This window comes from Podarcis gaigeae (assembly GCF_964106915.1).
Source record: "Podarcis gaigeae genome assembly, chromosome: 15".
Lineage (NCBI taxonomy): Eukaryota > Metazoa > Chordata > Lepidosauria > Squamata > Lacertidae > Podarcis > Podarcis gaigeae.
The window spans coordinates 13,947,612-14,091,148 of record NC_139692.1 but is presented as its reverse complement, the minus strand read 5'-3'; the positions used below and the strand labels follow the sequence as shown (position 1 = coordinate 14,091,148).

At 43.2% G+C, this 143,537-nt stretch overlaps 5 protein-coding genes and 1 pseudogene across 11 annotated transcripts; all 6 read left to right on the top strand.

Moving 5' to 3' along the window:
* The first annotated feature begins 40,474 nt into the window (after positions 1 to 40,474).
* On the top strand, positions 40,475 to 50,390 carry LOC310833020 (carboxypeptidase inhibitor SmCI-like). The gene is made up of 5 exons (XM_083715374.1): positions 40,475 to 40,738; positions 42,633 to 42,812; positions 44,715 to 44,894; positions 46,513 to 46,692; positions 50,239 to 50,390. The coding sequence occupies exons 1-5, from the start codon at positions 40,648 to 40,650 to the stop codon at positions 50,247 to 50,249; spliced, it is 642 nt and encodes a 213-aa protein (XP_083571500.1). The 5' UTR covers positions 40,475 to 40,647; the 3' UTR covers positions 50,250 to 50,390.
* A 5,863-nt stretch (positions 50,391 to 56,253) lies between these two features.
* LOC310832211 (carboxypeptidase inhibitor SmCI-like) lies at positions 56,254 to 73,899 on the top strand. The gene is made up of 7 exons (XM_083713879.1): positions 56,254 to 56,637; positions 58,118 to 58,297; positions 61,638 to 61,688; positions 63,654 to 63,830; positions 65,246 to 65,284; positions 66,092 to 66,271; positions 73,703 to 73,899. Exons 1-7 carry the CDS (start codon positions 56,547 to 56,549, stop codon positions 73,705 to 73,707), a joined length of 723 nt encoding a protein of 240 aa, XP_083570005.1. The 5' UTR covers positions 56,254 to 56,546; the 3' UTR covers positions 73,708 to 73,899.
* A 1,397-nt stretch (positions 73,900 to 75,296) lies between these two features.
* LOC310832173 (carboxypeptidase inhibitor SmCI-like) lies at positions 75,297 to 83,367 on the top strand. Of its 4 annotated transcripts, XM_083713810.1 has the most exons (9): positions 75,297 to 75,432; positions 76,289 to 76,335; positions 76,423 to 76,690; positions 77,011 to 77,190; positions 77,344 to 77,379; positions 78,339 to 78,515; positions 79,639 to 79,677; positions 80,967 to 81,146; positions 83,322 to 83,367. In XM_083713810.1, the coding sequence occupies exons 3-9, from the start codon at positions 76,600 to 76,602 to the stop codon at positions 83,333 to 83,335; spliced, it is 717 nt and encodes a 238-aa protein (XP_083569936.1). In that variant the 5' UTR covers positions 75,297 to 75,432; positions 76,289 to 76,335; positions 76,423 to 76,599; the 3' UTR covers positions 83,336 to 83,367. The 4 variants fall into 4 exon arrangements, with proteins under 4 accessions (XP_083569936.1, XP_083569938.1, XP_083569939.1 ...); XM_083713812.1 differs by lacking the exons at positions 76,289 to 76,335; positions 76,423 to 76,690; XM_083713813.1 differs by lacking the exons at positions 76,423 to 76,690; positions 77,011 to 77,190.
* A 3,551-nt stretch (positions 83,368 to 86,918) lies between these two features.
* On the top strand, positions 86,919 to 99,416 carry LOC310832169 (carboxypeptidase inhibitor SmCI-like; annotated as a pseudogene). Its single transcript, XR_014568612.1, has 7 exons — positions 86,919 to 87,097; positions 88,730 to 88,909; positions 90,449 to 90,484; positions 91,760 to 91,936; positions 96,528 to 96,566; positions 97,413 to 97,592; positions 99,170 to 99,416. The product of XR_014568612.1 is annotated as a carboxypeptidase inhibitor SmCI-like (transcript).
* Positions 99,417 to 104,837: 5,421 nt separating this feature from the next.
* LOC310832176 (thrombin inhibitor hemalin-like) lies at positions 104,838 to 142,192 on the top strand. Of its 3 annotated transcripts, none has more exons than XM_083713818.1 (7): positions 104,838 to 104,929; positions 109,192 to 109,371; positions 111,259 to 111,300; positions 113,377 to 113,553; positions 115,107 to 115,136; positions 116,441 to 116,622; positions 142,073 to 142,192. In XM_083713818.1, the coding sequence occupies exons 1-6, from the start codon at positions 104,863 to 104,865 to the stop codon at positions 116,614 to 116,616; spliced, it is 672 nt and encodes a 223-aa protein (XP_083569944.1). In that variant the 5' UTR covers positions 104,838 to 104,862; the 3' UTR covers positions 116,617 to 116,622; positions 142,073 to 142,192. The 3 variants fall into 3 exon arrangements, with proteins under 3 accessions (XP_083569944.1, XP_083569943.1, XP_083569945.1); XM_083713817.1 differs by lacking the exon at positions 142,073 to 142,192 and adding an exon at positions 118,497 to 118,850; XM_083713819.1 differs by lacking the exon at positions 142,073 to 142,192 and adding an exon at positions 118,497 to 118,850 and having other exon boundaries at positions 115,107 to 115,146.
* Positions 131,549 to 141,941, top strand: LOC310832177 (carboxypeptidase inhibitor SmCI-like). Its single transcript, XM_083713820.1, has 5 exons — positions 131,549 to 131,736; positions 134,619 to 134,798; positions 135,671 to 135,853; positions 140,201 to 140,380; positions 141,727 to 141,941. The coding sequence occupies exons 1-5, from the start codon at positions 131,661 to 131,663 to the stop codon at positions 141,765 to 141,767; spliced, it is 660 nt and encodes a 219-aa protein (XP_083569946.1). The 5' UTR covers positions 131,549 to 131,660; the 3' UTR covers positions 141,768 to 141,941.
* Positions 142,193 to 143,537: the final 1,345 nt, after the last annotated feature.

The window sequence follows — 143,537 nt, the reverse complement described above, 5'->3', positions numbered from 1 at the left end:
ACACACCAAGGAGTGGCGCGATGACAATTCCCCCCCCAAGCGCCACCCTCTGTCCCTGACCAGAGAGAAACGAGCGCATCTTTTGTGTATCATGGCTTTACCTCCCCCATCTCTTTCCAGTTCTTTAACCCACCTCTCTACTTAGGGCTGCCCCCCTCCTTAAGGTCAAAGGGACTTGGAACTTGAATTTTCCCAAACAACAAATATGCCCACTTATATTGATATTTCTATAACAGTTGGAGGCCCAGGCAACAACCTGAATTTGCCCAGTGAGCAATTACGTGCGCTTGATCAAATCTGGATCTTCAAAGGAGCTCCATGGCTTGGTGGCTTAAATCTGTGGTGGCTCAAGATGAAGACATGTGGGGTTGTAACCAATGACGGTTCACTCAGAGTAGATCCATTCAAATAGATGACTCTATAAGTTAAACAAGGCAATTAATTCCAATGCATTTTTGGATAGTTGAATTTCATGACATGGAATCCTCAGAAATATGCTGGCATTCTAGCACTCTGCCCAAGACCATAGTAGACCAGTGATACTCTGGTTGTTCTGTGAGTCACTATTTAAACTTTATACTATGTTCCCAGGGAAGCAAAATCCTGGGAATACTCAGATTTGGAGTAACCCTACCCTTGAATAGTCTGATCTCTCTCTTCATCAATCTTTGCCAACTAAGCTCAAATCAGCCATGGTTCAGGGTGTGGACATATGAGCTTTGTTCATGGTTAGTGTTGACTTCTGGCATCCTCAGGAATATGGTGTTGTGTCACTGCACCAGCCAAGATACCTTGCAGGTGGTACTCACCAGAGTGGCAGAGAGCAGCATGATGTTTGGCCCGTACTGGTACTGGCCCTTGCCCAGTAAAGGACGCAAGAGAGTTCCTGTGCTTAAGACCAAAAGCCAGTGGCCCTTTCTTCATACACGCGGATGGCTCTCACCTGTCAAAGCACCAGTTCACGAGGGTTATGCGCAAGGCAATCGCTGCCATAGGGCTCCCATCTGAGGAGTACGCCACACATTCTTTCTGCATCGGGGCTGCAACCACTGCTGTGCACATGGGTTTACCAGCGGAGAGGATAATGGATATGGGACGGTGGAACTCGAACGCTTACAGGGGATACATCCGGAAACCATGCTAACGTTCCCTCCCCATCAGCCCCCTGACCCGGCTCTCTTACTCTTTTATTTTCCGGTGTCGGGGTGGTGCGTCTGTGGATCATCGGCCACAGCATTGTCCACTGGGCGAGATTGCGTGCAGTCACCAGGGGCTGGGGCGGCGATCTGCAGCTCCCAAACAATGTTGAAGTTTCCTGGATCGCTCGTCGTGGAATGCGTTGGGAGGAATTCTTCCCAGCAGTAACAAAAAGAATTGCCGTTGAAGGCCTACCGAAGGCGGTTGTTATCCAACTAGGCGAGAACGACCTAGCTTACAGAAAGGGGGGTGGACTTAATGTGGCATATCTTCAACGAGCTGGGGGAGTTACGGGCCTCCTATCCGAATCTATTTTCTGGTCATCTTTGCTTGAGAGGCACTTTTGGAGGGATTCCAAAAATCCTGTGGCTGTGAATAGAGCCAGGAGGATCCTAGAACGCTCGGTGGCACGTAGAGTGGCAGCGATGGGTGGGCGGGTCATTGAGCACCCAGGCATCCAGTTTAGCAAGGAGGCCCTCTACCGCGGGGATGGCGTGCTTCTCTTCGATGCTGGTAACGATATTTGGCTTGCTGACATTTTCCAGGGGATCAGGGATTGGTTACAGGTCTGAGGGTATTGGCAGCGAGCCTGGCTTGTGTGGCGGTTAGGCATTGGCAGGGGTATTATTATGCAAATGAGTTGGGGGGGGGAGGAACTCCATCACCTCCCCCAAATGTTGAAGGGTAGTTCGTTAAAGGACTCCGGGTGGTGTCACCTCGTCCGAAACCTACGGAGGCTAGGGCCTAAGGCGCGCTCCTGAGTGGTAACCCCTCGGGGAGCGCCTAGGGATGTGCATATCGGGGGCTCCCCCTGTTGGTGCTTAACCCTTCCCGGTTTTATACCGGTTAGTCTGATAGGGGCAATGTCTAAAGCCAATACTGCTCTTAACTGTAATCAATAAAGTTGTGGCCATTTTTCGCCCATTAACCTAAATTCTGGTGTCCTGTGTCTTTATTTATTCCATCTGTGGGAGGGGGCGGGAATCGCCACGCAATCAACATTTCTCTTCTCCTCCCCCTGTCCAATGCCTGCTATTCCAGCTTTACAACCTCTTCTACATTCCTAAAACGTTAGTGCAAAAAAACCCCAAACCACAGACAAATCTGAGGTTGGTTTTTTTTAGTACAATACTTTGAGCATCTGCAGTTTCATAATTTCAACTCAGTTAAATTATAACACCAGCACGAGCACAGGAATAAAATGGGGTTCGCTTCTCCTGGCCTGATGCTGATGGGAGACCTGTTTGCTGCTGCCCGCATTATCTGCCACTCTCTAGGCTTCCAGACCCTCCAAATGTCCCTATTTTCCAGGAACAGTCCTGGATTTACAGAAGCCATCCCAGTTCTGATCCCAGAATGTCCTGCTTTATGCTTAAAGGTAAAGGTAAAGGGACCCCTGACCATTAGGTCCAGTCGTGAACGACTCTGAGGTTGTGGCACTCATCTCGCTTTATTACTGAAGCAGTCAGTTAAGGTTTCTGGTACACAGCACACTCTACATGAAATATAAGGGGAAAATGGGGAAATGGTGCTCTCTGCTACCACATTCTCTCAACTGCAGTATTATTTAATAAGTGTTGGCGAGAGATTCTCCACACCCCATATCTTCTTACTTGTTCATCAAAGTGCATCTATTCCAGGATGACAGAGATGAGGAACATTTGCTTCCTGTCCTTAGGCACTCTGGGTGATAAACCTGAGGGCCTGGGAAAGAGAAACAGGGGCTTAGCTGGGAAAGGTCAGAGCATTACTTTCTCCACCCACAGATTCCCATCCCTATGGCACTTTCTGAGACAGTGAGCTGCAACACGGTTTAAGCAGTACAGCCGTGGGAGCTTATTATTTCAAGTAAGACTGTATGTCAATGCAAACATGGAGTTCATGCAATATGTTATATACATATACCTCATGGCGGGGGAATAGATTTGGAACCATTTATTCCATTTTTAATTCAGCCAGAGAAAAAGAACAGTCTTGCTTAAGGGCTCTCAAAATTATTTCTCAGTGTGGGCTCTCCTAACCACTCTCGGCACCCTTAAAAAACTAGGGTTCCTGGTACTCTTTGGGGGAAGCCAGGACTGGCAACATGGTACAAGTCTGTTTTAGATGTCTAGTGTGGGTGTGACCACAGACTCCTAATGGGGAGGGGGTGTAACGTGTGAATGCTTGCTGTCCAACTGTGTTGCTCCCCCTGTGCTTTTTATCCACACATTCCAGGTGGGTGGTGAGTTACAGACTGCACCACCACTCCACTCTGGCTTTCATAGCTGAAGTGGTTGGTGCACACGCCTTTATACAGTTCTCACAAGCCATCGATTCCATAAGAACTAGCCCAGGCTACTTTGCAGTACTTTCTTTCCTTCATTGTGTTCACACTAGATGTCAGCACCTATCCATACCTGGAAACTGTAAGCTCACATCATGGCAGTAGAAAGGGTTATGCTGTTCTTAAAATTAAAGCTGAATTAAAATCCCTCCCAGGGCACTTCCAGATGAAGACAAATGCCCTTTGGGAGGGTGGTTCCCATGACCAGGAGATACGCAAGGCAGCTCTGGAGGGTTTGCCCAGGTGTCCTTTGCATCTAGGATTTCCTTTTGACAGCTCTGCCTGATTGGCCAGCTATGGCTGCTCCTGGACAGGGAAAGTCTGGCCGCATGTTGGTAACCTTGAGGCTGGATTACAGCAATGTGATGTATGTGGGGCTGCCCTTCGGCCTCATTTGAAAGCTCCAGTTGGTGCAAAAGGGTGACACAATTGTTAAAAGGTCTACACTGGCTGTGCATCTACTGCCGAGCCAAGTTCATTGTCTTTGTATTAAGGTAATCTACAAGTCCAAAATACCTAAGGGCAGCCTAACATCTCATCTGTCAGCTCAAACACTTAGATCATCTGGAGGAGCATCATGTCTTGGTGAGGCTCATCTGACAACAAGAATCCAAACCTTTAGCGATTTGCCCAGTCCTAAGGACTGCTCAGCCAACAGAGATTCAGCAGGTTGTGAATCTTTAAAGGCCTGCTGAAAACATTTTTACTTAATATGTATATGTAGATAATGTAAATCACTTTGATACTTAGAAGATATAGCAGCCTATAAATATTTTTGTAACTAAAATCATCTAAGCTCCCCACAAATAAATAGTAAGCCATAGAAGACACTTAACAGCATTAATGTGGATTTAATAGCAGATGAATTAATGTGGACAAAACCCCATACTCAAGAACCAGAATACAGAGGATGCTGAACTACTGTTGCACTTATTCAGAATATTCAGCTGAGGTGAATGGAAGGACATCTGTCGATTGGCAGAACACCTGGAATTTAGCTGTTGTCTTCTTTCACATGAGCAGGGGGCATTTTTGAGGATGCCAAAATATTACTCCTTTTTCACTACTGTGGAAGAAAGAGAGAATCTTTGTGGTGGATCAAATGATACAAAGAAGAAGAAGGAGGAGGAGGAGGAGCGGGAGGAGGAGGAGGAGAAGGAGAAGAAAGAAGACGAAGAAGAAGAAGAATTATATCCCCCCGTCCCCCTTCCTCTCCCAGAGAGCCCAGGGCAGCCCACAGCAAAGGTGCAGCATTAGGAAGAAGGTAAAAGCACAGGACACAGTATATCTCAGGAGCGACTCAAGGTGATAAGAGGTGAGCAGATCTTCCTTCAGAAACAGATGCCATTGTTCATTTTCCTTTCAAGGGATGATATCGTCAAGCATTGTGAGTTTTATGGGTGCAGAACTTTCTTAAATGTTCTCCCATACAAGCTTGCAGCAGTTGTTTATCTCGTGAGTCTGTGGGGCTCATGGTCAACGCTCAGAGGCAGATGATATATTTCCTGCCTACTGAGCAGTTCTGTGTCTCTTTCTATGCTTTCTGTTATACTGTCTGTTTCTTTGCTTCTGTAACTGGATGAGGTCTTAGGAGGTGAACCCGAGGTATCACTGTACTTAACCCGAGGTACCACTGTAATGGTACACATTATTTTATTTTAATTGATTTTTATCTTCTCAGACATTCTGTTTGTCATTGTGCTAAGATACCTTAAGAAAAGTAAGCCAAAGGCTTTTTGACCATAAGTCTTATTCAGTGGTCTCAAATAAAATTTGCAACATGTAAAATGTACCAAAAATCACTTCAAACAATGCTTTTTGTTCAGTTGTGTTTAGGTTTTAAGGGGAGAGGATGCTGCCTTTCTGGGTTTGTATGCAGGGGTTTGGTGAGAGAGATAATAATATTGTACTTGGAGGCCTTTCATGTTTTCAAGAAAAGGGGACATGCACCCATCAGAGTTTCTCAAATTTTGAAATGTGCCCATTTGCCCACAAAACATTTGCCCTAAAAGTTATTTGTTCTTACCAAAGCGTCCACATTTCTGATAGCATTCATTTTCATTCAGAAAGTTATTTGCATTCTCTTTACAGCCACCGAAAATGAACTCCTCACACTTCTGGGTTTCAACATTGAAAAAAAAGCGTGGAAAACTTGCTCTGCATCTTCCTACTTTCTTTGGGAGTTTGCATATATCAGGTAGACCATCTGGTGGGTACAAACAAAGAAAGGCAAGCCTCATATAAACATTATATCAAAGTCTGAAACACAGAAAGCAATGACATTGACCATGTGACTCCACCTCACAAATAAAAACAGTAATTAACTCACATTTCTACCAGATCTAAATTTATACAAATATGTTTTCACAAACCTTCTCTTTGAGATTCCCTAAATCTCTGGACTTCCCTCCATACCCTCTTCTGGTTCCTTATATTAACTAAGTTCTTCTGCATATCCATTCTTAGACCTTTTCAATTATTATTTCCCTTAATTTTATCTAATTTTCTGCTAGGTGCAAGCATTTACTTAAATGCTTTACTTATATGTATCAACCTGTTTACAGTATTTTTGCACATAAATAATAAACGATTCCCACTCTTTTTTAAACTTCTCATTGTCAGAGTCTCTGAGCTTTGCCATTAATTTTGCCATTTCTGCATAGTCCATTAGCTTGATTTGCCATTCTTCTTTCGTTGCTATCTTTTCGTCCTTCTATTTTGGGCTAACAATATTTGGGCAGCTGTTGTAGCATATAAAAATATTTTCTTATCTTCTTCGGGGAGTTCAGTTCCTATCAGTCCTAGTAAAGAAGCTTCAGGTTTTTTAACAAAAGTTTGTTTAAACATTTTCTTCAGTTCATTATAGATCATTACCCAGAAGCTTTTAACAACCTTACATCCCCACCACTGGGCTGTATCCAGTTCTAGCTGAGAGTCACTTTCCTGTTCTCAATGGTTTAGCATTGGGTGTCAGCTGGGAAACTGAAATCCAAGACTTCTGGAAGAAGCCAAGTTGTCTATCTATGAACCAAAAATCAAACAAAAAAACCTCACAAAATAAAACTACAGATCTTGTATTGAGAATAGCATGATTCCATAAAAGCTCTGTGCCTGTCCTTTGAGCTGGCTGAGACAGATAACTGAAGGGAGAGGCAGAGCCAATGATAATTTGCTTCCAAATCTGAGTTTCCCAAAGAGACTCAGGTTGTGCCTCATAGGAGTCATTGTGCCAAATGCAATATGGGCCAAACACCATGCCGCTCTCTGCCACTCTGGTGAGTACCACCTGTAAGGTATGTTGGCTGGCGTAGTGAAACAACACATATTCCTGAGGATGTCAGAAGTCAGCACTAACCATGAACAAGACTCCTATGTCCACACCCTGAGCCCTGAGCTTAGTTGGCAAAGATTGCTGAAGAGAGAGATCAGACTATTCAAGGGTAGGTGTACTCCAAATCTGATACAGTGGTACTTCGGGTTCCATACGCTTCAGGTTACATATGCTTCGGGTTACAGACTCTGCTAACCCAGAAATAGTACCCCGGGTTAAGAACTTTGCTTCAGGATGAGAACAGAAATTGTGCTCCGGCGGTGCGGCAGCAGCAGGAGGCCCCATTAGCTAAAGTGGTGCTACAGGTTAAGAAAAGTTTCAGGTTAAGAACGGACCTCCGGAAGTAATTAAGTATTTAACCCAATGTACCACTGTAGTTCCCAGAATGTTGCTTCCCCGGGAACATAGTGTAAAGTTTAAAGAGTGACTCACAGAACAACCAGAGTATCACTGATCTACTGTGGCCTTGGGCAGGGTGCTAGAATGCCAGCAACTTCTGAGAATTGCAGGTGCTGACACTGATCCCAAGCAAGGACCACAGCTGGTATACAACGTTGTCATACTTGGCATAGAGGCATTGAAATGAATTGTCGTGTTTAACTTAGAGTCATCTATTTGAATGGATCTACTCTGAGTAGAAATATGTTGGATACAACTCCATAGCTCTTCATTTTGAGCCACCATGGAGAATCCATTGAGCTCCTTTCAAGGTCACATGTTCACTCACTGGGCAAAGTCAGCCCAGGGAATCTTTGTAGGCACACAAGCTCCTCAAACTCCCATGGCGTGACCAATATAATTGGGTGCATGTGTTGCCTACAAGAAAGCAAGCTCCACATCACTTGGGCCTTATAGAAGGGGGCAACCCTATGTAGAGAGGCAGGTTAAGAATTGCAGAAAAATAGGGGGAGGTACAGCCATGAAACACATAAGATTTCGAAGTTGTAAGAGGAGGGAGAGCTTATACCTGTATCTGACGCAGAGATGCCCAGCAGCTCAGGCCAGGGTGCGAAAAGGCCCACGATGAGAGACAGGAGGATGAAGGGACCACACTGCATGGCGACTCTTCAATGGGAATGTCCAGTGCCAAGGGAAGGGACGCTATATTGCGTTCTTTAAGGAAATAGAGGCAGTCATCTGGGCATGAAAAAGCAATATCTAGGGACAATCTGTATCTACTCTATTATTTACAAGGTAATTTTCTGTTCTCAATAAAGTATTCTTCTACCTCAGCTCAGGATATGTTGGAGCTATGAATTATATCCACAGAAGACTGAAACATCCTGGAAGGATTTCAGTTCCGTGAAATGGTATTGATGTAGACCTGTTCTTCTGTCGTGCAGCGCCCATGCCCTTCTGTTCCTCTCTGAGGTGGGTGCTGTGGAGTAATGGGTAGATTAGGCTGCACAGGATAAGATAGGAAAAGAAATATAAATATCCAGCCACTCTTATTAAGACCATCATATAAGTGCCTGCTACATTCAGCTTTTATTTTAGCAATAAAGTTTGGTTTATTCTCACCACGTCTCAGATTTGGCTAAGCCAGTGGTTTTCAACCAGTGTGCCATGGCACCCTTGGGTGCCTTAATGATAGTCAGAGTACCCCGGGCAACACTGGCCTCTGTCCCTCTTTCCTTCTTTCCCTTCTCTGATGCCCTCTCCCGTCTCTGCCTCCCAAAGGCTTCTACGGCTGTTCATTGCAGCAGCCCTGGCTACAAACTCCCCAGGCAAATGGTGCCTCTGGAGCTGGCTAAGCTATCAATTCTGTGAAAAAGTGGCATCAGAGTTTATAAATTAGCAGGAGAATGACAGTTCTTAGGAGATTGTTAAGGTGTTGGATACCCAGAGCTTGGTGCACCATAAAACGGGGGCGTGGGGGCGAGCAGTGAATAAAATTAAAGTTTCCTCTTGCTCCTACATGGTGAGCTTGGGCTGGGAAGGGTACGACAGGGTTCAGTTTTGGGGGAACACTGTGAAAGGAAGAGCGGTATTTTACTGAGGAATGGTATGAAAGTCAGTGTTATAGAAAAAACCTGCTCCTTTTCCCTTATGGGGTATCCAAGAGCCCATATAGAGTCCTTAAGAACAGATTTACGGTGTATCAATACCATGTCACGGAACTGAAATCCTTCCAGGCTGTTTCATTGTTCTGTGGATATAATTCATAGCTCCAACATGTCCTGAGCTGAGATAGAAGAATATTTTATTGAGAACAGAAAATTTCCTTGTAATTAATAGAGTAGATCCAGATCGTCCCTAGATATTGCTTTTTCATGCCCAGATGACGGCTTCCATTTCCTTAAAGAACACAATATTTTTTTTGGAAGCCTCCCAGAGTGGCTGAGACAACAAAAGCATATTATGTTAGCAAAGGTGTTTGGTTTTTTTGTATGTTTTAATAATAATAATAATACATTTTATTTGTATCCCACCCTCCCTGGCCAAAGCCAGGCTCAGAGTGTCTTACATGATATAAATAAGACAATATGCATAATACAATATGCAAATAAAATAGCATTCAACATTCATTACAATTATATAGAATAATATTTTCTATGTTAAATGGTATAGTTTAATTATGGAGAAGTGATAGGAAACTGAGCACAGCCTTATTGTAATCCTGTACATTGTTCCTGATGTTATAAGAATCCTATGGTCCCAAATATAAAATAAATATTCATAAATGTACAAGGAAACACATACATAAGTATATAAACCATATGTCTGAAATAGCCAGCCCCAGAGGACCATTTGCCTGGGGAGTTTGTAGCCAGGGCTGCTGCAATGAACAACCGTGTTAGCCTTTGGGAGGCAGAGACGTGAGAGGGCATCAGAGAAGGGAAAGAAGGAAAGAGGGACAGAGGCCAGTGTTGCCCGGAGTACTCTGACTATCATTCCCGGCACCCCAGGGTGCCATGGCAAACTGGTTGAAAACCACTGGCTTAGCCAAATCTGAGACGTTGTGAGAATAAACCAAACTTTATTGCTACAATAAAAGCTGAATGTAGCAGGCACTTATATGATGGTCTTAATAAGAGTGGCTGGAATTACAGAAATATCAGTCTGCTCTCAATAGTGGGGAAACTGTATGCCCACTTCCTGCTGAACAGACTTATCCAATGGTCCGAAGAGAAAAAATTAATTGGGCCCGAACAAGCTGGATTCCCCCCCAAACAGTCAACAATTAATCATATTCTAATTTTACAGCATCTTGCCTGGAAATATTCCACCCCAAAGGGTGGCCAACTCTGTGTGGCATTCATTGACCTAAAGGCAGCATTCGATAGTATCCCCAGGAGCATCCTCTGAGAAAAACTCACCCGCTGGGGCATCGACAGAAGGCTTCTCTGGCTAATAATCAAACTCCATGAGAACTCAGCGGCTAGAGTGAGATTCACCCCGGAGGGTGATCTCACCAATTCAATTCCCATTAACAGAGGTGTCCGACAGGGTTGTATATTGGCTCCATTCCTGTTCAATTTGTTCATAAGCGACATGAGGACTCCCCTAATAGAGGCTCAAGAAAGGATTCATGCATCACGCCTAGCACTTTATCGCTGCCCTTTGTTACTATATGCGGATGACGCAGTCATCCTTTCCTTTTCTAGAGTAGGTCTCAGGAGGGCCTTAAAATTTTTTGGATCATATTGTAACGCAAATTCCCTTACAATTAATTATGGAAAATCTAAGATCCTAATTTTCTCAAAGAGCCGGAAACTCCATAATTGGAAAATTGATGGGAGAGTCATCGAACAAGTCTATAAATTCCAATATTTGGGAGTTTGGTTACAACATAACCTTAGATGGAAGGCCCATGTAGCCTATGTTACAAATAGAGACAAAGCTATCTCCTTGGTGATCTTGCGATTCTTCTTCACCGATGGGGCCCTTCATATCCCATCGGCGTTGAAAGTCTTCAAGGCCAAGGTGATTCCGACAATTGCTTATGCCATCTCAATTTGGGGGACTTTTGTCAACCTATCTCACCTAGAGGTTATTCAAAATCAGTTTTTAAGAGGGATATTGAAACTGCCCAACTGTGTAAGTAATACAGTGTTACGCATGGAACTTAACACTGTATCCCTGGAAAACGCTCTATGGAAGCACATACTTTGTCACTGGTTATCTCTATGGCACAATCTCCCAAACTTGTACTTGATACAATGTATGTGGAGAGATGATTTTCAGAGCCCTTGGGTAAAAAATTTACAGCTGAAAATTACGGCAATGGGAATCTCCCCATCCAAATTACTAGAGCAGGACATAGTTCCAGCTAAAAGAACAGTAACCTGTAAACTAGAGGAGATGGACTTGCAGCAGAAAATGGTCTTGGGCAATGGTACCTGCTCACCTCTAAACCTTGGTTTATTACCCCTCTTAAGGCTCCCAAACTATTTGAATTCCTTAACTTCTTTGGCTCATAGATATGCCTTTGTAAAGGCAAGATTCAACACCTTCCCATCGAACGTGCTGAGAAATAGATTCTCCAATGGACAGATATCGCTCTTATGTGATTGTAATTGTGGGGCACCGGAATCGTTGCATCACATAATTCCTGATTGTGCTTTTCACTTATCGGCCAGGAGCAAGTTCCTTGCTCAATATCTAAAGGGAATTGCCGATGATACGACTGAAGCCAAACTGAGATATCTATTAAATGATGATGACCTCCTAAGATCACTCATGGTTGCCAGATTCTTGATCAGTGTCCTATCCCTAAAGAAGAGAAACGGACTCCTGTGTGGCTCGGATAATCCCTTTAAACCATGATCTATGTTTTAGGATGTAATTAGGTGATATCACCATTGATGTCTTCTATTAATTTATGAGCAGAGGGCGATGTTTATGTTACAAATTTATTGTAATGTATGATGTTGGTCTTTTGTTTTTGTTTTGCTTTGGTTCTTGTCTGTTTTTTGTAAGTTTTGGCGGATTTAAATTTGGAGGTTCAAGTACATTATGGTGGTATGGGAAACTGTCGTGTGATGGGCCAATGGCCATAATAAAGATCAATCCAATCCAATTTATATTTCTTTTCCTATCTTATCCTGTCCAGCCTAATCTACCCATTACTCCACGGCACCCACATCAGAGAGGAACAGAAGGGCATGGGCGCTGCATGACAAAAAAAACAGGTTTATATCAATACCATGTCACGGAACTGAAATCCTTCCAGGCTGTTTCATTCTTCTGTGGATATAATTCATAGCTCCAACATGTCCTGAGCTGAGGTAGAATACTTTATTGAGAACAGAAAATTTCCTTGTAATTAATAGAGTAGATCCAGATTGTCCCTAGATATTGCTTTTTCATGCCCAGATGACTGCCTCTATTTCCTTAAAGAACGCAATATAGCGTCCCTTCCCTTGGCACTGGACATTCCCATTGAAGAGTCGCCATGCAGTGTGGTCCCTTCATCCTCCTGTCTCTCATCGTGGGCCTTTTCGTACCCTGGCCTGAGCTGCTAGGCATCTCTGCGTCAGATACAGGTATGAGCTCTCTCTCCTCTTACAACTTCTAAATCTTATGTGTATCATGGCTGTACCTCCCCCTATTTCTCTCCAATTCTTTAACCTGCCTCTCTACATAGGGTTGCCCCCTTCCATAAGGCCCAAGTGATGTGAAGCTTGCTTTCTTGTAGGCAACACATGCACCCAATTATATTGATCACGCTATGGGGGTTTGAGGAGCTTGTGTGTCTACAAAGATTCCCTGGGCTGACTTTGCCCAGTGAGTGAACATGTGACCTTGAAAGGAGCTCAATGGATTCTCCATGGTGGCTCAAAATGAAGAGCTATGGAGTTGTATCCAACATATTTCTACTCAGAGTAGATCCATTCAAATAGATGACTCTAAGTTAAACACGACAATTCATTTCAATGCCTCTATGCCAAGTATGACAACGTTGTATACCAGCTGTGGTCCTTGCTTGGGATCAGTGTCAGCACCTGCAATTCTCAGAAGTTGCTGGCATTCTAGCACCCTGCCCAAGGCCACAGTAGATCAGTGATACTCTGGTTATTCTGTGAGTCACTCTTTAAACTTTACACTATGTTCCCGGGGAAGCAACATTCTGGGAACTACAGTGGTACATTGGGTTAAATACTTAATTCCTTCCGGAGGTCCGTTCTTAACCTGAAACTTTTCTTAACCTGTAGCACCACTTTAGCTAATGGGGCCTCCTGCTGCTGCCGCACCGCCGGAGCACAATTTCTGTTCTCATCCTGAAGCAAAGTTCTTAACCCGGGGTACTATTTCTGGGTTAGCAGAGTCTGTAACCCGAAGCGTATGTAACCTGAAGCGTATGGAACCCGAAGTACCACTGTATCAGATTTGGAGTACACCTACCCTTGAATAGTCTGATCTCTCTCTTCAGCAATCTTTGCCAACTAAGCTCAGGGCTCAGGGTGTGGACATAGGAGTCTTGTTCATGGTTAGTGCTGACTTCTGACATCCTCAGGAATATGTGTTGTTTCACTACGCCAGCCAACATACCTTGCAGGTGGTACTCACCAGAGTGGCAGAGAGCGGCATGGTGTTTGGCCCATATTGCATTTGGCACAATGACTCCTATGAGGCACAACCTGAGTCTCTTTGGGAAACTCAGATTTGGAAGCAAATTATCATTGGCTCTGCCTCTCCCTTCAGTTATCTGTCTCAGCCAGCTCAAAGGACAGGCACAGAGCTTTTATGGAATCATGCTATTCTCAATACAAGATCTGTAGTTTTATTTTGTGAGGTTTTTTTATTTGATTTTTGGTTCATAGATAGACAACTTGGCTTCTTCCAGAAGTCTTGGATTTCAGTTTCCCAGCTGACACCCAATGCTAAACCATTGAGAACAGGAAAGTGACTCTCAGCTAGAACTGGATACAGCCCAGTGGTGGGGATGTAAGGTTGTTAAAAGCTTCTGGGTAATGATCTATAATGAACTGAAGAAAATGTTTAAACAAACTTTTGTTAAAAAACCTGAAGCTTCTTTACTAGGACTGATAGGAACTGAACTCCCCGAAGAAGATAAGAAAATATTTTTATATGCTACAACAGCTGCCCAAATATTGTTAGCCCAAAATAGAAGGACGAAAAGATAGCAACGAAAGAAGAATGGCAAATCAAGCTAATGGACTATGCAGAAATGGCAAAATTAATGGCAAAGCTCAGAGACTCTGACAATGAGAAGTTTAAAAAAGAGTGGGAATCGTTTATTATTTATGTGCAAAAATACTGTAAACAGGTTGATACATATAAGTAAAGCATTTAAGTAAATGCTTGCACCTAGCAGAAAATTAGATAAAATTAAGGGAAATAATAATTGAAAAGGTCTAAGAATGGATATGCAGAAGAACTTAGTTAATATAAGGAACCAGAAGAGGGTATGGAGGGAAGTCCAGAGATTTAGGGAATCTCAAAGAGAAGGTTTGTGAAAACATATTTGTATAAATTTAGATCTGGTAGAAATGTGAGTTAATTACTGTTTTTATTTGTGAGGTGGAGTCACATGGTCAATGTCATTGCTTTCTGTGTTTCAGACTTTGATATAATGTTTATATGAGGCTTGCCTTTCTTTGCTTTTACCCACCAGATGATATATCTGATATATGCAAACGCCCTAAGAATGTAGGAAGATGCGCAGCACGTTTACCACGGTTTTTCTTCAATATTGAAACACTGAAGTGTGAGGAGTTCATTTTCAGTGGCTGTGGCAATAATGTAAATAACTTTCTGACAGAAAGTCAATGCTATCAGGAATGTGGACGCTTTGGTAAGAAGAACTAACTTGCTGTTGCAGGGCAGGAGCTGTGAACATTTTGGGGCAAATGGGCACATTTCATAAATTGAGAAACTCTGATGGGTGCATGTCCCCTTTTCTTGAAAACATGAAAGGCCTCCAAGTACAATATTATTATCTCTCTCTCCAAAGCCCTCCATACAAACCCAGAAAGGCAGCATCCTCTCCCCTTAAAACCTAAACACAACTGAACAAAAAGCATTGTTTGAAATGATTTTTGGTACATTTTACATATTGCAAATTTTACTTGAGACCACTGAACAAGACTTATGGTCAAAAAGCCTTTGGCTTACTTTTCTCAAGGTATCTTAGCACAATGACAAACAGAATGTCTGAGAAGATAAAAATCAATTAAAATAAAATAATGTGTACCATTACAGTGGTACCTCGGGTTAAGTACTTAATTCATTCCAGTGGTCCGTTCTTAACCTGAAACTGTTTTTAACCTGAAGCACCACTTTAGCTAATGGGGCCTCCCTCGGCTACCACGCCGCCAAAGCAAGATTTCTGATCTCATCCTGAAGCAAAGTTCTTAACCCGAGGTACTATTTCTGGGTTAGTGGAGTCTGTAACCAGAGGCATCTGTAACCGGAAGCGTATGGAACCTGAGGTACCACTGTACTCAATAACAGCCGAACTCAATGTCTGTTCTCAGTTGCTTTTTGACTGACCAGTCTTCTCCAGTAGAAGATAAACCATACAGAATACAGTAACATCAACTTCAGTATAGCTGCAAATAATATCATATATTATATGATGTGCTGCATCATAAGTATCTTTCCAGGTTTTCAAACTGAGAAATCTAAAGTACTGAGCTTACTCTCAGGTAGCCATGGCCAGACTCCAGAAGGGATTCTTCCTTCAGGGCTGGTGCAAAATCTAGCCACTCCCTGTCTCCATGGCTCTTTAGCGCAACTCCAGGGCATGGGCAGATAGCAACAGAGTTGCAATTGCATGAACTGCAACTCCCATGCAGAGTTCCAAAGGAAAAACACACACTAAGGCAGCAGAATTCTTCAGTTATAGTTTACTGAGGTTTAAAAGCGTACAGGATCTTACTGGATCCCCAGTAAAGTCCCCAAACTGCTCTTTAGGCAGGAAATATATCATCTGCCTCTGAGCGTTGACCATGAGCCCCACAGACTCACGAGATAAACAACTGCTGCAAGCTTGTATGGGAGAACATTCAAGAAAGTTCTGCACCCATAAAACTCACAATGCTTGACGATATCATCCCTTGAAAGGAAAATGAACAATGGCATCTGTTTCTGAAGGAAGATCTGATCACCTCTTATCACCTTGAGTCGCTCCTGAGATATACTGTGTCCTGTGCTTTTACCTTCTTCCTAATGCTGCACCTTTGCTGTGGCTCTCTGGGAGAGGAAGGGGAACGGGGGGATAGAATTCTTCTTCTTCTTCTTCTTCTTCTTCTTCTTCTTCTTCTTCTTCTTCTTCTTTCTTCTCCTTCTCCTCCTCCTCCCCCTCCTCCTCCTCCTCCTCCTTCTTTGTATCATTTGGTCCACCACAAAGATTCTCTCTTTCTTCCACTGTAGTGAAAGACCAGTAATATTTTGGCATCCTCAAAAATGCCCCCTGCTCATGTGAAAGAAGACAACAGCTAAATTCCAGATGTCCTGCCAATCGACAGATGTCCTTCCATTCACCTCAGCAGAATATTCTGAATAAGTGCAACAGTAGTTCAGCATGCTCTGTATTCTGGTTCTTGAGTATGGGGTTTTGTCCACATTAATTCATCTGCTATTAAATCCACATTAATGCTGTTAAGTGTCTTCTATGGCTTACTATTTCTTTGTGGGGAGCTTAGATGATTTTAGTTACAAAAATATTTATAGGCCGCTATATCTTCTAAGTATCAAAGTGATTTACATTATCTACATATACATATTAAGTAAAAATGTTTTCAGCAGGCCTTTAAAGATTCACAACCTGCTGAATCTCTGTTGGCTGAGCAGTCCTTAGGACTGGGCAAATCGCTAAAGGTTTGGATTCTTGTTGTCAGATGAGCCTCACCAAGACATGATGCTCCTCCAGATGATCTAAGTGTTTGAGCTGACAGATGAGATGTTAGGCTGCCCTTAGGTATTTTGGACTTGTAGATTACCTTAATACAAAGACAATGAACTTGGCTCGGTAGTAGATGCACAGCCAGTGTAGACCTTTTAACAATTGTGTCACCCTTTTGCACCAACTGGAGCTTTGAAATGAGACCGAAGGGCAGCCCCACATACATCACATTGCTGTAATCCAGCCTCAAGGTTACCAACATGCGGCCAGACTTTCCCTGTCCAGGAGCAGCCATAGCTGGCCAATCAGGCAGAGCTGTCGAAAGGAAATCCTAGATGCAAAGGACACCTGGGCAAACCCTCCAGAGCTGCCTTGCGTATCTCCTGGTCATGGGAACCACCCTCCCAAAGGGCATTTGTCTTCATCTGGAAGTGCCCTGGGAGGGATTTTAATTCAGCTTTAATTTTAAGAACAGCATAACACTTTCTACTGCCATGATGTGAGCTTACAGTTTCCAGGTATGGATAGGTGCTGACATCTAGGGTGAACACACTGAAGGAAAGAAAGTACTGCAAAGTAGCCTGGGCTAGTTCTTATGGAATCGATGGCTTGTGAGACCTGTATAAAGGCGTGTGCACCAACCACTTCAGCTATGAAAGCCAGAGTGGAGTGGTGGTGCAGTCTGTAACTCACCACCCACCTGGAATGTGTGGATAAAAAGCACAGGGGGAGCAACACAGTTGGACAGCAAGCATTCACACGTTACACCCCCTCCCCATTAGGAGTCTGTGGTCACACCCACACTAGACATCTAAAACAGACTTGTACCATGTTGCCAGTCCTGGCTTCCCCCAAAGAGTACCAGGAACCCTAGTTTTTTAAGGGTGCCGAGAGTGGTTAGGAGAGCCCACACTGAGAAATAATTTCGAGAGCCCTTAAGCAACTCCATGTCCCAGGATTCTTCATGGAAAGGGCTTGGTGGTGACAAAGAATGAGGACATAATGCCTGCTGGACATTCTCAGTGTCAGCACTTGGAATTCTTGGGGAGATGCTGGCATCAGAACAGCTTACAGTGGTACCTCGGGTTAAGTACTTAATTCGTTCCGGAGGTCCATACTTAACCTGAAACTGTTCTTAACCTGAAGCAACACTTTAGCTAATGGGGCCTCCCGCTGCTGCTGCGCCGCCGGAGCACGATTTCTGTTCTCATCATGAAGCAAAGTTCATAACCTGAAACACTATTTCTGGGTTAGCAGAGTATGTAAGCTGAAGCGTATGTAACCTGAGGTACCACTGTACTTCCAGACATGCTCATGTGGCCATCCAGAGATTAAATAACAATCTTTTCCAGCCAAGTCAAGACTGTTCTTTTTCTCTGGCTGAATTAAAAATGGAATAAATGGTTCCAAATCTATCCCCCCGCTATGAGGTATGTGTGTACAACATATTGCATGAACTTCATGTTTGCATTGACATTGAGAGTCTGTGGACCAACCTTCACCAATCTGAGCTGGCAGGGGCTGGTGGGAGTTTAGTTCAATACATCTGCAGGGCACCAAGTTGGCAAACACTGCTGTCGACCGTAAGCACTCTTTATGATCTGTTCTCAGGCCTTGCTATATGCAGTTGAAAGAAAAGAAAAAACCGGAAGAAGGCCATAAACTTTGCATGACCAAAGATCAGATTTACTTGTTCATCAAAGTGCTCTATTCCTTGGTGATTTCATGTAGGCTGGGCACATCAACGGAATCCATTGCCACCACTGAGCATTGTTTTCTGTCCTGAACTCGGAAGCCGATCAGACGCTAGGAACAAAGCAGGAAGCAGAGAAGATTTTGAGATAAATTAAGGAATGCCCTCCTCCAAGTGTGCAGCTGGTACTGTGCTTTAAACAGGGGGTGGGGGGCAAGTTCCTTGCTAGAGATTATTAGCACCAGGATGACAGAGATGAGGATCATTTGCTTCCTGTCCTTAGGCACTCTGGGTGATAAACCCGAGGGCCTGGGAAAGAGAGACAGGGGCTTAGCTGGGAAAGGTCAGAGCATTACTTTCTCCACCCACAGATTCCCATCCCTATGGCACTTTCTGAGACACATAATTAAAACTTAATAATTGGTGAGTAATTTTAGCTGCAATTCTATGTCCCATGGATCGTGCCCAAGGGGCCATAGGATACATCAGAGCTCCTTTTGCAGTCTTGGAGACTGAGACTAGCAGTGGCTTTTCAGTTTTTCAGACAGGATTTCCCCCCAAAAATCTACAGTACTTACTATGGATTCTGATGACATGTTGACCTGACAGCCGACTTTGGAGTCCATCTCTGCTGCGATGTCAAATGAAAACTACCGTAGCCAGTTCACTTTTATAAGAAGATCTATGGGCAGGATGAGGCCAAAGGTTCCTGACAAACTCGATCATGGGAAATATGATCACCAGTAATTACATCTGACCTGGCATTTGACCTCCTTCAGCTGAAGGGGGCATTTCTATTTGATCAGTATACCATGGAGAGAGCTCTAGAAAGCACAGCAAACCTCCACCCCCACAAAAACTAGAATTTTCACATTTTTAACAGTGACTTAGCAACCGATTACCCAACATATTGAGGTTCTCCCTTAAATTTGTTAATCAAAAGTTGTAGTACACTAAGGTATACTCAGAATAGACCCATTGAAATTAATGAACTTAAGTTAGTCATGTCCATTAATTCTAGTGGGTTGGCTGTGAGTAGGACTTGAATTGGATACAGCCCCAATTATTTAACTATAATGGGTTCAGGAAGCCCCTGATATCTATTGGTAGATGTTGTTGGGCTACAACGCCTGCTGGCATAGCCGATGGTCAGGGATGATACATCTGGAGGACCACAGGTTCCCCATCCCATCTGAGTGTTTTCCGGGAAATGGGAAGTTGTAAGTTTGATGGGGATTAGAACCTCTAGGAGGAAGGAAGCTGGAATGAAGGGAGACCACAGGGAGGAGAGCTAAGGGAAGGGATAGTGAGAGTAACCAGAGAGAAGTATGGGTGGAAGAGACAGATCAAGCAGATGAAAATGTCCTCTTCACGGACTTCTGGGTTAACGCCAGCGGTAATGGCGGAATCCCTCTGACTCAGAGGGACCCGCTCAGTGGGAATCGGGTCGGAACCGCTACGGCGAAAGCGGAGACCCCTTAAGAATCACAGGCGGGTGAGGCCTGTGAATGTGGGACTTGGGGGGCACCTCTTGCGCCCCCCCAATTCGTGGGGAGACCTGAGTATGGGCTCCAGAGCGAAACGGGGCGAGTGGCGCGGTGCTGTGAGTCAAGTGCTACTTCCACTGAGCGAAGCCGCACAGCTGTTACCGGAGAGCGCTGACTTTTTCCTGGGACAATTCGACTTTAAAGCAACTACCCGTGAGTAGGACAATTGGAAAAGACAAGGAAAAAAAGATTTTATTTGGCACCGAAGCGGGGAGGTATAAACAGGAAGTCCGCCTTCCGCTTTTGTAAATAGACTAAAGAGGCTGCAAGCTAAAGCCTTGGAAAGCTGATTGAAAAAGACTAAAATCCTAACATCCAAAACAAGTGAACCCCCCCCCCCTGGTTGCAGGAGAAGAGGGGGGAGAGGTTTGGACTATGGGTGCCTGCAAGACAGAGGGAAGTAATTTAAAATCTACCGTTCAAAACCTGGGAACGGGCTGCCAATGAATAATAAGACTGCCGTACTGTGAAATGTGCACTGCTTGTGAATAGAGCACTCTTTGACAGCTAGCTCTGCAAGAGAGATACATTGTTTTTGGCTGTCATCTACTGACTTTATAAAGAAGGGAAAAGAAGGGAAAAGAAACTGAAAATTGAAACTGATTTTCTTCTTTTTTTCTGCTTGAGTTGGGGGTTTAAAAGGTGCTACTTTGTAATACAATAAGTACAGACTGCAATTGTGTCCCCTTAGAGGAAGTTTCTGAAACTGTTACAACAATTCGGCCAGGGAAATTTTCCACTTCAAAATAAACTGCGTGGCTGTGGGACTGACCTTGGACTCTCTGTTGAAGTGTTATGGCAGATGGGAAAGAAAAAGTAGAGCTTCAAGACAAAACAACGAGGTCTGGGAAATCTTGGCAGCAAAGAGCATCAGCATCTGGCCCTCCTGCCTCATCTGCGGCTGTACCCACACAATCGAAGTCAAAAGGTATGTCATCAGAAGAAGCTTTAGCACTTGCATTAGGTAAGATAAATGAATCATTGGAAAAGTTAAGTAAAAAAGTGGATGCTGCCTCAACTAAAATTGACCAAAATACAATAAGCATTAATAATTTGGGACTAAAGGTGAATACTAATACAGAAACTATTGAGAAACTGCTACAGGAATCTACTTTGATCCGACAGATCGCAGAGGAAGCCAAGAAGAAAGCTGCTGCCGTGGAGGAGAAGATAACAAAATTGGAAACTAAGAGTGTTCCAGACCTACAGAAGCAACTTGAGGACCACAGATCAACGCTTTCTATGATTGAACTTAAGGAGAAACAAACAAACTTGAGGATCAGAGCCGTGCCGGAATTAGAGAAGGACAGCCTGATAGATTTTCTCACGCAGGAATTTGCAGACTTCTGGGATTTGGACTTGGAGCAAGAAGAATTTAAGATTGTGAGTGCATTTAGACTTGGAAGAGGGGGGAAGAAAAACAGGGTGAGAGACTGTTTGATTACCCTCCGAACTAAAGAAGAGAGAGATAAAATTTTGGGTTTGCACTTTCAGAAGACCTTGGAAATACATCAGTCAAGAGTGGAAATATTCAAAGATATTCCGAAACATCTTTTTTTTTTAAAAAAAAAATATATTTATTAAAGTTTCAAAAAAGTTACAAAAATGAGAGAAAAAGAAAGAAAAAAATAAAAATAAAAAAGAGAACAGAAAATACAAAATACAGAAAAGTAAAAACAATTAAAAACATTTCCATCTTTCCATATCTTGTCTTTCATTTACTTGTTTCCCTGACCTCCTCACACCTCCCTTTTTTGTATTCTAGTTCAATTAAATATTTCAGCAAATCCTTTCCAGCTTGGTTTTTATCCTAATAATTTATCTTAATGTACTATAATTTTACATTCTCGTTTCACCAATTAAAAAATCAATTTTTACCTAATCTTTTATATCGTTTCTGCTAAAACCACATTACTTCATTCCAACATCCTTCTAACATTCCTGGATCTTACAATGTTTCTGTAAATAAACTAATTTTTTTCCAATCTTCTTCCACCAACTCTTCACCTTGGTCTCGGATTCTGCCAGTCATCTCCGCCAGTTCCATATAGTCCATCACTTTCATCTGCCATTCTTCCCGGGTGGGTAAATCTTGTGTCTTCCAATATTTTGCAATGAGTATTCTTGCTGCTGTTGTTGCATACATTAAAAAAGTTCTGTCCTTCTTTGGCACCAATTGGCCGTCCATGCCCAGGAGAAAGGCCTCCGGTTTCTTCTGAAAGGTATATTTAAGTACCTTTTTCATTTCATTATAGATCATCTCCCAGAAGGTCTTAATCCTTGGGCACGTCCACCAAAGGTGATATATATTCAGAACAATATATTCAGAACAAAAGGCTAAACTAATTGTCAACAATGTAGTGACGGAGGAATTTAAGATAGAGAAAGGAACACGACAAGGCTGCCCAATTTCCCCATTGCTTTTTATATCGGTCCTGGAGGTTCTTTTAAACATGATTAGAAGGGATCAATTGGTTAAAGGAATACAAGTCGGAGCTAAACAGTACAAATTAAAAGCATTTGCTGATGACTTAGTATTGACATTACAGGAGCCAGAATCTAGTACTAAAAGAGTATTGGAATTGATTCAAGAATTTGGTCAGGTTGCGGGTTTTAAGTTGAATAAGATTAAAACTAAGGTTTTAGAGAAAAATCTAACAGAGATTGAGAAAGAAAGGTTTCAGAAGGAGACAGGATTAACATTGGTTAAGAAAGTGAAATACCTGGGGGTTAATATGACCGCTAATAATGTGAATTTATTTAAAGATAACTATGAAAAATGTTGGATGGAAGTGAAAAAGGACTTGGAAGTATGGTCAACTCTGAGGCTTTCGTTGCTAGGCCGTATTGCTGTGATAAAATGAATGTACTGCCAAGAATGTTGTTTTTGTTTCAAACATTGCAAATTTTGGATAAAATGGACTGCTTCAAGAAGTGGCAGAGAGATATTTCTAGATTCGTCTGGCAGGGCAAGAAGCCCAGATAAAATTTAAAATACTAACTGATGCAAAAGAAAGAGGTGGATTTGCCCTGCCAGACCTTAAACTTTATTATGAATCAGCCGCATTTTGCTGGCTGAGAGAATGGCTGCTTCTTGAAAACACAGACATTTTGGACTTGGAAGGTTTTAACAATGTATTTGGGTGGCATGCATGTTTATGGTATGAAAAGGTCAAGGCACATGGGGCATTTGAAAACCATATTGTCAGGAAGGCATTGTTTAATGTCTGGACAAGATATAAAGACCTATTTGAAGGTAGAGCCCCAAGGTGGTTGTCACCGATGGAGGTACAATTTATGAGTTTTCTCAATTATCTGCACAGCAGGGGGTGTTCAGTCAACAGATAAATTGCAAACGGATAAAAACATTGGAGGATCATTGTAATTATCTGCAACTTCATAAGAGCATATATTTAAAGTACAGTGGTACCTCAGGTTACAGGCGCTTCAAGTTACAGATGCTTCAGGTTACAGACTCCGCTAACCCATAAAATAGTACCTCGGGTTAAGAACTTTGGTTCAGGATGAGAACAGAAATTATGCGGCAGATGTGGGAGGCCCATTACCTAAAGTGGTACCTCAGTTTAAGAACAGTTTCAGGTTAAGAACAGACCTCCGGAACGAATTAAGTACGTAAGCAGAGGTACCACTGGAGATAATTAAATGAGCAAATTGAATGAATTTGGATCTGCAGAAGATATTAAAAAATAGATTTAAGGAGCTACAGAGAGAGGAAGAAGGAAGTCAAGCTTTGAAATGTTAAAACGATTGTAAAATTAATGAAATGTATAAACCTGAAAAGTATATGTATAGACCTAGTTATTGGGGAAATCTACCTGTATACACAACTGATAAGCATAGGTTTATGATGCTGAGTGCAACCAGAAAGTCTTCCATGTGCAACTGTAAAATGTCAGCCTTACAAATGGAAATTGCTACCTGCATACAAAACCGACAAGGGTACATTTTTTGATGCTGCACCGGAGGCTACAGGCCTCCATTTTCCTCCTCCTTGCTGTCACATGGAAGAAGAGATTCTGCACATATATCTGTCTACTCCTGTAGATAGCTGTTTAATTGGACACCTTTATATACAGGCACCCCCCCCCCATTTGCATGAGGGTGGTGTTCCAGGTCATTGTGCATGTCACCAGGATATGCGTAAGCTTGCCCTGGCCTGTTTTGCTTCTGTTCTGCCCCATGCTGAAAACGGCACCCCCTCCCACATGTCTCTGATGAGAATAGAGATGTCCCATTCCATAATTAGAATTTTACTTTTTATACCCCACACATCTTATTGGGTTGCCCCAGCACTCTGGGCAGCTTCCAACATATATAAAAAACATAATACAGTGGTACCTTGGGTTAAGAACTTAATTTGTTCTGGAAGTTCGTTCTTAACCTGAAACTGTTCTTAACCTGAAGCACCACTTTAGCTAATGCGGGCTCCTGACGCTGCTGCGCCGCCAGAGCACAATTTCTGTTCTCATCCTGAAGCAACGTTCTTAACCTGAGGTACTATTTCTGGGTTAGCGGAGTCTGTAACCTGAAGCGTATGTAACCTGAAGTGTATGTAATCTGAGGTACCACTGTAAAATATTAAACATTCAGAATACATCCCTATACAGGATTGCCTTCAGACAGTTCAGGGGTTACATAACTCCATAACCTCCAACATTTCTCCAATGAAAATAGGGACATCCTAAGGAAAAGCAGGACATTACAGGACGCAATCAGAAACCGGGACAGCTTCTCTAAATCAGGGAAGTCCCTGGAAAATAGGGACACTTGGAGGGTCTGAAACTGTGCACACATCTGTGGCTGCAGACATGACAATCGCACACAAATGGGGGTTTGTCTGTATATAAGCAAAGCAATTCAAATAATTATCCACCACTTTTTGGTACTCACACCCACCCTCCTGGCAGATGTCAAAGAGTTAAACGACTATATAACCTTTTGTAGACATCTGAAGGCAGCCCTGATTTGGGAAGCTTTTAATGTTTGATGTGTGTGTGTTTTCTTTCACTCACTGTTTTTGTTGGAAGCCTCCCAGAGTGGCTTTGGTTTTTTTGTATGTTATAATAATAATAATAATAATAATAATAATAATAATAATAATAATAAATTGTATTTGTATCCCGCCCTCCCCGGCCAAAGCCAGGCTCAGAGTGGCTTACATCTTATAAATAAGACAATATGCACAATACAACATACAATATGCAGATAAAATAACATTCAACATTCATTACAATAACATAGAATAATATTTTGTATGTTAAATGGTATAGTTTAATTATGGAGAAGTGATAGGAAACTGAGCACAGCCTTATTGTAATACTGTACATTGTTCCTGATCTTATAAGAATCCTATGGTCCCAAATATAAAATAAATGTTCATAAATGTACAAGGAAACACATACATAAGTATATAAACCACAAGTTGTTTTGTCGTGTCTGACTCTTCGTGACCCCATGGACCAGAGCACGCCAGGCACTCCTGTCTTCCACTGCCTCCCGCAGTTTGCTCAAACTCATGTTTGTAGCTTCGAGAACACTGTCCAACCATCTCAACCTCTGTCGCCCCTTCTCCTTGTGCCCTCAATCTGAAATAGTACAGGAGAGCAATCCTGAAGTCATTTTGACTCTCCCAAATTGACCTCAATATATTTCTCTGCAAGAAAGGAGGAAATGGCGAAAGCCTTCCCTTTGTCTTTTTGCTTACAAATCCTGTCTTAAGGGTGTATTTGTGTATGAACAGGGTGAGCCTGTGACCTGGGACTCAGAAACTAAAGTATTTACTATCACAAAAGAATGGCCAGGTTGACCAGGTAAAGCAATCAGTGACCATTAACAGATATCCTGGCAAACAGGATTTCTGATGTAGACCACCTCCTTCTGTATGTTTGCATGATGTTTTGGGGGGTGGTCTTGGTCTACAGCAGGCTTCCTCCAGATGGTTTTTGGCCTACAACTCCCATGATCCCTAGCTAGCAGGACCAGTGGATGGGGATGATGGGAATTGTAGTCTCAAAACATCTGAAGGGCAAGGTTGAGGAAGCCTGGTCTACAGGGTGGGCAATTTCAAAAGTCTATATATGGGCTTGTGCACCATTGTTCTGGGTTCCTCCTCCCTCCTGCGTATGGTGAGTGAGGACCCTGTTGCAACAGTTTAATAAAGATCAGGCTTACTAGCTGCTTTGCTTCTCAATATTCTCTGGCTGGCCTCTGTTGTTTTCTCTTAACCAATAAGTAACCCACTTAAGGACTCCATACGGGCTCTTGGATACCCCATAAGGGGAAAGGAGCAGGTTTTTTCTATAACACTGACTTTTATACCATTCCTCAGTAAAATACCGCTCTTCCTTTCACAGTGTTCCCCCAAAACTGAACCCTGTCATACCCTTCCCAGCCCAAGCTCACCATGTAGGAGCAAGAGGAAACTTTAATTCTATTCACTGCTCGCCCCCACGCCCCCGTGTTATGGTGCTCCAAGCTCTGGGCTTCCAACACCTTAAGCAATCTCCTAACAACTATCATTCTCCTGCTAACTTATAAACTCTGATGTCACTTTTTCACAGACTTGATAGCTTAGCCAGCCCCAGAGGACCATTTGCCTGGGGAGTTTGTAGCCTGGGCTGCTGCAATGAACAGCCGTGGAAGCCTTTGGGAGGCAGAGACGAGAGAGGGCATCAGAGAAGGAAAAGAAGGAAAGAGGGACAGAGGCCAGTGTTTCCCGGGGTACTCTGACTATCATTCAAGGCGCCCCAGGGTGCCATGGCACACTGGTTGAAAACCACTGGCTTAGCCAAATATGAGAAGTCTTAATAATATGATGATAATAATAAGAGTTGCTGGATATTTATATTTCTTTTCCTATCTTATCCTGTCCTGCCTAATCTACCCATTACTCCACAGAACCCACATCTGAGAGGAACAGAAGGGCATTTGCGCTGCATTACAAAAGAACAGATTTATTGTGGGGGGACTTCCGGAGGCGGTAATGGCTGCCCTCTTCTAACCAGGAGAGGGAAGCTCCGTTGAAACGGGTCGTCCGCTACGGCGAAGCGGAGACCCACATCGGAAAACCGCAGGCGGCAGAAGCCTGCGGTCTTGGGACCCGGCGGGCGCCAGGAGCTGCCCCCAAAACGTTGAAGGAACCCCGTAAGGGGCTCCGGATCGCGGAGGGGGTAGCGGCGCTGACGGTCGCTCCGCAATCAACGGAGCGAAGCCGCAAAGCTGTTGCCGGTGAGCGCTGACCTTTCTTCCTGGAATTTTTGTTTCGGAAAGCAACAACCCGTGAGTAACAAGGACTTTTAAAAATTTTAAAGATTTAAAAAGCTACGGAATTTGGCTGAAAGCGGATTGACGAAAAAAAAAAGGAAGTCCGTCTTCCGCTGCTACTGAACTTCAAAGCAAAGAGCAGGAGGAGTGGAGGCAGAGAGTGAACTTTTAACCTAATGGATCTGAGCACCCATTGAACCTCCTTTGAAGCAGAATAGGACTGTAAGCATTGGATTTTGCGTTTCTAATTTGGACTGTGATATCTTCTTCTATTGGATTTACAATTTAAGTTAAAAACCCAGGTGCTGGAACTGCCTGAGTAACTGTAGCAGTCAGCCTGCAGATCTGGATATTTTGAATATAAACTTGGAAACAATCTGAGGGGGTCTGGAATTGCTACTTTGAGGCACCATTTGGAATACCAGCAAGCACTATTTGAGACATTGTGTTCATTTAATACCAACTCTGCTAAAATTTATTATTTGAAGGCTCCTGGACACTAATTTTGATTTTATGAACTTTATTGGAATTGATCTCTTCCCGAAAGACTCTTTAAGCTCCCCCTAGAGGTTTTGGAATTTACAGCAGTGGCATTGTTTTACTTTCTTTTTCCCGGCCTCCTGTTTGACTGTTACCATCTGGGCCGTCTCTTTCCCATGGGAAATAACTCAGCTTGACCTTGACTTTTAGATAACTTTGGAATGAGTGGTGCAAGAAAAAAGGAGCCTAAAGAAAAGGAATCTAGAGTAAGAACTAGACAAACAACCTTAGCCACAGCCTTACAGCCACGTAGATCGTCTGTGCCTATCTTGCTTTCTGAGGAAGAAGCTGCATCCCTGCCAAGGGCAGGGGAAGGAGAAACTGAGGAATTACAATTGGAAGATATGGCCTCAGGAACAACTGCTTCTATTTTAGAGAAAATCTATGAAAAATTGGAATCTTTGGATAAGAGAGTTGAATCCTTGGATAAAAAAGCTGATGAGCAAACATTTAAAATCGACCAAAACACAGAATGTCTAAATAGACTAACTGGACAAGTGGCACAGAATGCACAAGCAATTGGAGAATTGAAGGAGGCTACAGGTGAAAATCGGAAATTGGCTGAGAATACCAGCCAAAGACTTGGAAAGTTAGAAAAAGAGGTGAGACCACTCAGTAAACAAGTAGGAGAACACCAGACCTACCTTTCTATGATTGAATTACGGAACAGGGAGACTAATTTAAGGATAAGGTCGGTCCCAGAAGTGGAAGAAGACAACTTAGCTGAGTTTCTGACCAAAATATTTTCCAAGTTCTGGAACTTAGAGGAAAAAGACTTTAAAATTGTATCAGCTTTCAGGCTTGGAAGACTTATAAAGAAAGACAAACCCAGAGACTGTTTGATAACATTGAGATCAAAGGAGGAAAGGGACAAGATTCTGGGCCTGCACTACGGAAAGTCACTGGACATTTTGGACAAAAGAATTGAAATTTACAAGGACATTCCTAAACAACTTTTGGATCTTAGATCTGAGTATTTGGAGCTAGCAATACTGTTGAGGAGTAACTCAATCATCTTTAGGTGGGACTTCCCTCAAGGATTATCTTTTACTTTCAGAGGGAAGAAGATTAAAATTAGAACATTGGAAGATAGAGATAAATTTCTAAACGTGTACGGAGAGGACCTTCAAAAAGGACTCGAATTACCCTCAGGGCCTGGAGCACCAGAGGCACCGGCACCCTTGGATTCTGAAGACCCAGTGAACAAGGTACCACCCCAGAAAAATAACCAGATTTATTCAGGATGTCTCTGCAACTGCTGAGTTGGAACATAAATGGCTGTAATATTCCGGAAAAAAGGAGGAAAAATTTTCATATATTAAAAAAGGAACAATTGGACATTATTTGCCTACAAGAAACACATGTGACTAGGCTCCATAGAAAAGTGTTAATAAACAAAAGACTCGGTCAGGAATTTATATCCTCAGACACAGTAAAGAAGAGAGGCATGGTGATTTATGCAAAAGAGAGCCTGTCACCTAAATTTCTATTTAAAGATGAACATGGAAGAATTTTGGCAATCGAAATACAACACCAAGGAGAGAAGATTCTGCTATTAGGAATTTATGCACCAAATGAAGGAAAATCGGAATTTTATAAGAAGTTGCATGAGACTATGCTGGAGTATCTGGACTATGACAACATCATCATGATGGGAGACATGAATGGAGTCGTATCAACTTACATGGATAAGTCACAAAGCCAAAATGCTACGAAAGATGGCAGACTACCAAAGACCTTTTTTGAAATGACAGACAATATGGACTGGATTGACATTTGGAGAACGAAGAACCCCTTGGGAAAAGAAGGAACATTCTTCTCTGAAGCCCAGCTGACTTGGACAAGAATCGACCAAATATGGATAACTAGAGGTCTGGCACCCAAGGTCAGGAAAGTGGAAATCTGCCCAAAGACCTGCTCCGACCATAATGCACTGAAAATGGACATGACACTATTACCAACCGGTTCCTTTAGATGGAAGATGAATGACAATTTGTTTAGAGATCAGGAGATTATTAAGAAGGCCCAAAAAGTTTTGAAGGACTACTTTGAGATAAACATGAGCACTACGGTGGAAAAAAGAATTATTTGGGACGCAAGCAAAGCCGTGATGAGGGGGTTCTTGATACAACAGAACGCTGTAAAAAAAAGAACACAAAATGAGAGTAAAGATAAGATCTTGGAGAAAATTAAAGAGTTAGAGAAGAAGTTAAGATTGAATCCGAAGTCACAGCCGATTCTGAGAGAAATTAAACTCCATCAGGCACAATATTCTAAACTGATGAACCAGGAAATAGAATGGAAGATCAAACTAATGAAACAAAAAACTTTTGAATCAGCAAATAAATGTGGGAAACTGCTGGCTTGGCAGTTGAAGAAGAGACAAAAGTTAAATGTAGTCACAAATTTGGAAATTGAAGGAAGAAACATTCAGAACCCCATGGAGATTAGAAAGTGTCTTCAGAAATATTTCAAAAAATTATATACTCAAGGGCCGCAGAATGAGGCTGAGATTAAACAATTTTTGGAAAAAATGGACTTAAAAAACTTTCAGAAGAAAATAGATCACTCCTGAACAGCAAAATAACACGACAAGAGATTGAACAAGCCATTCAGAACATGAAATTGGGCAAATCTCCAGGGCCAGACGGCCTGACCTCCAAGTATTATAAGACATTAAAAGATTATTTGATACAACCATTGATGGAGGTCAGTAACGAAATTATGGAGGGAAAGAAGGCGCCGGAATCGTGGAAGGAAGCTTTCATCACATTGATACCAAAATCGGAAATTGAGAAGACACAACTCAAGAACTATCGTCCCATCTCCCTTTTAAATGTGGATTACAAAATATTCGCAGATATTTTGGCAAGCAGACTTAAAAGAGTTTTAAATGAAGTAATTCATAAAGATCAGGCAGGCTTTCTCCCAGGTAGACATATGTTTGCCAACACAAGGAACATCATTGACACTTTGGAACTTTTACAAACAAACATAAATACAAAAGCAGTGTTAATTTTTATAGATGCGGAGAAGGCCTTTGATAATATCTCTTGGAAATTTATGAAGGGAAATTTAAAAGAAATGGGAGTGGGACGGGGTTTTGAGAATGGGATTGATGCAATATATTCAGAACAGAAGGCAAAACTGATAGTTAACAATGTGGTTACAGAAGAGTTTAAAATTGAAAAAGGTACACGACAAGGCTGCCCGATTTCCCCTCTGTTATTTATCTCGGTTCTGGAGGTGCTCTTGAATAGGATTAGAGGGGACCAGTTGGTGCAAGGGATTCAGGTCGGAGCGAAACAATATAAACTTAAAGCTTTTGCAGATGACCTAGTCTTGACTTTGCAGGAGCCAGAATCTAGTACAAAAAGAGTATTACAACTGATTCAAGACTTTGGTCGGGTGGCGGGATTCAAACTAAATAAACAGAAAACTAAGGTGTTGGGGAAAAACTTGACAGATACAGAGTCAGAACGGTTTCAGAGAGAAACAGAACTAACTGTGGTTAAAAAAGTAAAGTACCTAGGGGTAAACATAACAGCAAAAAATCTGAGTCTATTTAAGGATAATTATGAAAAATGTTGGTCTGAAATTAAGAGAGACTTAGATAGTTGGACAAAATTGAAACTTTCTTTGTTAGGCCGAATTGCTGCTATTAAGATGAATGTCCTGCCAAATATGTTGTTTTTGTTTCAAACATTGCAAATTGTGGACAAGACGGAGTGTTTTCGGAAGTGGCAGAGAGATATCTCTAAATTTGTCTGGCAGGGCAAAAAGCCCAGAATTAAGTTTAAGATATTAACTGACGCGAAAGAAAGAGGGGGCTTCGCCCTGCCAGACTTAAAACTGTACTATGAAGCCGCAGCTTTCTGCTGGCTAAAAGACTGGCTACTTCTTGAAGACACTGATGTGTTGGACTTGGAAGGTTTTAACAATGCTTTTGGCTGGCATGCATACTTATGGTATGACAAAGTTAAGATCAATAAGGCCTTTAAGAACCATATTGTCAGGAAAGCAGTATTCAATGTCTGGACAAAATACAAAGACTTATTGGAAAACAAAACTCCGAGGTGGCTGTCCCCTCTGGAAGCCAAGGCCCGAAAAAGACCCAATATGGAGGCCAAATGGCCAAAATATTGGGAAATATTAGAAAAAGACGGTGACAATTGGAAATTGCAGAGTTTGGAGAAAATGGAGGGTAAAGTGCGAGACTGGTTACATTACGCCCAGATTAAAGAAGTCTTTAAAAATGACAAAAAACTAGGGTTCCAGGTGGAGAAATCGAAGTTGGAGACAGAATTGTTAGAACCAAAAACTAAGGTACTATCAAGAATGTATAACTTGCTGTTAAAATGGAACACACAAAACGAAATGGTTAAATCTGCTATGATAAAGTGGGCACAGGATATTGGGCATAACATTATGTTTGAGGACTGGGAAAGGCTGTGGACCACTGGGCTGAACTTCACTGCATGTAATGCTTTGAAGGAAAATGTAATGAAAATGATATACAGATGGTACATGACCCCAGTTAAACTTGCCAAAATATACCATTCGTCTGATAATAAATGTTGGAAATGTAAAGAAAATGAAGGAACATTCTTTCACCTCTGGTGGACCTGCCCTAAAGTGAAGGCCTTCTGGGAAATGATATATAATGAGTTGAAAAAGGTATTTAAGTATACCTTCACTAAGAAACCAGAGGCCTTCCTCCTGGGTATTGTCGGCCAGAAGGTGTTAAAGAAGGACCGAACATTTTTTATGTACGCAACAACAGCAGCAAGGATACTCATTGCCAAGAATTGGAAGACTCAAGATCTACCCACACTGGAAGAATGGCAGATGCAGCTGATAGACTATATGCAACTGGCAGAGATGACCAGCAGAATCCGAGACCTGGGAGAAGAAAGGATTGAAGAAGATTGGAAGAAATTTAAAATTTATTTACAAAAATATTGTAACTTGATTGAATGTTAAGAAGGATGCTTGATCATAAATAATTGGCCACCACTAAACTAGATTGGAATTTGTTGATAAGTGAGATTAAGGAAAAGACAAACCCTTTGGGAGAACTATTAGATTATATTTAAATGAGTGGATATAAGATTGCAAACAAGATGATAATTTGCTTGAAAAAACTTTTTAACAATGTAAGTGGGAGCAGGAGACGTGAGGAAGTCTAAACAAGTTATGAAATTTTGTTATGATATAAGCAATGTTGTTTGTTACTTATACTTTTCTTTTACAAAAATCTTAATAAATATTTATATTAAAAAAAAAAAAGAACAGATTTATTGTGTATGAATACCATGTCACAGAACTGAAATTCTTCCAGGCTGTTTCTTTTTTTTTTTTTATAAAAAGATTTTTATTTGTTTTCCAAACACATAATTAAAACAAACAATAAACAAACTAAAAACGTACAAACATATAAACATATATAATTTCATAATCTTGATTTCATACACCTTATTCCTCCGACTTCCCCATACCTCCCTTTTGCTGCATCCTTATCTCACATTCCTTTAGCAACTCTCCAAATAGTTAATTATTTAATTCACTTTCATTACATTCCTTTTTCTTTGACTTATTAGTTACAGCTGCAATTCTCTGTTTCGTATTCCCTGACATCTAGCACTCCTCAATTTTACAATAATTTTTAAGATATATCTTGAATTTCTTCCAGTCTTCTTCCACTGTCTCTTTCCCCTGGTCGCGGATTCTGCCGGTCATCTCTGCCAATCCCATATAGTCAATCACCTTCATCTGCCATTCTTCCAGAGTAGGTAGTTCTTGTGTCTTCCAATACTTTGCCAGGAGGATTCTTGCTGCTGTGGTAGCATACATAAAAAACGTCTTGTCCTTCCTTGGCACCAATTGGCCGACCATGCCCAGGAGAAAAGCCTCAGGTTTCATAGGAAAAGTCCACTTTAGGACTTTCTTAATTTCGTTATAGATCATTTCCCAAAAGGCTTTAATCCTCGGGCAGGTCCACCAAAGGTGATAGAAAGTACCTTTAGTCTCATTACACTTCCAACATTTATTATTGGGCAAATGGTAATTTTTTGCGAGCTTGGCTGGGGTCATGTACCACCTATAAATCATTTTCATTATGCTTTCTCTTAAGGCATTACATGCCGTAAATTTAACACCAGTGGTCCATAACTGTTCCCAGTCAGCAAACATAATGTCATGAACGATATCTTGTGCCCATTTAATCATAGCTGATTTCACCGTGAAATCTTCCAGGCTGTTTCAGTCTTCTGTGGATATAATTCATAGCTCCAACATGTCCTGAGCTGAGGTAGAAGAATACTTTATTGAGAACAGAAAATTTCCTTGTAATTAATAGAGTAGATCCAGATTGTCCCTAGATATTGCTCTTTCATGCTCAGATGACTGCCTCTATTTCCTTAAAGAACACAATATAGCGTCCCTTCCCTTGGCACTGGACATTCCCATTGAAGAGTCGCCATGCAGTGTGGTCCCTTCATCCTCCTGTCTCTCATCGTGGGACTTTTCGCACCCTGGCCTGAGCTGCTGGGCATCTCTGCGTCAGATACAGGTATGAGCTCTCTCTCCTCTTACAACTTCGAAATCTTATGTGTATCATGGCTGTACCTCCCCCTATTTCTCTCCAATTCTTTAACCTGCCTCTCTACATAGGGTTGCCCCATTCTATAAGGCCCAAGTGATGTGGAGCTTGCTTTCTTGTAGGCATCACATGCACCCAATTATATTGATCACGCTATGGGAGTTTGAGGAGCTTGTGTGCCTACAAAGATTCCCTGGGCTGACTTTGCCCAGTGAGTGAACATGTGACCTTGAAAGGAGCTCCATGGATTCTCCATGGTGGCTCAAAATGAAGAGCTGTGGAGTTGTATCCAACATATTTCTACTCAGAGTAGATCCATTCAAATAGATGACTCTAAGTTAAACACGACAATTCATTTCAATGCCTCTATGCCAAGTATGACAACGTTGTATACCAGCTGCGGTCCTTGCTTGGGATCAGTGTCAGCACCTGGATTTCTCAGAAGTTGCTGGCATTCTAGCACCCTGCCCAAGGCCACAGTAGAACAGTGATACTCTGGTTGTTCTGTGAGTCACTCTTTAAACTTTACACTATGTTCCCAGGGAAGGAACATTCTGGGAACTACAGTGGTACCTCAGTTTAAGTACTTAATTCGTTCCGGAGGTCCGTTCTTAACCTGAAACTTTTCTTAACCTGAAGCACCACTTTAGCTAATGGGGCCTTGTGCTGCTTCCGCACCGCCGGAGCACGATTTCTGTTCTCATTCTGAAGCAAAGTTCTTAACCCGGGGTACTATTTCTGGGTTATCGGAGTCTGTAACCCGAAGCGTATGTAACCTGAAGCGTATGGAACCCGAAGTACCACTGTATCAGATTTGGAGTACACCTACCCTTGAATAGTCTGATCTCTCTCTTCAGCAATCTTTGCCAACTAAGCTCAGGGCTCAGGGTGTGGACATAGGAGTCTTGTTCATGGTTAGTGTTGACTTCTGGCATCCTCAGGAATATGTGTTGTTGCACTACACCAGCCAAGATACCTTGCAGGTGGTACTCACCAGAGTGGCAGAGAGCGGCATATTGTTTGGCCCATATTGGATTTGGCACAATGACTCCTATGAGGCACAACCTGGGTCTCTTTGGGAAACTCAGATTTGGAATCAAATTATCATTGGCTCTGCCACTCCCTTCAGTTATCTGTCTCAGCCAGCTCAAAGGACAGGCACAGAGCTTTTATGGAATCATGCTATTCTCAATACAAGATCTGTAGTTTTATTTTGTGAGGTTTTTTTGTTTGATTTTTGGTTCATAGATAGACAACTTGGCTTCTTCCAGAAGTCTTGGATTTCAGTTTCCCAGCTGACACCCAATGCTAAACTATTGAGAACAGGAAAGTGACTCTCAGCTAGAACTGGATACAGCCCAGTGGTGGGGAGGTAAGGTTGCTAAAAGCTTCTGGGTAATGATCTATGATGAACTGAAGAAAATGTTTAAACAAACTTTTGTTAAAAAACCTGAAGCATTTTTATCAGGACTGATAGGAACTGAACTCCCCAAAGAAGATAAGAAAATATTTTTGTATGCTACAACAGCTGCCCAAATATTGTTAGCCCAAAATAGAAGGACGAAAAGATAGCAACGAAAGAAGAATGGCAAATCAAGCTAATGGACTATGCAGAAATGGCAAAATTAACGGCAAAGCTCAGAGACTATGACAATGAGAAGTTTAAAAAAGAGTGGGAATCGTTTATTATTTATGTGCAAGAATACTGTAAACAGGTTGATACATATAAGTAAAGCATTTAAGTAAATGCTTGCAACTAGCAGAAAATTAGATAAAATTAAGGGAAATAATAATTGAAAAGGTTTAAGAATGGATATGCAGAAGAACTTAGTTAATATAAGGAACCAGAAGAGGGTATGGAGGGAAGTCCAGAGATTTAGGGAATCTCAAAGAGAAGGTTTGTGAAAACATATTTGTATAAATTTAGATCTGGTAGAAATGTGAGTTAATTACTGTTTGTGAGGTGGAGTCACATGGTCAATGTCATTGCTTTCTGTGTTTCAGACTTTGATATAATGTTTATATGAGGCTTGCCTTTCTTTGCTTTTACCCACCAGATGGTCTACCTGATATATGCAAACTCCCTAAGAAAGAAGGAATGTGCAAAGCAAATATGCCACGTTTTTTCTTTAGTATAAGAACAATGAAGTGTCATACGTTCATTTACGGTGGATGTGGAAATAATGCAAATAACTTTCTGACTAAAAGTCAATGCTATCTGGCATGTGGACGCTTTGGTAAGAACAAATAACTTGCTGTTTTAGGGCAGGAGCTGTGAACATTTTGGGGCAAATGGGCACATTTCAAAATTTGAGAAACTCTGATGGGTGCATGTCCCCTTTTCTTGAAAACATGAAAGGCCTCCAAGTACAATATTCTTATCTCTCTCTCCAAACCCCTCCATACAAACCCAGAAAGGCAGCATCCTCTCCCCTTAAAACCTAAACACAACTGAACAAAAAGCATTGTTTGAAATGATTTTTGGTACATTTTACATATTGCATATTTTATTTGAGACCACTGAACAAAACTTATAGTCAAAAAGCCTTTGGCTTACTTTTCTCAAGGTATCTTAGCACAATGACAAACAGAATGTCTGAGAAGATAAAAATCAATTAAAATAAAATAATGTGTACCATTACAGTGGTACCTCGGGTTAAGTACTTAATTTGTTCCGGAGGTCCGTTCTTAACCTGAAACTGTTTTTAACCTGAAGCACCACTTTAGCTAATGGGGCCTCCCTCGGCTGCCACGCCGCCAAAGCAAGATTTCTGATCTCATCCTGAAGCAAAGTTCTTACCCCGAGGTACTATTTCTGGGTTAGTGGAGTCTGTAACCTGAGGCATCTGTAACCGGAAGCGTATGGAACCTGAGGTACCACTGTACTCAATAACAGCCGAACTCAATGTCTGTTCTCAGTTGCTTTTTGACTGACCAGTCTTCTCCAGTAGACGATAAACCATACAGAATACAGTAACATCAACTTCAGTATAGCTGCAAATAATATCATATATTTTATAATGTGCTGCAACATAAGTATCTTTCCAGCTTTTCAAACTGACAAATCTAAAGTACTGAGCCTACTCTCAGGCAGCCATGGCCAGACTCCAGAAGGGATTCTTCCTTCAGCTAGAAAATATCTGACAGGGCTGGTGCAAAATCTAGCCACTCCCTGTCTCCATGGCTTTTTAGCGCAACTCCAGGGCATGGGCAGATAGCAACAGATTGCAATTGCATGAACTGAACTCCCGTGCAGAGTTCCAAAGGAAAAACACACACTAAGGCAGCAGAATTCTTCAGTTATAGTTTACTGAGGTTTAAAAGCGTACAGGATCTTACTGGATCCCCAGTAAAGTCCCAAAACTTCAGCTCCTAAGACCCCATCCAGTTACAGAAGCAAAGAAACAGACAGTATAACAGAAAGCATAGAAAGAGACACAGAACTGCTCTGTAGGCAGGAAATATATCATCTGTCTCTGAGCGTTGACCATGAGCCCCACAGACTCACGAGATAAACAACTGCTGCAAGCTTGTATTTGAGAACATTCAAGAATGTTCTGCACCCATAAAACTCACAATGCTTGACGATATCATCCCTTGAAAGGAAAATGAACAATGGCATCAAAATCAAATATCTTTAATACGGTCAGTGACCAGGAAGCAATTTATAAAAAATATGACATTAAAAGTAGTATTGTGCTACAAATAACAGTAGAAATATGGCCAATTCACAGAATTGGTGCTTATATTTATGACCAGGTTTCAACTTTTTAAAAATTCAGTTCAGGTGTCGCTACTGTTTATTATCATTCCTTCGATGTTTACAGTTTGAACTCCGTTGTTGGAACACTGGCATCTGTTTCTGAAGGAAGATCTGCTCACCTCTTATCACCTTGAGTCGCTCCTGAGATATACTCTGTACTGTGCTTTTACCTTCTTCCTAATGCTGCACCTTTGCTGTCGGCTGCCCTGGGCTCTCTGGGAGAGGAAGGGGGACGGGGGGATAGAATTCGTCTTCTTCTACGTTGTCGTCTTCTTCTTCTTCTTTGTATCATTTGATCCACCACAAAGATTCTCTCTTTCTTCCACAGTAGTGAAAGACCAGTAATATTTTGGCATCCTCAAAAATGCCCCCTGCTCATGTGAAAGAAGACAACAGCTAAATTCCAGATGTCCTGCCAATCGACAGATGTCCTTCCATTCACCTCAGCTGAATATTCTGAATAAGTGCAACAGTAGTTCAGCATGCTCTGTATTCTGGTTCTTGAGTATGGGGTTTTGTCCACATTAATTCATCTGCTATTAAATCCACATTAATGCTGTTAAGTGTCTTCTATGGCTTACTATTTCTTTGTGGGGAGCTTAGATGATTTTAGTTACAAAAATATTTATATGCTGCTATATCTTCTAAGTATCGAAGTGATTTACATTATCTACATATACAATAAAACATGTTTAAAAAATTAGATCAGAGAACATCAACTAATCATTAAGTGAAAATGTTTTCAGTAGACCTTTAAAGATTCACAACCTGCTGAATCTCTGTTGGCTGAGCAGTCCTTAGGACTGGGCAAATCGCTAAAGGTTTGGATTCTTGTTGTCAGATGAGCCTCACCAAGACATGATGCTCCTCCAGATGATCTAAGTGTTTGAGCTGACAGATGAGATGTTAGGCTGCCCTTAGGTATTTTGGACTTGTAAATTACCTTAATACAAAGACAATGAACTTGGCTCGGTAGTAGATGTGCACTGTGCAGTCAGTGCAAACCTTTTAACAATTCTGTCACACTTTTGCACCAACTGGAGCTTTGAAATGCGACTGAAGGGCAGCCCCACATACATCACATTGCTGTAATCCAGCCTCAAGGTTACCAACATGCGACCAGACTTTCCCTGTCCAGGAGCAGCCATAGCTGGCCAATCAGGCAGAGCTGTCAAAAGGAAATCCTAGATGCAAAGGACACCTGGGCAAACCCTCCAGAGCTGCCTTGCGTATCTCCTGGTCATGGGAACCACCCTCCCAAAGGGCATTTGTCTTCATCTGGAAGTGCCCTGGGAGGGATTTTAATTCAGCTTTAATTTTAAGAACAGCATAACCCTTTCTACTGCCATGATGTGAGCTTACAGTTTCCAGGTATGGATAGGTGCTGACATCTAGTGTGAACACAATGAAGGAAAGAAAGTACTGCAAAGTAGCCTGGGCTAGTTCTTATGGAATCGATGGCTTGTGAGAACTGTATAAAGGCGTGTGCACCAACCACTTCAGCTATGAAAGCCAGAGTGGAGTGGTGGTGCAGTCTGTAACTCACCACCCACCTGGAATGTGTGGATAAAAAGCACAGGGGGAGCAACACAGTTGGACAGCAAGCATTCACACGTTACACCCCCTCCCCATTAGGAGTCTGTGGTCACACCCACACTAGACATCTAAAACAGACTTGTACCATGTTGCCAGTCCTGGCTTCCCCCAAAGAGTACCAGGAACCCTAGTTTTTTAAGGGTGCCGAGAGTGGTTAGGAGAGCCCACACTGAGAAATAATTTTGAGAGCCCTTAAGCAACTCCATGTCCCAGGATTCTTCATGGAAAGGGCTTGGTGGTGACAAAGAATGAGGACATAATGCCTGCTGGACATTCTCAGTGCCAACACTTGGAATTCTTGGGGAGATGCTGGCTTTGGAACAGCTTACTTCCAGACATGCTCATGTGGCCATCCAGAGATTAAATAAGAATCTTTTCCAGCCAAGTCAAGACTGTTCTTTTTCTCTGGCTGAATTAAAAATGGAATAAATGGTTCCAAATCTATCCCCCTGCCATGAGGTATGTGTGTATAACATATTGCATGAACTTCATGTTTGCATTGACATTGAGAGTCTGTGGACCAACCTTCACCAATCTGAATTGGCAGGGGCTGGTGGGAGTTGTAGTTCAATACACCTGCAGGGCACCAAGTTGGCGAACACTGCTGTCGACCGTAAGCACTCTTATGATCTGTTCTCAGGTCTCGCTATATGCAGCTGAGAGAAAATAAAAAACCGGAAGAAGGCCATAAACTTTGCATGACCAAAGATCAGGTTTGTATCAACATCATATCACGGAACTGAAACATTTGAGAGTTCCAATGTGTCCCTATTTGATGTGGAAGAATACTTTAATGAGAACAGGAAATTACATTGGAATCATCAGAGTAGATCCAGAGTGTCCCTAGAGATTGGTAATTCATTTTTTCATGCCCAATTGATGGGCTCCATTTCCTTGAAGAACATGATGTAGCATCCCTTCCCCTGGCACGGGACATTCTTATCAAAGAGTCGCCATGCAGTGTGGTCCCTTCATCCTCCTGTCTCTCATTGTGGGCCTTTTCGCACCCTGGCCTGAGCTGCTGGGCATCTCTGTGTTGGATACAGGTATGAGCTCTCTCTTTTTACAACTTCTAAATCTTTTGTGTATAATGGCTTTACCTCCCCCTATCTCTCTCCAGTTCTTTAACCCGCCTCTCTACTTAGGGTTGCCCCCCTCCTTAAGGTCAAAGGGACTTGGAACTTGATTTTTCCCAAGCAACAAATGTGTCCACTTATATTGATATTTCTATAACAGTTGGAGGCCCAAGCAACAACCTGAATTTGCCCAGTGAGCAATTACATCAGCTTGATCAAATCTGGATCTTTAAAGGAGCTCCATGGCTTCTCCATGGCTTGGTGGCTTAAATCTGTGGTGGCTCAAGATGAAGACATGTGGGGTTGTAACCAACGACGGTTCACTCAGAGTAGATCCATTCAAAGAGATGACTCTATATGTTAAACAAGACAATTAATTCCAATGCATTTTTGGATAGTTGAATTTCATGACACGGAATCCTCAGAAATATGCTGGCATTCTAGCACTCTGCCCAAGACCATAGTAGACCAGTGATACTCTGGTTGTTCTGTGAGTCACTCTTTTAAACTTTATACTATGTTCACAGGGAAGCAAAATTCTGGGAATGCTCAGATTTGGAGTAAACCTACCCTTGAATAGTCTGATCTCTCTCTTCAGCAATCTTTGCCAACTAAGCTCAAATCAGCCATGGTTCAGGGTGTGGACATATGAGCTTTGTTCATGGTTAGTGTTGACTTCTGGCATCCTCAGGAATATCGTGCTATGTCACTGCACCAGCCAAGATACCTTGCAGGTGGTACTCACCAGAGTGGCAGAGAGCAGCATATTGGTTTTGGTACAATGACTCCTAAGAGGCACAATGTGGGTCTCTTTGGGAAACTCTCAGATTTGGAATCAACTTATCCTTGGCTCTGCTGCTCCCTTCAGTTATCTGTCTCAGCCTGTTCAAAGGACTGGATCAGAGCTTTTATGGAATCCTGCTCTTCTCAATACAGGATCTGTGGTTTTATTTTGTTTTTGGTTTTTGGTCACTGGGTAGACAACTTGGCTTCTTCCAGAAGTCTTGGATTTCAGTTTCCCAGCTGACACACAATGCTAAACTATTGAGAAGAGGAAAGTGACTCTCAGCTGGAACTGGATACAACCCTATCCTCCTTCATTCAGCCAGATGCTGAATAACCAAATTATAGCACCGGAAGAGAAGGTTTTTGTTTTTGTGGTGTGGTGATGGTGGTCATCTAGCCCAAAGTTGAAGCAACCTCATACTTTCCATTTGAAGTAACTTTCATCTAGACAGAGTAGCTCCTGACTATCTATTCTTGTTAAACTTTCTCCTCAGAACAAACTATATCCCTTTATAATCCTGGTCCCTCTAGTCTCCTCGGTGACTCTCCAGTTTGTCAATCTCATTCTTAATATTTGGCTTTCAGAAGTGGACACAGCCCTAACATTCTTCACTCAGCCAAATGCTGAACCACTGAATTATAGCACTGGAAGAGAATTTGGGATTTGTTGAGTCTAAAGTTGTGGCAAGCTCATACTTTCCATCTGAGTTGGAATGTTCCTATAGGTTTGTAGGATTTCAGGGTGATGGTCTGTCAACCCTTTCTCTTACCATGTATCTCAGTGGTCTGAGTTAGCTCTGTAGCCCCAAGCCCCAAGAGATTTCCACTCAAATTTACTATGGTGGTAATTATGCTAAATCCATTTAAAGGGCTACGGAGAAATCACAACAAGCACTGAAGTTTCAACTGGGCTGCTGGTCTGTTACCATAACTATTAGATCCCCATTCAGAAGTTCCTCATTGTATACTTAGGAGGGCTATCTTCAGGACTCACATGGTCAATGTCGTTGCTTTCTGTGTTTCAGACTTTGATATAATGTTTATATGAGACTTGCCTTTCTTTTCTTTTACCCACCAGATACTCTACCTGATATATGCAAACTCCCTGCAAGTATAGGAAGCTGCAGAAGTAGTATTCCACGTTTTTTCTTCAATACTGAAACCATGAAGTGTGAGCAGTTCATTTTCGGTGGATGTGAACCAAATGCAAATAACTTTTTGAAGTATGCTTCTTGCTATCAGGAATGTGGACGCTTTGGTAAGAACAAATAACTTGCTAATTTAGGGCTGGAACTGTAAACATTTGGGGCCAAATGAGCACATTTCAAAATTTGAGAAACTCTGAAGGGTGCATGTCCCCTTTTCTTGAAAACATGAAAGGCCTCCAAGTACAATATTATAATCTCTCTCTCCAAACCCCTCCATACAAACCCAGAAAGGCAACATCCTCTCCCCTTAAACATAACTGAAGAGAAATCATTGTTTGAAATGATTTTTGGTACATTTTACATTTTGCAAATTTTATTTGAGACCACTGAACAAGGCTTATGGTGAAAAAGCCTTCGGCTTACTTTGGTTTTCTTTAGGTATGTTGGCACAATGACAAACGGAATGTCTGAGAAGATAAAAATCAATTAAAATAAAATAATGTGTGGTGTTGTTGTCTAGTCATTTAGTCGTATCCGACTCTTTGTGACCTCATGGACCAGAGCACGCCAGGCACTCCTGTCTTCCACTGCCTCCCACAGTTTGGTCAAACTCATTTTAGTAGCTTTGAGAACACTGTCCAACCATTTTGTCCTCTGTTGTCCCCTTCTCCTTGCACCCTCAATCTTGCATTGCTTTCTCGCATTTCCTTTTCATTGGGATGGTTTTCACTGCTGCCTCCTGTAATGTGTACCATTACACAATCCAAATAACAGCCAAACTGAATGTCCGTATGCAGTTGCTTTTTGACTGACTAGTCTTCTCCAATAGAAGATAAACCATACACAATACAGCAACACCAACTTGCATATAGCTGCAAATAATATAATTGATTTTATGATGTGCTGCAACAAAAGTATCTTTCCAGTTTTTCAAACTGAGAAATACAAAGCAGTGAGCTGTCAGTCTTCAGGGAATCCAATCCCTCCCCTAGTGGCAGTAAATAAGTAGGTAAAAAGAAAGGAGCTTCTGACCAGTTAGTTTTTTTAGTAATCACAGAAAGAGACAAAGTTATCCCTATTTCTCTAGAAATGGCGTTGCTCCCAGTAAAGGTTCACCCGCTCCGTCTCTATTAATCTACGCCATTCCTACTTCAGATAATCTGAGGTTGTTGTTGCTGAGCTCTCTGTTCTATCACGCTCCAAGCCCGTCTAGTCTTAGGTAAAGGGGGGGGAGGGTCAGGAATGCTTTCCAAGGATACTGAATCTGTCAACTGTCTCTCTCCCAGTGTTTCCTCTTCCAGCTGTTCCTCACCCAGTATTTCCCAGCTTTCCCCCTCTGATCTATGCCCTTCTGCAAACAACTGTTCTAAAGCTATACTACCCTCCCGCCCTTCAGGAGAAGGGGGTGGCGGCCCCCACCATTCCTCCTCAGTCCAGCCCCTGACATGAGCCTACTTTTAGGCAGCCATGGCCAGACTCTAGAAGGGATTCTTCCTTCAGTTAGAAAATATCTGAAAGGGCTGGTGCAAAATCCAGTCACCCCTTCTCTCCATGGCTCTTTATAGCAACTCCAGGGCATGGGCAGATAGCAGCAGAGTAACAGTTGCATGAACTGTAATGCCCGTGCAGAGTTCCAAAGGGAAAGAACTGCGGCCACCTTTAGAGGTATAAGAAATTTCCAGATCCCGTATTTCACTATGTAATCAAGAAGAAATGTTCCCTTTCCTTTTCTCCATCATATTGGATTGGCTTATTCATTGGCCTCTGATAACATGTTTCATGGCATTCCATAGGGATGAGATTTTAATGTTCAGGACCGTGGTAATTTGAACATATCCCTAATTTCAATTAGGCTTTGGTTTGTTAGTGTGATCACTGGATCCCACTGCAGAAGGTCCTTCATTGCCTACTTAGATAATTTCAGGAGCTGGAGTCACACTTCCATTGTTTTTGCACTTCTGACTTTGAAATTATGTACACACGAGACTTGTCTTTGTTCTTTGATCCACTAGCTGGAATACCCCGTATATGCAAAATTGCCAAAAGCCATGGAAGTTGCAGAGGAAATTATCCACGCTATTTCTTCAACGTCAAAACCCTAGAGTGTGAGAAATTCATTTACAGCGGCTGTGGAGGCACTGAAAATAATTTTGTATCTCTTTCAGATTGCACTCACGTGTGTGAATCTTATGGTAAGAGGATTTTTTTTTTAAAAAAAAAACCCACACTTTAGGGTGTGATGGAGTATGGAACCCTTTGTGCTGATTCCCATTGGATCCCTAGTTACCTGTTGTTTGTTTGTTTGTTTGATACATGGCTCTCCCCTCCCCATTTTATCCTCACAACAACCCTGTGAGGTAGGCTAGGCTTGAGAGACAGTGAGTGCCCAAGGCCATACCCAGTGAGCTTCATGGCCAAGTGGGGATTCAAACCCTGGTTTCCCAGGTCACATACAAAACACTAACCATAGCACCTCACTGGCTGCCATAGTCCTCTTGACCAATGTGTCGCCTCACCTGCTGTATTAAGCTATACTTCCATTTTATACTAGAGTAGGTGGAAGTAGGGATGCAGGTGGTGCTGTGGGTTAAACCACAGAGCCTAGGACTTGCCGATCAGGTCATCTGGTCCAACCCCCTGCAATGAGGACTATGCAGCTGTCCCATACGGGGATCGAACCTGCAACCTTGATGTTATCAGCACCATGCTCTAACCACACTTGTGAAGAAATAGATCTCTTAGTACACTGGAGCTCCCTGCCTATTATTATTAGATGGACACATTCATTATACAGTTTTCAATGCTCCCTAAACACTCCCCCACCCCATTTAGGCATGTCTAAATAAGCATGTGGGACACGGGTGGCACTGTGGGTTAAACCACAGCGGCTAGGACTTGCCGATCAGAAGGTCGGCGGTTCGAATCCCCGCAACGGGGTGAGCTCCCGTTGCTCAGTCCTTGCTCCTGCCAACCTAGCAGTTCGAAAGCACATCAAAGTACAAGTAGATAAATAGGCACCGCTCCAGCGGAAAGGTAAACGCCGTTTCCGTGCGCTGCTCTGGTTCACCAGAAGCAGCTTAGTTATGCTGGCCACATGACCCAGAAGCTGTACGCCGGCTTCCTCTGCCAATAAAGCGAGATGAGCACCGTAACCCCAGAGTCAGTCATGACTGGACCTAATGGTCAGGGGTCCCTTTACCTTTACCTAGGTGGAAGCGGAAAACTGCTGAAAGAACCAGCGCAGGAACAGGGCAGGAGGTATGGAATGTCTGCCTTGGAATGTAGGCTTCAGGGTTATGGTTTCACAAGCATTTCTCTCCCCAAGCATTTTTCCGTGCAGCAAACCTTAAAGCAGTTTCACTAAATTTACTGGGGTGCTAAAATATGTTCAATTCATTTTAAGAACTCTGGAATAAACCACAACAGCCACATCCATACAGCCACCAGCCACATCCAATTAAAGCACAAGCCTACTCTCAAACAATTCAGGAAGCTGCAGTTTACCCCTCAAAGATACCCAATTCTTAGCACCACTAACAAATTGCAGTTCCAAGGATTCTTTGGGGGAACCTATGTGGTTCAAATGTGCATGAAATGTGTTCTAAGTTTATGGTGTGCCTGTGACCCTAGTCTCAGTTGGACTTTAGGTCTGTCAGTATGACTACTGGATTCTTGTCTATAGGTTTCTTCATTGCATAATTAAAATTTTCAGGTGTCAGAATCATAGCCTCAGCTGTCATCATATTCTATGTTTCAGACTTTCAGATTATATATAACAAACCCTGCCTTTCTTCTCCTTTTACCCACCAGTTATTTTCCCTTCAAGATGCAGACTCAGTAAAGTCGTTGGAAAGTGCAAGGAATCCAATGTACGGTATTTCTTCAATATGTCCACCAAGAAATGTGAACAGTTTATCCACCGTGGTTGTGGTGGCAATGCCAATAGATTTGAGACTCAACAGGAATGCGAATTTGTTTGTCAATATTTTGGTAAGAGCAAATACTTTCTTACTTTAGGACAGGGCTTTCCTTCAGGAAACACGAAACCCACCTAGGAAACATTCCTGCCCTCCTCAAAAAGCAAACCTACCCCCACAAATCCAGTCAGGCAACAAACAAGTGAACAAACCAACCAACCAACTAACCAACCAACCCAGGCTATATCTTTCTCTGCAAAAACAGCAGCCCAAGTACGCAAGGCAACCTAACACATTTGCTTCCACAAAATCCCTACAATCTCATTAAGTCGCAAAATTAAAACACCCACAGCAGCTCGGCTGGACCTGGTGGAAACCATGTGGTTTCCCCAGGTTCTCACACCCCCCCCCCAATTCTCTAAATTTCTGCAGCAATCTGCAATTAAAAAAAAGAATCATGAAAATTAATCAGCATTTTAGTGCAAGTTTCTCCTAAAACCCCATTTTCACGTACACATTTTTTGCAAGCAGTTTCTCCAAATACAGTGCATTTTAGTATGTTGTATTTGTTTTTATACACATCTCCCTATAATGTAAGCAATTTTGTAAACATTGTTGAGTTGGAGAACTACGTTGCAAAATTCAGATAACCGCAAATTTTGTACCATGGTTGCATTTGGGTTTTCATATTATTTCAGAAAATGGACATTTGATAGATTTGGCTTCAAGTGCTAACTTGAATCATCTCCCCCACCCTCTTCCTTTCATATTCTCACATGAATGGCTCATATGGGGTTAAGTCCAATGCTAGTCTTACTCAGAGTTAATAGAGATCATACCATAGCTTTCAACGTTTCCCTTTTTTAAAGGGAAATTCCCTTATTCCAAATAGGATTCCTCGCAAGAAAATGGAAAATCTATGGATCATACCCCCCCAACTGCTTGCAGGTGTGTGTTTGTGTGTGTGTGGTGGTGTTGGGTCTAGGTGTGCTTGCAGGTTTATAGCTGGTGGCAGTCATGGTGGTGTGGCAGGCCAAGGCATCCTGGGGCTTTGGGTTGGGGATCCCAGCTTTGGGTTGGGAAATGTTGGATGGCATGTAGAGATTAACAGATGTGGCCAAGGTCCAGTATTTTAAATAAATCTACTCTGAGTAAAAGTTAGTTGGAGAGAACCTATTATGTCCAAGTGCATTGGGGTGGGGGAGAAAGCAGGATGGGTGAAAGATCAAAACAGATTCCTAAAAAATTCCATGCCTGTTGCCTTTGTCCATGCATGGAATTTTTTTATGCTTATGCTTATGCTTAAAATTCCACAAGGCAGGCTTAAGCAGTATGTGAACCGAGAACTCCCAGAAGTGCAAGCTGGATTTCGAAGGGGCAGAGGAACCAGAGACCAAATTGCAAACATGCGCTGGATTATGGAGAAAGCTAGAGAGTTCCAGAAAGACATCTACTGCTGCTTCATTGACTATGCAAAAGCCTTTGACTGTGTCAACCACAGCAAACTATGGCAAGTTCTTAAAGAAATGGGAGTGCCTGATCACCTCATCTGTCTCCTGAGAAATCTCTATGTGGGACAAGAAGCTACAGTTAGAACTGGATATGGAACAACTGATTGGTTCAAAATTGGGAAAGGAGTACGGCAAGGCTGTATATTGTCTCCCGGCTTATTTAACTTATATGCAGAATTCATCATGCGAAAGGCTGGGCTGGATGAATCCCAAGCTGGAATTAAGATCGCTGGAAGAAATATCAACAACCTCAGATATGCAGATGACACAACCTTGATGGCGGAAAGTGAGGAGGAATTAAAGAACCTTTTAATGAGGGTGAAAGAGGAGAGTGCAAAATATGCTCTGAAGCTCAACATCAAAAAAACGGAGATCATGGCCACTGGGCCCATCACCTCCTGGCAAATAGAAGGGGAAGAAATGGAGGCAGTGAGAGATTTTACTTTCTTGGGCTCCATGATCACTGCAGATGGTGACAGCAGTCACGAAATTAAAAGACGCCTGCTCCTTGGGAGAAAGGCGATGGCAAACCTAGACAGCATATTAAAAAGCAGAGACGTCACCTTGCCAACAAAGGTCCGTATAGTTAAAGCCATGGTTTTCCCAGTAGTAATGTATGGAAGTGAAAGCTGGACCATAAAGAAGGCTGATCGCCGAAGAATTGATGCTTTTGAATTATGGTGCTGGAGGAGACTCTTGAGAGTCCCATGGACTGCAAACGCATCCATTCTTAAGGAAATCAGCCCTGAGTGCTCACTGGAAGGACAGATCCTGAAGCTGAGGCTCCAAGACTTTGGCCACCTCATGAGAAGAGAAGACTCCCTGGAAAAGACCCTGATGTTGGGAAAGATGGAGGGCACAAGGAGAAGGGGACGACAGAGGACGAGATGGTTGGGCAGTGTTCTTGAAGCGACAAACATGAGTCTGACCAAGCTGTGGGAGGCAGTGGAAGACAGGAGGGCCTGGCGTGCTCTGGTCCATGGGGTCACGAAGAGTCGGACATGACTAAATGACTAAACAACAACAACAACAACAAATTTCAAAACAATTAGGAGAGGCAGGGTTTCCAAGGGAGGTGCCCTGGGTGCCTGTGTAAATTAGTACGTTAGTGATGCCAGGAATAGAGTGGTGCTATTACTTCTCTTGATCTGGACATTATACTTCTGTTGATGCAGCCTTGGGTGTGCTATTGGATGAAACAGATTGTCTGGATTCTCCCCTCTATCCCTCAGGGCAGGGTTGTACTTCAGAAGCTGCTATGGAAGGAGGGATCACCACTGGGATCTCGATAGCAGCAGCTCATTAGGCTGTTTCTCTCTCTCTCTCTCTCTCTCTCTCTCTCTCTCTCTCTCTCTCACACACACACACACACACACACCTGCGCTCCCCCTTTAATTGTAAAATGTAAAATTGTAAAATTTAATTGTAAAATGACTAACCTATAGGAACCCAAGGGGAGGCGTTAGAGTTGTTAAGAAGTCAGTCTGGAGTTAGAGAAGAGAGAGGGAGGATAAGTCTGTGGGTTGGGCCAGTCTGATGTGAGAGAGTGAGAGAATCTGTTAAGAGGAGTCAGTCAAACAGTTGAGATAATCAGTCAGAAGGTATTAGGAAGGTATAGGCCGGTAAAGAAACTAAGGTTAAGAAACTGACAAGAAAATTATCTGAGAAACCATAAACTTGTTAATGCTTATCAAATAAACTTGTTTATTTGGTTTAATTTTAACAACTGTCTGGAATCAGTGTGTACCCGAGAGAAATGGGTTGGTGGCAGCAGGGAAGCGAGCACAGTGGTGGCACAGGGATCAATAGACCATCAAATGTCCGGGGATCCTGTGTGATCGCCACAAAAGTGACCCACCCACCCGCGCTCCCCCTTTGGTCAAGATGGCCATTTAGAAGCACCCATGGCAAAAGTGCGAGTTCAAGTTACATTCGTACCATATGATGGTGACTTGTCCGCTGCTCTTTGTGCGCTGTGCTTTCCTTCCCTTTGTTCTTCTTACTGCCCCCTTGATGCGAGCTGCCCTGGGCTCCCTGACATTGGAAGGCTGGAATATAAGGAATGTGTTGTTCGATCCATAAGAAAGGAATATCTCTTTCTTCCACAGTGATCCTCTAATCTGCTGCAAGAGCCAGTAATATTTCGAGAACTTCAAAGATGCTACCAGTTCATTCCGGGAAGAAGAAAACCCCCCAGACAGCTTAATTCCAGATATCCTGCCATTTCCAGATGTCCTATTCACCTTAGCTGGAGGCTCCTGAATGTTCTGAATAAAGACAATGGGGTTTCAGCACCCTCTGTATCCTAATTCCTGAGTATCAGGCTATGTCTACATTGATTCATTCTCTGTTTAAATCCTTAATATCTTCTTCCCAAATGCATGGTTCTCTGCCAATGCAGGTAACAGGTTTATTAAGCATTGCCTCTTGTTCTCCATCCAACAGTATTTTTACAAGTCAGTTAGTTATATATTGATATTTCAAAGGCATTAACAGCAGTGCTTGATATACATATACAGTGGTACCTCAGGTTAAGTACTTAATTCGTTCCGGAGGTCCGTACTTAACCTGAAACTGTTCTTAACCTGAAGCACCACTTTAGCTCATGGGGCCTCCTGCTGCTGCTGCGCCGGCAGAGCACAATTTCCGTTCTCATCCTGAAGCAAAGTTCTTAACCCGAGGTACTATTTCTGGGTTAGCGGAGTCTGTAACCTGAAGCATCTGTCACCTGAAGCGTATGTAACCTGAGCTACCACTGTATAGAAAAATGGTGCTGGTACTCACCATGAAGTTGTGACAGCAAGTGCCGCACTTTTAAAAATCAAAACAAAACATGCCAGAACTGCGTGCCCTTGAGTACCCCCAGAAAAAAAGCACAGATTGGCAGCCCACCTTTCATATGGAAGCTCCAGGGTGGAAATACAGAGGCAACAAAATCAAACTCACAATAAGAACTAGCACAGGGGGAAACTGAATAAAATATGATACAGTGACATCCACAATGAAATCGCAGGACAGTAGCTTTACTGCAACAGCTAAAAGAAATTCAGGGCTGTCTTAAGCATATCCAGTGCCGTGGTGCAAAGATCCCTCTGGCGCTGCCCCCCCCCCCCCGTTTCCCAGAGTTTCCCCAAGCCTCTGTGGGGATCGCTCTCCTCCCGTGGGGGCTTGGGAAGGAAGCTGCACACCTGCCATCCATATGGTTGATGGGGTGCAGCTGGCAGGCATGCAGGAGGGAAAGGGGAGGCCGCCAGCAAAGCCACGCAGTTCCCCCACTCTTATTGGTGTTTTGCAACATTGACCTGTTGCAGGACCTTAGTCAGACCTCAGCAGAGCATACACAGAGTTCCAGAAAGCAATCAGTTGGAGGCAGGATGGATGAAGCAGGAACAAAATGCTGCAACCAGTAACTTGGTTACTTAGAGGTGTTTATTATTTACAGCAGACTCTACAAGTTACTATATACATGAACAGATACGGATCTTAACTAGCTCTCTCTTAACAAACTCCAAACGACTCTCAGACTCCACACTGGCCAACACACACTGCAGTCAGTTAGGTCATAAGTCATCATGCCTGTGTGAGACCTCAACCAATGGCAAAGCTGTATCCAGGGTCCCATATCTCCAGGCAGATTACTCCTCTCTGCTCAGTCATCCTTGGCTGTCGGCCAACTCTTAATTGACTCTGTGTGAAGCTGCACAGAATGGCACGTAGTCAAAAACCCCAACAACTCGCTGGGGCGCCCCTGAGAGGCCGGCGCCCTGGCGAAACACGCCAGTAAGCCCAATGGGAAAGACGACTCTGAAGAAATGAATCCACAAAATTTATGTATAGCAAAGCAATATACAGTATGCACAACATATGACTAGCTATACACTTACTTTTGTAAGAGAAACTCTCTTATGTCCAGTTGTTTAAAGCCCTAAACGGCCTCGGTCCAGTATACCTGAAGGAGCGTCTCCACCCCCATCATTCTGCCCGGACGCTGAGGTCCAGTGCCGAAGGCCTTCTGGCGGTTCCCTCACTGCGAGAAGTGAGGCTACAGGGAACCAGGCAGAGGGCCTTCTCAGTAGTGGCGCCCGCCCTGTGGAACGCCCTTCCAGCAGATGTCAAAGCGATAAACAGCTACCTGACATTCAGAAGACATCTTAAGGCAGCCCTGTTCAGGGAAGTTTTTAACGTGTGATATTTTACTGTATTTTTGGTTTCTATGGAAGCCGCCCAGAGTGGCTGGGGAGGCCCAGCCAGATGGGCGGGGTATAAATAAATTGTTGTTGTTGTTGTTGTTGTTGTTTCATGTTTCTAGGATCATTAAATAAATGCAGAATAATCCCTACCTTCTGTTGTGGCTCATAAGCTCCCCCGATTTACTGCTGTTGATATATAGATGGACCAGCTATTGAGGAGGCAAGCACAGACAGCAAGAGCACAAGAGCAGTAGCAAAGCTGCATCCCTCCAGCAACCATCGTTTCCAGGTGGCTGAAGCGATGTTATATTTGCATGGACAGGCGGAGTCCCCAGATCCCGCGCGGTCCCCCCCGTCATGTGGAATAACGACTCAAGACAACGTGCTATGGGATTAAATTGGCCACAACTTTATTAAATTTCAAATGTGGGTAGACCTTGGCTCAGGCATTGGGCGTTCTCCCTCCCCAGTCCTCAGCCGGGGACCTAGGGAGCATCAGGGTTATCCAGTGTGTGTGTGGGGGGGATGGGCCGGCTCTGGAGAACATATGTTCAAGCAGAGATAGCCGCCCCCGTAACGCCGCTGCCGCAGGGGAGAGCAATGACGACCTTTCGGCGTACGGCCAAAGCCTACCTTCAGAAAACCCCTTTAACGGGGAACCCTGGTATTGCCGCCGCAAAGAGGAAGATGGACAAAAGGATTCCGCCCAAGGCCTGATACCGCCAAAGTTGTGACGTTTTGCTACGGGAAAGGCGAAACCTGCCAATGCAGGGAAATTCCTCTCCGGCCCTTTAACAGAGACCTTAACGTAGCAGCGCCCACATACCTGTGAAGAAAAGTTAACCTGCAAAACCTGTGAGGAAAAATTAACCTCCAAAATAAGACATTAACTGAGGGTGGGTAGGGTGGGAGAAGCTCTGGAGCCAAGTGAGAATTCCCAGGTAAGATCCTCCCTCCTTTGTGTGGGCAGGTAATCCCTCCCCTACCTGACCTGGTCTCCTTGGCAACGCTTCCCCCAGGTGGGATTGGACAACTGACTGAGGTAGGCGGAGACCTCCAGGTATCCCACCTGAGGGAAGGCAAAGCCAAGCCTATGCTGTTGGAGCCGCTCCAGATCTAGGGGCTGCACGCGTCCACGCAAAGGGGGCCCCCCGTTTTAAGCGAGGAGCGGTCATTCTCTGGTCAAAATGCAAAGCTGCATGAACTATCCCTTTTCGCTTCCAGTCCTCACATGGTAAATGGGTAGGACACTTTCCTCGAAACTTTTTTTATATATATAATTTTTAAGATTTGATTTTAAAAAGTATAAACATACAACAACAACAAAATTCAAAATCCAAATATTAAGATTACTCTGAATCTCCTGACTTTCCCCCATCCCTTCCATGGGTCGTAATGATAATATTTACAACTGCATATCAATACTTAACCAAATTTTTATTCTTTTGCATTATCTATACTTTCAATTACTTTACAAGGGTGGTTAAAATTCCTGCTAATGTTTTAACCTGTTTACAATAGTCTTGTAGATAATTTATAAACTTTTTCAATTCTTTTAGAAAGTTCTTGTCTTCTTGATTTCTGAGCTTCCCAGTTAGTTTTCCCATTTTGGCATAGTCCATCAACTTGGTTTGCCATTCCTCTTGGGTCGGGGTTGTCTCTTCTTTCCATCTCTGGGCTAATAGTATCTGTGTGGCTATTGTTGCATATATAAATAATCTTTTCAGGTCCTTTGGTATCTCGGTACCTATAATTCCTAATAAAAAAGCTTCTGGTTTTTTAACAAAAGTTATTTTAAACATTTCCCCCCCCCCTTTCATTATATATCATCTCCCATAATTTTTTAGTTACTTTACATGTCCACCACATATGATAAAAGGTACATTCTTTTTCTTTGCATTTCCACCAAGTATTTGTACTTGTTTTATACATTTTTGCTAAATTAACAGGAGTCAAATACCACCGATACATCATGTAATTTTCTTTCAGTGAACAACATGCTGTGAATTTTAAATCTGTTTTCCATAGCTTCTCCCAGTCTGACATTTGTATATTATGTCCCAAATCTTTTCCCCAATGTATCACCACCGATTTGACCTGTTTGACTTTTCCATGCCATTCCAGGAGCAAATTATACATTTTCTACAATAATTTTATACTATTTTCTAAAACATCTTTTGGAAATCTTGATAACTCATAACTAAAACCTTTCTTTTTATCTGTCTTAAAGATATCATTTAATTGATGATACTTTAACAGTCTGTTACCAGTTCTCTTATCTCTTCGAAGTCTTTTAATTTTACCTGGTTTTCTACTTCGGTTAACAGCTCTCTATATGTCTGTCAATTAGCCCTCATGTTCCCTTTTTTTCAAAGATATTGCTTCTAATGGGGAGAGCCACCACAGTGTTTTTTGTTCTAATAAGTCTTTATATTTCTCCCTTACCCTAAAAATTGATTTCCTTATTATGTGATTCTTAAATACTTTTTCTACTTTTGCTTTTTCATACCATAAGTATGCATGCCATTCAAATCTATTATCATGCCCTTCTAAATCTAGAATATCTCTATTTTTCAATATAATCCATTCCCGGATCCAGCAAATGCAGGATGCTTCATAATATAATTTCAAATCTGGCAGGTCGAAGCCCCCTCTCTCTTTAGCATCTGATAACAGTTTATATTTTATCCTTTGTTTCTTCCCCACCAGATAAATATATTAATATATTTCTGCCATTCTTTAAAGTATCCAGTACTGTATACCACCAGGATCTATTGGAATAAAAATAACATTCTTGGCAATACAATCATTTTAATCACTGACAGTCTCCCTCAAAGCGAAAAATGCATTCTTCCCCAGATTTCTAAATTCCTTTATATTTTCTCCATGTAATTTCATAGTTATCTTTCAATATATTAATATTCTTAGCTGTCAGCCATGCCCTCAAATATTTGACTTTTTTTGTAAATACCGTATTTTTCGCCCTATAGGAAGCACTTCCCCCCTCCAAAAATGAAGGGGAAAGGTGTGTGCGTCCTATGGGGCCAATGCAGGCTTTCGCTGAAGCCTAGAGAGCGAGAGGGGTCGGTTCCCGCGGGGCTCCCCAGGCTTGCGCACAACAGCCTGCAGCCCCAAACCCGGGGAGCGCAGCGCTGCACACTTCATAGTTATCTTTGAATATATTAATATTCTTAGCTGTCAGCCATGGCCTCAAATATTTGACTTTTGAAGAGCGCAGCGGAGCGCACCCCGGGCTTCGGGCAGCTCTCTGAAAGCTGTGGGAGCCCCGCGGGAAGTCGCACCGGTCTCCCCAGGCTTACAGAGAGCTGCCTGCGTCCCGATGCCTGGGGCACGCTGAGCAGTGCCTCCGGGCTTCGGGCAGATATCCGCAAGCCTGGGGAGGGCGGTGCGACTTCCCGCCGGGCTCCCTAGGCTTGCGGATAGCAGCCTGTTCTGGGGGCTGGGGTCGGGGGAAGCTTGGGCTTCCCCCGCCCCAGCCCCACGCCTCGGGGAGGAATTTTTTTTTCTTTATCCCCCCCCAAAAAAACTAGGTGCGCCCTATGGGCCGAAAAATATGGTAGTTTAGTCTGTAATCTGTTGTAACTCCTTTTTATATTGCTCCTTCACATTTTCCACCAAGACCTTAGTCTTGTTCTTGTTTAATTTAAAACCTGATACCTGTCCAAAATCCTGGATCTTTTCCAACACCTTTGGTATAGACTTTTTTGGGTCCTCTACCATAATCACAATGTCATCTGTGAATGCTTTTAGTTTATATGCTTTATTTCCTACCGTTATTCCTCTAATAGTTTCATCTGATCTGCTTTTTCTTGCCAGTGCCTCCCTGAAGCTTCTAACAGCCACAAGTCACAAGAGCCTATTAACCAACAAATCCCTATTGTTTGTCATCAGGTGCCAGGCTGTACAAATACTTGGAGAAGGAGGAGGCAGCAATGTAGGCTTGAATCACCATCTTATGGGGACGGAAATATTTCTGGCCATGCCAAGGTTATGCTGATTGACTTGATTATTCCACTATGTTCCTAGTTCAGAACAATTCTTTTTCAAGAACAGGAAGTTACCTTGATCTTAGCAGAGTCGCTTCAGAGTGTCCCTACCTGCCCGAAAAATTGTTTTTGATTGCCATCTAAATAATCACCTCTCTCTATTGAACACCATATAAAGAGGTTCCTTTCGGAACTGAGCGTCCGCATCAAACAGCCGCCATGCAGTGCAGCGACACTGCACTCCTTTTCCTCATCCTGGGATTATTTGCACCTTGGTCTAAGTTGCAGGGTTTCTTTGCCTATACAAAAGGTAAGCTTTCCTTGTTCTGGCTCATGTAGGCAGCTACTTTGAAGGCCCCCGCCTCTCTGCAGGTGAGGGGAATGGATGGGATATTGCAGAATGGATGGGATATGGAGGCATGGACAGAGTAGTGTGCTGGTGTCATAGGGGCAACAATTCTCTGGCATGTGTATATCCTGCCTGTATACTTGTCTCTCTGGCCCCTCCACTTGGGGTGTTCCCTATACTGGATACATTCCTTTGGGACTTGCAGAAGTACTTGCACCCTAACTAGTGATACCATCACCACTCACAATTTGCTTGCTGTGCTGCAAACTCAGGTGCTTCAAATTCAAGTTACCTGCCTGTTATTAAAAGATTCTGAAGTATCTTTTTGTTAATATGAGGTGGCCCAAGGGATTTAAAACTGCTGCTTCTTTATTCTCTGTAATTTTCTTCAAGGTAAGAGATCTAGAGGCCTAGAGGCACAGTTCGTTTTGCACACCTTTCACAACAGAGCCAGAAGCATCTCTGTGATGTGCTCACATTAAGTTATTTCCAGGGTTTGTATGCTAACAACAACAACAACCACACAAATCATGCCATGGGAGCAGCTATATTTCTCTCCCATACAGCTCCTGAAACAATGTTATGTACCACATACACCACTAATTCTAGCGATGTCTCTAGCTGTATTTTGAAAGCATGCATCAGGATTCACGCTTCCTAACTTCTCAAAGACACTTTTAGATTTCAGGAAGTTACATAAATAAAGAGAGTTTGATTAAATCACCTTTGGAAAGCCTCTCGCTAGAGCCATTACCTAAGAATTCCTGGCTTCCATCTTGCAGACATCTCAGGGGTGTAGAATATAAATGAACTCAAAATCAATCTCAGATTGAATTGCAGTACTAGTAAACTTGGTTGGATCAAAATGAAGTTGGCTCATTATACATGTGGACATTATCAGTGTATGGCATTCACCTTATGAACAGACTAACTGCAAGTTTTGGAAGCACCACAACCCATCATCCATTTCACAAGAGCGAGGGAGTAGGAGCCCCTACCTCATCCCTCCACTAATACCTCCACATTTTTTGTTCTTGATGATGCACCAAGCAAAACTAATTTTTAAATTAGAGCAACTGGAAGTGAAGGAGAGACCAGTGGGGGGGGGGGGGATAGGGAAGGTTGTGTAGCAGCTTCACAGTCATCATGAACCCACAGACTTCATCAGATTTAGCACATTGGTATGTTATAGTCATCTTAAGGACTGTGGGAGAGATCACAACTGGACTATTTACAATGGGGCAAAATTAGGCTTCCAGTTGGCTCTTTGGCAGATATGATCATTGGGTCCCATTCTGGAGGCTCCATCTGTAGCTACTAGGCAGAGATAGTATTAGATGTTTGATTTACAAATGTAACAACTTGGTTTTCTTCTGTGTTTCAAAAGATGAAATGAAATGAGATGCAATATGTGATATCTTCCCATCTCTTCCCCACCCAGAATCTATGCCTAGAAAATGTAGACTCCCTCCAAGACCTGGACGGTGCAAATTAGATCTTGAAAATTATTACTACGATTTTAAGGACAGCATGTGCAAGACGTTCATTTACGGTGGCTGCGGAGGCAACAGAAATAACTTTGCAAATCTCTTTGATTGCATTTACGAGTGTGAAAGGTTTGGTAAGGGCAAATATTTCCCACCCCCCTCTAAACCTTTTAAATTTCCAAATGTTTGAAGTGAAAATCTGTTTCAAATATCTTCTTGTTTGAGAATCTCTTATACTGATTACGCTCTCTGCTGCTAGAGTTTTTATGCTTCTGGAGCAGCTGTCTGAGTTAGAGTGGTGCTGCTTTACAGTTGTTCTGGTTCTACCTGAATGGTTGCTTCCAGAGGGTGATGCTTAGAGAATGCTCTTCAGCCCCATAGGTTCAATGTCATCCCCCATAAAGTTGAACATCTACATTAAACCTCTGAGTGGGGTCATCCAGAGTTTTGAAGTATGTTGTCAGTAATATGCTGATGACACACAGCTCTACTTCTCCTTTACATCTGCTGGATCATTGTCTTGCCTTGGTAATGGACTCAGAAGAGAGCCAACAAACTGAGATGAAATCCAGATAAGGCTGAAGCACTATTCTTAAGTAGTTCCCTAGACTAGATGGATGGGAGGCTGCTTGCTCTTCATTACCGTACACTCTCTCTGTCGCTTGAGGCTCAGGTGACCTTGGTGGTGCAAAATGCCTTCCATCAGGTTTGGCTGGTGGGCCAGCTGTGCCCCTGTTTGGACAGGGACAGCCTAACGTCTGTCATCAGTGCTCTGGTAGCCTCTAGGTTAGAGTACTACAATGTGTTTTACGCAAGACTGCCTCTGAAGACACTTCAGAAACTCCAGCTGGTGCAGAATTCAGCAGCCAGGTTGCTAACCAGATACAAAGCACCGCTGAACCTTTTGTTACGTAAATACAATACTAGTAACGACACACACACGATGTAACAGGCTGCATGTAACAGTATAACTTCTATTTCAAAAAAGCAATTCAGCATATCATATCACAATATGTAATTCCATAGACCTACTTATCATATGAGTGGAACATACTGTATACTGAGAGATACCGTCTATTCAGTTCTTATATCAGCAATAACCACGATGTGGAATGCTTATATCAATCTTGTAGTGCTCCGCGTGTCGATGCTTTTGAGAATTCTAGAGTTTCTCCAATGAATTATCTAATTTTAAGAAAAAGAAAATCAGTAGAGATCTCAAAGATCACGTTACAGGTAGGGTTTATTTATGGCTTAGCGTATCTGGACAAGTCAACAGACTATCCAATAGGTCCGACAAGCAGCATCATTTTACCATGCCTACAGATTATGATAGTTTATCCAGTAGCAGTGGTACAGATGAAGATAGGGAGCTTAGACTCAGATCCGGTCTCACTTAGCATTCTTTTTCCAAACAGTGCATCACGCACCCATATAAGAGAAAGTAAGCACAGACAGCAATAGTACTTCTTTAGTAGTTAATTTATCCCAAAGAAAACTTACTCCAGATGAACTCCGCGTGTTGAATATAGGTTTAGGTTCTGTATCTACACTCTGCTTTCCAAACAAGGATTGATTGATTTAAGTTGATTCGGCAGATTAAATTAAGGGATTTTTTTGGTAACAGACCATGGATACCTGAACGTTTCAAGTTCAGTGCAAATCTACCTTCACCCCAGTCTCCCACAATCACCTAATTAGAACATTTCAGCATTTGGTACATCGTGATTTAAATAGTAAAGAAAAGAAGAAGGGACACATGCAATATAATCTAAGCAAGGAGGACGCAGTGATCCTGAGCAAACTCGCTGCAGACAAGAATATAATTATAACACCAGCAGATAAGGGTGGAGCTATTGTCTTAATGAACAAGATTGATTACATTAAAGAAGCAGAGAAACAACTGAATAATTCTAATTTCTACTCGCCCTTATCTGGTGGTCCCACCATATCGGTGAAGAACAAACTTCAGACAATTTTAAATGAAGCTGTATCTTTGGGCTACGTAGACATACCGCTGGCAGAATTTGTATGTCCTGAACATACCAGAGTACCAATACTTTACACCCTTCCAAAAATACGTATAAATAGGTTACCACTGCCTGGAAGACCTATGGTCTTAGCTGCAGGTTTCCTTTTGGAAAATTGTTCACATTTTATTGATTCTTTTTTACATCGCTTTACTAAAGAAACTCCGTCCTATATTCAGGATACTAAACACATTATAACCCTTATTGAGAACATAACTGTTACCCAACATAGTATTGTGGCTACGTGGGCTGTCTCTTCCCTATATACCAATGTTCCTTTAGAAGTTGTTAAGTCACAGATTCAGGAACTATTGATTGATCACAACCAAACTTCTCCCCCATTTCATTTTTTGATAGAAATGGTAGATTTTATTTAATTGAATAATTTAAATAAACTGGACTTTAATCTCTCAGTATGTGTTCCGCTCATAGGGTAAATTGGCCTATGGAATTTCATATTGTGATATGATATGTTGAATTGTTTTTTGAAATAGAAGTTATACTGTTATATACAGCCTGTTATGATGTTGTCTGTGTCGTTACAAGGTTGCTAACCAGGACGAAACAGTTTGAACATATTACACCAATCCTTTGATTGGTAACCTACTGGAAAGCCTTACTTTATTTTTTTGGTTACAGATAGGTAGCCGTGTTGGTCTGCCATAGTCAAAACAAAAAAAAATCCTTCCAGTAGCACCTTAAAGACCAACTAAGTTAGTTCTTGGTATGAGCTTTCGTGTGTATGCACACTTCTTCAGATACACTGAAACAGAAGTTACCAGACCCTTCTATATAGTGAGGAGGTAGGGAGGGGTATTACTCAATAGGGTGGTGGGAATGGAGAGACCTTAAAACCATGGAGAGACCTGGTCTGAACAAAGACATTGGATTCTTATCTCATTATACACAACAAAGCCATTTTTCACCTTCTCACCCCTTGCTTTTTCCTGTAAGACCTACTGCAGTCGTTAAGAGTCGTCAACAGGCTCATCACAGCTATCTGCCTATCACCCATTCCCACTACCCTTCTGAGCAATACCCCTCCCCACCTCCTCACTATATAGAAGGGTCTGGTAACTTCTGTTTCAGTGTATCTGAAGAAGTGTGCATGCACACGAAAGCTCATACCAAGAACTAACTTAGTTGGTCTTTAAGGTGCTACTGGAAGGATTTTTTTTAATATTTTTTGGCTATGTTAAGATGAGGCTGATTTCTTCTAAGGCTCCAATAAGGCTCAGTTAAAATAGCCTGAAGTTTATTCAAGAAAAGAATGGTAACTTAGATTAAGAACGGCTCCTGAGTGTCTAGCTAATTGCTAAGTTGCTGAAATACCCCCTTTTGTTTTCCTATAGAACTCTAATATAAAAGTGGTTTTGACAGTACTGGACACTCATTCACATCAAACATACCATACTGTAACAATCTTCCCCTTGTCATTTTGTAGAACTCCTTGTATCCTGGTCAAGTATGGGAATTGATATGAGGTGGAGACAAGGTAAGAGTTCCTATTCTTGTCTGCTCTGTGTTCCTCAGTGAGGTGCATGATTAGTGCAGGGAGAATGCCTGCAAATATGAGAGGTAAGACAGTGCAACAGGTAGGCCTGTGCTATAACTTAAGCACCAAGATAATGGGCAGGGACCCCCTCAGCTTGCCACTCAGTGCTGATAGGCTTGGGGGGTTGGCCTTGGTTCACACAGCAAGGATCTTGGTGTTCAACACTGGAAGTTGTGTGGCTCAACAAAAGGGAACTAAGCTGAATACTGCTTCTAGTTCATAGTCAAGTTAGGTTGGCCTTCACTGCATTGGGGAGGTTGCACACTGACCCCCCACTTTAAAAAGTGCCCAACACAGTTAGAATAATGATTGCAGATAACCTTTTTTTGTTAAGTTTAAATAATATCCTATTCTCCAAATCTGTACTGTTTGGAACGGGGTAGAGGGTGTGCGTGTGTAGGGAACTCCTTGGTCCTGAATGGGGTAACTGTGCCCCTGAAGGACCAGGTGTGCAGCCTGGGAGTCATTTTAGACTCACAGCTGACCATGGAGGCACAGGTGAATTCTGCATCCAAGGCGACTGTCTGCCAGCTCCATCTGGTATGCTGGCTGAGACCCTACCTGCCTGTGCACTGTGTCACTGGAGTGGTACATGCTCTGGTTATCTCTCACTTAGACTACTGCAATGCACGCTTTGTGGGGCAACCTTTGAAAGTGACTTGGAAACTACAAGTAATCCAGAATGAGGCAACTAGGCTGGTGACTGGGAACGGCCTCCAGGACTATATAACACCAGTCCTGAAAGACCTACATTGGCTCTCGCTATGTTTCTGAGCACAATTGAAAGTGTTGTTGCTGACCTTTAAAGCCCTAAACTGCCTTGGACCCTGTATACCTGAAGGAGCATCTCCACCCCCATTGTTCAGCCCAGACACTGAGGTCCAGTGCCGAGGACCTTCTGGTGGTTCCCTCATTGCAAGAAGTGAAGTTGCAGGAAACAAGAGTGCATAGTTGTGCCTACTGCATTGTGATGAAGGAAACAAATCATGTTTACTTTGCTCCCTCATTGCATCCTCAAGCAGCTGGCCAGTGGATCTTTTTCATGTGGTGAGGAAACTGTTGACATTTGATGATGGGAACAGAATGTTGGAACCATCAAAGGCTTTCAATGACAAGTTTGCCAGGTGCTTTTTGGATAGAAACATCCCTCTTCTTCCAATCCTTTGCCTAATTAAAAAAATCTATAGCCTTTTAAACTATGTGGTGGTATTGTTTTTGTCTGTTACTATGGTACATATTTTTGTGTTTTTATATTGTAAACTGCCCTGTGATTCTCAGACAAAGGGCAGTAGGAAATAATAATAATAATAATAATAATAATAATAATAATAATAATAATAATAATAATTCAGTCTCATTTGCTATGCTACCATTATTATGGAGCAGGTAAGGTGTCTGACACAACTTACCTGATAATATGGGATTTGTATTAGTTGATGAGGCCTTAGGATCTGGACAAGGTGCTTGCAGTGGCTTGGTCCACAACATGCCCCCCCCCCAATTAAAAGAAATAATTAATGTGTCTTTACATGGGAGTGGTGCTTCAGTATGAGGTGACAGGAAGAGAGAGTTTTTAGCAGGGTATTCTGAGAAGAAGGGAGAAGAGAGACTGGGATCCATCTTGGGCAGGCTGGCTGAAGGCTGGCTGCACTGCTGTGGGGGACAAGCCCCTCTTGAAATGACATGCTGTAACTCCTTCCATGCAGACTGTAGGTGTAAAGAGTTGAATAAACCATATTTCTTAAAGCTACAACAGTCTCTGTCGTGTCTCAGTTCTACAAAGCAACACAGACCCTGTAAGCCCCCGGAGTCTTGCAGAAAGCGGGGGTGGCACCCAACATTTTAAACAATATGTTGCAGAATAAGAGATTATATGAGCTTTCCACCCCTCCTTTCCCCTTCCAGACCCACCTCAGAAATGCAAAAAGAGGAAACGTGTAGGATGGTGCAGAGAGAAAATTACGCGCTATTATTATGATGTCAGGAACAAGAGATGTTTGCCATTTGTTTATCGTGGCTGCGGAGGCAATGAGAACAATTTTGAGTCTTACTGGAAGTGTTCTCAGATGTGCGAACCATTGGGTAAGTAGAAATAAGTTTTTATGGTAATTTCAGGCAACCAAAACAACTTGACCTTTCTTTTAACATTATCCACTCATTAAGGGTATTTTAGCTCCAGTACCTGAAATCTTGCCTGAAATATACTCGGAGTCCTGTAGTGATTTCATGATCTTTATTGCAGCTTGTAAAACAGTGATTGAATTGCCCCCCCCCAAAAAAACCCTCAGGCTTTTATATACATTATTTACACAATGAGTCCCGTCTGATTGGCTGAGTCTGCTTCCCTCCTGGAGCCTGATTGGTCTTTTCCTGCAGGCCAATCAGTTGTTGCATTCTAGGATCCTACTTGCCTGTTGTTCTAGGATCCAAGCTTAGTACATAACATTGCCCTTTAAACATGAGAGGGGTAATGAGAGTGTAGGAATCCTGCTCGGGAAGGGGTTCTCCTGCTGCTGCTTTTTAAAAAGTCAAAAGAAATTCAGCCTTTGATGATGCTAGAGTCGGAAACGTACACAACTGTCAAAGGGGTGGTGGAAAGAGTCCAGAAAATGTGCTGCACGGTTGGTAGGTTTCTGGTGTTTACAACTCTTTCCTATTAGGATTACATGAGTTAACACAGCCTCTGAATAAGTAACACTTTGAAAGGGGAGATCTTCAGGCATGGTGCCAGGTGAGCATTCCTTGGGACAGCATGCCATAGTTGGGTGGGAGCATTACTGTATCCAATCTGCTTGCCTTTCACCTAATCTCTGATGGCATATGGAGAAGGAAAGATGTTAATTTATAGGCTGATTCATGCAAAAAGACAAGGCAGCCTTGGGTCTCAAGCTGAGCTCCTGTAAGTCCTTAGCTGCAAGTGGCCATTCTGTTCTTGAATAAGCATTGGGCAGCTAAGAGCAGCTCCGACAAAAGAAGAATGGCAAATGAAATTAATGGACTATGCAGAATTAGATAAATTAACAGGAAGGATTTGAAACCTGCAGGATCAGAGATTCTTAGAGGACTGGAGTAAATATTTGGACTATTTGAAAAGCAATTGTAATAAACAGATTACTCTAGCAGGACTGCAAGAAGTTCTGCAAGGATGGTTTTGTGAAATATTGCAAGAAAGACTTTGAAAAGAATTATTAGTTAAGGACAATTAAAAGTAATAGAGAAATTAAGAAATGCAGAACAAGTGATAAAGAACGGAAAATCTTCAGAGGTTGTTGGCGGAAGTCTAAAATATTGTATAAGATAAGAAGTTATATTAAATGATTGTTGGAACTGATATGCTAAAAATCAATTTAAAAAAAAAGCAGCTTCTGGTCCTAACCTGCCACCACTAGCATGCAGGCCATGTAAGGTTGCCATGAGGGGTTGCAACTTTCAGATACAAAAAGGTTTCTCACCCCTGCCATATAGTAACATTGCACTCCTTGTCCTTATTATAACAGGAAGACCTCAAGATTCGAGAAACCCTGAAATGAATCCAGGTAAGGATTGAGTCTTAAGTAAGCAGTGGCGTGGTGTGGGTTGTCAGCACCCGGGGCAAGGCAAGTAATTTGCACCCCTAACCCGTGGATTTGCGCCACCTAACCTGTGGATTTGCGCACCCTAACCCTAACCCCAGATGTTGCGCCTGATGCGGCCGGCCCCCCCTGCACCCCCACGCTACGCCACTGTAAGTAAGAGCCTCATGGCATTTCACGTCTGACCCTCATATGCACTGTACCTTGTGCTGGCTTTCTTCAGTATTGCAGTCTCCTTTTTAAAGTCCTTTTCTAATGTTTCTAAATCACTTGGGACTTTCCACCTTGTTCCCAGGATAGTAAGGCTTGTGTCCTCACAAGACACAGTAGTATCTGCCCATAAGCACCAAGTCTACCACCATTAGACCCACTGGGCTAAGCAGGAGCTACCGCAGCCTAGCAGAAATCAGGAGTTCAAGCAATTCTTGTAGGGATGACAGAGGAGGAGAGTACCATTCCAGCCTCAGCTGTGCTCCTCTACTCAACTGTCCATCCAATGGCGGTATACGTAGTACCATGCTAAATCTGCCTTATGGAACTACATAAATCATAGTCGCACCTAGCTAGTTTCAGCCAGTCTCCTTTGGTATGTGATTTTACCTCTCCATCAGTATGACTGCTGGATCTCAAGGCAGAGGTGTCATTATTGTCACTGAGATCATCTTAAGAGTGCCGATCACAAACATGATCCCTTCAGACTTTGTTTTCCTTTGTTGTTCAAACAATGAAATAATAGGTGTCTTTGTCCTTCTCTCCCTCCTGAAATTCCAGACTCTTTGCTTCCCACATGCCAACAGCCAGTAGACACAGGGCCATGCCATGAAAACTTTCCTCGCTTTTACTATGATGCCAAAACCAAGAAGTGTATACCATTCCAATTTGGTGGCTGCAATGGCAATAGAAATAACTTTATGAATGAAGCAGAATGCCTTCGGGAGTGTGGAGGCCTTGGTAAGCATACAGAATTATTACAACTTTTCCAGAGAACCTAAGGAACCTCTTGACATGGTTTATGCAGTGATCTTGTTCCAACTGCAGTAGTACAATAAATATACTTACTTCATGGGAGAGGGGAAAGCCTTGTTGCTGGTGATAGTCTTTGAGTTATGGGTTGAGGTAGAAGCAGGTACACTCTGATGCTGGAGAAGACAGAAGTGGAGAATGGAATGCGGAGAGGCTTTTTAAAACAAACAAACAAACAAACAAACAAACAATACCTTGCACCCCCCAAAATGGCAGACGGTGGCTTCCGGAGGCGGCGCGAACGGTAATGGCTGCCCTCTTCTAACTAGGAGAGGGAAGCTCCGCTGAAAACGGGTCGTCCGCTATGGCGAAGCGGAGACCCATATCGGAAAACCGCAGGCGGCAGAAGCCTGTGGTCTTGGGACCCGGCGGGCGCCAGGAGCTGCCCCCAAAACGTTGAGGGAACCCCGTAAGGGGCTCCGGATCGCGGAGGGGGTAGCGGCGCTGAGGGTCGTTCCGCAATCAACGGAGCGAAGCCGCGTAGCTGTTGCCGGTGAGCGCTGACCTTTCTTCCTGGAAATTCTGTTTCGGAAATGCAACAACCCGTGAGTAATAAGGACTTTTTAAAAATCTAAAGATTCTAAAGTTACTGAATTTGGCTGAAAGTGGAGTGACGAAAAAAAAGGAAGTCCGTCTTCCGCTGCTATTGAACTTCAAAGCAAAGAGCAGGAGGAGTGGAGGCAGAGAGTGAACTTTTAACCTAATGGATCTGAGCACCCACTGAACTTCTCTTGAAATAGAATAAGGACTGTAAGCATTGGATTTTATGTTTTTGACTTGGACTGCGATATCCTCTTCTATTGGAATTATAATTTAAGTAAGAAACCCAGGTGCTGGAACTGCCTGAGTAACTGTAGCAGTCAGTCTGCAGATCTGGATATTTTGAATATAAATTTGGAAACAATCTGAGGGGGTTTGAATTTGCTACTTTGAGGCACCATTTGGAATACCAGCAAGCACTGTTTGAGACATTGTGTTCTTTTAATACCAACTCTGCTAAAACTTATTATTTGAAGGCTCCTGGACATTAATTCTGATTTTATGAACTTTACTGGAATTGATCTCTTCCGGAAAGACATTTTAAGCTCCCCCTAGAGGTTCTGGAATTTACAGCAGTGGCATTGTTTTACTTTCTTTTTCCCGGCCTCCTGTCTGACTGTCACCATCTGGGCCGTCTCTTTCTCATGGGAATAACTCAGCTTGACCTTGACTTTTAGATAACTTTGGAATGAGTGGTGCAAGAAAAAAGGAGCCTAAAGAAAAGGAATCTAGAGTAAGAACTAGACAAACAACCTTAGCCTCAGCCTTACAGTCACGTAGATCGTCTGTGCCTATTTTGCTTTCTGAGGAAGAAGCTGTTTCTCTGCCACGGGCAGGGGAAGGAGAAACTGAGGAACTACAATTGGAAGATATGGCCTCAGGAACAACTGTTTCTATTTTAGAGAAAATTTCTGAAAAATTGGAATCTTTGGACAAGAGAGTGGAATCTTTGGACAAAAAAGCCGATGAGCAAACATTCAAAATCGACCAAAACACAGAATGTTTAAATAGACTAACTGGACAAGTGGCACAGAATGCACAAGCAATTGGAGAATTGAAGGAGGCTACAGGTGAAAATCGGAAATTGGCTGAGGATACCAGCCAAAGACTGGGAAATCTAGAAAAAGAGGTAAGACCACTCAGTAAACAAGTAGGTGAACATCAGACCTATCTTTCTATGATAGAACAGCGGAACAGGGAGACCAACTTAAGGATAAGGTCGGTACCAGAAGCGGAAGAAGGTAACCTAGCTGAGTTTTTGACTAAAGAATTTTCCAAGTCCTGGAACTTAGAGGAAAAAGACTTTAAAATTGTATCAGCTTTCAGGCTTGGAAGACTTATAAAGAAAGACAAACCCAGAGACTGTTTGATAACACTGAGATCAAAGGAGGAAAGGGACAAGATTTTGGGCCTGCACTACGGAAAGTCACTGGACATCTTGGACAAAAGAATTGAAATTTACAAGGACATTCCTAAACAACTTTTGGATCTTAGATCTGAGTACTTGGAACTAGCAAGATTGTTGAGGAGCAATTCAACCATCTTCAGGTGGGACTTTCCTCAAGGACTATCCTTTACTTTTAGAGGGAAGAAGATTAAAATTAGAACATTGGAAGATAGAGATAAATTTCTGAACGCCTACGGAGAGGACCTTCAAAAAGGAGTCGGATTACCCTCGGGGCCTGGAGCACCAGAGGCACCTGCACCCTTGGATTCTGAAGACCCAGTGAATAAGGTACCACCCCCAGAAAAATAACCAGATTTATTCAGGATGTCTCTGCAACTTTTGAGCTGGAATATAAATGGCTGTAACATTCCGGAAAAAAGGAGGAAAATTTTTCATATATTAAAAAAGGAACAATTGGACATTATTTGCTTACAAGAAACACATGTGACTAGGCTCCATAGAAAAGTGTTAATAAACAAAAGACTTGGTCAGGAATTTATATCTTCAGACACAGTAAAGAAGAGAGGTGTGGTGATATATGCAAAAGAGAGCCTGTCACCTAAATTTTTATTTAAAGATGAACATGGAAGAACTTTGGCAATCGAAATACAACATCAAGGAGAGAAGATTTTGTTATTAGGAATTTATGCACCAAATGAAGGGAAATCGGAATTTTATAAGAAGTTGCACGAGACTATGCTGGAATATCTGGATTATGACAACATCATTATGATGGGAGATATGAATGGGGTCGTATCAACTAATATGGATAAGTCACAAAGTCAAAATGTTACGAAAGATGGCAGACTACCAAAGACCTTTTTTGAAATGACAGACATTATGGACTGGATTGACATCTGGAGAACGAAGAACCCCTTGGGAAAAGAAGGAACATTCTTCTCTGAAGCCCAGCTGACTTGGACAAGAATTGACCAAATTTGGATAACTAGAGGTCTGGCACCCAAGGTCAGGAAAGTGGAAATCTGCCCAAAGACCTGCTCCGACCATAATGCACTGAAAATGGACATGACATTATTACCAACCGGTTCCTTTAGATGGAAGATGAATGACAATTTGTTTAGAGATCAGGAGACCATTAAGAAGGCCCAAAAAGTTTTGAAGGACTACTTCGAGATAAATATGAACACTATGGTGGAAAAAAGAATTATTTGGGACGCAAGCAAAGCCGTGATGAGGGGTTTTTTGATACAACAGAATGCTGTAAAGAAAAGAATACAAAATGAGAGGAAAGATAAGATCTTGGAGAAAATTAAAGAGTTAGAGAAGAAGTTAAGATCGAATCCGAAGTCACAGCCGATTCTGAGAGAAATTAAACTCCATCAGGCACAATATTCTAAACTGATGAACCAGGAAATAGAGTGGAAGATTAAATTAATGAAACAAAAAACCTTTGAATCGGCAAACAAATGTGGGAAACTGCTGGCTTGGCAGTTGAAGAAGAGACAAAAGTTAAATATAGTCACAAACCTGGAAATTGAAGAAAGAAACATTCAGAACCCCGTGGAGATTAGAAAGTGTTTTCAGAAATATTTCAAAAAATTATACACTCAAGGGCCGCAGGATGAGGTTGAGATTAAACAATTTTTGGAAAAAAATGGACTTAAAAAACTGTCACAAGAAAATAGATCACTCCTGAACAGCAAAATAACACGACAAGAGATCGAACAAGCCATTCAGAACATGAAATTGGGCAAATCTCCAGGGCCAGACGGCCTGACCTCCAAGTATTATAAGACATTAAGAGATTATTTGATACAACCATTGATGGAGGTCAGTAATGAAATTATGGAGGGAAAGAAGGCGCCGGAATCGTGGAAGGAAGCTTTCATCACATTGATACCAAAATCGGAAATTGAGAAGACACAACTCAAGAACTATCGTCCCATCTCCCTTTTAAATGTGGGTTACAAAATATTTGCAGATATCTTGGCAAGCAGACTTAAAAGAGTTTTAAATGAAGTAATTCATAAAGACCAGGCAGGCTTTCTCCCAGGTAGACATATGTTTGCTAACACAAGGAACATCATTGACATCTTGGAACTTTTGCAAACAAACATAAATACAAAAGCAGTGTTAATTTTTATAGATGCGGAGAAGGCCTTTGATAATATCTCTTGGAAATTTATGAAGGGAAATTTAAAAGAAATGGGAGTGGGACGGGGTTTTGAGAATGGGATTGATGCAATATATTCAGAACAGAAGGCAAAACTGATAGTTAACAATGTGGTTACAGAAGAGTTTAAAATTGAAAAAGGTACACGACAAGGCTGCCCGATTTCCCCTCTGTTATTTATTTCAGTTCTGGAGGTGCTCTTGAATATGATCAGAGGGGACCGGTTGGTGCAAGGGATTCAGGTCGGAGCGAAACAATATAAACTTAAAGCTTTTGCAGATGACCTAGTTTTGACTCTGCAGGAGCCAGAATCTAGTACAAAAAGAGTATTACAATTGATTCAAGACTTTGGTCGGGTGGCGGGATTTAAACTAAATAAACAGAAAACTAAGGTGTTGGGAAAAAACTTGACAGATACAGAGTCAGAACGGTTTCAGAGAGAAACAGAACTAACTGTGGTTAAAAAAGTAAAGTACCTAGGGGTAAATATAACAGCAAAAAATCTGAGTCTATTTAAGGATAACTATGAAAAATGTTGGTCTGAAATTAAGAGAGACTTGGACAGTTGGACAAAATTGAAGCTTTCTTTGTTAGGCCGAATTGCTGCTATTAATATGAATGTATTGCCAAAGATGTTGTTTTTGTTTCAAACATTGCAAATTGTGGACAAGACGGAGTGTTTCCGGAAGTGGCAGAGAGATATTTCTAAATTTGTCTGGCAGGGCAAAAAGCCCAGAATTAAGTTTAAGATATTAACTGATGCGAAAGAAAGAGGGGGCTTTGCCCTGCCAGACTTAAAGCTGTACTATGAAGCCGCAGCTTTCTGCTGGCTAAAAGAGTGGCTACTTCTCGAAGACACTGATGTACTGGATCTGGAAGGTTTTAACAATGCTTTTGGCTGGCATGCATACTTATGGTATGACAAAGTTAAGATCAATAAGGCCTTTAAGAACCATATTGTCAGGAAAGCAGTATTTAATGCCTGGACAAAATACAAAGACTTATTGGAAAATAAAACTCCGAGGTGGCTTTCCCCTCTGGAAGCTAAGGCCCGAAAAAGACCCAATATGGAGGCCAAATGGCCAAAATATTGGGAAATATTAGAAAAAGATGGAGACAATTGGAAATTGCAGAGTTTGGAGAAAATGAAGGATAAAGTGCGAGACTGGTTACATTACGCTCAGATTAAAGAAGTTTTAAAAAATGACAAAAAGTTAGGGTTCCAGGTGGAGAAATCAAAGTTGGAAACAGAATTGTTAGAACCAAAGACTAAGGTATTATCAAGAATGTATAACTTGCTGTTAAAATGGAACACACAAGACGAAATGGTTAAATCTGCTATGATAAAGTGGGCACAGGATATTGGGCATAACATTATGTTTGAGGATTGGGAAAGGTTGTGGACCATTGGGCTGAACTTCACTGCATGTAATGCGTTGAAGGAAAATGTAATGAAAATGATATACAGATGGTACATGACCCCAGTTAAACTTGCCAAAATATACCATTTGTCTGATAACAAATGTTGGAAATGTAAAGGAAATGAAGGAACATTCTTTCACCTCTGGTGGACTTGCCCTAAAGTGAAGGCCTTCTGGGAAATGATATATAATGAGTTGAAAAAGGTATTTAAGTATACCTTCACTAAGAAACCAGAGGCTTTCCTCCTGGGTATTGTCGACCAGAAGGTGTTAAAGAAGGACCGAACATTTTTTATGTATGCAACAACGGCAGCAAGGATACTCATCGCTAAGAATTGGAGAACACAAGATCTACCCACACTGGAAGAGTGGCAGATGCAGCTGATGGACTATATGCAATTGGCGGAGATGACTAGCAGAATCCGAGACCTGGGAGAAGAAAGGATTGAAGAAGATTGGAAGAAATTTAAGATTTATTTACAAAAATATTGTAATTTGGTTGAATGTTAAGAAGGATGCTCGATCATAAATAATTGGCCACCACTAAACTAGACTGGAATTTGATGATAAGTGAGATTAAGGAAAACATAAACCTTTCGGAGAATTGCTAGACTATATTTAAATGAGTGGATATAAGATTGTAAACAAGATGATAATTTGCTTGGAAAAAACTTTTTAACGATGTAAGTGGGAGCAGGAGACGTGAGGAAGTCCAAATAAGTTATGAAATTTTGTTATGATATAAGCAATGTTGTTTATTATCTATGTATTTCTTTTTTTAAAAAAAACACCTTAATAAATATTTATAAAAACAAAACAAAATGGCAGACGGTTACTGGAGAGGTGGTATCTTTGCTGCAAACTACCTTTTCACCTGAGGTCTAGATAAACACTGTTATCCTTTGGCTTGTATGGCGAAGGAACCCACAGCTTCTGCAGAATTAAAAGGTGGAAAACAGTGGTGTGAGGTGAAATGTTTCATAGGGTAACAGTTAGGGCCAGAGGCTCCAGATTGCAAAGGCGATGGGGAGGGTGACATTCCGTGCGTGATGTTGCAACATCGCATGTGTGAACCTCGTACCTCCGGAAGCTGAACAGAAGCTTCCTGGGCTTTGGGAAGGAGGTGACAGGCTGCTGACAGGAAGCTGGAGCCCTTCTGCCTCCTTCCCAAAGCTGGGCAGGCTTTGGGAAGGTGGCAAGAGGGCCCTTGGACCTGTCAGAGCACTGTGCCTTCCTCTCCAAGCTGGGCAGAAGCTTCCTGCATAGAACATGGACAGTGTGTGTGGTTTGGGTTATATCAGCGATGTTGTTGTAGATACAGTGGATGTGAGCTTCTGTCGTCCACCAGGTATGGGGACTTTCTGCCAGTCACAGCTGGATGAGTTTCAATGAGTTTCAATGCAATAGTTTTTAGACCAATGTAGCTGATAAACCAAAGCACGCCATAGGCACGAAGAGTTGGACACAACTAAACAACAATCACAAAGATGATAATCAAGGTAGATATCTATAGTTTGGATTGCTCTATAAGTTGGTGGCCATCATTAGCCCCTGGGGTAATAAATTCCATATTTTAACTGTATGAAAAAGCCCTTCCTCTTGTCTGTTCCTGAATCTCCCACCATTCATCCTCATTGGTTTTTCTAGTTTTGTGAAAGCAAGAAAACTTTCTCTCTGCCTAGTTTCGCCACACTTTACATTATTTTATAAACTTGGATCATGAGCTTCCTGCCTAAAGCCCTCAAAGAAACATTCCCTCATAGTGGCATCTCTCGCTTTTAAATTTGATTGTCTCTACATCTTGCTTCTTCCTTCAGGTTAACATTGAATCCTTGTGCAGAACTGTATTCAGACTCATCAACATATCATTTGCTCCTGTGGAATAAAGGCACCAGAGGAAGCCCAGGAAGCCTTTCCCCCCCCAGCTTCTTCTAAAGATGGATGCCTTTTATCTTGCTGTATCAGTCTGCTGGAATGCCTTTCTTGCATGCCAATAAATTCACCTGTTCTTCCAGATTCTGTGGGCTCTATTTGTTGGGCATTATTACTACTACCACTACTGCTGCTACTACTATTATTGATGCCTTCATTTTAGAAAGTCTGCGCACTCCTGGGGCAAAAGTGGGGAGAATGAGGGAGAGTCTTTTAAAGTAGGACAGCAACTCCCAAGCAGAAAGGGCCTTTTCTCCAGTTCTGAATATTCAGTCTCCAGAGCTTTCAGAATCTACCCTGGTACCAGTTTAAGGGCGTTGGCAGAAACCACGCCAACAAATTAGCCTTCTAAAAAGTAGTAGGGTTTCATCCTTTCAATGTTTAGACTTTTTAAACTGAATAAAAATGAATGATTAATTAAAAAAGGAGACTTTGGCAGCATGAAATGCTAGCTAGTACTAGGCATCATCTTAGAAGAGACAGGCCTCCTTTCACTCTTTCATAGGATGGATTGCATCTTTGACGAAGGTGCCTCCTATGCCATATACATGGAATATTGTTTTTAAAAGTACGAGCTTCTTCTTCTAAACATTAACATCAGTCATATGCTAATAGATAGATATAGATAGATAGATAGATAGATAGATAGATGATAGATAGATAGATAGATAGATAGATAGATAGATAGATAGATAGATATTCTATGCCTAACCGAAAATCACAGGGTAGATCTACACACAGGGGAAAACCCGCTATAAATAAGTCAGAATTTATATGGTTATAACAAACAAAAAAACGCTATGGACAATCACAAAGAATTTTTTTTTTTGCTCTCCAGTGCCATCTGGTGTTACATGTTTATAACGCATTCAAAATGCTGGTGACCCAGACCGTGACAGTTTTTCTAAGCAATAAATTAAAGCTGAATTTCTAGCCACTGCAGTAAAGAGGCTTTGTTGGATGCCCACAACTTCTGCTGTTACAGTGTTATGAGAAAGGGAGAAAACTTTTCTCAGTCCATCTTCTTCTCTGTGTCAAGCATAATTTTATACACCTCTATCATGTTGCGTCTTGCATTGTGTATAAACTGAAACAAAAGCGCTTGAACAAAAAAATATATTAGGGCAGCAGGGCAAAGAAAACAAAACAAAAAACCAGAAAACCAAAACAAAACATCCCTCAGACACAGACAGGGAAGGTGCCAAGCAAAAGTTAAGTGCCCTTTCTTATAACTGCTGCCCCTAACTACAAATGTTGTTGGACTACAACTCCCACTGGTCAGGGGAGATGGAAGCTGCACTTCAAAATGTGTGCTAGGCTGGGGTAGGCTGTATTAATTCAACAAGTTCACCCAGATACAGACTTGTGATGGAGAAATTCATCATAATTGAAATCATTATTGTGTCATGAATTGCAAGCTATTTTGGGAACTACAGCTTGTCATTGGAAAAAGCTTCTTATTTTTAACTGGGACTATTTCACACAGTGTAATTGCCCTAATCTGTGGAACAATTCCAAAACCGCAGCAGGTGCTGGTGGAAGGTGTGGAATGAATATGGCTCTTTCTTACCCACAAGCTCTTAGAAGCAAGTAGAAGCCAAGATCCTGCCATAGAGTAAGCAGAGAGTTAACAAGAGAGGTTCGAACCTGTAGAAACCGGTCCTGTTTTGCCAGCCACTCCTCTTGAGATACAGCCTGAGAGATCTCCCAGTACCCCAATAATAGCCAGTGGGGTTGGATTGTGCTTTGCTGCGGATAAACCCTTTGTACTCTGTTCCTTTTCCCACCCACATCCCTTCCTTAAATACAAGATGGTTCCAGAATAGCTCACCTGGCTAGTTTTCTTGTGTTGAGTCCAGGACATTTGTGAGGTTTTTGAAGCAGCTGATCACACAGCCCAGGGGCTGACTATGTTACATATGTTTTTGTCTTTCTCGGTAGTGTCGTTAATTATTTGTGGATTTCCTAGTCCATGTTTCATTTGTATACCAGGCAGGGCATATTATTTTATTTTTTGAACATAAATACAAATCCCTTTTCTCACCAGTCTGCCCTTACTGGGGACCCCGAAAAATCTTTTTTCACTGTGGCCTTTTTTCGCAGTGGCCCTGGGAACAGCCAGGAGTGCATACTGAGGATCCCAATGGTTCATTTGCAGGGATGACCTCACCCATATGCCTCAACTGTCCTGTTTTAATCTTGGAATCACAGAAGACAATCTTGGCTTCTGATTGGATCATGGAATGCCTTGAGTTTTGGTCCAGCACTCTGGAACGAGTCCTCAAGACAGAACGTTGGACCAAAAGACGCTCAGCCTGGCACGAGTCAGCTGGGTGGCACTAGAGCGCCGGAATGAAAGCCACAAGTCTTGCAATCTCATGTGTGTGAGAAAACTCAGCCAAAAAAGAAGCGCCCTGATTTGGGTCCCAAGAATGCTGGAGGGTATGACTTTCACTGTTGTCTGTCATCAGGTATCAGTCTGTACAGATGCCTAGAGAAGGAGGAGGCAGCAGAGTGGGTTTGTATCACCATCTACAGAACTCTTTCTGGCTTTGCCAAGGTTATTTCTGCTTGACCTGATAGTTCCTCCATGTGCCTATTTCAGAACAGTCCTCATTCAAGAACAGGACGTTTCCTTGATCGAAGCAGAGGTGCTTCAGAGTGTCCCTACCTATTAGAAAATTGTATTTAGTGCTCAAATGATTACCCCCCTCCACATCACTATTGAATACTATATAAAGTGGCTCCTCTCAGCACTGAGCATTCACATCCAGCAGCCACCATGAAGTGCAATAACACGGCATTCCTGGTCCTCATCATGGGATTATTGGCACCTTGCGCTAAGGCACAGCATTTCTTTCCCCGTTCAGAAGGTAAGAATTCTGGTCCTTAAATGCATTAAGTGTGCAGTATGCCAGGCCTCTTTGTAAGGACCCATTTATGTATTTTTACTATACTATTGCAAACAATGACTCCCTCCACACCAGATATAAAAAGCACATGGATCCAGTTTTCTTATGAAACCACCATGGGACTCTTTGTAGGGTATCATTGTGGAGCTTGCATCTTTGGTAGAGATCATATCAGGTGTAAGGTTCACAAATGTCTTCAAATGGTATTATGTCCTGTGTTTCAAAGGATGAGATGACATATATTGTACTTGTGACATTTCCTCTTCTCGTCCTTCCTCCAGAAACTATGCCTAGAAAATGCGCACTCACTCCAAAGTATGGAAAATGCAGTTTATCTCTTCCACATTTTTACTATGATGTCAAGAGCAACATGTGTATGAAATTCATTTACAGTGGTTGCGGAGGCAATGGAAACAACTTCCAATATTATTACCAATGTGTTTTGAAGTGTCAACAGTTTGGTAAGGACAATTAATTCCCCCACCCCGTTTCCTTACACCTTTAAAACAACCAAATGTTTGAAGCGAAAATCTGTTGAAAAGTTGCCTTCTGCATTAATGTGGTTTCACACTCACATCAAATGTGCAAGATTTGTCTTCTTGCCCTTTTCACAGCACATCTAATGTTCAGATCAACAACAGATATACAAGGTAAGAGTTGTTATGGTTGTCTGCCGTGTGATTCAAAAATTGAGTTGGAGGTGGGTGGGTGGGGGAGCCTGTCAATATGATAGGCAAGCCAGTCAAAGACAGGACATTAGCTGCAAGATGATGAGCAGGGACTGCTTCAGCCTGCTACTTTATTCTGTGGGACTAGGGAGCAGATCTCTATATGTCAGCCATTTCCCTTCCATATTTATCCTTTTAATTGAAATTACTTCTGTTGGAGGGGGTCTTCTTCAACACCTGACCCTACTGCATACCACTCCAGGGTTCCTGTCATTGCCCACTTGGAAGAGATAATCTCAGCAGTTTGAATCATAGATGCAGGGCTTTGAAATAGGATTTACATCTACTATGGTAAAAGGTAAGGGGACCCCTGACCATTAGGTCCAGTCGTGGACGACTCTGGGGTTGTGACGCTCATCTCACTTTATTGGCCGAGGGTCATGTGGCCAGCATGACTAACCGCTTCTGGCAAACCAGAGCGCACGGAAACGCCGTTTACCTTCCCGCTGGAGCGGTACCTATTTATCTACTTGCACTTTGATGTGCTTTCGAACTGCTAGGTTGGCAGGAGCAGGGACCGAACAACAGGAGCTCACCCCGTTGCAGGGATTCAAACCGCCGACCTTCTGATCGGCAAGTCCTAGATGAGCTTATATACTGTATTGGTCCGAATATAAGCAGCACCTTTAAAGTCAAGGGGGGGGGGCGAGTAAAAAAGTCAAAACCCGAATATAAGCCGCTGCCTTAAAATTCTGCAGGCACTCACACCCGTTCTGTTTTACCTTATGTCAGTTTAAGTAGCGATATTGTAAAAGCCAGTTTTTGTAAGATCACGAATTTAAGCAGCACTTTAACTTTTCATGGTCGGGGGAAAAAGGGAGGCTTATATTCAGGCCAATACGGTATGTGTGACCTTTCCACATACTGCTTTTCTCCTCCAGACCCACCTCCGAAATGCAAACAGCCATTAATATTAGGAGACTGCAAAGCAAGTAAACGGCGCTATTATTACAACGCCGAGAGAAAGAGATGTTTTGTGTTCATATATAGTGGATGTGGAAGCAACGGGAACAATTTTGATTCTTTCAGGGAATGCTATGAGGAGTGTGAAAAGTATGGTAAGAATGAGCACTTTTAATCTTTTTTCCCAATCAACCCGAAGAACTTGCACTTTTTGCTTAACTTTATGCATGCTCTAGTCCAAGCTTCCTCAATCTCGGCCCTACAGATGTTTTTGGCTTACAACTCCCATGATCCCTAGCTAGCAGGACCAGTGGTCAAGGATGATGGAAATTGTAGTCTCAAAACATCTGGAGGGCTGAGGTTGAGGAAGCCTGCATTAATGCATAAAGCCTTAGCCCACAAATATCTAAAGCAGTGGTGGCCAAACTCGGCCCTCCAGATGTTTTGGGACTACAATACCCATCATCCCTGACCACTGGTTCTGTTAGCTCGACATGATGGGAGTTGTAGTCTCAAAATATCTGGAGGGCCGAGTTTGAGAAAACCTGCTCTAGTGGCATTGCAGCTCCACTACAGCATCATATTGCCCTATAGACATGCTGGGGGGGGGGGGGAGAGCTTTGGTATTAAGAGGTTAGCATGTTGGGGAAATTAGTTCTCTGATTTAGAAAATCAGCATAAATGCAGCGTTTGATGCAAGAGTGGGGAAGCTTGATGCTAGAGCAGAAAAAGAGTGCTGGCTTCAGAGGAGAAAAAATTGAGTCCAGCATTAAGAAAAGAAAAGTTGTTGTTGTTTAATGTTATAATTTGAAAACTGACAAAAGACACCTGAACACCTGGCTGAACAAAGGGTTTTGTACTGGCATCTGAAACATATCAGACTATGTGCCAGGTACTGTATCTAATCTGATTCTGCTCCACCACTGGCACATGGAGATTAATGGGAAAGGGCAAGGGCAGCCTTATGGGTCCCAAGCTGAGCTCCAGGATACTAACATCCATTTCATTTCACTTCTAATTTGTATATTATGTTTCTGCATCACTAAACACAAGGTAATTTACAAGCTGAAGAAACAACAAAATAGGTAGCAAAGAATGACTAAGTTACAATCAATAAAAACAATGGCAAGTTGCATTGCATAAAATACGACAAAACATACAGAGCCATGCAAAAGGATCAAATGGAGAAACAATTGGGGTGAAGAGTTAGTCTAGATTGCTCAGGAGCAATTGCACCCCGAAAAAGGTCTCTCATGGTTCTCCTTCTCCTTATAACAGAAACACCCGGACTTCTGATAAATCCTGACCAGCTTGAAGGTAAGGGCCAAGTAAAGGTAAAAATTCCATAGCATTTTCCTTCTGACTCTCATATGCATTTTGCCTTCCACTCCTGCTGGCTTTCTTTAGTTCTGATGCAGCCTGTTCCTTAAGGCCTCCTTCCCTGTGTCTTTACTTCTTAGCAGTTTTCACCAGGATCCAAGGGCTTGTTTCCTCCCAATACATCATGGGATCCGGCCAGAAGCATCTGCTGCAGCCCCTAAGCCAGTGATGGCCAAACTCGGCCCTCCAGCTGTTTTGGGACTACAATTCTCAGCTCTCAGCCTCCACGCGATTGAGGGAATCCCCGGCCGCGTCATCCCCTGGACAGCCAATCAGCTGGCTCGGGGTGTGTGGCCTGCCCAATTTAACGCAGGGGCAGCCGGGGATCTCCCTCTTTGGCCGCCTCCAATTGCTCCCATTAACCTTACTTAATTGTGTCATGTGTCTTTATTTCCACTGGGGGAGGGTAGGAACTCGCCACGCAACTTATGGATTCGGGAGGGACAAGATAATGTCCCAAGAGGACAGTTGTCTTCTGCATGTGTCATTCAGTTCTGAATTCAAAGTTCTCAGCCAAAAGTTTTCACTTTTTTCTTCTCCAAACTACATATTGGTCTCTCAGCCCAAGAAGCTTAGGACACCCCCTACTTCCCTCTCTCCTCTTAGGTTCAAGGGCCTATTTATTGACAGTGGAAGAGTATCTGAAGCCGTGTATGAGATGCAGCCTACTGCCCCTATTGCTATTGCTATGTCCTTCTACTGATCTCCTTGCCCACCATGCTTGCTCCCCTGCCATAGCAAGCAAGACTCCCCTTACTTATACCATAGAAGGTGGGCATGGAAGGGGAAAGGGGGTCCCTGAAGGAAAGAGGGTGGGATGTGAGGCACCGGCCCACTCTCCCCACTGCCTCAGAATGCATTAAGGACAGGCAGGAAACCCAAGACTCTCATTTCACATCTTGATCTGTTTCTTTCTATGAAGCTTGGCTGCACCAAATCAAAGGCTGTTGGTACGTTTTCTGTGATAGTATGCTAAATCTACCTAGAGGCATCTCAGAAGGCATAACCTCATCTTACTTAAGTCCAACTGGTCTCTTTCATCTGTGCTTTTCCCACTCTTGTCAACGTGGCTGTTGGATCCCAGGGCAGAGTTCTTCTAATTGTCACTGAGATCATCTCAGGTGTTGCAACCACAAACACGAAACCTTCAAATTCTGTTTTCTTCAAGAAATGAAGTAACAGATGTGAACCTTGTTTTTGTCCTTCTCTCCCCCCTGCAATATCAGACTTTCTGCGTGATTATTGTGACCAACCCCTAGACGTGGGACGCTGCAACAAGGACTTACCTCGCTTTTACTACGATTACAGTAGCAGGACCTGTAAGCTGTTCAACTACGGTGGCTGTGCAGGGAACAGGAATAACTTTGAGACAGAAAATGAATGCCTTTGGGCATGTGCAGCCGATGGTAAGGGCACAGAAATGTTTAGAACTTAGAACTTTCATTATTCTCTGAATGTTATTTATGCAATGATTGTGTTCCAACTGCGTCAATTCAACATCCTCATTTCATAGGAGAGGGAGAAGCTCTGTTTCTTGGAATAGCCTTTGAGTTGTGGATTAAGGTTAGCGAAAGGTGCATTCTGTTTGATGCATTTTATTGAAAAAATGTCAAAGGATCTGGTGGTGGAGGAAGGAAAAGCAACAACAACAACCCCCCAAATATTTGGCAGTTGCAAGAAAGATGGTATCTTTTTGCTGCAAGCTACTCTTTCACCTACTGTTTCAGCTACTAGGGACGTGGGTGGCACTGTGGGTTAAACCACAGAGCCTAGGGCTTGCTGATCAGATCGGTGGTTGAAGTCTTCATGACAGGGTGAGCTCCTGTTGCTTGGTCCCTGTTCCTGCCAACCTAGCAGTTCGAAAGCACATCAAAGTGCAAGTAGATAAATAGGTACCACTCGGGTGGGAAGGTAAATGACGTTTCCGTGCACTGCTCTGGTTCGCCAGAAGTGGCTTAGTCATGCTGGCCACATGACCCAGAAGCTGTACACCGGCTCCCTCGGCCAATAAAGCGAGATGAGTGCCGCAACCCCAGAGTCATCCGCGACTGGACCTATCGGTCAGGAGTCCCTTTACCTTTACTATTTCACCAGAAAGCTAGATGAGCACTGTTCCTATTGGCCAATATGACAAAAGAATTGTAATGAATAATCAATTTTTGAAAAGTTTCTGAAAATTAGTAAAAAGGTAAAGGACCCCTGAACGGTTAACTCCAGTCAAAGGTGACTATGGGGTATGGTGCTCATCTCACTTTTCAGGCTGAGGGAGCTGGCCTTTGCCCACTGACAGCTTTCTGGGTCACGTGGCCAGCATGACTAAACTGCTTCTGGTGCATGGAAGACTGTGATGAGTGCCAGAGCACATGGAAATGCCATTTACGTTCCTGCTGCAGTGGTATCTATTTATCTCCTTGCGCTGGCATGCTTTCAAACTGCTAGGTTGGCAGAAGCTGAGACAGAGCAATGGGAGTGCACCCCATCATGTGGGCTCGAACCACCAGCTCTCCAATCAGCAAGCCCAAGAGGCTCAGTGGTTTAGACCATAGCACCACCCATCTCCCCACAAAGATTAGTAGAATGACCTGGTGATGTGCCAAGGCATGTCACACGTTGGTAATGTACAATTCCATAGGGATCCGTGACACTCATATCAGTACATTCCACACAGGGTCCTGTATACCTGAAAGAGTGTCTCTACCCTCATCGTTCAGTCCGGACACTGAGATCCAGCTCCGAGGGCCTTCTGGCGGTTCCCTCATTGCGAGAAGTGAAGTTACAGGGAACCAGACAGAGGTCCTTCTTGGTAGTGGCGCCCGCCCTGTGGAACGCCCTCCCTTCAGATGTGAAGGAAATAAGTAGCTATCTTATCTTTAAAAGACATCTGAAGGAAGCCCGGTTTAGGGAAGTTTTTAATATTTAATGCTGTATTGTTTTTAACACTTGATTGGAAGCTGCCCATAGTGGCTGGGGAAACTCAGCCAGATGGGCGGGGTATAAATAAATTATTATTATTATTATTATTATTATTATTATTATTATTATTACAGTCTTGAGTGGTTATGCTAGCTAGAAATTTCAAGTAGCCGCATACATGTACCTGTAAATCTATGGCCTTAATTGAGGAGCAAATACACTTAATTGAGGTTGCATGAACATTCAGATTTCTTCTTCATCTTCTTCTTTGAAGTGAGGTGACCATAGGGTGGCAGTCTTTATTTTTTGACTTATGCTGTGCACATGCTATACATCATGACTCCCCACCTCCCCACCCAAAACTCCTGGGTAGTGAAGGGTGAACCCTTAGAGAGCTCTAATTTCCAAGGGCCCTTAATAAACTACAGTCCCCAGGATTCATTAGAGGAACCCTTGCGCTTTAAATATATGACGTAGCTTTAACTAATCCAAAGGCGATTTGGTGGATCAGTTGCCACAGCATCCCTCTGTGTGTTTGTGGCTGTACCTCAATGGTTGTGAGCGTGCTCAGAGCTGTGTGGTTGAATGGCAGATCTCCTCAAAGACAAGCAGGGGAGCAAGAGAGAGTATTTCCTGACCTTAAGGAATTTTTCCTTTCTTTCATTTAGCATCTGATATTTGACCTTGCTAGAGGGAGAGCCAGCAAGCAAGCAAGCAACAGTGAGTCCTTTTCTATAATCTCATTTTGCTCCCCCACCCCCTGCCTTCAATTGGAAAAGTAGGAGGAGAAATAGTGGGTGGCTTATGTATGTGACATCTGCCCCCTTTTCTTTCCACCATGCCTAATTTTATAAACTTGTATCGTGCGCCCCCTAACTCAGCATCCCCACAAGCTAAACAGCCCCCCAAAGTATAGTTTCATCTTGGTGGAAATAGGTCTCAGCTGCACCGCCACATTTAATTGTTCCTACCTACCTCTTCTTTGGGACACAGGTGACGCTGTGGGTTAAACCACAGAGCCTAGGACTTGCCGATAAGAAGGTCAGCGGTTCGAATCCCTGCGACGGGGTGAGCTCCCGTTGCTCGGTCCCAGCTCCTGCCAACCTAGCAGTTCGAAAGCACATCAAAGTGCAAGTAGATAAATAGGTACCGCTGTGTTGGGGAGGTAAACGGTGTTTCCGTGTGCTGCTCTGGTTCACCAGAACCGGCTTAGTCATGCTGGCCACATGACCTGGAAGCTGTATGCCGGCTCCCTTGGCCAGTAAAGCGAGATGAGTGCCGCAACCCCAGAGTCAGCCACGACTGGACCTAATGGTCAGGGGTCCCTTTACCTTTACCTCTTCTTTCTTCAAGTTCACATTGAGTCTTTGTGCAGGGCTTGGCCTCTTCTATTTTCAGATTCATTACCATCTGATTGGAACAACGGCACCAGAGGAAGCCAGGATGCGCATCCCCAAAAAACTATGCCTTCATCTAAAGGCTTCATTCTTGCATGCTTGCCAATAAACTCACCTGTTCGTCTTCTTCATCCTGCAGGCTCTGTTTCTTGAGTATTATTATTATTATTATTATTATTATTATTATTATTATTATCCCAAATGTTTTAAAATCCACACATCCTTAACGTGAATGTGGGGAGAATAAGAAGTGACGAACTTTTAAACCAGGGCAAGATTATTTGAAGCAGGGTAGCAACTCCCAATCAAAAAGAGGTTTTACCTTAATATGGAGTTCAGAGGAATACACCATCTATCTGCCTCCAATGAGAGAGGTGAGTCCAGATTAGTTAAATGGAAAGAGCTGCTAGGAGGGGATTGATGGAAACTATGAGTTGATAGCACAGCACGTGTGGGCTTTGTTGGGGATAGAAATCTCCCAGCTAATTCCTTATATATTTTTGAATCTGATCTAGGGTCCACTTTGTAAGAACCTGGGGAATTATATCAAAAACTAACAATTTGCTAACCAAGCAGTCTCCCTATATGATTGTAGCTGCTCCATAAAACCTTCCCCAAGAATTCAAAAATTCTCCATATTAAGAAGTTCAAAATAGTACATTAGCAAAGCCATAAAATTATAAAACTGTACTGGCATAGTCCCAGGGCTCATCCACACTTAACTTTTGCCTTGCTCATTCCAGGCACAGGTCAGTGTTTAAAAGCTCTATACCTAAGCAGAGTTTTGTGTGTGTGTGTGTGTGTGTGTGTGTGTGTGTGTGTAAATTGCTTTGAGCTTTCCCCCTGAAAACCTGTTCTTTAGTGCTCCATTGGAGCAAACATTAATTTGGGCTTTCCATGGATTGACATTTGCTCTGGCTGAGCTTTAAAGAGCAGGTTTTCACAGAGAAAGCTCCAGAGCAGAGGTGGATAAACCAAGTAGTATTTTGAGAATTTTGTTTTGAATAGTTTACCATTGACTTAGCTAGTTCCAATATTTCTCCACCATAAGTCAGATTTGCCAAGAAATATTCTCAGGGCAAGAGAAATCACTTTGTTGTAGTAAAACTGAGAACCGTTTCCATATATATTAGTGTTAAAGGCTCATCCACACTTCTGCTTCTCTTGTGCCTAGAAAGAGTGGGTCTGAGTAGTTTTCCCTTTGCTCTGCTCCTATCCCTGAGAAAACCCTCTCTTTAGTGCTAAATTGGAGCAAAAGTCAATCTGGAGAAACCCCAAATTGCTGTTTGCTCCTAGGTAAAGGTAAAGGGACCCCTGACCAGTAGGTCCATGCATGGACGACTCTGGGGTTGCGGCACTCATCTCGCTTTATTGGCCGAGGGAGCCGGCGTACAGCTTCCGGGTCATGTGGCCAGCATGACTAAGCCGCTTCTGTCAAACCAGAGCAGCGCACGGAAACACCGTTTACCTCCCCAACACAGCGGTACCTATTTATTTACTTGCACTTTGACGTGCTTTCGAACTGCTAGGTTGGCAGGAGCTGGGACCGAGCAACGGGAGCTCACCCCGTCGCAGGGATTCGAACTACTGACCTTCTGATCAGCAAGTCCTAGGCTATGTGGTTTAACCCACAGCACCACCCGCTGTTTGCTCCTATTGAGTGCTAAAGAGAGGTTTCCCCCGGAGGAAAGCAGCTGGGAAAGAAGAAGTGTGGATAAGGCCTTAGTCTGCCTAAGGAAAGACTCAGGTAAAGAAGGGGACTTCAGCATTGCCCCTTGACAAAGGTCCCAGGACCATCATCTCTCTCTTTTTTTAAAAAGATTTTTATTAAAGTTTCAAACATTTTATAAAAACAAAACTAAACAATACAATAATACAAACAGACAAACAAAAATAAAAACAAGTATAATTTCAGTCCCTTATTTTCTTATAACTTACTTCCCCGACTTCCTCATACCTCCCCTTTCTGTATTCCAATTTCTAATTTATTAATTCAGCAAATCCTTTCCCTTATTTTTCATTTAATTTTTAGTCTCTCTTTTCATTTTTACTTATCCATTACAGCTGGAAACCACATATTTTCTAAACCAACGTCATTCTAACATTCATTAATTTTACAATAGGACCATCATCTCAACTGGGTTTCACTCCCTGAAGAAGAAGCAGATCACACAAGCAGTTAATCTGTCCTCTCTGCACATTGAAATGCCAATACATCATTTGCATCACACCCTCAAAGCAAACTCAAAGCACACCTTGTAATGGGAAAAGGTTGTATTTGTTTAAATATAGCAATAAGAACTCATGGGATCTGCATAATCAAATAACTGAACCAATCAAGCAGATCAAATTAGTCCAAGCAGTAATTCAGGGAGGTATCATCTCCCTTCCTGCTCTAGGGCAAAATATCAGGCCTCATCCTTGCCACTAATGACGTGGACTATGAATGAGGCAAGTACACAAAACCCCACTGTTTCTGCATTCAACCAGGCACGCATGCCCAGCGCACAGGGCATCCACGTGAAGCATTGCAGGGCAAGGTGACAAAAGAGTGCCTGCACCCAAAACACCTTAGGAATTCTACCCAACAATGTCGGAAGGCATGACTTTACCTGCCCCCAACAATCCCTTGTTGTTTGTCATCAGGTGCCAGGAAGTACAGGTGCCTAGAGAAGGAGGAGGCAGCAGAGTGGGTTTGTATCACCATCTAATGGAAACAGAACTCTTTCTGGCAATGCCAAGTTTATGCTGATTGACCTGATAGATAGTTCCTCTATGTCTCTAGTTCAGAGCAGTCCTCATTTGCAAGCAGGAGTTTACCTTGATCTGAGCACAGGTGCCTCAGAGTGTCCCTACCTATTAAAAATTATGTTCAATGTCCAGGTGGTTATCTCCCTCCACATCACTATTGAATACTATATTAAGGAGGTTCCTCTCAGCACTGAATATTCACATCAACATGCAGTGCAATAGCACTACACTCCTGGTCATTATCATGGGGATATTGGCACCTTGTTCTAAGGTGCAGGGTTTTTTCCGTTCAGCAGGTAAGCCTTCTGGCCCTTCTATGCATCAAGTGTGCAATATGCCAGGCCTCTCAGCAAGTTAGGAATCCCCTGCAGATTGGACGGGATTGGGCAGGTTGGGCATTGGGCGTCATCATGGCGACAGTTCTCTGGCATGTGTAAGTCACCATTGACTCTGGGAGACTCAGAGAAATGTTCTGCTTTTTCACCTTTTGTTCAGCCTGCCTGTATCCTTGCCTCTACACTTTCACCCTGATGAATACATAGGGTCCCATCTGTGCTCTACCTCTAAAGCAGTATTATTCCCCTTTAAACTACGAAAGATCCCTGGGAAATGTAACTTGGTCAACGGGCTGAGAATTGTTAGGAGACCCTCTTCTCCTCAATGTACAAAGTGGTTTAAGAGCCAAGGCTTCTTCCCGGGCAAATTTGGGAATTGTTGCTGTGGGATGGGGCTTGGGGTCTCCTAACATGTCTCATCATCCCTAATAAACTACAGTTCTCAATGTAATTTGGGGAAGCCATGAATGTTTAAAGTGGTATAATAGTTTGAGTCTGCCCTGTAACTAGTGATAATGGGAGGCATACCCTTCTTTGTTACAAATCCAGTTTTTAAAATTCAAGTTTGGAAGTCTCTTGACACATAAATCTACAGCAATAGGAAGTGTTCACTGGGATTTTAAATCTTTTCCTTCTTTATAGTCTGTAACTTCTTATAGGTAAAAGCAACATCTCCCAGAGATAAGGAAGCGCAGTTCCTGTTGAACAAATCCAGAAACGTCTCAGGAAACAATGCTATACAAAAATAATGACATTGGAGAACCCATATTTCCCCTCCCCCTTGGAAACAATGGCTGCCTCTACACCATACACTTAAGGCACATGGATCCCTCCCACCCCAAGGCCTACAGTGCCCACAGAGCTACAATTCACAGCACCCAGAACAAACTACTGTTCCCAGGATTCTTTGAAGAACACAATTTGCATTACACAGATAGTGTCTACACAGGCAACATCACATGAGCTGATAGTGCCCTTTCTAGGAAAAAATTCCAGCTCCAGTTCGAAAGCCTCACCTTCTTTGGCTTTTGGAGAGACATTCTTAACACTAAAAGAAAATGAAATCAATATGGCTAAAAAGCCCTTGGGCTAGCATCCCATGGGGTAGGAAATATAAATTATTTCATGATCTCAGTTTGGATTACAATAGCAAACTTTGCTCAAAGTCACAGCTGATTCTACATTTGAGTTGAGAATTATGGATGCACTGCATTCGACAGCAACTAGTACATTCCATGTGGGAATCTGCTGCCTTTAGTGCCGGTGTGTGTGTGTGTGTGTGTGTGCAACAGCTTCGTTGTCAGTGTGACCCCACAGACATTCTCTGAATTGATTATTCTTAAGTGCTGCAGTCTTCTTAAAGGCTATGGGGGAAAACCACCACTGAACTCTACAACTGGACTCCAGATTGGGCTCTTTAATGTGTATACCTCTTGGGTCCCAATGTGTAGGCTCCATCTTTGGCTACTTGGTAGAGAAGATATCAGATGTAGGGTTAACAAATGTCTTCAAATGGTATTATCTTCTGTGCTTCAAAAGATGAGATAACATATATGGTACCTGTGGCTGTTCCTCTTCCCATCCTTCCTCCAGGAACTATACCTAAAAAATGCACACTCACTCCGGATTATGGAAAATGCAAGAGGTTTCTTACACAGTTTTACTACGATGTTAAGAGCAAAATGTGCAGGGAATTCATTTACAGTGGTTGCGGAGGCAATGGAAACAACTTCCTAGATTTATACCAATGTGTTTTTGAGTGTCACCCGTCTGGTAAGGACAATTTTAATACCCCCTCCTTTCCCCTAAACCTTAAAAACAACCAAATGTTTGAAGTGAAAATCTTTTTAAAAGTTGCCCTTGTGTTTCTAGGGAGTGTTGTACTGAATTGATTCTCTGCTGCTGGAGATGTTCTGCTGCATCACTTTTTTTTTAAAAAAAGATGTTAATAGGAGTTGTTTCCAGCAACATATGGTGACTCCATCTTTCCACACCCTTCCCCTACAGACTCCCATGGCATATAAATTCAACTTCAGAGGGGACCCCAAAATTCTTGTAAGCTGCCTAAGGTAAAGGTAAAGGGACCCCTGACCATTAGGTCCAGTCGTGACCGACTCTGGGGTCGCAGCGCTCATCTCACTTTACTGGCCGAGGCAGCTGGCGTTTGTCCGCACACAGTTTTTCCAGGTCATGTGGCCAGCATGACTGAGCTGCTTCTAGTGAACCAGAGCAGCACATGGAAACGCCGTTTACCTTCCCACTGGAGCGGTACCTATTTATATACTTGCACTTTGACGTGCTTTCGAACTGCTAGGTTGGCAGGAGCTGGGACCGAGCAACGGGAGTTCACCCCGTCGCAGGGATTCGAACCGCCGACCTTATGATCAGCAAGTCCTAGGCTCTGTGGTTTAACCCACAGCACCACCCACGGCCCTTGTAAGCTGCCTAGGGAGGTGTTAACCCTGTAATAAGGGAGGATGTTAATATGGAACGTGCCCTTAGTTCTTACAGTAATCTCTAAATAAATAAAACAATTAGAAGTGTTTTTAGGGCATTGTGACCCGTTTTCCAGCACAGGGTGAACTGAGCTGAGAGGCCACCCACCCACCTCCTTCCCAAAGCCTAACTTGCTTTCTGAAGGAGGCATGAGGGCTGTGTCTGACAGGGTCCTAGAGTCCTCCCAGACCCTTCCCAAAGCCTACCTAGTGCTTGCCCAGCTTTGGGAAGGTGATGGAAAGTGTGTACAGTGGTACCTCTGGTTAAGAACTTAATTTGTTCCGGAGCTCCGTTCTTAACCTGAAACTGTTCTTAACCTGAAGCACCACTTTAGCTAATGGGGCCTCCCACTGCCGCTGCACCGCCGCTGTGTGATTTCTGTTTTCACCCAGAAGCAAAGTTCTTAACTCGAGGTACTATTTCTGGGTTAGCGGAGTCTGTAACCTGAAGCGTCTGTAACCCGAGGTTCCACTGTAATGTTTAATGGAGATAGTACAGCCATAGGCAAACTCGGCCGTCCAGATGTTTTGGGACTACAACTCTCATCATCCCTGACCACTGGTCCTGTTAGCTAGGGATGATGGGAGTTGTAGTGCCAAAATATCTGGAGGGCCGTGTTTGCCTATGCCTGAGATAGTACAATGTTTAATTATGAACCGCATGGGAAAGAGCAGTTCCTGAATTAATCTCTAGCTAATTGTATCAGCTGTCCAATGGTCTGTTTTTCATTTCCCCGTAAAACTCTGTATCTAAGCTGTTTCACACTCACTTCAAATCTGCTGTACAGTAAGATTGTTCTCCTTGTCCCTTTCACAGCACTTCAAGTACACAGGCTAATTGGGTGGAAACAAGGTAAGAGTTCCTATGGCTGCCTGCAGCGCGATTCAGAAATGGAGTGGGGGAGATGCCTCTAAATATGAGAGTCAAAAGAGACAGGACATAAGCAGCAAGATGATGAGAAGGGACTGCCTCAGCCTGCCACTTTGTGGGACTTGGGAGCAGAAGGAACATAGGATATGCAAACCATGAGATCCAGGCCCCCCAAAACTGATGGGCATTTCCATTCAAATGGTCTCTGTGTGCCAAGTCTTTTGATTATGTGGGGCAGGACTTTATTATTACGGTCACAGACCAGTTCCAGCTCACTTACAATATCAGGAAAATCATAAAACACAACAGGAATACATTGAATTGCATTTGGGTATAACAGAGGCAATTCAGATATAGCGGCAGTTAAAAATATATATTAAATCTTGATCACTAAAATATAACCTAAAATTGTCATTTAAAACCTTGATCATTTTGGTAGTACAGCTTGTTCCCTAAGTATTATGGCAGTTGCACAGAATTTGACCACCCTTAGCGTGATCTCTAGATCCTTGTCCTCTACCAGGTGTTTTAGACATTGAAGTTCGGACCCATTTGGAGATTTTTGTATAACAGGAGTGATAAATACCGAGTGTATATCCCCGTAGAAACGGCAGCGTAACAAGACATGAGAAACAGTTTCTACCTCTATCAAGCCGCAGGGGCAGACTTATTTCACATATGGTTTACCCTCGAATCTGCCCTGCAATAAGGCAGATGGCAGCACGTTGAATCTAGTGAGGGTAAATGACCGTCTTTATTTGGATATTTGTAATTTTGACAAATAATTTGCTGGGGTAAATCCTCTCCCATTATCTTTTATTGTCGGGTGTTTATTCATCTCGCTCACGCGGCATTGCAGTTCCACATCCCAAATTCGTTGGGGGATTGTTGCTCTAGCTTTCTCATAACCTACAGCTATGAGGGCATGTGGGGAAAACCCCAAGCCTCTTAGCTTTTTATGCAGTGTAGCTTTCCATTTGGATTGGTAGGAATCCAGTAGGGGGCAGGACGTACCTTGGCTTCCCCCAATGTTTTATTCAAGTTGGCACCCCGATACAGAATCTTGGGGTCGAAGGGGCTGGGAAATGGGTGGGGTCTTTTTCAACACCTGACATTCCTGCATGCCACTCCAGGGTTCCTGTCATTGCCCACTTGGAACAGATAATCTCAGCAGTTTGAACTGCAGGACTTTGAAATAGGGTTTACATCTACTATGTATGTGTGAGCTTTCCACATCCCCATTTCCTCCTCCTCCAGAGCTACCTCTAAAATGCAAGCGGCCATTTACATTCGGAAATTGCCAATCTAGTATGCTACGCTATTATTACAATGCCAAGTTGAAGAGATGTTTCATGTTCATATTTAGTGGATGTGGAAGCAACAAGAACAATTTCCATTCTTTCAGGGAATGCTACGAGGAGTGTGAAAAGTATGGTAAGAATGAGCCACTTTCTGTCTTTTTTCCCAGTCAACCCGAAGAACTTGCACTTTTTGCTTAACTTTATGCATGCTCTAGTGGCATTGCAGCTCCGCTACAGCAGCATATTGCCCTATAAACATGGGGGGGAGTGGAGTAGCTTTGGTACTAATGGGGTAAGCATTGCTGATTTGAAAAAAAGTCAGAAGAAATGCAACATTTGACGCTAGAGTGCGAAAGCTTTGTGCTAGAGCAGGGAAAGTGTGCAGGCTTCAAAGTGAAAGAAAATCTTGTATAGCACTAAGGAAAAAAAGGGAAAGGGTGCAGAATTTTGTTTTATTAATGTTATCATTTGAGAACAGTGACGAAAGTCACCTGAATGCATGGCTGAACAAGGGGCTCTGTACAGTGGCAGCTCGGTTCTCGAATGTAATCTGTTCCGGAAGCCTGTTTGGCTTCCGAAACATTCGGAAACTGAGGTGCAGCTTCCCATTGGTTGCAACAGTTTCTTGCACTCAGTGGAAGCCACGTCACACGTTCAGGTTCTGAAAAATGTATGAAAACAGAAGCATTCACTTCCAGGTTTTCGGTATTCATGAGCCAAAACGTACAACAGTGGAGGCATTGGGGAACCGAGGTTCCACTGTGCTGGCAATCTGAAACATATCAGACTAGGGCAGGGGTCTGCAACCCGCAGCTCCGGAGCCGCATGTGGCTCTTTTACACCTTTGCCGCGGCTCCGGGGCGGATACTAGCGAGGGGAGGAGGCGCATTGTGCGCCCTGACACTCCCCACTGTGGCGGGCGCTGTACTGGCTGTGACGTCGCATGGGGGCCGTGCGTGCGTTAGTCACGCACCGTCCCGATGTCACCTTCCCACCCGCTACATTGTAAGGGGCATCTACGCTGGTCACTGCATTGAAAGGGGGCATGTACGCTGGTCACTGTTTTGAAGGGGAGTGAAGAACACACACACACACACAAAAAGGTAACTTGTTCATTTAACGTTTATTTCTATGAGGAGGAGTAATTCTGAGGGGTCAAACAAAGAAATAATAAAAAAGTGACAAAAAAGTTATTTTTATAATGACGAGTTTTGCGGCTCCCAGTTTCTTTTCCTTCGGAAACGGGTCCAAGTGGCTCTTTTTGTCTTAAAGTTTGCAGACCCCTGGACCAGGGACTCAGCTACATTAGTAAAAAAAACCAACCACATTATGATTGCATTAAAACACTGTGACACCAGATGTCGCTGTAGAGCGGAAATCTGAACTCGATGATATTTCCCATTGTGAGCTTTGAAACTCCCCCTCCCCCCAGCATTTTTATAAATGTGTAGATGCAGCCTTAGGGAGAGTATCTTTTGGGACAGTGGTTCTCAAACTTTTTTTTCTGCGCCACACTTTCAAAATAAAGGTTTGCTTGCACCATACCAAAAATTGTTATTGATAAGAAATACACTGGAAAACAAAACAACTCCTGGCAGTGCTTTATTTATAACATAGAATGCACCTACTTTACATTTTTAAATAATAATATGTATTAAATTTTCCAATTTAACAATCCAATAAAAGCCACATTAAAAACATTCCAAATTATAAAATAACCAAACAGTCCAAATATTATGCCAAATCATAAATCTTTGGTTGACCTCCCATGCTCTGAGGTCAGAGGATAGCAATCATCTCACATTTGCGCTGCTTTCTTAATTAGTCCAGATGGTTCCCATAAATCAATCCGATGTTAATCCTTCGTTCATTTTCAACAGCCTCTGAGTTTGTCTAGCAAGCGAGTTAAATCAAAACAATGTTTCTGTGTGGGTGTTTATTTTCATCCATGTCTTTCACTTTTGCTTCTTCATGCCTGTAACTATCCACTACGACACGTCCCAAAATGGAGGAAATCTGGCTTTCTGCCAGTTGTACCAGGCATATGTCCAAACCTCTTCGTTTCATCTCATTCCAGAACAAATAAGCCCGTCTTTGGCTAGAAGTCTCAATTCCCACCTTCCTTTCTCAACAATTCATCAAAGTTAATTTCAAACTCATAAATCTTTTCCACAGTTAATAATTAGATCAAAATTATATCAATATTAGAGTACAGTCCTGCTTGCATACGTAATCCATCGGTACTCAGTCCTTCTAGGGAGATTTGCCAAATAAGATAGCAAATAGAAAGTATATCAAAAAGAAATAATGGAGGCTCACCCCCCTTCCGTTCTAACATACCAGTTCCATAATAAAGATAATCCCTCTTCCATTCAAATCCTTTAGCTCCTCAGTGGCTGAATCAGTTTGCAGATTAGTTTATATCCCCTCACTCAGAGCATGCCCGTTAATTAAGTCCAAATTATCATCTTAAAAAACAGGTGTTCATTCACTCATGGTGGTGACTTTGGAGAGTTGCCAAAGAGACACACAGTGTTTTCCACCCAGCGCCCCCAGCCCCCTCCTTCCTACAGGAATCTGCGGGTGAAGCTGCCCTCCCCGGCCCTGGGGGGTGGGGTGGGAGGATGATTACTCCCATCTCATCCTCAAAATATTCCGTGCGAAACGGCTCAGTAATAACCAGCCTCCACCACGGCAAGCCAAACTGGAAGTTGAACACGCCTACTTTACAATATGATCATGGGACATTCAGAAAATATAAAACAATACACTATATAATAACATGATTCATTTCCCACACATACCGTAAATTTCGCTCCATAACACACAGTTTTTTTCTCCTAGAAAGTAAGGGAAAATGTCTGTGCGTGTTATGGAGCGAATGCCTACAGATGGCGGGGGAATTTGCTGCAGTCGTGAGCAGTCCGTGGCTCGCTTTGAAACAGCAAAGCGGGTGTAAGCGGCTCCTGTCAGCTAGCGGAGCCGGGGAGGAGGGAGAGAAGCAGAGCGGGAGTTGGCTGCTTTAAAACAACCCCGTGTTCTCTGTCCCTGCCTGCAGTTTTTTGCTGTCCGATTTTGGATTAGCCACTGTAGGGGCTGTGTGTGTGTGTGTGTGTGTGCTTGAGCTATCGTTCTCCTCCTCCTGCTTCCCCTTCACTCTCCCTGAGCCCCTGCGACTTTAGGATTGACACTCTGTGTGTCTGTGTGTGTGTGAGGCATCGTTCTCCTTCTCTTGCTTCCCGTTCACTCTCCCAGCGCCTCTGCGCGCCCCTGCGACTTTAGGATTGACACTGTGTGTCTGTGTGTGTGTGAGGCATCATTCTCCTTCTCTTGCTTCCCGTTCACTCTCCCAGCGCCCCTGCGCGCCCCTGCGACTTTAGGATTGACACTGTGTGTCTGTGTGTGTGTGAGGCATCGTTCTCCTTCTCTTGCTTCCCGTTCACTCTCCCAGCGCCCCTGCGCGCCCCTGCGACTTTAGGATTGACACTGTGTGTCTCTGTGTGTGTGAGGCATCGTTCTCCTTCTCTTGCTTCCCGTTCACTCTCCCAGCGCCCCTGCGTGCCCCTGCGACTTTAGGATTGACACTGTGTGTCTGTGTGTGTGTGAGGGCTCCTTCTCCTTCTCTTGCTTCCATTCACTCTCCCTGTGCCCCTGCGCTCTCCCAGCGCCCTGCAACTTTAGGGCCAGTTCTCTCTCTCTGTGTGTGTGTTTTGACCTCACTGCACTTGTTGGGGGAGAGTGTTGGTCGCAATTTTTCTTGATTTGTCTCAGAGTGGTTACTATCGTGGTTTTCTTGCCGGGGAGGAGGGAGAGAAGCAGAGCCTGCTTGTTCTAAAGGAGCAAAGCCGGAGAGGAGCCTCTCCTGCATTATTAACAGCATCCTTCTCCACACCCCCCACGTGTGCTCCTTGTCCCTTGAGTGTTTTTCCTTCCCTCCCCACTTAAAACATGGTTACAAAGCATGGATCCACATGGATCCTCAGGATTTTTGCATTGGGCTACCATGGGGTCACGAAGAGTCGGACACGACTGAACGACTAAACAACAACAACAACAACCCCAAACTCACCGTCAGATCGCATGTCTGTGGCCACAGCGTGAACCACAAAAATCATACATCCACTGTTTCGTTTAGAATATTTTTTTTCTTGTTTTCCTCCTCTAAAAACTGCGTGCGTGTTATGGTCAGGTGCATGTTATAGAGCGAAAAATACGGTACCTTATTTTTCAATGTATAAGACGCCCCCTGTTTTTTGAGCCCAAAATTAAGAAATAAATAATTGCAACATTCCGTGTATAAGACGACCCCCAATTTTAACCTTAAAAAAATTGGGGGGAAATATACATGGGGAAATGCAGTAATTATAAACAAGTATCTTTTATTGTCCTTGAATTTCCCCACCACACTTGCCATCCTCTCCTGCCACACCGGTGTATCTAATTACTGTATCTAATCTGATTCCGTTTCACCTAAGCTCCACTGGCACATGGATAAGGGAGGATGTTAATTTATGAGCATATTCATGGGAAAGGACAATACAGCCTACCAATCATTAATGGATCCTAACTGAGCTGCAGCAAGTCCTTAGCATAGTGCTTTTTCAAGAACAGAACCCTAACTAGAGTTGCTCTAGATTGCTCTGTAGCGATTGTAACTTTCAGCATAAAAATGGTCTCCAGTCTCTGCCATTTGGTTAACATGGTTCTCCTTCTCCTTATAACAGAAATACCTGAATACCTGATAAATCCTGTCATACTTAAAGGTAAGGACTGAGTAAAGAAGGGCTCCATGGCATTCTCCTTCTGACCTTTGTATGAATTCTGCCTTCCACTCCTACTGCATTTCTTCAGTTCTGCAGTCTGTTTTTTCAGGTCTCCTTTGCCGTATCTATACTACGAAGCTGTTACTTTCTATGAAAGGCTGCACCAAATTTTCTGTGATAGTATGCTAAATATGCCTTAAGGAATCTCAGAAACCATAATCTCATCCTATCTAAGTCATTGGCTTGCATCTACACAGCTATAAAAAATCACTCTGAAAATGCTATGAAAAAAAACTGTTTTAAAGCTCACAATGGAAAATTTCATAGAGTTCCAATTTCAATAATTTTCCACAGTGCTATAATGCATTTGTAACTTCTTCTTTTAACGAAAGTAAATGTAACGAGTCCCAACTGGTCTCTTCCATCTGTTGCCCACATTTCCACTCTTGTCAATGTGACTATTGAATCCCAGGGCAGAGATTCCATAATTGTCACTGAGATAATCTCAGGTGTTACAACCAGGCGTTCCAAGTGGTGGGGGCTGAGGGGTCTTCAGCCCCCCGCCATTTTTTTCAAGGAGGGGGCTGAACTCCCTTAAAATTCTGTGGCTCCGCTCCGCCTCCGCCTCCCCATCAATGTCACGTAGGGAGGAGGTGGCCCAACTCAACACTCCCCAACACCCAGCGTGAAATAGCTGGCATCGTGGCGTGTGCCCCGCGACATGGGGGCAAGTTGGTGCCTTTGGTTGAGACCACAAGTATGACACCTTAAAATTCTATTTCCTTCAAAGAACCAAATAATAAATATGAACCTTGTTTCTGTCCTTCTCTGCCCCTGCAATATCAGAGTTTCTGCTTGATTACTGTGAACAACCCCTAGACATGGGACACTGCCATAGTACCTTTCCTCGCTTTTACTACGATGACAGGAGCAGAACCTGCAAGCCGTTCAACTACACTGGCTGTGCAGGGAACAGAAATAACTTCAATGAGGAATATGAATGCTTTTGGGCATGTGCAGGCAATGGTAAGGACACAGAAAATGTTTAGAACTTTCCCAGAGAGGAACTTCCATTATTCTCTGAATGTTATTATGCAATGATTGCGTTCCAACTGCATTAATTCAATATCCTCATTTCATAGGAGAGGGAGAAGTCCCCTCGCCCTCTCTGGTGGGCACCACTGTGGGCTGCTATTCCTCCACGCATGGGAATTCAGCGTGGGAATACCCAGGGACTAGTTCTCTGACAGCAAAGGAAGCCTCTGGGCTGAGCTTGCTGCCTGGGTTATTGGACCATATAACATCGGTCTTGAAAGACCTACACTGGCTCCCAGTACATTTCCGAGCACAATTCAAAGTGTTGGTGCTGACCTTTAAAGCCCCAAACGGCCTCGGTCCAGTGTACCTGAAGAAGCATCTCCACCTCCATTGTTCTGCCCGGACACTGAGGTCCAGCGCCAAGGGCCTTCTGGCGGTTCCCTCACTGCAAGAAGCCAAGTTACAGGGAACCAGGCAGAGGGCCTTCTCAGTAGTGGCACCTGCCCTGTGGAACTCCCTCCCACCAGATGTCAAAGAGAAAAACAACTACCAAACTTTTAGAAGACATCTGAACCTATTATGTTTAATAGGTTATTGGATTTTAGTGTTCTGTTGGAAGCCACCCAGAGTGGCTGGGGAAACCCAGTCAGATGGGTGGGGTATAAATAATAAATTATTATTATTATTATTATTAGTCCCACCTGCTCCCTTAATCAGTGAATCAAGAGCAGACATGGGCTACCACAGGGTTTCTGAACATTCAGATGGGTTTGTTTGTTTTTGTTTTTTACTATGAAATGAGGTGACCAGTGGGTGGCAATTTTTCTTTTTTGATTTAGGCTGCACATTTAAAGCTCATGACTTCTCCCACAATTATCCTGAGTTCTGAAGTTGAACCTGCACTGAGCTCTGATTACAAGGGCGCTTAATAAATTACAGTTCCCAGGATTCGTTTGGGGATGGCCAGGTGCTTTAAATATATGGTGTTTATGCAGCTTTAACTAATACAAAGGCAATTTGGTGGTTCAGTTGCCATACCAGCCCTCTACATTTTTGGGGCTGAACCTCTGAACCATCCCTGTTGCATCCCTTCCAAAAATGCCCTCAAGGTTATCCATGAGGGGACACCATGGGCCAACTTTAGACTGTCATTGTTTTGCAGAATTGACAAATCTCCCCCAACTTTAAAAAACAACAACACCATAGCTTTTGAAGTAGGGAAGATACAGTAAAACTGTGGGAGAACATTCAATGGATTGGAAGTCATATAACCCCAAATCTCAAACCACACGCTCTTTCTTTACTCCACCAATGCATTTTATACTTTTTAGAGCATATAGAGGTGGTAGTGGGGGATTTCTGTCAATCTCCTGTTCTCTGGTCAATCTGCTACCTGCACCAGTCAACCGATTCTGCCATGCATGATGTTATAAACTTGTCTCATGCTTCCTGTAACTCAATGTCTCCACAAACTAAAAATACCCCCAAAACATTCCTTGTGGTGGAAGCGGGTCTCGGCTGCACCTTCACATTTAATTGTTCGTACCTCTCACTTCTTTCTTCAGGTTGACCTTGAGTCTTTGTGCAGAGCTCAGCCTGTTCTATTTTCACACCTGCTAACATCTCATTGAATCCAGTGGAACAAAGGCAGCAGAGGAAACCAGGAGGCATTCTTTTTTTCAGCTATGCCTTTATGTATAGGCAGATGGCTCATCCTGCTGTACCAGTCTTTGCCAAAAATTCTCACGCTCTTGCCAATAAACTCACAGGTTCTTCTGCACCCTGTGGGCTGTGTTTCTTGAGTGCTGTTGTTGTTGTCTTCAGGTCCACATATCCCTTTTGTGAATGTGGGGAGAATAAGAAGTGATGGTTATTTGAAGAAGGGTAGCAACTCCCAATCATAAAGAGGTTTTACTCTAATATGGAGTGTTCCAATTCATAGATTATCTGTCTGCCTCCAAAGAGAGAGGTGAGTCCAGATTAGTTCAGTGGGAAGAGCTGCTATGAGGGGATCTATGGAAACCATGTGTTGATGGAACACCATGTGTGGGGCTCCAAACATGCTTTCGTTCACCTTCTAGGCTATGACTTTCCCTCATTATACTGAGCCTGGCCAAGTTACTTTACAACCTGAGTATAATGTGACCTTGGTGTAGGTACCATTGCCTGTTCCATCTCAGGCAACAGAGATCAGGGATTGGATTTAGCCAGGAGGCCAGATCCAGATGTTTCCCCAATCCCCAGGGACCACTTTGACAGGTAGGTGTGGGCAGGTGTGATCAGCTGACCAGCGCTGGCAGTAAACCTCACTAGACAAGGGACAAGTAGTAGCCATTTTCAGGCTCCCAAACATTCCATCTTTACCTGCATCACACCTGACGTCACATATGCCTCAGGCAGCCCCTTCACTCTGCCTAATGATAGGGCTGGCTCTGGCTGTATATACCTATACACCAGGAGTGGGGAAGTGGCCCAGGCCAGTGGGCAGGATTCCGCTTTCCTCAAGCCCACAAGAGCCTCTTTGACCCACCTGTCAATCATCTGACATTACCATGGCATCAGGTGAAATGCTCTTTCCTCCTTGAGAGGCTGAATTTCAAACAGCACAGGAAAAGGAAGCATTTCCACATGGTCCTTGCCATGAGAGCAAATCAGCTACAGAGTTGCTGATTGAAAGCTTGCTCGTACAGCCAATCCCAGTGGGCCCTGCTCATAGCTGTCAACTTACAGATTTGAAAATAAGGGACCAGCAGCCTCAAAAATAAGGGATCAGCAGCCAAAATAAGGGATTTTCCGGGCACAGGTATGTTCAACTCCTGAGCCCCTCCAAGCCAAAGGCAGAAAGCCCTGCCAGCAGCCAAATGAAGCCTCAAGCAGTGGTTCCCACAGCGCAGCAACCCGGCAAAGGGGATGCAGCAAGGAAAACCACCGTCACCTCTCTGCTGGGAAGCGCTGACCAAAAGCGAGTCCCCAGGCAACGCGGCCGATTTGATCGGCACAAGGCATGCAAGCTCCACCCCCCAGTCATTCTTAGACTCCTTATTGGGTGAGCAACGCAGCCAAGCAACACAGTTGGAGCCTCCCTCCTCCCTGGCCAGCAGGGAGGGAGGGAGAGGAGCTGCTTCCTTTGAAACCCGGGAAATTGGAGGGACATCATCAATAAGGGACAGCAGCGGGAAACGGCACTGGGATAAGGGACTTTCCCGCCAAATAAGGGACGGTTGACAGCTATGCCCCAGCTGGATGTACACTGAGGCTCCCAATGGTTTCCTTGCAGTTGTGACTTCACCTGCCACACACCTGATGCGATGTCACATGGGACATTAGGTGTGGGGCAAGTGCGTTTGGTTGGAGGGAAATAGTTTTGCAGGCTTTACATTAGGAAACCTTGTTCAGCTTAATCTGGCCCGGCAACTGGAGGTTCCCCTCTGCTGGTGTACAGAGTGATGGCCATGCAAGCAAACTCCTCCATGTCCCTGGTTCGGAATAGTCCTTGTTCACGAGCAGGAGGTTGCTTTGATCTAAGCAGAGCTATTTCAGTATGTCCCTGCCTATTAACAAATGTTTGATGTCCAAATGACTATCTCCCTCCATATCACTGTTGAATACTATATAACATGGCTCTCCTTAGCACTGAGCATTCACATCAAGCAGCCACCACGCAGTGCATTAGCACGGCACTCCTTGTCCTCATCGTGGGATTATTGGCACCTTTGTCCAAGAAGCAGGATTTCTTTGCCTGTTCAGCAAGGAAGACTTCTGGTCCTCATAGGCTTCAAGTCTGTAAACTGCCAGACATCCCCTGCAGATTAGATGGGGTTGAGAGGGTTGGACTAGTGCCATCATGATGACAGTTTCCTGACATAGGACCTGTAGATTGCTCTGGGTGCTGAGAGTTGTTAGAGACCCCTATTCCCCTCGGTTTAAAAAGCAACTGACAATCTGACCCTGTCAGAATTCACAATTCGGTTTCTGATTTACAAATTCAGTTTCATAAATTCATATCTTGACATTTCAACTTGCAGCAGTATGAGGTGTTAGAGGGAATGTAACTCTTCCTTTATTCTCTATAACTTTCCTAAAGGTAAAAGCAGCATCTCCTAGAGGCCAGAAAGTGCAGTTTCTGGAGTGTGCTTTCAAAACAGAGGCAGGAAAGTCTCTGGAAACAGTGCTTGTGGGGATCACACAGGGTCCCCGGACGTTTGACGGCCTATTATCCCTGTGCCACCACTATGATTGCTTCCCCACTGCCACCAACCCGTTTTTCTCGGGTACACACGGAGTCCAGACAGTTGTTAACATTAAACCAGATAAACAAGTGTATTTTATAAGCATTAACAAGTTTGTGGTTTCAGATAACTTCTCTTGTCAGTTTCTTAATCTTAGTTTCTTTACCGGCCTATACCTTCCTAATAACTTCTAACTGACTATCCCAACTGTCTATCTGACTCCTCTTAACAGATTCTCTCACTCTCTCACATCAAACTATCCCAACCCACAGACTTATCCTCCCTCTCTCTTCTCTAACACCCAATTGACTCCTTAACAACACTAACTCTGACTCCTCCCCTTGGGTTCCCACTTGCCAATCGCTTCACACTCATTTAACCCTTTCCTTATGATCCAGCACAATGTCACCTAGGAGGGCAAACGCCACAGTGCTAAAGAGTTAATTGAAGTTATTGTGCTCCCAAATCATGACATGGGAGCACCCATACCCCCCCCATAAAGCCTTTGGAAAGAATGGCTTTGTACACACCAAACATTGAAAGCACATCAAGAGCACATGGCGTCCCTCACACAAAAGAGTCCTGTAGTGGTCTATACTGGTATGATTCTTCATACCCCTAGAAAGTATAGTTCCCAGGATTATTTGAGGGAATGGCATTTTCCTTTCTGTTTCACAAGAATGGATAACTTTTATGGATCTTCTCAGTCATCCTCTTCCCACCCTTCCCCCAGAAACTATGCCTAGCAAATGCACACTTTGTCCAGAATATGGAAACTGTAATTATTTCCATTGAAATTATTACTATAATGTTAAGAGCAAGATGTGCAGGATCTTCATTTACAGTGGCTGCGGAGGCAATGGGAAACAACTTTAATTTTCTCACCCAGTGCCTTGAAGAGTGTAAAAGGTTTGGTGAGGACTAATAAATCTTTAAAATTATCCAATGTTTGAAGTGAAAATCCATTTAGAAGCCCTTCTTGTTTTGCTAGGGTGTTTGACTGAATTCATCTTCTGCTGATGCAGTATTTATGTTGAACTTTTTTTAAAAAAACATGCTAGTAAAATAATTAGAAATGAAAGCAACACACATTCAACTAGGGATGACAAAGCTGTACTCAACCCCCCCCCCCCAGCCTTCCTGGCTGTGCTATCAGAGGTTGATGGGAACTGAGGCCCAATGGTGTCTGCGGGGCCAAAGTTCCCTCAACTCTCTTTTAAACAGTTGATGGAATGTAATAATAATAAAATAATAATAGTAATAATAATAATAATAATAATAATAATAATAATAATAATAATAATAGTTTATACCCTACCCATTTGGCTGGGTTTCCCCAGCCACTCTGGGCAGCTTCCAGCAAAATATTAAAATACAATAATTCATCAAATATTAACAGCTTCCCTAAACAGGGCTGCCTTCAGATGTCTTCTAAAAGTCAGATTGTTTATTTCTTTGACATCTAATGGGAAGGTGTTCCTTCCTTTCGCCCTGCAAACTTCCTGGAATGAACTGCTGGCTGCCAGCCAAGCAGTCCCTCAGGTCATCTCCCTTATGGCATAAACCTGTTTTTATACATTTCTAACTTTAAACCTAAAGTCTGCCTTCAGGGATCACACAGTGCTCTGTCTGATCATGAGGAGTAAACTTTCTTTTGTTGCTTATGAATAATACTGTGGTGTCTTTATTCTTTTAGGAGGGGTTCAAGGGGTCTTACCAGGAAAATATTAGAACACATTCCAATCTGGACAAGCCAGACTGAATTACGTATTGTTTTAAGAAACTCACACGAGTTTGCAACTAGTTTTCTGCTGGGTAAAGGGGAATGCACTCTGCTAAGTAAAGGAACTTGCCAGTGCAAGTTAGGAAGGATATTAATAAACTATACATATCCTCTCCTGCTACCCTGAACATTCCCACAATATTCATGCCCACAATTGTTGGTGGGAGGAAAGGTAGGTTGTGAGGAGAATTTCTGGGTAGTTAATGGATGGCTCCCTCCCTCAGACAAACATAGGAGCTAACCTGGAAATGAAGGCAAGGCTGGTTCCAAGGAAGCATGTTCTCTCTCTTTTTTTAACCAAGGTGAAATATACTCAGAGTCGAGAGTGGATTTCATGCTCTTTATTCAGCTCATAGTGGTGAGGAGGAATGAATGTTTCCCCAAAGTATCTGCTTTATATACATTATTTACACAATGGGCTGCACGTGATTGGCTAATTCCGTTAATTCTGTAGGCCAATCAGGTTGTGGATTCACTTCCATCTGCATGTGATTGGCTAATTCCGTTAATTCTGTAGGCCAATCAGGTTGTGGATTCACTTCCATCTGGAGCTGGATTGGGTTGCTCCTGCAGACCAATCATACTGCTGCATTGTTCTAGGACCAATCAGACTGCTGCATTCTGAATCCTATTGTTCTAGGACCAATCAGACTGCTGCATTTTGGATCCTATTCAACCCAGTACATAACACAAGAAAAGCCCACTTTTTAATGCTAAATCAAAACCAATGGCAACTTGGCTTTTCTGCGGTTTGCTCTGATTCAATGATAAATAGCAAACTTTCAAGGGGAAAGTGCTGGGGGCGGAGGGGGGAGGGGAACTTGAACACTGAGCTTTAAAGCTAGAAATGCAGTACAAAAGGAAGTCAGAATGAACCCTGAGTTGGTGGCCAACTATGTTCTGCAAGAAGAATTGTATCCGTTCTGAATCTTCCATGTCACACCTGTTGGGTTTGTATCACCATCTTATGGGAACAGATCTCTTTCTGGCTATGCCAACGTTATGCTGAAGAACTTTATGGCTCCTCTATGTTCCTGGTTTGGAACAGTCCTCATTCAAGGACAGGAGGTTATCTTGCTCTAAGCAGAGGTGCTTCAGAGTGTCCCTGCCTATTAAAAACTTGTGCTTGATGTCCAGATGACTATCTTGCTCTACATCACTATATAAAGTTGTTCCTCTCAGCACTGAGCATTTGCATCAAGAAGCCACCATGCAGTGCAATATCATTGTATTCCTGGCCTTCATCATGGGATTATTGGCACCTTGGTTTAAGGTGCACGGTTTGTTTCCCTCTATGGATGTCATTTGGGAAGGTAAGACTTCCATTTTTCTGGCCCTCATACGCCTCAAGTCTGATGGGCCTCCCTGAAAGTTAGGCATCCAATGCAGAACGGAATGGGATCTGGAGGCACAGGCTTTGCTCTAATATCATGAGAACAGTTCTGTGGCATGCGCCACTCACCTCCGACACTGGGAGACAAATGCTCTGCCTTTTCGCATTCTGTTCGCCATGCCTGCATACTTGCCTCTCAGCTTGGGACTTTCATCCTAATGGATACATAAGGTCCCATCAGCACTATACCGTTAAAGCAGTGTTATACCACTTTAAACAGCCATAGCTTTTACCAACGTATCCTGGGAAATGTGAATTGTCAAGGCTGTTGAGAGTTGTTAGAAAATGCCCATTCCCCTCTATTTCCAGAGCAGTTTAACAGTGAATCCCAATTGTAGTTCTAATACCCTCCAACATTTCTCTGCTGAAGTGTTATTTTTCTAGAAAAAGAGGTGCCAGAACTCACTGTGAATGCCTCCCTTGTTCTCTTAGAATGGCAATGGTGCCAATCTGAGAGGTGCCGGAACTGAGTTTCGGTGTGTTCCGGCTGAAAAAAAGCCACAGGAATGTCCTATTCTGTACGCTCCAGGAGTGCCAACTTGGCGCCGCAATTGTGGGTGCCATGTAGTGTGCATGGCCCTGGCATCGAAATTTGTGGGTGCTCTGGCGCCCTGGGCCCCAGGGAGTTGGCACCTATGATACCCTCCAACATTTATCTGATGAAAATAGGGGCATACTAAGGAAAAGAGAGATTCAGGTGGCGCTGTGGGTTAAACCACAGAGCCCAGGGCTTGCTGATTGGAAGGTCAGTGGTTTGAATCCCCACGATGGGGTGAGCTCCCATTGCTCGGTCCCTGCTCCTGCCAACCTAGCAGTTCGAAAGCACCTCAAAGTGCAAGTTGATAAATAGGTACCGCTCCAGTGGGAAGGTAAACAGCGTTTCCTTGCGCTGCTCTGGTTCACCAGAAGCAGCTCAGTCATGCTGGCCACATGACCTGGAAAAACTGTGTGCCGACAAATGCTGGCTCCCTTGGCCAGTAAAGCAAGATGAGCGCTGCAACCCCAGAGTCGTTTGTGACTGGACTTAACTGTCAGGGGGTCCTTTACTTTTACTTTAAGGAAAAGCAGGACATTCCAGGATCAAATCAGAAACAAGGATGACTTCTGTAAATTCAGGACTGTCCCTGGAAAATAGGGACACTTGGAGGGTCTGAGCTCTGAGGGCGGGGGAAATAGAGGCTTCCTAAAAATGGACATTGCAGAATGTACAAAAATATATATACATTCCCTACAAAAGAGATAGAAAACGTTTGATTCCTGAGTGTGCTGAACTATCTAATATTAGAAGCACTGGGAAGGTGGCAGTTTTTCTTATCACAGGTTTTTAAGCACCCTTTTTTTTAAAAAAAAGTTTCAGCTTTTAAAATAGTTTGGGGGAAGCCACGGCAGTTTAAAGTGGTATAATATTGCTTTCAAAGTTTAGTGTGGATGTTTCCATACAGGGTTCAGTCACTCCACCCTGTAACTTGTGACTGGCAGTCGAACCCTATCAAAATTCACAATCTGTCTTCTGAATTACCCTTTTTAAAAGTATAAATTCATGTTTTGAAGTATTTTGATATTTAAATTCACAGTTATATGAGGTGTTCAGAGGGATTTTAAACCATGTTCTTCTTCATTCTCTTTAACTTTCTAAAAAAAAAAAGCCAACATCTTGAAGAGGCTAGTGTTGTAAACAAAATCTGCCCTTACAGAGTCTTTTGTAGGTGCTCCAGCGGTAGGAGAAAATAACAGAGGCCAACCAGAGAATACTGAGAAGCAAAGCAGCTAGTAAGCCTGATCTTTATTAAAGCTGTTGCAACAGGGTGCTCCCCTCACACACAGGAGAGCTGAGGAGGACACAGAAGGTGTGCTCGCCCTTATATATACATTTTGAAATTCCCTGCCCTGTAGCTCAAGACCACCACTCCATACGTCATACATACATCACAGAAGGGGTGTAGCCCCAGACCACCCCCCACAAACATCATACCTACATCACAGAAAAGGCGGTCTACAACAGAAATTTGAATGTTGTTGTTTTTCCTGTCTGCCAGGTTATCTGATAATGCCTTATCTGATTGCCTTTTCTGGTAGTCTGGCCATTCCTTTGAGATGGTAATTACTTAATTCCTGAGACAATGGGAAAGTTCCCTCACCCCCTTCCTCCTTGCAGAGAAACATTTGATGAGTTTGGGAGTCAAAATGGTTTCAGGACTATCTTCCTGTGCTGCTTCAGACATGTGGTTTATATATTTATGTACGTGTTTGCTTGGTACATTTATGAACACTTATTATATATACAAGACCTTAATTTTTTTTATTACACTAGGAAGTGCAATATATTTAGTGCATTTTCAAAACACAGCCAGGATTATCTCTTGAAAGAGGGCTTTGTGATCACATGAAGTTATTTCCAGGAACAGCATGCAATTAAAAAAAAGTTTCCTCAGATCACAACACGGGAGCTCCCATACTTTCCCCCATCCAGCCCTTGGAAACAATTGCTGACCACACACCAGATGTTTAACGCACAATGCTTCCCCCCAAAGAATCCTGAGAACTGTATTGTAGGCCACAGAGCTACAGCACCCAGCAGCTTTAACAAAGGACAGTTCCCAGGATTCTTTGTGGGAAGTCATAATCTTTAAACGTGTGGTGTGTATCAGACCTTCCAGTTGTCCCTGTTTTCCAGGGACAGTCCCGGATTTACAGAAGCCGGCCCAGTTTCTGATTTGGCCCTGAAATGTCCCTCTTAGGGGATGGAGTTATGCAATCCCTGATCAAGGAGATACAACCTTTAGAAGACATCCGGAAGCAGTCCTGTAAAGAGAAGTTTTTTTAAATATATATATATATATATTAATGCTTAATGATTGTTATTTTACATGTTGGAAGCCTGTCCAGAGTGGTTGAGGCAACCCAGTCAGAAGGGTGGGCCATTATTTATTTATTTATTTATTATTATTATTACTATTATTGTTATGTACTGAAGTTCTCACCCTGGGCCAGCAGGGGGATACTGTAGATAGTTTTGCAAATAAGGGATCGAAAGTGACGTTCAGTGATTGGATAGTTTTAGAAAGTTGTTACAGTAACGTTGTACTGGGGCTCTATATAAGCAGGCTGACTGAACCCTTCAGTTCAGTTCTGTCCTGGACTGTGAATAAACAAGAGCTGTTGGAAGAATCTCTGTGTCGTCTGATATGTTCACCCACAATTTAACAATTATTATGATGGATGGGCTATCATCATCATCATCATCATCATCTCTATTTTCATTGGAGAAATGTTGGCAGGTATGGTGTACGCAGGCCAAAATTATGTGATCTCATTTCCAGTGACCTTTTTAAAGGTATGCAGCAGAAGTAGCCTCTAGGAGAGATGTTTATCTTCAAGAATGTTAAAGGAAATAAAAGTGAATATGGCCAAAAAGCCCTTGGACTGCCCACCACACCGGTGGAAAATGTATATTATTTCACACACTCCGTTTGGATTACAGCAGCAAACTTAACGAGATCAAAGTCCAGGCAAGTTGTACATAGATTTGATTTGCAGATTAGGGACATACTATATTCAACAGCGGATAACACATTCCAACTCAGGGTCTGCTGCATCTTCTGCCTCATTCCTTCATTCACACCTTTGCTCACCTTCTAGCTCTCCTGATGATATAGCATGTGGAATGGTTTTCTTAAACTAGAGCACATGGGAATGAAAGATGTTTGAAAGGACCAGCGGAGGGAGAGGGAAGGAGGTGCAGCAGCCTCATTGTCAGGGTGATCCCACAGACCTTTACTCAGGCAAGATCGACACAGATATATATATATATATATATATAGTTCTGAAAACACTCTGCAAAAAACAGCTCTATAGCACCATTTGGTGTCACAGTGTTATAATGCATTTATTGACTAATGTAGCTGAGTCCTCTGTTTATTATGGTGGTGTGCTATAGTCTTCTTAAGGGCTGTGGGAGAAACCACAACCAGACTCTGCAACTAGGCTCCCAGTTGGGTTCTTTGGTCTATATGATTCTTGGATCCCATTTGGGAAGGTCCAACTTTGGCTGCTTGGTAGAGGTGACATCAGGTGTTGGATTCACAAATGTCACATCTTCAAACGGCATCTTCTTTTGAGTTTCGAAAGATGAGATGGCATATAAGGAACTTGTCATTGCTCTTCTTCTCACCTTTCCTCAAGAGGAACGGCCTGCCAAGTGCAAATTGCGTCCAAGATATGGAAGGTGCCTTTCAGTTTACCGGAATTTTTACTTCGATACTGTGAGCGGCAGGTGCATGACCTTCATTTACAGTGGCTGTGGAGGCAATGCAAACAACTTTTTACATCTCCTTGATTGCGAAGCCGAGTGTATAAGGTTTGGTAAGGACAATTCTTTATTTCTTTCTGTTCCTGATCTTTAAAAATTAACAAATATTTAAAGTGAAACCTGTTCAAAATTTCTCTTTTTGCTGCTAGTTAGTCATTCTCTTGCTGATTTGATTCCCTGCTGCTGGAGCTTTCATGCTCTAAGGTTCTTTTTAAAATTGTTAATAGGAATCATAGCCCAGCAAAATCTGGAGGGTCACAGGTTCCCCAACGCTGCCCCACAGCTGGTCACTATGTTTTCTGAAGGAAGGGTGCAGGAGGCCCAGTGGAGACCTGTTGTTTTTTAGTCGTTTAGTCATGTCCGACACTTTGTGACCCCATGGACTAGAACACGCCAGGCACTCTTGTCTTCAACTGCCTCCCGCAGTTTGGTCAAACTCATGCTGGTAGCTTCGAGAACACTATCCAACCATCTCATCCTCTGTCGTCCCCTTCTCCTTGTGCCCTCCATCTTTCCCAACATCAGGGTCTTTTCCAGGGAGTCTTCTCTTCTCATGAGGTGGCCAAAGTACTGGAGCCTCAGCTTCAGGATCTGTCCTTCCAGTGAGCACTCAGGGCTGATTTCCTTAAGAATGGAGAGGTTTGATCTTCTTGCAGTCCATGGGACTCTCAAGAGTCTCCTCCAGCACCATAATTCAAAAGCATCAATTCTTCAGCGATCAGCCTTCTTTATGGTTCAGCTCTCATTTCCATACATCACTACTGGGAAAACCATAGCTTTAACTATACGGACCTTTGTTGGCAATGTGATGTCTCTGCTTTTTAAGATGCTGTCTAGGTTTGCCATCGCCTTTCTCCCAAGGAGCAGGCGTCTTTTAATTTCGTGGCTGCTGTCACCATCTGCAGTGATCATGGAGCCCAAGGAAGTAAAATCTCTCACTCCCTTCATTTCTTCCCCCATTTGCCAGGAGGTGATGGGGCCAGTGGCTCTAGACCTAGTAAAGTGCAATAAATATAGACTGGTCACCAACACCACTTGCTTGACAAAACTAGTGGACAGGCCGCTTGTGGAACCATTGCATGTTTTCCTGGGTGAGACTGATTATCTATATTTCATGCGCTTTGGCACTCGTCACGGTGTCCCGTTGTGCCAGAAGCAGTTTAGTCATGCTGGCCACATCTCCTGGAAAGCTGTCTGTGGACAAATGCCGGCTCCCTCAGCTTGAAGCAAGATGAGCGCTGCAACCCCATAGTCACTTTTGACTGAACTTAACCACCCAGGGGTCTTTTATCTTTACCTTTTTATAGGGCGGTTCCATTAGTATCTTCCAGGCTGTGTTCAGAGAATACCACTAGTGGGTGCATCTTGGTCCCCTGGTACTTGTGCTATGGAGTTCTACAGGACACTATTCCTCCCCCAGTGCTTTTAAACATCTATATAAAACTATTGGGAACAATTATTAGGAGATTTGGAGCACCAGTATCCTGATGACACACAGCTGCATTTTTCCATAACACCTTTTTAAAGCCTGCTGAAAACTTTTATTATGCAGGCATAATAAAAATATTTAAGAATTCTTATTATGAATTAAATATTTAAGAATAATTAAGAACATATATTTCCACAAGGGTTCATCTGCTTTCTGATTTATATAGCTTTTATTGGCTGGTTTGATGTATAGCTGTTGTGAACCACTTTGATTTTTTAAAAAAATGAATTAGTGGTATATCCATATTTTAATTAATGAATAAATTCAGTAAAAATAACAGAATGGTAACTTGAGATAAGAGCAATTCCTGAGTGAGTGTCTAGCTAATTGTTTCAGCTGCCCACATACCCCTCTTTTGTCTTCCTATAGAACCCTGTATTAAAGTGGTTTAACTCAGCACCCACATCAACCATGTCATACCATAACATAGCTATCATTTTACTTTTCATAGGCAAGCCGGACGGTTGGTCAGTTCACACTACCCACAGTAAAGGTGAGATGTCCTGTTCTTTTCTGCATTGCATATCGCAGTGGGATTCACGATTAGTGCAGTGAGAAAGCCTACATACATGGGAGGCAATCCGGCTACAATGGGCAGGTGTGTGTTGAGCGCTTAAGCACCAAGATGTTGAGCGGGGACCCCTTCAGTTTGCCACTCAGTTCTTTGGGACTTGTGGGCAAGGAAGAGACACCTGTTGTGGTCTTTCATGGCTCACACATCCAGAATTTTGGGGTCCAAGGGGTTGCGAGCTGCAAGTTGGGCTCCTTCAACAATTAAAGTTGTGTGGCTCAATAGTATGGAACCAGGCAGTATACTGTTTCCAATTTTTGGTCAAGTCAGCTCCTCAACCACTTCAGCAGGGAGGTCACATGGTGGCTCCCACTTTAGAAAGTGCCCCAAACCACTCAAATAATACTTGCAGATTCTCTAGTTTTTATTGAGTTTAATAAAGTTGTGGACATAGATAAGCCAATCATGAGCATCTTGCCTCTTTACTCTCCTCATTTACTTGTTTCTCAGCTTTGTGCTTTGCCCATACCTCACGGAGAGGCATTAGTTTAGTTTTATATGATGGAAGATGAGAAAGAAAGAAAGATGGCTGACAGAACACGTAGAATGGGGTGGATGAGCTGTAGCTCTCCAGATATTGCTGGACTACAATTCCCATCATCCCTGACCATTGGCCATGGTGGTGGTGGTGGCTGATGGGAGCTGTAATCCATCTTCTTCAGGAGGGCCACAGTCCAGCCAGCACTGGTGCAGACAAATGAGGCAGAAGTTGCAGCAGCTTCCTATTCTCTGGCTGCCACAGAAAATTTCAAAGACCAAGCACAGCTTCAGGGCTATTACCTCATGATCCTACACTGCTCCATGTACCTCATTATGCCTAGTGAGCTCTAACAGGTGTTCATGAAAGTTGCTGTGGTGATGTGCCAGATTCTTCTAAATGGCAGTAGCAGCCTAGTCCCTCTTGGACTCTGTTCTGTGATTTGGTAACTGGATGCAACTCTAACGTTTCTCTGCCTCCTTGCCTGGAAGAGATAATCTTGGGATTTTGAATAACAGAATAGCACTTTCAAATGCCATCTATATCTGTTAAAGAATAGCAGCTCTCTCTCACACACACAATATGCATACACACACACACACACACACACACACACACACACACACACATATATATGCATGTAAATTAGCCACTAGTGATGTAGAATGAGGCAAAGATGTGGCAGCTGCCACATAATATTTCAAGGGGCAACCACAATTTCAGGGTTTTTGTTATATCATGACCCCACATTTTCCCATAAATCTCGTCATCCTCAATCAGCCCCGGTCAGTCATTGCTGTTGTGGTGAAATCCTAACTGCTTCTGAACTGCAGTGGCAGTTTATTTTATTTTTTTAATAATGATTTTTATTAGTTTTCAATTACAGTCCAATAATAGCCTCGTTATAACAATACCAATTTATAATACAATCATTAATACCAATTGTTCAAATATCAAATTATATGATTTAGATAAAGTGGCTCCCTGCGTGCTGGATTTGATGATTTTCTTTATTTCTGCATTCCAAAATCTTATTAATTTCCATTACATTCCAGTCTTAATAACAATCCCTTATGCAACAACTGCAGTATTAATAATTTCTGATTGTGTTGACACATTAAATGATTTATAAAACTACAAGTGAGGAACTCAAAGTATATCCTTGTTCTTCCTATGTGTGGCAATTACTCTGTCCATGGCTCTTCTTCCTGTGCTTGTCAGATGTTCCTTCTTTCCCCCACTTGTTGCTGTTATTCGTCATGCCTTGGGTGGAGCTGATATCCCATTATTGTTCCACAAATTTTCCCCGCAGTAGCAGTTTAATCCCATCTGGGCTCTCTGTTTCATGATTTTAACCTCCTGACTACTGCAGAGCTCCTGTCACAGCCCACTTAGAAGAGATAATCTCAGCAGTTTGAATAATAGATACAGGACTTTGAAATAGGATTTACATTAGCTGTGGAAGTGTGAGTGTGTGAGTGAGTGTGTGTAAGATTTCTATGCACCCCTTTCTCCCCCAGGCCTCCCTCTGAAATGCGAACAGCCACAACAAACAGGACCATGCAAGGCTATGCTCCCACGATATTATTATGATGTTTGGGACAAGAAATGTACGCACTTCATATATGGCGGCTGCGGTGGCAACGAGAACAATTTCAAATCTTACTTGGAATGCTATGTGGCGTGTGAAAACCCTGGTAAGAATAAGCCACTTTTAATGGTTTTAATAGACAACAAAAAGAACCTGCAGTTTTTGCTAAGCATTACGCATGCATTATAACTCCCAAACTGGGCAATCTTATCTTTAATCAAGGGAGTGGGGGGGGGGGGAGTTGGACTGGAGCTGTCGGCATCCTGAGGAATGGGTCCTCCGATTCTTGCTTTATAAAATGTCAGTAGCAAAGCAGCTTTTGATGCTAGAATAGGGAAAGTACATAGTTTTCAAAGGGGGGGGGGCGGAGTCTGCAAGTGGTAAAGTACAGTTCCTAGGGCACTTGGGGCAAATGGGTGTGTTTTTAAATGTATTGTAAATGTACAGTGTATATGCAGTGTAAGGAAAAGGGGAAGGTTGTAAGTTATAATTTGAGAACAGAAGCAAAAAAATCAAGTGAATGCCTGGGTGAATAATGTATCAGACAGATGGCACATGGAAAAGGGAAGGTGTGCATGTCTGGGTAGAATCATGTGAAAAGCAAAGCAGGAGCTTTAAGTTGAGCTCCAATAAGCCCTTAGCTGAAATATATAACCTCCAACATTTCTCTGATGAAAATAGGGATGTCCCATTGCTGCTGCTGCCGCCCTGCCCATCTGGCTGCCCCAGCTATTCTGGGTGGCTTCCAACATATATAAAAATATAATAAAAGATTTAACATTTAAAAACTTCCCTATACTGGGCTGCCTTTAGACATTTTCTAAAGATTGTATTGTTACTTATCTCCTTGGCTTGGGGCTCACATAGGTCCATACCCTCTAACATTTCTCCAATGATAAGAGGGACGTCCTACCATAGCCTCCAACATTTCTCCGAAAATAGAGATGTACTAAGGAAAAGCGGGACATTCCAGGATCAAATCAGAAACCATGACGGCTTCTGTAAATCTGGGACTGTCCTTGAAAAATAGGGACACTTGGAGGGTCTGGAAATGGCATAATGCTTATTCAAGAACGGGATAGTAACTTGGGGTTAAGAGTAGCACTGAAGCATCTGGAAAATGGTTTTGGCTGCTGAAATTCCCACCAGCACTAGCATCACTCATTGTCACAGTCCAGGTTGCAGGCAGTCGGAGTCCCGGCTTGGTACATCGGGACCGGGGTAGAGGTTGGGAAGCAGGAATCAGCAGTCCAGGGTCAGCAGTCCAGGGGTCAGGAAGCCAAGGGTCCAAGAGTCAGGAAACCAGGAGTCAGGAAGCCAAAGCACAGCTAGGTGGGTAACATGTTGCTGTGGCAAAAAGCCAGGGAAATGCTGGTCATACCCCTCCTGGCCCTTGCCACCAGGTGCTATGAGTCTTCTGTCAAACCTCACCTGTGCTTCTGTGCCTTGCTCTTCCAGGCCAAACTCAGGAAGGCCCCAGTCCTGCGAGGCCCTACCAGTCGCAGGGCCTGGATCCTGCACACACTCCTGACACTCACTTTTCCTTTCAGCCATGCTCACTCCCACTAATGATATCACCTTAAGACTTGCAAGCTTCATGCAGAAAAGGTCCCTCACACCTGCTATACAGTAATATTGTTCTCTTTATCCATTTAATAGGACACAAGTTTAATCCTGCGCTGAATCAAGGTGAGCAAAGGTAACCACCCCGTGGCATTTCCCTTGTGACCCTCGTATGCATTCTGCCTTCCACTCCTGCTGGCTTTCTTCAGTTTGGCAGCTCACTTCTTAAGGTCTTTCCCCACTCTTTCTGTACTACTTTGTCATTTCCACCTGGGTCCCAGGGCTTGTTTCCTCCCAAGACACAGTGGGATCTGGCCATAAACACACAGCCTAACCCTCATCCTGAGCTACACTGAGCAGGGCCTACAGCAGAGATCTAGCTGAGATTGTGAAGCTTCATGGAGTTCAAGTGATGCTCAGGTGCATGAGTGAGGGAGACAGTGGTATTTCAGACCAAGCTGTGCTCCTCTACTCAGCCATCCAGCCATCCCAACTGACTTGGAGCCCTGGAGCAGGGCTCTCCCGGGAAGTCACATTCTGGTTAATTGGTCTTCTGTACTCAACCACTGTGGTCATCATCATTCAGAAGAGTCTACTGCCATCAGTATTTATGGAATTTATGCCCCATCAGTATTTATGGAATTTATGCCCCAGGAGGACAGCCATCCTCTGCATCCTCTGGGTCATTCATTTTTGAACCCAAGACTCTCAGCCAAGGTCTTCCCTACTTATGTTTTTCTCCCGCATCCTGCGTATTGGCCTCTCTGTCCACAAATCTCGGAACACTTCCCCTACTTCCTTCCTTTCTCTTGGGTTCAAGGGCCTACCTACTGAAACATTCTGAAGTGGAAGCATATGCAGCCCTCTGCACCTATGGCCATGTTCTTCTGCTGATCTCCATGCCCATCTCTTTAAACCTCTCTCTCTCTGCTCATGCAACCTTCTGTTTGTTTTAGGGCCATAGCTCAGTGGCAGAGCATGTGCTCTGAATGCAGAAGTCCCCAGATTCAATCCCAGGCATCTCCAGGTGAAGCTGGGAAAAAGTGTCCCTGCCTGAAACCCTGAAGAGCTGCTGCCAGTCAGTGTAGACAAATGTGTCCTCTTCTTTGCTCTTCAAACTATGACAATACACAAACACATATACAGTGGTACCTCAGGTTAAGTACTTAATTCGTTCTGGAGGTCCGTACTTAACCTGAAACTGTTCTTAATCCGGAGCACCACTTTAGCTAATGGGGCCTCTTGCTGCTGCCATGCCGCCGGAGCGCAATTTCTGTTCTCATCCTGAAGGCAAAGTTATTAACCTGAAGCACTATTTCTGGGTTAGCGGAGTCTGTAACCTGAAGCGTATGTAACCTGAGGTACCAGTGTACACCTATATATATATGAATGAAACTTGTCTTTGTGCTCCTTTTCTCCTCTAATGCCAGAATCTCTGCTTGAGACATGCAAACAACCAAAAAGTCCGGGACCTTGCAAAGCAGCCTATTCTCATTTTTACTATGATTCCCAAAGCAAGACGTGTAAGCCTTTCATATACGGTGGCTGTAATGGCAACCAAAATAACTTTGAAACTGAAGAGGAATGCATGCAGGAGTGCATGTAGGCGCTGGTAAGATCACAGATTTCTTTAGAACTTTTCCAGGGAACCCAGAGAACCTTCCTTTTCCTTTTAATGCTATTTATACAATGGTTCTGTTCCAAACACATGAAGGCGATATCCTAACTTCACAGGAGAAGGATAAGTTTTGTTCCGGGGGATAGCCTCTGAGTTCAGGAGGGAGGTAATGAGATGCACTCTGTTTGATGGTATGTTTTTTCATGCAATCTACCTTCTCGCCAACAGATTAGATTATCATGGTTCCCCTTGGCTGGTATGAAAGAAACCCTCAGCCCATAGATAATGATCATGAATTAGAACAAATTAGAACTGCTAAGTTGTGGGTGAACATATCAGACGACACAGTGATTCTTCAAACAGCTCTTGTTTATTCACAGGCGAGAACAGAACTGAACTGAAGGGTTCAGCCAGCCTGCTTATATAGAGCTCCACTAGAACGCAACAGTAACCATTTTCTGTAACTATCCAATCACTGAACATCACTTTTAATCCCTTATTTGCATTTGTGGACCTGAGTGAAAACTATCTACAGTATCCCCCTGCTGGCCCAGGGAGAGAACTTCAGTACATAACAAGAACAATGCTCTTGAAAGATCAGTAGAATAGCAGAGAGAGGAAAGGAGAGGGAGAAGAGAAAAGAAAAGCACATTCATTTATAGTGTGTGATTTCGTTGGGGGCAATGGCACTCATATAAGCACATTCCACACACTGTTTACAGGCTGTATACACACCATACATTTAAAGCACATCTTTGTCCCCCCACAAAATTTCTGAGAAGTGTAGCTTGTTAAGCATGCTAGGATTTGTAACTCTTTGAGGAGTAAACTACAGGATCCTTTGGGAAAGCACACTACACTTTAAATGTACAGCACATGTGGTCATGCTAGCTTGAAATTTCAAGTAGTCATCTGATGTCTATGGGCTTCAGGGAGTATGAACATCTGGATGGGAGTTTTATTATGAAAAGAGGTGACCAGTGGGTTGCGGTCTTTTCCCAGACCTTCGTGTATTTAACCCAGTGTTTCCCAACCTTGGGTCTCCAGCTGTTTTTGGACTACAACTCCCATCATCCCTTGCTAGCAAGACCAATGGTCAGGGATGATGGGAATTGTAGTCCAACAGCAGCTGGAGACCCAAGGTTGGGAAACACTGATTTAACCTTCCCCTGGGCATGGCGCCAAGCCCCACTACTGGTCAGTTGGCACCATGCCCAGGGGAATGCCTCCTAAATTCCTGTTGTCATTGGCCACTTCAATGGCAGGAGGACAGTCTGGCCTGCTAGAAGCTGGTTCACAGGGGAGATCTGGTGCCTGCCCGCAAAGCCGCCCACCCAAGGAGGGCAAACAGACCTATGAAAATACGTGACCAGTTGGTTGTGGTCTTTCCCCAAACCTTCGCATTGCTAGCTACAACAGGGATGCCATTCCCATATGTCTCTGGGCAGAAAACTACCCTATTTGACTGACATGTGAATATTAGGATATTAGGATTACTGAATATTAGGAGAACCACTGACTTTTCATTCCCTGATGAGAAGGGTCTTGCTACCTCTGTTGTTTTGAGGGCTATCAAAAAATCCTGGATGCCAGTATCTAAGTTTGGGGTAAGTACTCTTGGTTGAGAGAACCACTGCAGAGATTTAAAATCACAAAATATGCAGCAAAGCAAAGCATGGGAATGCAGGCCATGAAAACCTTAAAATGTGCCCTTTAATGTGAGTTCCAAAGTTCCCCTCTTTCCCTAGCATAGATTGCTAAATAAAAAATTGTGTACTGCCATCAAAAAAAGAAATTAGATTAATTTAGCATGACTTATATTTGAGAAACCCATGCTAGATCTTAGTAATCACAACATTCCTTTCTAGGTGCTCACAGACCGACTGTTGAATTATCTGTTCTCAGACCCTACCTGGTATCGATGGCAAACTCACTGGCGCATAGTTAACTGGGCCTTCGTTTCCCCCCTTTTTGAAGGTGGGGACAACATTTGCCCACCTCCAGTCTGCAAGATTTCTGAAAGAGTATAGGCAAGAGCTCCTCCTCTAGTGTCGTCCTCCTCCACCTCTTCCTGCTCCCGCTCCTCGCGAGGGGTGCTGCCGAAACCTTCCCATCATTCATCCTCACTCTCTTCCCAGTCTCTTCCTACCAGTGGCATAGCAAGGTCAGGTGGTACCCGGTGCAGAAAATTTCTTGTCACCTCCCCCCTCCCCATTGAAATTATTAAAAGAAGGGAAAATAAGAGTGTTATTTTCTGGTTTATTTACTTAACATTGTGAGCATAAGCACTTAAAACCTTTTTTTTCATGATGGGAATTTCTTATAAATGAAATATTTTACTTAATTTCACTATTTTGCAGCCTTATGTTGATGTGCACTGCAGGAAGCTGAGGTGCTGTGTGAGCACAACTGCAAAAATCAATCACCAGTGTGAATATGCCCCCGCTCTTAAAGAGCTTACCTAGAATACAAGAAGAGCCAGTGGCGGAGGAAGGGGGTGCGAGGGGTGTCATTATGGGGGGGGCGGGTTTTGACAAAATGACAAACAAATGAGTTGTTGTTTTAAAAAATGGGCTCACAAAACGTTTTAGTCAGTCAAAAAACAAAATGAAACCTGGCTGGCACTGGGCGCCACCCCATGGGGGCCGGCACTTACCGTGTGGCCTGCAGCATGCCCAAACCATGCATCTCATGGTGACTTGGGCGCCTGCAGGCTCTGCGCTGCCTAAAACAGCAGCGTGGGACTTGCATCTGCCCTCCACATCACCCTAAGTGTTAGGTTGTGGGCGAACATATCAGACGACACAGCGATTCTTCAAACAACTCTTGTTTATTCACAGGCCAGAACAGAACTGAACTGAAGGGTTCAGCCAGCCTGCTTATATAGTGCTCCACTAGAACCCAACAGTAACCATTTTCTGTAACTAGCCAATCACTGAACGTCACTTTCAATCCCTTATTTGCATATGTGGACCAGAGTGAAAACTATCTACAGTATCCCCCTGCTGGCCCAGGATGAGAACTGCAGTACATAACACTAAGCCACCCTACAGCTGAGGGGGAGGCAGTGGAAAGGCTCCATACAGCACCCCCGCCCCCGTGGGGGGCTTGCCCTGCCTCCAGCTGCAGGACACATGCGCCGCCCCTGACACCTGAGCAGCTAGCTGCACCATGGAGCAGAGCCCTGCTGAATCCCATCTGGAACAGAATCCTGTTCTCACAGTGGCCAGCTAGATGCCTATAGGAAACCCTCAAGCACATATTTACCCACCAGCAGGATCTTGCACCTTTGCTAGTGCTTTGTGCAAACTTTTGAAATGCACAATATTATTTGTGATCACTAGTAATCACATACAGCTCTCAAGTTAAAACAGTTCAACGCATCATCACAGATTTGCAACATCTCTTAGATAATGAGAGCTATCTTTCCCAAGCTCTGGGAAGAAAACCTTTCATTGCCTACAGAAAGCCACCCAATCTTAAACAGCTCCTCACACACAATAATACAACAACCAGACCTAACATGGACACTGGCACAAGAGCCTGCAATAAATCTAGATGCCAATTTTGTTGCCACATACACCCGGACAGCATCATTATTGGCCCCAATAACATCAAACATACCACCTCAGGCCTATTTAATCTTTCATCTTCCAATATTATATATGCTATCAAATGCCAACAGTGCCCTTCAGCTCTCTCTATTGGACAAACAGGACAAACTTTACACCAAAGGATAAAGGGGCATAAATCTGACATCAGGAATCATAAAACAGAAAAACCAATAGGAGAGCCCTTCAGTCTCCTAGGAAATTCTGTGCAGGATCTTAGAGTGGCTGTCTTACTGCAAAAGAATTTTAGAAATACACTTGAAAGAGAAGTTGCTGAATTACAACTCATTACCAAACTAAAAGCTATGGAGAGACCTGTTCTGAATAGAGGTGTTGGATTCATGTCCCATTATACATACTAAAGCTAATTTTGGTCATCTATCCCTTTAAAAATCCCTTGCCCTTCCCTGTGGAACCAACTGCCATAACAGTCATCAATAGTTATAAGGTTGAAGCAACCTGTGCTTCAGAGTATCTGATGAAGTATGTATTACACACAAAAGCTCATACCCTGAAAGCTTATATTTAGCTGATCTTTAAGGAGCCACTGGAATTATTAAAAAAGATTTTTTCATCTTTCTTTTTTAATTTTTTTTTATTAAGTTCAAATTAGAAAACATAAATATTTACAACAAGAGAAAATACAAAAGAAAAAGAAAATACATATAACCAAGGAAAAAACTTAGAGAATACTTTGCCTCTTTTCATATTTACAGTTATTTATTCATTTTGTTGTTTACCATCAGAAAGTTCTTCCTAATATTTAGTCTGAATCTCCTCCCCTGCCCTCACCTCGGGAGCAGCAGAAAACAAGCTTGCTCCCTCTTATAGCCCTCAGATATTGGAAGATGACTCTCCTCTCAGTCGCCTCTTCTCCAAGCTAAACATACTCAGCTGCCTCAACTGTTCCTCATGAGGATTGGTTTCCCGACCCTTCATCATCCTGGTTGCCTTCCTCTTCCAGCTGCTCAATATCCTTCTTCAACTAGCCTGCACTGACTGGCAGCAGCTCTCCAGGGTTTCAGATGGGGGGGGGGCAACATTCCCAGTCTCCCCAGAAATGCCACCCAGGACAGAAGACCTGCATGCAAAGCAGTTGGTCCAATCCTGCACTATGGAGACCCCTAGCCTGCCTTGAAGGATGTGGGAGTGGTCTCCCTTTGGAAATGGGGCTGCAGGAAGGATGTGAAATGCCGACGTGAATCTGCCGAGAGAAGATGCAGCCCAGCTGCAGGTGGAACAGCAGGTACCTCTAAGTTCTGACAGTGGAGCATCACCTCTCAGGAGGGGCCAGGTGCAGGTGGGGGGGTTGCCACAGTGACAAGGACCTGCCCTCCTTTGTGACATCTCTTGCTTCTCCCTTAAAAGCCACTGACTTGCAGGCAGCCATTGTGGGTTAGTAGTGAGGCAAGTGGAGGAGAGAGGAGTTCTTGGTGGTTGGGGAAGATAAGGAGAGGTGTTCATTTGATTGTTCATTTGATTTATTACTTTTATTTGAGTCATTTGATTTTATTTATTTTGATTTTATTTATTATTTTACTTTATTATTTTACTTTATTATTTTAACACTTTTATTTTACTTTTTATTTTATTGTTTGTTCTTTGTTTTCATATTTTTTATTTTTTATTTTTATTTTGTGCACATGAGTGCACATTTTGTATATATTTATTTTGTGCATAGAGGAGTAGTTAGGGGTAAGTGTAGGGTTAGGGCTGGGGTTGGGGTCAGAGTTAGGCTTGGGTGGGCTTTTTAGCTAGTTAGCTAGTTTAGAGAGGACGGTGGAAATTTTTTGTGAACAAAATGTGCAGACTGTAAGCAGCATTCCTTTGCTTTCTCTTGGTCTCGGGGGTGGGTGGGTGGTGGAGTGGGGTATGAGTTCTGTGGTCCCTTGGCTCTCTGGAAATCGACCCAGCCAGTCTTCTCCAGAGAGCTCAGCTCCTCCACACTCTTTCCCTGCCTTCCCCTTTTCTCTCCCCTCTCATCGTTTACATTTACTAGGACATTACTAGCCCACTTTCCACCCAGGAGCTCAAGGTGGCCTTCATAGTTCTCCCTGCTACTAATTGTTATCTTCACAGCAGCCCTGCAAAGTAGGCTAGGCTGGCCCAAGGTCCACCAGGGAGCTTCATGGCTGAGTGGGGATTCGAACCCTGATCTCCCAGGTCCTCCTAGTCCAGCCCTCCAACCACTACACCTCTGCCTGGCTCCATTTTGCATCTCTCCAGCTTCCCTATGACATCGGCCCTCTCCCTCTTCCTGGGGGTCTCTCTGGCTCCAAGGAAGACTCCACCACCTTCCTCATGTTCTTCTCCTCTTCTGGGACACCTTGATGCTTGGAGGACCCTCCCAGGGGTCTCCTCCCTCTCCAGGAAGGGCAGGGCTGTCTTAAGAAGATGAGGCAGAGCAGCCCTTTAACAGCTGGCAATGCTTCTCTTTCCTTTGGGCTGGAGCTCAAGTGACTGTGGAGGCCAATTCTGGATCCACACATCCTTCCACAGTGGGGACATTGGTTTCCGGGCAGGAGTTGATCACGGTGTGGATTTGCCAAGCGTGCCTTCCTCTTAACACGTTTCTCCCTGCGTCCTGCGTTCAAGTGTCTTCAAAGCCCATGACACCTTTGATAAAGGCTGTTCTCCAACTGGAGTGCTCGCAGGCCAGTGTTTCCCAGTTGTCAGTGTTTATACTACATTTTTTAAGATTTGCCTTGAGACTGTCTTTAAACCTCTTTTGTTGACCACCAGCATTACACTTTCCATTTTTAAGTTCGGAATAGAGCAGTTGCTTTGGAAGACGATCATCAGGCATCTGCACAACATGACCAGTCCAAAGAAGTTGATGTTGAAGAATCATTGCTTCAACACTGGTGATCTTTACTTCTTCCAGTACACTGATATTGGTTCGCCTGTCTTCCCAAGTGATGTGTAAAAATTTTCGGAGACACCATTGTTGGATTCTTTCGAGGAGCTGGAGATGGCGTTTATAAGTGGTCCATGTTTCACAAGTATATAGTAAGGTCCTGGTCCTCAAACACTCTGCACTTCAATCAGGAGAAAGCCACACTTGCAGAGCTCAGGTGATGCTGGATTTCGGCATCAATGTTGGCCCTTGTGGACAGATAACTGCCTAGGTAGAAGTGATCGACATTTTCCAACTGGGCTAGTGCCATCATGGTGACAAGTCTCTGGGATCTCAGATGCTGGAAAATTCAGACCAATGATCTGTTTTTCCACATTTTGTTCTACAGTGGTACCTCTGTTTAAGAACACTCCTGTTTACGAATGATTCGGTTTACGAACTCCACAAAACTGGAAGTATTGTCCCGGTTTGCAAGCTTTACCTCGATCTAAGAATGGAATCCGAACAGTGGAAGGGTACTGGTGGCAGGAGGCCTCATTAGGGAAAATGCACCTTGGTTTAAGAACGGTTTTGGTTTAAGAACAGACTTCCAGAACAGATTAAGTATGTAAACCGAGGTACCACTACGCTTGCCTATATACTGTTTCTCAGGCCTCTCAACATGGGAGAAAGGCAGCAGGAATCAGACTTCCTAGTCTCTTGGAGAGCTGTTTATCATTGAGAAAGTAGAAGAAAATAAAGTTAATATGGCTCAAAAACCAATGAATTGCCTTCTCATTGGGTGGAAAATGTAAATTATGTCATGATCCCAGCTTGGATTACAATAGCAAACATTGTTGGCTAAGCACCAAGATGTTAAGCAGGGACCCTTTCAGTTCTGTGGGACTTCAGGACAGGGAAGGAAACCCTGCCGGGCATGTTTCTTGGTTCACACATCAAAAATTTCAACGTTCAAGGGGCTGGGTGGGATCTTCTTCAGCACTGGAGTTGTTTGGCTCAGTAAGATGGATCCAAGCTCTAAACTGTTTCCAATTCACAGCCAAGTAAAATGCTCCCTCACTACAGGTCACATGGTGGCTCCCACTTTCAAAGGTGGACAAAACTATTTGAATAATAATATCAGGTCATCTAGTTTTTTCTGATTTTAATAAAGTCGTTGGTGTAGATAACCCAGTGATGAGCATCTTACCTCTTAATGCTGGGCATGGATGCAATATTCACTTACTCATACCTGGTGCCCTCCAGCCCAGCCTGGCACATGGTAAGGACTACTGCTTTTTTCTGGGGGGGGAGGGACGCAGGGGTATGCATACCCCTAAACATTTTGTGAATCTAAGTTTGGCCTCATTGAGGGGCAGCATTTCAATATGAGTAGGGAAAAAGCACTGGTCAGGACAATGGGAACTGTAGTCCAAAAACATCTTCAGGGCACCGAGTTGGGGAATGCTGCCTTTACTTCTCTAGGTTCACAGAAGTCTTCCTAATGACACAATCTGAAGCACTGGAGGGATATGAAGTGATAATCTTCAGAGACTGAACAGCTTTTTCAAATGCCATTTACATCTGTTATAGAGCAAGAGATTTTATTTGCTTTCCACACAGCCCTTTCCTCTCCCAGACACTCCTCTGAAATGCAAACAGCCCCCAAAAGTACGAACATGTAAAGGTAACATCCCATGCCATTATTACGATGTACGGGACAAGAAATGCACACCATTCATGTTTAGTGGATGTGAGGGCAGCGAGAACAGTTTCCCATCTTACATTGAATGCTATGAGACGTGTGATGAATATGGTAAGAACAAAGCACTTTTGTGGTTTTTCCCCGGACAACCAAAAGTACCTTCACCTTTTGCTTGACATTATTCATGCACTATTGTTGCAATGGTGCTTGCTAGGACAAACAGAATGCACAGAGAAAGAACATTTTACATGTTCAAAGTGCTCAGGAGCAAATGCTCACCTAACATATATGTGGTGGAAATGTCAACATGCCTATGATTTTTGGAAGCACATTATGCAACACACAACATTGAGGATAGGAGCAAATATGAGGCACGCTGTCACTAATGGGGCCTCCTGCTGGTGCTGCGCCACCAGTGCGTGATTTCCATTCTCATCCTGAGGCAAAGTTCTCAACCAGAGGTACTTCTTCTGGGTTAGCGGAGTTTTGTTTTTTTAAAAAAAAATTATTCATTTTCCAAACAAATTTTATACAATCAACAAATTATTTTGCACTCATTCTTCAATTTTTGACTTGCCTCAGTTTCTCTGTCAATCTTTCGTAAAATTTCTATTTATTGATGCATTTCTAAACATGATATTGCCTTTCTCAACTCCTTTTCCTCTTAGTCTCTTTTTTGCAATATTTCTTACTATCTCACAGAGTCTCATCGGGTTAGCGGAGTTTGTAACCTGAAGTGTTTGTAACCTGAAGCGTTTGTCACCCGAGGTACCACTGTATGCGGTAGAACTGCAGCCCGGTAAGCCAGTGTTGCTTGGGAATCCTAAGGCTACTCCCCACTCAAATAAATGCAGTTATGAAAGGTTCAGTTCACCATCTTGGTTCAAAATAGCACCCCTTTGCATCCAAACAGTCAAAAATCTTGTTAAGTACTGAGTTGAATAGGATTCAAAATGCAGAGTCTGATTGGTCCTAGAACAATAGGATTAAGAATCCAGCAGTCTGATTGGTCCACAGGAGCCCCCCAATCCAGCTCCAGGTGGAAGTGAATCCGCAACCTGATTGACCTACAGGAGAATCCCGGAATTAGCCAATCATGTGCGGCCCATTGTGTAAATAATGTATATAAAGCAGAAATTCTGGGGGAACTTCCATTCCTCCTCACCACTATGAGCTGAATAAAGAGCATGAAATCCACTCTCGACTCTGAGTATATTTCAAATCTGCTCCGTGATCTTAGGAACTAGCATGCACAATTTGGTCATGGTATCCTTAAAAATGCCCAAAGGCAGAAAGCACTGAGAGAAGAATAACTTTCCAAAATATATAGCAGACAGCACAGTCAGTGTTGTGTTCTAAATATACTGTCAGTCAGTCTCTGGACTGTGAGTTTTTCTTAAACAACTAGTTCTACTCAGGGCTTTTATTCAGCCGGAACTCACCAGAACTCAGTTCCAGCACCTCTCAGGTGGGCACCATTGCCATTATAAAAGAACAAGGGAGGCATTCATGGTGAGTTTCAGCACCTCTTTTTCTAGAAAAATAGCACCTGCTCTACTTAGTGGTGAGGATCGCTTTCCAAGGCAAGTCATGCTATATGCAGCAGATCCCACAGATATTGCACACACCCCAATCTCTGAGTGGTAAGAGATTTCCGGGGTGCCAGCATTTAGCCAGGGATCCATTTCTTTGGAATGAAGGTCACTGGAGACAGCGGCATAGCTAGCCGCTCAGGTGCCTGGTGCTGGGGTGTGTCCTGCAGCCGGGGGGGGGGGCAATTTGTGCTCATGGGGGCGGGGCGAGCCTCTCCACCACCTCCCCCTCAGCTGTAGGGCGGCTGAGGGAGAGGCAGTAGGCAGACGCAAGTCCCACGCTGCAGTTTCAGGCAGTGCGGAACTTGCAGGTGCCTAAGCCACTACATCATTCCTAAAAAGTTTAGGGAGCCCATTTTTAAAAAACTCATTTTGTCACCTCCCCCTCAGTGATGACACATGGGTCGGACCGCTCCCCCCGCGCCCCCGTTCTTCCACCACTGACTGGAGACTGTGGTGTCTTTAGGGCATTTGGTTTTATTTGCATATATATGCAACCTAAGCACAACAAGGAAGGGCTCACAGCATTAACATTCCAACTTATATCTTCATTCCCCATTAGGTTTCCAGTTCCCCGCAAAGTCATAGTTCTTGTGTCAGCACAGAGAGCAACTTCAGCTTCTCTGTGTCTCTCCAGCTTCCACCCCAAGACCTGAGTAGAAACAAAGACTAGCTCTTGGCTATTTTGCTTCCAGCCAGTTGAGGGGAGAGAGGCTTACCTCCTGGAAGAGCGGCTGGGGACCATCATGTTGGAGAAGGCTGCTATAGGGCAAGAACGCAGCTTGAGAGATCACTCAGGAAAGCTGAGAAGCCTGGAAGGGCAACATAAAAGAGACGGAAGCTTTCTCAGATAATCAGTTTTTTTAAAAAATGAGACAAAGACTGAATTATGAGACTTCCTAAAAAGATGGGGAGAGAAAAGAAAGAGGGATTGTGGAATGGTTGGCAAAGCTTCTTGGATGGCTTTAGGCCTTTGATGAGGTGGGAGGAAAGAATTTGAAGAGGAATAGGTTTCCATTCTTTCCTTATCATCATGCCCAAGTCCAAGGAACAGAGTGTTGATTCAAGGGAGTGCAGGTGGAAAGATCCCTATCATTCAAGGTCCTTAGGATCCTCACAGCTCCAGGGTGCCTTTTAACTTCAGAGATCACAGTGGGCTGCTTACACTGAGAAGGGACACCCCTTTCATTGCAGGATCACTTCCTTTTATTTTCTGCAGTGTAGTGGTCCTTATTGAATCTGGTTGCCCTCCATGCCTCACCCCCCTGACCGGCCACAGAAGTTAACAGCCTGGGCCCTTCTCAATATTTTCTTTGTTCACTCCTTTAGAGGTACGATAGCTTTCCTTATGTTCTGCAGCATTTGGCACCAGTGTGAAGGGACTGATTCTGTTTATGGATGTATGTGCACATGGCTTCTCCAAGCAAGACGGGGATCTGCAATTGAGATTTCTCTTAGTTTGGAAGGGACTGCATATGTGCATTGGTGCATGCATGTGGCCCCTTTGGATTGATGGGTCTTCTCTTAGCAGAATGGCAGCAGCAGGAGCACTGAAGCAGCAACCATCTTTGCCCCATGTACCAGCATTCTGCAGGTTTACACTTAAACCATGGTTAAGATTGACCATGGTATAACGTGATGTCTGAACCAAGACATTGTGTCTACAAAAAGGTCTTGTGGACTCTGAGATATTGCCCATCAATATTGGTTGGCTTGTGCCAATAACACATGCTCCCTGCTCTCTTCTGTCATTATATATGACAACCACGTTTGTCTGCCTGATTACCTTGACAATCTGCATATGGTAATAAATCAAAAAGCCTTTGTGATGGCCATACTGAATGGTTTTCTTTCCCTAGTTGTGTTGGGTATGCATACACTGGCATTTCAGCAGCCTTCAGGCTTTGCCATGCACTGAACTTGAAGAAGTCATGTTAGGATATGTCTGTCTGTCTTGTAATTTCTTCTTGGACAATCATCTAATAAGCCATCTCCTGAGATCCTTAACTCATATATCAATTGAGTTGAAGGAATTTCTTAAAGGTGAAATGTTGAAGGCACAAATGCAGACAATTTCAACAAGAAAGAAAAGTGGGAGGTATCTAAAGAAACCAATGAGGTTACATAAGGAGCTTACAGATTTTTAAAGGGCATATATAGTATAAGAAATGGAAGAAAGGGGAAATCATTAAGTAAGAGGATACAAGAGAAGCCAAAAGATGCAGGGAAAAGGTAAGGTGGACCAAAGCTCAGAATGAGCTTATAAGAGAAGTTAAAAATAATAATAATAAATGTTTCTTCGGCTATGTTCTAAGAAAGAGGAAGAACAAATAAGTAGTACGTCCTCTGTGTGGAGAAGATGGAGAAATGCTTTTGGGTGACAAAGTGGAACTGCTCAACTTTGCCTCTGTCTTCAACTAAAGAGATAAGAACATAAACCATGAGAAAATGGGCTTCCCGGGACTGAGGGGAGACGTGGCAGTCCAAACCTGAAGAATGACTGCTAGTGGAGACTGTATTAAACACGAGAAGGAGGTTATAACCTTGGACTTTGCTCCATGTTCTTTTCCTACCAGTTGGGTTTTGTATCATATTTTTGAGAAGAATTAATAATAATAATAATAATAATAATAATAATAATAATAATAATAATTTATTTATACCCCGCCCATCTGGCTGGGCCTCCCCAGCCACTCTGGGCGGCTTCCATAGAAACCAAAAATACAGTAAAATATCACACGTTAAAAACTTCACTGAACAGGGCTGCCTTAAGATGTCTTCTGAATGTCTGGTAGTTGTTTTTCTCTTTTACATCTGGTGGGAGGGCGTTCCACAGGGTGGGTGCCACTACCAAGAAGGCCCTCTGCCTGGTTCCCTGTAACTTGGCTTCTCGCAGTGAGGTAATTGCCAGAAGGCCCTCGGTGCTAGACCTCAGTGTCCGGGTGGATAGATGGGGGTGGAGACGCTCCTTCAGGTATACTGGACCGAGGCCGTTTAGGGCTTTAAAGGTCAGCACCAACACTTTGAATTGTGCTTGGAAACGTACTGGGAGCCAATGTAGGTCTTTCAAGACCGGTGTTATATGGTCTCGGCGGCCGCCCCCAGTCACCAGTCTAGCTGCCACATTCTGGATTAGTTGTAGTTTCCGAGTCACCTTCAAATGTAGCCCCACATAGAGCGCATTGCAGTAGTCCGAGCGGGAGATAACCAGAGCATGCACCACTCTGGCGAGACAGTCCGCAGGCAGATAGGGTCTCAGCCTACGTACCAGATGGAGCTGGTGAATTAAATCATGCAAAGGGTTTGAAAGAAAATTTTTCCTTATAGGTTTTGAACTTGGAAGTGAGTGATTTCCCCCCTTTTCTTTGTTTGCCCTCACAATTGAACCAGCCCTTAGAAGTAGGATGGTTGGGGGTTCCCCAACTGGTTCCTCCCACCACTTCTCTGTATCCAGCCAGTCCATGACATTGGCTACCAGGGGATTGATGGTGGGATGAGGATGAGTGGTCAGAAGGAGAAGACTGGGAGAAGGGGGTGTTGGAAGCTGAAGGGCCAATAGGTTTTGCTTGGCTGAGGTCATTGAGGGCATTAGAGGTTGGTTGCAGGTGTGAGGGTATTGGTGGCGAGCCTTCGGCTCAAGTGGCAGTTAGGCATTGGTAACACCTGGTTTGGGGGAATTGAGGTGTGGCCATCACCTGCCCCTCCATGTTAAAGGGTATTCTGTTAAAGGAATCTGGGGGTCATGGTTCCTGTCTGAAGCCCGGGTGGAGGCTAGGGCCATGGCACGACCTTCCAGTGACCCTGGGGGATCTCCAAGTTGATAAACACTAACAGGGCTGCCCCTACTGGTGGTTACTTGTGAGACTTCCTGTATGGCTGGCAGGAGTCAGATATAGTCAGTTCAATTCCAGTGCCTAAGCCAATACCGCTCACATTCTGTAACCAATAAAGCTGTGGCCTAAATTTTGCCCATTAACCTTATGTATGGTGTCCACTTGTTATTATTCAACATAAGGGGGAGGCCTCGGGGTCTTGACACACACTAGGGTTTAGTAAGCAGGAAGAGGCTGAGGCAGAGAGCAGTCCCAGCTCAGAGGCAGGAGAGGAGGCTAGAGAGGAGGAGCAGGCTAGAGAGGAGGGGGTCCAAAAGGCAGCAATGGGGCAGGCTGCTGAAGAATTTGGGACTCTTCCCCTCCTGCTGCAACCAGCTCCCCTCCCACCTGGTCTCTTAGAAGACACAGGGAAATGAAGAGCACAGAGCAGAGATTGGTTGTGCACTCTGCAACCAATTGGAGGAAAATAACTCTGGAGAAGAGGGGTCTTAGACAGCTGTGGACAGACATAGACCTTCAGTTCTCACAACTGCCACATTAGGGCAAAACCTACTGGAAGAGTTGCTGTGATTACTAGGCCTGCGCTGTTTTGGTTTCTTGAATAAAGAGTTCAGTTCACTGCAGACACACACACACACACACACACACACACACACACGAGTCATACCTTGGGTTAAAGACGCTTCAGGCTGAGGGTTTTCAGGTTGCGTCCTGCGGTGATCTGGAAGTAATGGAACGGGTTACTTCCGGGTTTCGCCACTTGCACATGCACAGACGCTCAAAATGATGTCACACACATGCACAGAAGCGGCGAATTGCGACCGGCGCACACACAGACACAGGTTGAGTTCTGCTCAGGATGTGAATGGGGCTCCGGAACAGATCCTGTTCGCATCCAGAGGTACCACTGTATATATATTGCTGACCCATGCTTGACTCTGGCTCCTGACAATCAGTGACGCTTATTCTGACTTGTGACCAGACTGTTAATTCTCCTGGAAGGCTACCAGGTACACTGACATCCCAAATACAAAAGTCCAGTCAGTGTGCAAAACCCTACATAATTACAGGACAGGAATGGAGTGCATTTATCAGAGGAGAAGCGGCTCTTTTTGGAGTACAAGTATGGTGGTGTGCATAAAGGACAGTCTCATTTGGCCCCCAAGCTATGTCAAGATGATACTGATAGGCTTTATGGCTCCAATAAATCCCTAGCTGAAGTGGAATGGCACTTACACAAGAACAGGAAGTTGGCTTCAGAGTACCTCTACCTGAAGTGGAATAGTATTTATAAAAGAACAGGAAATTACCTTGAACTACTCAAAGAAGCACCAGGATGTTCCTACTTATTGATGGACTGTCTTGGCTGCTTGAACGCCCACTACCACTTCCTTATACAAAAATGTATAAAGTGCCTTCACTAAGCAGCAAGCACCCACATCAGAGACAGCAGTCATGCAGGGCAGTCACATTGCTGTCCTGATCCTGGAACTTCTCATATGCTCATATGCTGCCGCTCAGCAAAAATCAGGTAAGAGTTCCCTCTCAGAGAGGTGTGGATGATGATGATTTCAATTTACCGTATTTTTCGCCCTATAGGATGCACTTTTCCCCCTCCAAAAATGAAGGGGAAATGTGTGTGCGTCCTATGGGGTGAATGCAGGCTTTTGCTGAAGCCTGGAGAGCGAGAGGGGTCGGTGCGCACCCCTCTCACTCTCCAGGCTTCAGGAAGCTATTTGCAAGGCATGGGAGCCCGCGGGACTTCCCACTGGGCTCCCTAGGCTTGTGGATAGCAGTCTGTTCTGGGGGCTTTATTTCCCCCCCCCCAAAAAAACCTAGGTGCGCTCTATGAGCCGGTGCACCCTATGGGGCGAAAAATACAGTATATACCGCCCTTTAGCAAAAGATCCCAGGGTGGAATTCCACAGCCCAAACAAAAGAAAATGGTATCACACAGCCTGAACAATATAAAATTGCATTAGAAACCGTACAGAATGTGTCCTTGGACCTGAAACTGAGATTGATCCAGCAAAAATGACTGTTTCAAGTACACTGGACTCCACAACATTTGTCTAGGAGGGAACTAAGAGCTTTGGCTGCTCAAACAAAGCTTTCCGTTTCTCTGTGGAACACAATGTAAGGTGGTTTTGGATAGCATGGGGGACTCGCATCAAATATTAACAGTTTTCTCTCTCATTATAACAGGGAAAACCTGTGAGCAACCCTTGAAAAATACAAGACTTCAATGGTTGTCTTCTTACTCATTCCTGTTGCATTTCTTCAATATTGCTACCTGCTTCTTAAGCCCCCTTTCATTGTTTCTTTGCAGCTTGATAGTTTCCACCTGGATCCCAGAGCACTGGGCTTGCCTTCTCCCAAGACACAATGGGATGTGTTAAAAGGACACAGCTTCCACCATCTGTTGGACTCACTGTGCTCAGAGGCAGCTCCTAGAGCTTAGCAGAAATCACAAAACTCTGAGGAAATTAAGCAATTCTTATATGCTTGAATAAGGATGAGGTTGAGCAGTTAAGCAGCGCTTCCCTACTCAGCCAGCCATCCCAACCAGTTGTGCCATCAGCACAGGTCTTTGGAGCAGATGTCAAGGGCCCTGCTCCGGATTGAGCAGGGAGGGCCCTCAAACCAGTAGATCTGGCTTAAGACATTTTGAAGTAAGTGAAATAATATGCATTACCATTAAATCCAGAGTTTAATGCTGCTGACCTGCACCACTGATCTCAGCTGACTCAAGAGGGTCAGAGCTGAGCTTTGTGGCTGGTCAAAACCCTTGAGAATAATATCAGTCAGAAAAACAGGATAGGTGCCTCACCATCAGTAGGAACAGGGTAGAAACTCAATTTCATTTGCATTTAAAGGCAATTCTACTGAATTTTTACTTCCCGAAATAATATGTGAACTGAAACACAACGCAGTTCTCCAGCCAAGTAATGTGTACCAAACTGTATATACTAAAGTAATGTGTGCACAAAAAGGTATATAGGTATATATAATATATAAAGGTATATATATAAAATATATAAGGGTATATATAAAAAGGTATATCAGTGACAATGGCATACAAAATGCACCATATCTTGCATATGTTAAAAATGTTAAGTGTTCTTACGCAGTACAGTGGTACCTCGGGTTAAGTACTTAATTTGTTCCGGAGGTCCGTTCTTAACCTGAAGCTGTTCTTAACCTGAAGCACCACTTTAGCTAATGGGGCCTCCTGCTGCTGCTGCACTGCCGCTGCACAATTTCTGTTCTCATCCTGAAGCAAAGTTCTTAACCCGAGGTAATATTTCTGGGTTAGCGGAGTCTGTAACTTGAAGTGTATGTAACCTGAAGCATATGTAACCCAAGGTACCACTGTAGTTCATGTGGATGGCGATAGATGGAGATGCGAACTACAGTCTGAAGACAGAATTCTGAAAAGTGACTAAGTCATTGCAACAGCTTGGGAGGGCAAGAGGAGGGAGACTGGCTGGCTGGCTGGCAGGTGGGCAGGCAGGTAGCCCAGGTGAGTGAGTGAGTGATTGCACAGGTCACCCAAGCAAATGCCATGGGTGGGCATGTGACCCCAGGGGAAGCAGCAGAACAAGAGGCAGTGTGGATAAGCCCTCAGTTGTTGGACAGCCATGTTCAGGTGCAACACACATACTTTACATTTCCCTTCTCATTTTCATGTTTTGCAAACGCTTCTGCATTCCTGACAGGATGAGCAACAAAGAAAAGTTTGCCAAGTATGATAAAAGAAAACAAGAAAGTTTCTGAGTGTGTGTAATGTCAAATGTACTCAAATGGTACCACTATCATGACTACAGAAATGAATGGTGGTTTGTTTCTGCTGCCTTGATGCTAAACAAATTTCCTTGGGAACAAGTACCAGTATGTTGTAGAAAAGGATATGTTTTATCACGTAAAAGTAAGGGCAGACCCACTGAAATTAACCAACCTAAGTCATGCCCATTATCTTCAGTGGGTCTACTCTGAGTAGGGCTAGCGTTGGATACAACCCAAGGGCATTGCGCTGCAGAGGTTGGGAATTGTCTTTCTGCCAAAGGGCTGAATGAGTGCTCCGTCCTAGTGGTGGATGTGACCAGATGTAAAAGTGCCTGGGTGTTGAAATCCAATGTCTTCATCCCTCATCTAAATTTAATCCAGGATTATCATTTCCGTAGTGTTTCTCTTTTGGGAGGGGAAAAAACCACTTTTTTGGATTTTCCACAGAAAGGGTAAATCTGGATTAAATGGAAAAAGAATGTGTGATGGCATTTTAATGAGGACAAAATTGTATAGAAACTGCGTAAGACTTGCATGTATTAGCAAGTGCGTCCACAATAAACTGCCATGTGGAAGCTTCTTCGAGGTGTGATAAGGACGTTTCTCTCTCTCCCCCCCCCCCCCCAGGAAGATATCCTTCAAAATGCAAACTCCCTACAGAAACAGGAAAATGCAAAGGAAGCTTTCCAAGATTTTACTTTGATCTCCACACCAGGAAGTGTGAAGAATTCGTTTACGGCGGCTGTGGAGGCAATGCTAATAACTTCAGGAATCCGACGGATTGCATTTGGGAATGTGAAAGGTTTGGTAAGGGAAAATGCTACCTTTTGGGTCTCATCTGGACAACCAAGAGCCTGCACTTTATTCTTAGCATGCTGAGCAGTCTACTGCAGGGGTCACCAGTATGATGGCCTTGGGCAGAATAGCACCCCGGAGGTGCCTTTCTTTTTGCAGTTTCAGACTATTTGAGCGGCACAGTGGTCTGTCCCTCTGGAAGATCTGTGGTGAATTGCTAATCATTTAATCCGCTTTCATTCCTGGAGGAAAGGGCTATTAAATTACTCATTTCTTCCATTATTTTCTCTGTTCTGTACAATATGGAAAAATGGGGGCACTTACTGAAGAAGGAGCAAGGGGGGGGAAAATCAGGATTCTTCTTTTGCAACTCTACTTTCCCCCATATATCTAATCGCCATATGCTACAATGGTATTGGAGATAATGTGGAAAGGTAGGACCAGACATTTAAGCAATAAATAAAAAGAAAGATGGTTGTAGCAGAACCATGAGGGCAGCCTGCTCAGAACTGGAACCTTTTTTGGTCTGTGTGGTTTTATTTATTAAAAGCATTTTAACCCAGATTGGCTTTCATTCAGATCAATAAAAAAACCAAGATATTCCCTGCTCACATGATGACAATCTAAAAAACATGGCACAAAAGGCAAAAGGGGATGGAGAGGGAAGAGGGAATGCAAACTCAGACACCAGTTGAGAAAGATTTTACCCATCTCTCACGGTCGGCACTTGATCGCTTTCCAGAAGTCCCTCATGTTTCACTTGGAAGAGATTATCTCAGGGTTTGGAATCACAAACAAGACATCTTCCAATACTGTTATCTTCTGTGTTTCAAAAGGTGAAATTTCAGATATGAGCCTTGCCTTCTTCTCTCTTCTTTTTTCAGAATCGCTGCCTGAAAAATGCAAACTCCCGCTAAACAAGGGAGTACGGGGCAGAAAACCCACAATAAGATATTTCTATGATTTCAAAAAGAAGAAGTGTACAATGTTCTTTTATAATGGCTTTGGAGGCAATAAAAACAACTTTCTGGATATTCGACAATGTATTCGAGAGTGTGCAAATGTTGGTAAGCGCAAATAAATTTGTGGGCTTTCCCAGGCAGCTCCAAATGTCCTACACTTTATTCTAACCATTAGTCATGGACAAGTGCCGTTTGAACTCCAGCGATGCAATTGTCTGTTCTTTCCTAGGCCACACCCACGCCATGCATTTTAAAAAGCACTATGATACCACTTTAAAGTGTTGTGGCTTCCCCCAAGGAATTCTGGGAACTGTGATTTGTTAAGGGTGCTGAGTGTTGTTAAGAGAACCCTCCTCCCTTCACAGAGATTTAACAACCAATCCTTCTTCACAGGGAACCTTGGTAGGGTGTCCTGACAACTCTCTGCACCCTGAACAAACTAGTTTCTAGGATTCTTGGGGGGGAGGTTGTGACTCTATCATAACACTTAAAAGGCATGGTTGTCAATTTGGCTAATTCTAAATATTCTGAAAGATATAAGAAGACAAAGACTCTCCTCCCTGAAAGAGAGGGGAGTGGTTGTGGGCGGGGGTTTCTCCACACCAGGAAGTGTGAATAATTCGTTTACGGCGGCTGTGGAGGCAATGCTAATAACTTCAGGAATCCGACAGATTGCATTTGGGAATGTGAAAGGTTTGGTAAGGGAAAATGCTACCTTTTGGGTCTCATCTGGACAACCAAGAGCCTGCACTTTATTCTTAACATGCTGAGCAGTCTACTGTATGATGCCCTTGGGCAGAATAGCACCCCGGAGGTGCCTTTCTTTTTGCAGTTTCAGACTATTTGAGCGGCACAGTGGTCTGTCCCTCTGGAAGATCTGTGGTGAATTGCTAATCATTTAATCCGCTTTCATTCCTGGAGGAAAGGGCTATTAAATTACTCATTTCTTCCATTATTTTCTCTGTTCTGTACAATATGGAAAAATGGGGGCACTTACTGAAGAAGGAGCAAGGGGGGGGAAATCAGGATTCTTCTTTTGCAACTCTACTTTCCCCCATATATCTAATCGCCATATGCTACAATGGTATTGGAGATAATGTGGAAAGGTAGGACCAGACATTTAAGCAATAAATAAAAAGAAAGATGGTTGTAGCAGAACCATGAGGGCAGCCTGCTCAGAACTGGAACCTTTTTTGGTCTGTGTGGTTTTATTTATTAAAAGCATTTTAACCCAGATTGGCTTTCATTCAGATCAATAAAAAAACCAAGATATTCCCTGCTCACATGATGACAATCTAAAAAACATGGCACAAAAGGCAAAAGGGGATGGAGAGGGAAGAGGGAATGCAAACTCAGACACCAGTTGAGAAAGATTTTACCCATCTCTCACGGTCGGCACTTGATCCCTTTGCAGAAGTCCCTCATGTTTCACTTGGAAGAGATTATCTCAGGGTTTGGAATCACAAACAAGACATCTTCCAATACTGTTATCTTCTGTGTTTCAAAAGGTGAAATTTCAGATATGAGCCTTGCCTTCTTCTCTCTTCTTTTTTCAGAATTGCTGCCTGAAAAATGCAAACTCCCGCTAAACAAGGGAGTATGGGGCAGAAAACCCACAATAAGATATTTCTATGATTTCAAAAAGAAGAAGTGTACAATGTTCTTTTATAATGGCTTTGGAGGCAATAAAAACAACTTTCTGGATATTCAACAATGTATTCGAGAGTGTGCAAATGTTGGTAAGCGCAAATAAATTTGTGGGCTTTCCCAGGCAGCTCCAAATGTCCTACACTTTATTCTAACCATTAGTCATGGACAAGTGCCGTTTGAACTCCAGCGATGCAATTGTCTGTTCTTTCCTAGGCCACACCCACGCCATGCATTTTAAAAAGCACTATGATACCACTTTAAAGTGTTGTGGCTTCCCCCAAGGAATTCTGGGAACTGTGATTTGTTAAGGGTGCTGAGTGTTGTTAAGAGAACCCTCCTCCCTTCGCAGAGATTTAACAACCAATCCTTCTTCACAGGGAACCTTGGTAGGGTGTCCTGACAACTCTCTGCACCCTGAACAAACTAGTTTCTAGGATTCTTGGGGGGGGGGGGGAGTTGTGACTATCATAACACTTGAAAGGCATGGTGTGTCAATTTGGCTAATTCTAAATATTCTGAAAGATATAAGAAGACAAAAACCAAAAAGTGAAGTGAAAAAGGAATGGGAGTGCCTAAATGAATACCTTAAAAGCCAAGGTTTGATGACAGAAATCTGGAATAACCTTGTGAAGTGAAAGGATAAGAAAGAGGGATTTATATCTGGATGCTAGGATAGAGATGATAAGGAAAACAGGTTGATACAATGAGAGGTAAAGGAGGTGCTGTGGGATTGGTGGAAGTCAATGTTTGTTTTTCTTTTTAGTGTTTATATTATTAACTTGTAAGATATGGATTTTTTTGTATGCTGGTTTTTGTGTTTTGTGTATTGTTATTTTTTGATATTTTTCGTGTTGTTGTGTGGAAAATACTAATAAAATTTATTATTTAAATAATAATAAAAAAGAAAGTAAAAAAGAAAGGCATGGTGTGAATGTGGCCCCAACTGAGTCGCCTTGCTATAGGAATAGCTAGTTGACTGTGTGTTCGCTTTTTTAAAAAACCCTCAGAGGGATTAATCTTATTGTTCTGGAGAGGAAGAAACACACAGGTTTCAAGGAAAAAGAAGGAAAGCCCTTGAACTCTATTTATCTTCAGTAGTGAGATTCTAGCAATTGTTTCATCAAGTCTGGAGAAGCTGCGGCTTTCCAGATGCTGTTGGACTACAACTCCCATCATACTCTTGTCATCTGGCATCTGGAGCATCACAGCTTCCTCATCCTTGTACTAAAATGTCCACTGCAGCCGCAAAGGCAGGGGACACACTGGTCCATGGGGCTTCTCTGCCGACAGCAGTCTGCCATCAGCCAGCCAACAGCTGCCTATTGTGATTTGTTGTTGTTGTTTAGTTGTTTAGTTGTGTCTGACTCTTTGTGACCCCATGGACCAGAGCATGCCAGGCACTCCTGTCTTCCACTGCCTCCCGCAGTTTAGTCAAACCCATCCTGGTAGCTTCGAGAACACTATCCAACCATCTCGTCCTCTGTCGACCCCTTCTCCTTGTGCCCTCCATCTTTCTCAGCATCAGGGTCTTTTCCAGGGAGTCTTCTCTTCTCATGAGGAGGCCAAAGTATTGGAGCCTCAGCTTCAGGATCTGTCCTTCCAGTGAGCACTCAGGGCTGATTTCCTTAAGAATGGATAGGTTTGATCTTCTTGCAGTCCACGGGACTCTCAAGAGTCTCCTCCTCCAGCACCATAATTCAAAAGCATCAATTCTTGGGCGATCAGCCTTCTTTATGGTCCAGCTCTCATTTCCATGCATCACTACTGGGAAAACCATAGCTTTAACTATACGGACCTTTGTTGCCTATTGTGATACTTACAACCATTCCAGAAGATGGGACTGGCTGTCCTTGCCTCTGGCTCCACCTGCTGACGGCTGAGGTAGCTCAGTCGAAAGAGCGTGAGACCCTTAATCTCAGGGTCGTGTGTTTGAGCCCCATGTTCGGCAAAAGATTCCTTCATTGCAGGGAGTTGAACTGGATGAGACCCTCGTGGTCCCTTCCAACTCTACAATTCTGTGATACTGTTGGGGTCCATGTCTCTCTCTCTCCCCCCCCCCCGCAAGTCCCAATGGGCACCAGTGACCACTGGGCACAGGGAACTGGAGAAAGATAGAGCAGAATAGCACTGTACGCCGACCACGTTGCATTGAAACCGAGAGATCCTTTCAGTGAGGCAAGTTCTAATCATTATTCAGTAGTATAGCTACAGCAGGTGTCCAGATATAATCTTAGGGTTCTACTCAGAGAACACCCACTGAAAGTAATAGACATGGCTGATAGTGCTATTACTTTCAATGCAATGGGTCTATTCTAGAATAGAGGTTAGTTGGAAATGACCCTTATTTAGTTGGAAATGACTGAAATACTTTGTATATTTAAAAGTTAGATATAGATATTGAACAGCAAGCTTCCACTTCCTTCAATTACAACCTTTTGCAATGTTCCTTAAGGTTATGGCTAACATATTTTATAATTACAGATAGGTAGCCGTGTTGGTCTGCCATAGTCAAAACAAAAAATTCCTTCCAGTAGCACCTTAAAGACCAACTAAGTTAGTTCTAGGTATGAGCTTTCGTGTGCATGCACACTTCTTCAGATACACATCTGAAGTGTGTATCTGAAGAAGTGTGCATGCACACGAAAGCTCATACCTAGAACTAACTTAGTTGGTCTTTAAAGTGCTACTGGAAGGAATATTTTATAATAATAATAATTTGCTTTTGCCATAATGTTCTCTTTTTCAAATGGTGCGATTATATATATGAGCCTTTTGCCTTTGTTTCTCCCCCCCCCCCTCCAGTATATATGCCCAAGAGATGTAAGCTCCCTGTAATCAGCGGACCCTGTAGAGCGTACATTCGTCGCTACTTCTATAATACTAAGACCAATAGGTGTGAGCTGTTTATCTATGGTGGCTGTATGGGCAATGAGAACAACTTTAAAGAACGGATAGATTGCATCCGCCAGTGCCAAAGTTACGGTAAGACACACACACACACAAAAACCCCCCAAAAAAACCACCCCACAATCGACAGCACCTACGGTACATTCTTTCCCCCAGATAATTCCGGGCATGGTACAGTAGTAAGGGTTGTCGGGAATAGTAACTCTGAGGGGTAAACAACAATGTTGAGAACTATTTGAGGGAAATATTGTATTTTGAATGTAAAGTATAGTGTGCACACAGCCCTAGAGTGCAGCGAGACTTGTAAAAGTAAAGGGATCCCGACCATTAGGTCCAGCCGTGACCGACTCTGGGGTTGCGGCACTCATCTCGCTTTATTGGCCGAGGGAACCGGCGTACAGCTTCCTGGTCATGTGGCCAGCATGACTAAGCCGCTTCTGGCGAACCAGAGCAGCGCACGGAAACGCTGTTTGCCTTCCCACCGGAGTGGTACCTGTTTATCTACTTGCACTTTGACATGTTTTCGAACTGCTAGGTTGGCAGGAGCAGGGACCGAGCAATGGGAGCTCACCCCGTTGCGGGGATTCAAACCTCCGACCTTCTGATCGGCAAGTCCTAGGCTCTATGGTTTAATCCACAGCGCCATCCGCGTCCCTCTAGGGAGACTTTTAAGTGTCTTCAAATGAACAATGCAGCAAGATCAGGGTTGGGAGCACGACCCTCAACTCCAACAGGGTTTTGTTCTGATACTTCAGGAAAGTTTTTAATATTTGACGTTTTATTGTGTTTTCATTATTCTGCTGGGAGCCGCCCAGAGTGGCTGGGGAAACCCAGCCAGATGGGTGGGGTATAAATAATAAAAATATTATTATTATTATTTTACTGTCTGACGAGGGCTAAAGTATGGAGAAGTGCCTCAAAAGAATGTTGAAAAATGGCAGGCTAGTAAACAACAACACACAAAACTAATGACATTTTTTTTCTTTTTACTTAGTAACATCAAGGTACTTGAGCAAAAAACCTCGTGTTAAATTTGTTGCCATTGTGTTGTCAATTAGGATGCGGAGATATAGAACATTCCCAGTGATTAGTGGTCGTTGTTTTTCATTGTATGGTATGGTGTTGGGGGCAAGGGCTAACTGATGAAGACTGATGGGACCTGATTCCAACTCCATAAAAAGACCACCCCCTAATGGCTACTGGAGCTCAGGAGCAGGAATAGCCTATGTTCCACCTTCATATTTAAGAATAGTGTGCAACCTTCCTTCAGATTTCTTTAGGTTGTATCCAATTAATTTCTACTCTCTGTTGACTCACTGAACCTCAGTTGGTCATGTGCATGAATTTCAATGCTTCTACTATCTGAATAGGACTAGTGTTGGGTACAGCCCTTCATGACCAGCTCTCCTTTCCCCCCTCAGGTCCACGTGAAGACTATGACCCCAAACAACGATTCCCCTGATTAATCTTTCATTGTGTTTTCATTGTGTCATGGAGCAAAGGCACCGAGTGAAAGAATGCTGACTCTCTTGCAGCTGTACCAAACTTTGCGGGAATTTCTTGCCAATGAACTCAACTTTTCTTCAGCAAATTGTAGTCTGCTCCTTGAGTGTCATTGTCTGCAGTCTCTTTTTATCAAATGCCCATTTTTTTCATTAGTTGTTTGTTCTGAGAGGCTTCCCTGATACTACCACATTACTGGTGTCCAGAGGAGCTATAGTGCAACAAAAGCAGGACAAAAATAAAACACGACATTTGTGATTTCAGTTACAGGATACCTGTATGCATGGCTTCAAAATGAAGCGGTGTGACCACCCCAGAACTTTTGCATGTGGAAACAGCATTAAAAGTGGGATTGCGTATGACCACCCCACTAGCACTGTGAGCACAAATCATCATGAATGTGTAATAAAAAGGAAGTCTGAGAGTTACAGGGAAACAGCTACTATAGAGGGGACCTTATGGAATCTGAGTTAATGCCACAATACTTTTAGTCAGTCTCCAAGCTATTTTCCTAAACAAAAGTTTCCAATATTAGACCTCTGGGAAGAACCATTTTCTCAGGCAAATTGCTCTTTATGTTCCATATATTTAGAGTACTTTTCCTTGTTGCAAATATAGCAGGAAGAAAACAACTAAATCAGTTTACATTAGCAATAAGAACAACCCATCTATCCTAATTGAAACATATGTATTAATATAAGCAGTTCATTTGTCCAAACAAATATCCAAATAGCACTGATGATAAGATAACATGTTTCAAATATAGAAAGGCAACTGAAAAATGAATTTTGGGTGTATATCCTTCCAACACTGAAATATAAAAATATTTTCACAACCATAAGGATCTACTTTTGCTGTCCACATCATCACAGAAATATAAGAATGTGAGAGCACTGTCATATATCAATGATTTTTCCAAAACAATGAATATGCAAACAACAATTTCTGATCAAAACCCACACAATATGCCTCAGAGAGGCATTGTCACGAGCATCTTTCTGAACTTACTTGTTCCTTACCAGACACATCCATTTTTATTTACTCATTCTCAATTTAAACCTAAAGCAACAATACATATAGATGCTAAAGCAACTTTCATTTGTTTTGAAGACTGGTTTGAACATTGTAACACCCTATTGCATAGGGAACTTAAGCATTTAAGAACTTGAGTGTCCCATTTACAACTTTGCAACAAACATTTATAAACAAGTAGTATGGTTTAACTTTCTGTAAATTTCCAATTATTTCCTCTGTGCTGAAACACTCAAAGGTGCCAGTCCATAAATAGACACCCAAAGGTGCTGTAATTTAAGATATTGCCATTCAACAGCAGTGGGTAGATGGCACTTGGACCACAATATTAAAAAATGATCTGAAAGTATAAGGAAGATTTCTATGTACCAAATGGATTCTACTTTTTGACAATTGAATTAGCCAGTTAATCTATCCCCTTTTCACCTTCCAAAAAGGTATATGCACATGATCTCAAGTTCAAGCCCTCGAATCTGTAGGCAGGGTTAGGAAAGACTCCTGTCTGAAACCCTGGACAGCAGGTAATATCATAGCCTCGGAAGGAGGCCTGACCAATTTCTCCCTATATCAGAAGTCAAGTTATACCTGCTCATGTGCAGTTAAGAGGCAGCAACTATAGAAAGAATTCTAAAAAGCCCTTTCCCATTCAGTTTGTTCCAATTTATTTTTTCATAGATCAAAAAAATTACGCACAGAT

Coding starts and splice junctions, on each gene's coding strand:
- LOC310833020 (XM_083715374.1), top strand. CDS start 40,648: ATGCAGTGTGGTCCCTTCATCCTCCTGTCTCTCATTGTGGGCCTTTTC. Junction 40,739..42,632: donor CATCTCTGTGTTGGATACAG/GTATGAGCTCTC, acceptor TTTACCCACCAG/ATACTCTACCTGATATATGC. Junction 42,813..44,714: donor TCAGGAATGTGGACGCTTTG/GTAAGAACAAAT, acceptor TTGATCCACTAG/CTGGAATACCCCGTATATGC.
- LOC310832211 (XM_083713879.1), top strand. CDS start 56,547: ATGCAGTGCAGCGACACTGCACTCCTTTTCCTCATCCTGGGATTATTT. Junction 58,298..61,637: donor TTACGAGTGTGAAAGGTTTG/GTAAGGGCAAAT, acceptor GTCATTTTGTAG/AACTCCTTGTATCCTGGTCA. Junction 63,831..65,245: donor TCAGATGTGCGAACCATTGG/GTAAGTAGAAAT, acceptor TTATTATAACAG/GAAGACCTCAAGATTCGAGA.
- LOC310832173 (XM_083713810.1), top strand. CDS start 76,600: ATGAAGTGCAATAACACGGCATTCCTGGTCCTCATCATGGGATTATTG. Junction 76,691..77,010: donor TTTCTTTCCCCGTTCAGAAG/GTAAGAATTCTG, acceptor TCCTTCCTCCAG/AAACTATGCCTAGAAAATGC. Junction 79,678..80,966: donor AAATCCTGACCAGCTTGAAG/GTAAGGGCCAAG, acceptor CTGCAATATCAG/ACTTTCTGCGTGATTATTGT.
- LOC310832176 (XM_083713818.1), top strand. CDS start 104,863: ATGGGATTATTGGCACCTTGGTTTAAGGTGCACGGTTTGTTTCCCTCT. Junction 104,930..109,191: donor TATGGATGTCATTTGGGAAG/GTAAGACTTCCA, acceptor CCTTTCCTCAAG/AGGAACGGCCTGCCAAGTGC. Junction 115,137..116,440: donor TAATCCTGCGCTGAATCAAG/GTGAGCAAAGGT, acceptor CTCTAATGCCAG/AATCTCTGCTTGAGACATGC.
- LOC310832177 (XM_083713820.1), top strand. CDS start 131,661: ATGCAGGGCAGTCACATTGCTGTCCTGATCCTGGAACTTCTCATATGC. Junction 134,799..135,670: donor TTGGGAATGTGAAAGGTTTG/GTAAGGGAAAAT, acceptor TTCTTTTTTCAG/AATCGCTGCCTGAAAAATGC. Junction 140,381..141,726: donor CCGCCAGTGCCAAAGTTACG/GTAAGACACACA, acceptor TTCCCCCCTCAG/GTCCACGTGAAGACTATGAC.